The sequence below is a fragment of the Pristiophorus japonicus genome, chromosome 22 (assembly GCF_044704955.1).
Source record: "Pristiophorus japonicus isolate sPriJap1 chromosome 22, sPriJap1.hap1, whole genome shotgun sequence".
NCBI lineage: Eukaryota > Metazoa > Chordata > Chondrichthyes > Pristiophoridae > Pristiophorus > Pristiophorus japonicus.
This window is the reverse complement of record NC_091998.1, coordinates 26940608-27084786: the sequence shown is the minus strand read 5'-3', so window position 1 is coordinate 27084786 and position 144179 is coordinate 26940608. Positions and strand designations below refer to the sequence as shown.

The following is a 144179-nucleotide window of genomic DNA, read 5'->3' as shown; positions in this document are numbered from 1 at the left end:
ACTTCAGTCATTGAAGGTTGGCATGCAGGTACAGCAGACAGTTAAGAAAGCAAATGGCATGTTGGCCTTCATAGCGAGGGGATTTGAGTACAGGGGCAGGGAGCTGTTCCTGCAGTTGTACAGGGCCTTGGTGAGGCCACACCTGGAGTATTTTGTACAGTTTTGGTCTCCTAACCTGAGGAAGGACATTCTTGCTATTGAGGGAGTGCAGCGAAGGTTCACCAGACTGATTCCCGGGATGGCGGGACTGACCTATCAAGAAAGACTGGATCAACTGGGCTTGTATTCACTAGAGTTCAGAAGAATGAGAGGGGACCTCATAGAAACATTTAAAATTCTGATGGGTTTAGACAGGTTAGATGCAGGAAGAATGTTCCCAATGTTGGGGAAGTCCAGAACCAGGGGTCACAGTCTAAGGATAAGGGGTAAGCCATTTAGGACCGAGATGAGGAGAAACTTCTTCACCCAGAGAGTGGTGAACCTGTGGAATTCTCTACCACAGAAAGTTGTTGAGGCCAATTCACTAAATATATTCAAAAAGGAGTTAGCTGAAGTCCTTACTACTAGGGGGATCAAGGGGTATGGCGAGAAAGCAGGAATGGGGTACTGAAGTTGCATGTTCAGCCATGAACTCATTGAATGATGGTGCAGACTAGAAGGGCCGAATGGCCTACTCCTGCACCTATTTTCTATGTTTCTATGTTTTAGGAAAGGTCTTAAAGGAGGAAAGAGGCAGAGGGGACCAGGGAGGGAATTCCAGTTCCTGGGCCAAGATGGCTGAAGGCACTGCTTCCAGTGGTGGACTGAAGGGAGGGGTGCAAAAGAGGGCAGTAGAACAGAGCGAGGTCAGAGGATTTATAGCACAGGAGGAGGTTTACAGAGATGGGGAGAGGGAAAGGCTGTGAAGAAATTAAAACATGAGCATGAGAATTTTAAATTAGTGGTGTTGGGAGGACCAGGAGCCAATGTAGGTCAGTGAGAATAGGGGTGATGGATGAACAGGACTTGATGCGAAATAGGATATTGGCAGCATAGTTTTGGATGAGCTGATGTTTATGAAGGGTGGACGACAAAAGGCGGCCAGGAGAGCGTTGGAAGGGTCTAGTTTTGAGGAGAGAAAGGCATGGATGAAGGTTGGGACTGAAGCAGGGACAATGGTAGGCTATGTTATGTGTTTTTGTGATGCAGAAGATTTGGAGTAGGAAGCTCAGCTCAGAGTCAAATAAGATGCTGAGATTGCGAACAGTCTGGTTCAGCCTGAGACAGAAGCTGTGGAGGGAATAGAATGGTGACAGCCTTGTCCCTTCATCTAGGTTTCTCAACAAAACAAGACAAAACCTACTTTCACAAGGGAAGTATCTGATTTGAACACCGGCAAGAGCGAGGTCATTCCAATTTGGATAAAAAAGGATAACTCAGAATTTTTTAAATGGCTAAAAGCTAGAACAGTGGAGGTCCAAAGAGATTTGCGCACAGCAAGCTAACACAAACAGAAACCTGATAATGGCCAGATAATTTTTTTTTTGTGATGTCGATTGAGGGATAAATATTGGCCAGGACACACAGAAGGCCTCCCCTGCTCTTCTTCGAAATAGTGCCATGGGATTTTTTTTTACTTCTTTGAAATAGTCCCATGGGATCTTTTACGTCCAGAGAGCAGACAGGGTCTCTGTTTAACGTCTCACCCGAAAGATGCCACCTCTGACAATGCAGCGCTCCCTGAGTGCTGCACCGGAGTGCCACCCTAGATTTTAGTGCTCAAGTCTCTGTAGTGGGACTTGAACCCACAACCTTCTGACTTGGAAGCGAGAGTGCTACCTGCTGAGCCACGGCTGCCAGTCTTACCCTACTGTTCCCATTGCTCTTTGTGTTACTGAGTTGTACACACAAAATTGATCCCAGGTTCTAACCCTGGTTTGTGCTGAGTTTGTTGGTATCAGTTGGTGGGGGTACTGTAGGATATAATAGGAAAAATAGCTTAACAATACAGCAGTCTGTATTAATATCTTTTTGTATTTTGAGAATGTATTCTTTGATGAAGACCGACACGGTTTAGATTAGGGCATGAAGATTCCGCAGGGAATACTAAATAAGCAGGAGGTGTCCAGTTAATGCTATTTAAGAAGCATCAAAGGGTTTGTATAAGAATTATAGCTAGTTTGGAGCCAACGTGTCTAGTTTTCAGCTGTTAGTGTTAAGTTGCAATGTTTATAACCATGAATAATTGTTACTTTCTGGATAAATTACATTTGCATTCCAGTGAGGATGGGATGTATGTGATGCGATATTGCCCTCTACTGTTGGAGCCTATGATATTTAAATATCAAATGACAATAATCTCAGAATTGATAGGTTCAGAGTGAGTTGTCTGACATTGTCCATCTAATGGTATAAATAGGCTCATTTCCAGTAATTCTTTGGTATTTTGTGCTGAGAACTCGCCTGGATTGTTTAGTAGTTTGCAGACCCCGATAGATGCAGGAACACAATTAGGCCATTCAGCCCTTCGAGCCTGTTCCGCCATTCAATAAAATCATGGCTGGTTTGTATCCTAACTCCATTTACTCACCTTGGCTCCATATCCGTCAATACCCTTGGCTGGCAAAAATCTAGCGATCTCAAGATTTAAAATTATTAATTGAGCTAGTGTCTGCTTATTGTGGGAGAGAGTTCCACATTTCTACCACCCTTTCAAAAATAAGTCTTTCCTAACTTTGCTCCTGAATGGTCTGGCTCTGATTTTAAGGTTATGTCCCCTTGTCCTGGACTCTCCACTCACTCTATCTATCCTACCAGTTCCTTCCAAAATCCTATAAACCTCAATCAAATCACTGCTTAACCGTCTATATTCCTGGGGACATAGGCCTAGTTTATTTAATTTTTTCTCATAATCTAACCCTTGGAGACCACGTAACATTCTGGTGAATCTGCACTGCACTCCTTCCAAGGCCAAAATATCCTTTCCAAGGTGCGGTGCCCAGAACTGTACAGAGTGCTCCAGATGTGGTCTAACCAGGGCTTTGTACCACTGTAGCAAAAATTCTTCTTCTTGGATTAGCCTTTTTGATTATTTTTTATACCTGACCACTACATTTTAGTGATCTGTGCACATGGACCCCTAAATGTCTTTGGACTTCCACTGTTCCTAGCTTTTCACTGTTTAGAAAATACTCAACTGAATTGTTGACTCAATACTTAAGTGAATTGTTGACCTCACACTTACATGCATTGAAATGCATCTGCCACAGTTTTGTCCACTCCCTTAATCTATCAATGCCTTTGTAATTTTATGCTCCCACCTACACTACTTATTATGCCACCAATCTTTGTGTTATCGATAAACCTGGATATATGGTTCTCTATTGTGTTATCTAAGTCATTAATAAATATAGTGAATAGTTGAGGCCCCAGCACAAATCCTTGTGGGACACCACTAGTTACTTCCTTCCAATGAGTACATACCCATTATCCTTACTTCCTGTCTCCTACTGCCACAATCTCCTAACCAGGTCAATAATTTGCCTTCAATCCCATGAGCCTTAATATTAGACAACAGTCTCTTATGTGCAACCATATTAAATGCCGACTGGAAGTCTATATAAACTACATCAATAGACATTCCCCTGTCTACTACTTTAGTTACTTCCTCAAAAAATTCAATTGGGTTGGTTCGACATGACCCAGCTGTTAGAAATCCATGTTGGCTCCCTCTAATCAGCTCAAATTTCTCAAAGTGCTCAGTCACTCTGTCCTTAATTATAGATTCCTGTAACCTTCCTACAACAGATGTTGGATTAACAGATCGAAAATTTCCTGGTTTCTCTCTCACATTAAATAATGGAGTTACATTTGCAATTTTCCAATCTAAAGGGAAAATTCCTGAATAAAGCGAGCATTGGAAGATTATGGCTAAAGCATCTGCAATTTCCTCACCTACTTCCTTCAAAAGCCTGGGGTGGATACCACCAGGTTCTGGGGATTTCTCAGACTTGACTATTCCAACACACTCTTGGCCGGCCTCCCATGTTCTACCCTCCATAAACTTATGGTCATCCAAAACTCTGCTGCCCATGTCCTGACTCCTCCTGAGTCCCGTTCACCCATAATATGGTAGAATTCTTTATTAAGATGGAGAGTTACAGTGTTAATTCAGAGATTAGGGTCCTGAACTTAAGGAAAGGTAACTTCGATGGTATGAGACATGAATTGGCTAGGATAGACTGGCAAATGATACTTAAAGGGTTGACAGTGGATAGGCAATGGCAGACATTTATAGATTACATGAATGAACTTCAACAATTGTACATCCCTGTCTGGAGTAAAAATAAAACTGGGAAGGTAGCTCAACTGTGGCTAACAAGGGAAATTAGGGATAGTGTTAAATCCAAAGAAGAGGGATATAAATTGGCCAGAAAAAGCAGCAAACCTGAGGACTGGGAGAAATTTAGAATTCAGCAGAGGAGGACAAAGGGTTTAATTAGGAGGGGGAAAATAGAGTATGAGAGGAAGCTTGCAGGGAACATTAAAAACTGAACTGCAAAAGCTTCTATAGATATGTGAAGAGAAAAAGATTAGTGAAGACCAACGTAGGTCCTTTGCAGTCAGAATCAGGTGAATTTATAATGGGGAACAAAGAAATGGCAGACCAATTGAACAAATACTTTGGATCTGACTTCACTAAAGAAGACACAAATAACCTTCTGGAAATACTCGGGGTTCGAGGGTCTAGCGAAAAGGAGGAATTGAAGGAAATCCTTATTAGTCAGGAAATTGTTTTCGGGAAATTGATGGGATTGAAGGCCGATAAATCCCCAGGGCCTGATGGGCTGCATCCCAGATTACTTAAGGGGGGAAGTGGCCCTAGAAATAGTGGATGCATTGGTGATCATTTTCCAACATTCTATTGACTCTGGATTAGTTCCTATGGAGTTGAGGGTAGCTCATAAGAACATAACATAAGAATTAGGAACAGGAGTAGGCCATCTAGCCCCTCGAGCCTGCTCCGCCATTCAATAAGATCATGGCTGATCTGGTCGTGGACTCAGCTCCACTTACCCGCCCTCTCCCCGTAACCCTTAATTTCCTTATTGGTTAAAAATCTATCTATCTTTGACTTGAAAACATTCAATGAGCTAGCCTCAACTGCTTCCTTGGGCAGAGAATTCCACAGATTCACAACCCTCTGGGAGAAGAAATTCTTTCTCAACTCGGTTTTAAATTGGCTCCTCCGTATTTTGAGGCTGTGCCCCCTAGTTCTAGTCTCCCCCACCAATGGAAACAACCTCTCTGCCTCTATCTTGTCTATCCCTTTCATTATTTTAAATGTTTCTATAAGATCACCCCTCATCCTTCTGAACTCCAAGGAGTAAAGACCCAGTCTACTCAATCTATCATCATAAGGTAACCCCCTCATTTCTGGAATCAGCCTAGTGAATCGTCTCTGTACCCCTTCCAAAACTAGTATATCCTTCCTTAAGTAAGGTGACCAAAACTGCACGCAGTACTCCAGGTGCGGCCTCACCAATACCCTGTACAGTTGCAGCAAGACCTCCCTGCTTTTGTACTCCATCCCTTTCGCAATGAAGGCCAACATTCCATTTGCCTTCCTGATTACCTGCTGCACCTGCAAACTATCCTTTTGGGATTCTAAAAGAGCTGCTCCTGAAATTCTGGCTGCACTTCAGTCCCACTCTCCTGACCTGTGCGGAGGGGAGCGGGTAGGTCCGAAGGCCTCCTCGTAGGACTGCTCCTGGGCACGGCCAAGGGTGCCATCAGCCGGTCCAGGCAGCGGGCGGTCGAGGGGGTCGTTCAACCTGACTGCCTGCCTCTCTTCCGCTCTTACATCCGGTCCAGGGTGTCCTTGGAGATGGAGCACGCGGTGTCCACCGGTACGCTCGCGGCCTTCCGCGAGAGGTGGGCACCGGAGGGACTGGAGTGCATCATCACGCCCGGCAACCAAATTTTAATTTGATTTTACGTTTTAAAGTTTAATTTGTTTTAATTGCCGGTGCTTTTAGTGTCCCCCTTCCCTTTTATAGGGGGCACTGGGGAAGAAATTGTGATTTTAGTGCCCAAAAAAAAAGAAAAAGAAAAACACAAAAAAAAACAAAAAAAGGAAAAAAAAAGGGCCTTGTAAATGTCTGGTGTGTCACCCAGGTAGGGTGGCACGGTTTAATGTCTTTTGTTTTTGCAGATAAACTCCAAAAAGAGTTTCTAAAAGAGTTTCATGCACAAGGACCCCCAGGTCCCTCTGCACCACAGCATGTTGTAATTTCTCCCCATTCAAATAATATTCCCTTTTACTGTTTTTTTTTTCCCAAGGTGGATGATCTCACACTTTCCGACATTGTATTCCATCTGCCAAACCTTAGCCCATTCGCTTAACCTATCCAAATCTCCTTGCAGCCTCTCTGAGTCCTCTACACAACCCGCTTTCCCACTAATCTTAGTGTCATCTGCAAATTTTGTTGCACTACACTCTGTTCCCTCTTCTAGGTCATCTATGTATATTGTAAACAGTTGTGGTCCCAACACTGATCCCTGTGGCACACCACTAACCACTGATTTCCAACCGGAAAAGGACCCATTTATCCCGACTCTCTGCTTTCTGTTAGCCAGCCAATTCTCTCTCCATGCTAATACATTTCCTCTGACTCCGCGTACCTTTATCTTCTGCAGTAACCTTTTGTGTGGCACCTTATCGAATGCCTTTTGGAAATCTAAATACACCACATCCATCGGTACACCTCTATCCACCATGCTCGTTATATCCTCAAAGAATTCCAGTAAATTAGTTAAACATGATTTCCCTTTCACGAATCCATGCTGCGTCTGCTTGATTGCACTATTCCTATCCAGATGTCCCGCTATTTCTTCCTTAATGATAGTTTTAAGCATTTTCCCCACTACAGATGTTAAACTAACCGGCCTATAGTTACCTGCCTTTTGCCTGCCCCATTTTTTAAACAGAGGCGTTACATTAGCTGCTCTCCAATCCGCTGGTACCTCCCCAGAGTCCAGAGAATTTTGTAGATTATAACGAATGCATCTGCTATAACTTCCGCCATCTCTTTTAATACCCTGGGATGCATTTCATCAGGACCAGGGGACCTGTCTACCTTCAGTCCCATTAGCCTGTCCAGCACTACCCCTCTAGTGATAGTGATTGTCTCAAGGTCCTCCCTTCCCACATTCCTGTGGCCTGCAAATTTTGGCATGGTTTTTGTGTCTTCCACTGTGAAGACGGAAGCAAAATAATTGTTTAAGGTCTCAGCCATTTCCACATTTCCCATTATTAAATCCCCCTTTTCACCTTCTAAGGGACCAACATTTACTTTAGTCACTCTTTTCCATTTTATATATCTGTAAAAGCTTTTACTGTCTGTTTTTATGTTTTGCGCAAGTTTACCTTCGTAATCTATCTTCCCTTTCTTTATTGCTTTTTTAGTCATTCTTTGCTGTTGCTTAAAATTTTCCCAATCCTCTAGTTCCCCACTAACCTTGGCCACCTTATACGCATTGGTCTTTGATTTGATACTTTCCTTTATTTCCTTGGTTATCCACGGCTGGTTATCCCTTCTCTTGCTGCCCTTTTTCACTGGAATATATTTTTGTTGCGCACTATGAAAGAGCTCCTTAAAAGTCCTCCACTGTTCCTCAATTGTGCCACCGTTTAGTCCTTGTTTCCAGTCTACTTTAGCCAACTCTGCCCTCATCCCACTGTAGTCCCCTTTGTTTAAGCATAGTACGCTCGTTTCTGACACAACTTCCTCATCCTCAATCTGTATTACAAATTCAACCATATTGTGATCACTCATTCCGAGAGAATCTTTTACGAGGAGATCGTTTATTTTTCCTGTCTCGTTACACAGGACCAGATCCAAGATGGCTTGCTCCCTTGTAGGCTCTGTTACATACTGTTCTAAGAAACAATCCCGTATGCATTCTATGAATTCCTCCTCCAGGCTACCCCCTGCGATTTGATTTGACCAATCGATATGTAGGTTAAAATCCCCCATGACTACTGCCGTTCCTTTTTACATGCCTCGATTATTCCCTTGATTATTGCCCGCCCCACCGTGAAGTTATTATTTGGGGGCCTATAAACTACGCCGACCAGTGACTTTTTCCCCTTACTATCTCTAATCTCCACCCACAATGATTCAACATTTGTTCATTGGAGCCAATATCATCCCTCACAACTGCCCTGATATCCTTTATTAACAGAGCTACCCCACCTCCTTTTCCTTCTTGCCTATCTTTCTGAATCGTCAGATACCCCTGTATGTTTAATTCCCAGTCTTGGCCACCTTGCAACCATGTTTCTGTAATGGCCACCAAATCATACCCATTTGTAATGATTTGTGCCGTCAACTCATTTACTTTATTTCGAATGCTGCGTGCATTTAGGTAGAGTGTTTTCATCCTAGTTTTTAAACCATGATTTTTAGTTTTATATTCAGTGGCCCTTTTTGTTTCTTGCCTTTGGTTTCTCTGCCCTCCACTTTTACTCATCTCTTTTCTGTCTTTTGTTTTTGTCTCCTTTTTGTTTCCCTCTGTCTCCCTGTATTGGTTCCCATCCCCCTGCCATATTAGTTTAACTCCTCACCAACAGCACTAGCAAACACTCCCCCTAGGACATTGGTTCCGTTCCTGCCCAAGTGCAGACCGTCCAGTTTGTACTGGTCCCACCTCCCCCAGAACCTGTTCCAATGCCCCACGAATTTGAATCCCTCCCTGTTGCACCACTGCTCAAGCCTGTGCTATCCTGCGATTCCTACTCTGACTAGCACATGGCACTGGTAGCAATCCCGAGATTACTACTTTTGAGGTCCTACTTTTTAATTTAACTCCTAGCTCCTTAAATTCGTCTCGTAGGACCTCATCCCTTTTTTTAAACCTATGTCGTTGGTACCAATGTGCACCACGACAACTGGCTGTTCTCCCTCCCATTTTAGAATGTCCTGCACTCGCTCGGAGACATCCTTGACCCTTGCACCAGGGAGGCAACATACCACCCTGGAATCTCGATTGCGGCCGCAGAAATGCCTATCTATTCCCCTTATGATTGAATCCCCTATCACTATCGCTCTCCCACTCTTTTTTATGCCCTCCTGTACAACAGAGCCAGCCACGGTGCCATGAACTTGGCTGCTGCTGCTCTCCCCTAATGAGTCATCTCCCTCAACAGCACTCAAAGCAGTGTATCTGTTTTGCAGGGGGATGACCAGATGGGACCCTTGCACTACCTTCTTTGTACTACTCTTCCTGCTGGTCTTCCATTCCCTAGCTGGCTGTGGATCCTTCTCATGTGGTAAGACCAACTCACTACACGTGCCACTTATGTCATTCTCAGCATCGTGGATGCTCCAGAGTGAATCCACCCTCAGCTCCAATTCCGCAACGCGGTCCGTCAGGAGATGGAGGCGGATACACTTCTTACACACGTAGTCGTCAGGGACACCGGATGTGTCCCTGAGTTCCCACATGGCACAGGAGGAGCATATCACGTGACCGAGCTCTCCTGTCATGCCTTAACCCTTAGATACACTTAAATTGGTAATAACAATGTTACAGTTTACTTACTGATATAAAAATAAAAATAAACGCTACTCACCAATCACCAGCCGATCACTTACCCCATTGGCTGTGACGTCACCTTTTGATTCCTTTCTACTTCTTTTTTGCTTTCTCTCCCGCTGTAGCTGCACCGGTACGCATTTTATAGGCCGCTCCCGCCTCTCACCAACTGCCGCTGGCTCTCGAGCTCCCGCTGGACCTTTTATAGGCCGCTCCCGCCTCTCCCCAACTGCCGCTTTTTGTAACACCACTTTTTAAAAAAGGAGGGAGAGAGAAAACAGGGAATTATAGACTGATTTGCCTGACATCGGTAGTGGGGAAAAATGTTGGAATCAATTATTAAAGATGTAATAGCAGCACATTTGGAAAGCAGTGACAGGATTGGTCCAAGTCAGCATGGATTTATGAAAGGGAAATCATACTTGACAAATCTAGAATTTTTTGAAGATGTAACTAGCAGAGTGGACAAGGGAAAACCAGTGGATGTGGTGTATTTGGACTTTCAAAAGGCTTTTGACAAGGTCCCACATAAGAGATTAGTGTGCAAAGTTAAAGCACATGGTATTGGGTGTAATGTACTGACGTGGATAGAGAACTGGTTGGCAGACAGGAAGCAGAGAGTCGGAATAAACAGGTCCTTTTCAGAATGGCAGGCAGTGACCAGTGGGATGTCGCAGGGTTCAGTGCTGGGACCCCAGCTATTTACAATATACATTAATGATTTAGATGAAGGAATTGAATGTAATATCTCCAAGTTTGCTGATGACACTAAGCTGGGTGGCGATGTGAGCTGTGAGGAGGATGCTAAGAGGCTGCAGGGTGACTTGGACAGGTTAGGTGAGTGGGCAAATGCATGGCAGATGCAGTATAATGTGGATAAATGTGAGGTTATCCACTTTGGTGGCAAAAACAGGAAGACACAATATTATCTGAATGGTGACAGATTAGGAAAAGGGAAGGTGCAACAAGACCTGGGTGTCATGGTACATCAGTCATTGAAAGTTGGCATGCAGGTACAGCAGGCGGTGAAGAAGACAAATGACATGTTGGCCTTCATAGCTGGAAGATTTGAGTATAGGAGCAGTAAGGTCTTACTGCAGTTGTACAGGGCCTTGGTGAGTCCACACCTGGAATATCGTGTTCAGTTTTGGTCTCCTAATCTGAGGAAGGACGTTCTTGCTGTTGTGGGAGTACAGCGAAGGTTCACCAGATTGATTCCCGGGATGGCAGGACCGACATATGAGGAGAGACTGGATCAACTGGGCTTGTATCCACTGGAGTTTAGAAGAATGAGAGAGGATTTCATAGAAACATATAAAATTCTGACGGGATTGGACAGGTTAGAGGCAGGAAGAATGTTCCCGTTGTTTGGGAGTTCCAGACCAGGGGTCACAGTTTAAGAATAAGGGGTAAGCCATTTAGGACCGAGATGAGGAGAAACTTCTTCACCCAGAGAGTGGTTAGCCTGTGGAATTCTCTTCCGCAGAAAGTTGTTGAGGCCAGTTTGTTAGATAAATTCAAAAGGGTTAGATATGGCCCTTACGGCCAAAGGGATCAAGGGATATGGAGAGAAAGCAGGAAAGGGGTACTGAGGTTGAATGATCAGCTGTGATCTTATTGAATGGCGGTGCAGGCTCGAAGGGCCGAATGGCCTATTCCTGCACCTAATTTCTATGTTTCTATAACGCCTGTGCTCGTTGGCCTACCTTGGCTCCCGTTAAGCAACACCTTGGTTTAAAAATTCTCATCCTTGTTTTCAAATCCTTCCGTGCCTCCCTCTATCTCTGTAACCTCCTCCAGCCCCGCTACCCTCTGAGATGCCTGTGCTTGCCCAATTCTGGCCTCTTGAGCACCCTGATTTTAATTGCTCCGCCATTGGTGTCTGTCCCTTTAGCTGCCAAGGCCCTAAGCTCTGGAATTCTATCCCTAAACCTCTCCGCCTCTGTAGCTCTCTTTACTCCTTTCAGATGCTCCTTAAAACCTACCTCATGATCAAGCATCTGCCCTAATATCGCCTTTTGTGGCTTACTGTCAAATTTTGTTTTATAACGGTCATGTGAAGCATTTTACTACATTAAAGGCGCTATAGAAATACAAGTTGTTGTTGCATAGCCTGGATATAGCTTTTCTCAGACAGGAATGGGGGAGCCGCTTTTTTTTGAAAAAGAGAGGGTGAAAGGTTAACTTCAGGTTGTTCTGTTCATGATTGGGTTTTGCTTCACAGCCTCCGGCCTTTCTAAAGACATGCTGCCGGGTCCGTATCCAAGAACACCAGAAGAAAGAGCAATCGCAGCAAAGAAGTACAATATGAGAGTGGAAGATTATGAGCCATATCCTGATGATGGAATGGGGTGAGTTTATTTCAGCAAAATGGATTATATTATGTCGAACAATGGAAATCAGAGCTGTAATAACATTTCACAATATTTGTAGGAGAAGCGAGTCTAATAGAAATTTACTTCAGCAAAGCTTGGTGACTGGCTTTACTTATATTGGTGAGCAATATGCTGCCTTATTGGTTGTGCTGAAACAATTATATTTTGAGTGTAATGTTTAAATATAATTACATTATTCCAACATAAATAGAACTGATCTCTTTCTGCTTCTGTTTTCTGGTGTCAGCCGTGGCTCAGTGGGTCGCACTCTTGCCTCTGAGTCAGAAAGTTGTGGGTTTAATTCCCACTCCAGAGACTTGAGCACAAAATTCTAGGCTCACACTCCAGATGCCGCCGTTTGAATGAGACGTTAAACTGAGGCCCCATCTGCTCTCTTGGGTGAAGGTAAAAGATCCCATGGCACTATTTCGAAGAAGAACAGGGGAGTTATTCCCGATGTCCTGGCCAATAATTATCCCTCAATCAACAGCACTTTAAAAAAAGACTATCTGGCCATTATCACATTGCTGTTTGTGGGAGCTTGCTAAGTGCAAATTAGCTGCTGCGTTTCTTGCGTTCCAACAGTGACTACACTTCAAAATTGGCTGTAAAGCGCTTTAGGATGTCCAGTGGTCGTGAAAGGCGCTACAGGTTGAACCTCTCTTATCCAGAACTCCCTTATCCGCAACCACCCCTCGTCCGGAACCATTCCCGGTCACCGGGTGGCGCATGCGCAGAACTCCGACATGAACAAATTGAAGTCCTTCCTTGCTGCCGATTCCCGCAATCGCTGGCCTGACCCCGTGATCCATCCCCCCCCCCCCCCCCCCCCCCCCCACCGCCATGATCTCTGTGCCGCACTCTCAGCCCCAAGCCAGCCAGCCCCGATATACTCTTGCTTAGTACCTATACCATCCAATTTAACGTGACCACTCCTCGTGCAGAAAAATCCCTTGTCCAAAACAGGCCAGGTCCCGTGGGTTCCGGATAAGGAAGGTTCAACCCGGTATATAAATGGAAGACTTTTCTTTCGTTTTGAATATAAGACGGTTTCCGTAAGCAGGAGACTCTTTTTTTAAAAGTTGTTTTTAATGTCACTTAGGAGAAAAATATTCTGTATTCCTTCAAACTTCCAATACCTCCCACATAAAAAATGCTTCAGAGATTTTAAGTGACTGGTTCTCATGATGGCTGAGTTGGTAATTCACTGTCTTTTGTGGAACTGAGCCATACTGACCAGGTGGGCCCAGGGTTCACAGTCAAAGAGGACCATAGTAGATGTAGTATATCCTGGGCAAAGGTTCCCATTCCTGATGACGAGCGTAAGTACGTACATTTGGAGGTTTGTGAGGATAGGATTGGGCTGTTCTGTGATGATGTCTGCAGTTGAATAGCCTCTTGATATTCAGCTCACAAATTAAGCATGAACTCACTTTGCTGAGGTACCAGAAGGAGGTTGGCACTTGTACCCCAGCACAAGTTAGCACCTTTTTAATGAGATAAGGGGGAAAAATTGGAATGGAGATTTGATGTGGATGTGTAGTTCAGTGCTACCCATACACAGAGTGCCTGAGTAAATTAAAGATAGGGTTCTGGGTGCTTGGTACTGCAAGGACTATTTACTCATGGTGGCATCATCATCATGTCATAGGCAGTCCCTTGGAATCGAGGAGGACTCGCTTCCACTCCCAAAGTGAGTTCTTTGATGGCTGAATAGTCCAATACGAGAGCCACAGACCCTGTTATAGGTGGGACAGACATTCGTCGGGGGAAGGGGTCGGTAGGGCTGGTTTGCCGCACGCTCCTTCCGCTGCCAGCGCCTGACCTCTTCATGCTCTTTGTGCCAAGCCTCGAGCTCAACGCCCTCCCGGATGGACTTTCTGCACCTCGAGCGGTCTGTGGCCAGGGTTAGTGGTGATGTCGCACTTTACCAGGGCGGCTTTGAGGGTGTTCTTATAACGTTTCCGCAGTCCTCCTTTGGCTCGTTTACCATGAAGGAGCTCCACATAAAGCATTTTCTTAGTGAGTCTCGTATCTGAAATGCGTACTATGTGGCCTGCCCAGCGAAGCGAAGGTGTAGGCGGTATCACACTGAGTAACACAGCTGAGGCCTGCCTTGGGATCACAAATTGAATGTCATGTAAAGAATAACATTTCATTTGGAAAATAGTTTTCTGCAAAACAAAGTGCCTTTTGGTCATTAATCACCAGTGTTGGCTTAAATCTGCCAACTTTCCAGAGAGAGAGGATTTCTCAATATGCTCCTGATAATGTATTTTGTAGCGCAAAGGCACATTGTTGGGAGCAGCGGGAGGTCGAGGATCGAGGTCTATAAAAGGTGAGGAGTTTGGGCAGTCGGGAGCAGCGGGAGGTCAACGATCGAGGCCTATAAAAGGCTAGGAGTTTGGGCAGCCGGAGCAGCAGTCAGGAGCAACAGGAAGTCGAGGATCGAGACCTTTTAAAGGCCAGGAGTTTGGGCAGTCGGGAGCAACAGGAAGTCGAGGATCGATGCCTTTCAAAGGCCAAGAGTTCGGGCAGTCGGGAGCAACAGGAAGTCGAGGATCGAGGCCTATAAAAGGCCAAGAGTTCGGGCAGTCCGAGGAGGCCAGCTGGTGCAGGGACAAGAGTAAACAAAGAAGTAATAAGAAATCGAAGTGTGACGTCACAGCCAAGCGGCTAAGGGATTGGCTGGTGGATTGGTGAGTATTTAATCTTTTTCGTTTTCTTTTCTTATCAGTAGGTAACCTTTGGCATTGTTGCAAATTAAGTTAATTTAAGGGTTAAGTCATGGCAGGAGAACCCAGACTTGTGTCATGCTTCTCCTGTGCTATGTGGGAAGTCAGGGACGCTTCCAGTGTCCCTGACTACCATGTGTGCAGGAAGTGTGTCCAGCTGCAGCTCCTGATGCAGCACTGGAGCTGCGCATGGACTCCCTCTGGAGCATCCGCGATGCTGAGGATGTCGTGAATAGCACGTTTAGTGAGTTGGTCACACCGCAGGTAAAGGTTACACAGGCAGATAGGGAATGGATGACCACCAGGCAGAGCAGTGGAAGGAAGGTAGTGCAGGGGTCCCCTGCGGTCATCTCCCTCCGAAACAGATATACTGTTTTGGGTACTGCTGGAGGAGATGACTCATCAGGGGAAGGCAGCAGCAGCCAAGTTCATGGCACCATGGGTGGCTCTGCTGCATAGGAGGGCAGGAAAGAGTGGGAGAGCTATAGTTGTAAGAAATTCTATTGTAAGGGGAATAAATAGGCTCTTCTGTGGCCGCAATCAAGATTCCAGAATGGTATGTTGCCTCTCTGGTGCAAGGGTCAAGGACGTCTCTGAGCAGCTGCATGGAATTCTGAAGGGGGACAGCAAATTGTCATGGTGCATATAAATACTAATGATTTAGGTAAAAATGGGATGAGGTCATACAAGCTGAATTTAGGGAGCTAGGAGTTAAATTAAAAAGTAGGACCTCAAAGGTAGTAATCTAAGGATTGCTACCAGCGCCACGTGCTAGTCAGAATAGAAATAGCAGGATAGTTAAAATGGATACATAGCTTGAGGAATGGTGCAAGACGAAGGGATTCAAATTCCTGGGACATTGGAATCGGTTCTGGGGGAGGTGGGACCAGTACAAACCGGATGGTCTGCATCTGGGCAGGACTGGAACCAATGACCTAGGGGGAGTGTTTGCTAGTGCTGTTGAGGAGGGTTTAAACTAATATGGCAGGGGGATGGGAATCTCTGCAGGGAGACAGATGGAAGTAAAATTGGGGCAGAAGGAAAAGGTAGAAAGAAGATGAGGAAATGTAGAGGTCAGGGAAATTAAAGGCAAAAATCAAAAAGGGCCACATTACAACATAATTCTAAAAGAATAAAGAGTGTTAAAAAAACAAGCCTGAAGGCTCTGTGTCTCAATGCGAGGAGCATTCGTAATAAGGTGGATGAATTAACTGCGCAGATGGCTGTTAATGGATATGATGTAATTGGGATCACGGAGACATGGCTCCAGGGTGACCAAGGCTGGGAACTCAACATCCAGGGGTATTCAATATTCAGGAAGGATAGACAGAAAGGAAAAGGAGGTGGGGTAGCGTTGCTGGTTACAGAGGTGATTAATGCAATAGTAAGGAAGGACATTAGCTTGGATGATGTGGAATCTGTATGGGTAGAGCTGCGGAACACCAAAGAGCAGAAAACGCTAGTAGGAGTTGTGTACAGACCACCAAACAGTAGTAGTGAGGTTGGGGGTGGCATCAAACAGGAAATTAGGGATGCGTGCAACAAAGGTACAGCAGTTAACATAAGTGACTTTAATCTACATATAGATTGGGCTAACCAAACTGGTAGCAATACGATGGAGGAGGATTTCCTGGAGCGTATAAGGGATGGTTTTCTAGACCAATACGTCGAGGAACCACTAGAGAACTGGCCATCCTAGACTTGTGTAACGAGAGAGGATTAATTAGCAGTCTTGTTGTGCGAGGCCCCTTGGGGAAGAGTGACCATAATATGGTAGAATTCTTCATTAAGATGGAGAGTGACACAGTTAATTCAGAGACTAGGGTCCTGAACTTAAAGAAAGATAACTTCGATGGTATGAGACGTGAATTGGCTAGGATAGACTGGCGAATGATACTTAAAGGGTTGACAGTGGATAGGCAATGGCAGACATTTAAAGATCGCATGGATGAACTTCAACAATTGTACATCCCTGTCTGGCGTAAAAATAAAACTGGGAAGGTGGCTTAACCGTGGCTAACAAGGGAAATTAGGGATAGTGTTAAATCCAAGGAAGAGGCATATAAATTGGCCAGAAAAAGCAGCAAACCTGAGGACTGGGAGAAATTTAGAATTCAGCAGAGGAGGACATAGCCCCCAAATTTTCCCAGCCGCTTAGAGCGGCATATTTCGATGTGGTGCGCCGACTTCCTGGAGGAAAAAAACCCACCAAAAATCTACCTCTGAATTTGATCGCTCCCTCATCGTCCGGATCCATCGGTGTCACGCAGCAGAGCCTGGGTGGGGGGCGGGGCTTGAGCCCAGCGTGTTGTGTAGTGCTGGCAGGGGCACTAGCATGACCGTTTGAGCGCGCACACATGCGCAATTGGCGGTTCCGTTTGCGCGCATGCGCAGTGTAACAGGAAGCTTGGCAATCGGCCAGTTAAAGGGAGAGCTTCCTCAGAATAAGTGGTTATGGAGCATATAATGAAAGTGAGGTCTGAATATTGATTTTTGTGTGGCTGAGCAAGTGGTAAGGAGTGCTGGATAGGTGTAAGAGAGATGTAAGTGTGATCTTTGAACATTACCTGCGTTTGAGTCCAATAGACGAATGGCGCAAGAGCATGCAAGACGAGCCAAGAATTTCCTCCATGAGGAAGTGGAGAAATTAGTGACTGTTATTGAGGAGAAGTGGCTGGAACTGGATATCGGCAAGAGTGGTCCGTCAAAGGTCTCCCCCAAGGAAATGAGAAAAAGATGGAACCTCGTTGCCGAAAAATTCTCCGCTGGGGTCAACACCGCAAGATCTGGAAGCCAGTGCAAGAAGAAATGGCATGACGTTGGTCAAGTAGTGAGTGTAAGTAATATCTTCATCTTGAAATTGAATTGCAGTGGAAAATGTGAGCATGTATGTGTCCCATCCGTCAGAAGCGCACCATGTCTGACAATTAATATTTTCATCTTTGCAGAAGAAATTGGCCCACAACAAGAGGGAGAGAACTAGAACAGGAGGAGGTCCACCAAATCTGCACCAACTGACACCCCTGGAACAGAGGGTTGCTGCCTTGCTGACTCGCACTGGCAGAAAAAGAATGAGCTCTGCACAAGCTGGACCCACACCCGAGGGTGAGGGAGAGTCATTAAAATGCATAGTGGCCCTTCAGATCAACCTGCTGATTGGCCTGCTACACATGAGACTACTCATGCCACTCATCCTGCCCCCTCCTGTGCTGCTAACCATTTGATTGTTGTGTGTTCTTTTGCAGAAGACGACACTCCTCAAGATCCTGAGGATCCAGATGCATGCGCTCCAGATCAAGGCGGGTGGGGGGAGGAGGGGTCCATGGAAATGTGTGCTCAGGAGAATGCTGACCGCGATATCGATCAGGACATCACACTGCCAGAACCCTCCATTAGCTCCTCGGCAACCGTCCATGGGTTCACACCTTCCGAGGTCGCGGGTCCGAGTGATGGTCGGGAAATGCATCTTGGGACACCCAGTCCCCCACCGTCCCAGCCTGTGCCTCACACTGGAGGGGTGCCACTAGACAGACCCACGGCGAGGGGAAGGAGAAGCCAACCAGTCTCTCCTGAGTGGCAACCCTCAGCAGAAGTTAATCAGGTTTTTTCATTGGGTGAGGAGACCAATGCCCTTACAAGATCACTCGTGGTGGCCGCGAGTGGGGTGCGTGATGAGGTCACGACACTGTCGGGTGAAATCTCTGCACTAAGACGGGAAGTCAGGGCAGGCATTTCAGAGGGCGTGCAGACGATGGCAGATGCCATGAGGGAGCTGGTTTCTGCAATAAGGGCACAAAGGCCGGAGACTCAAATGCCACTCCCACTTCATTCCACGCACCAGCCACCGGTCAGACCCAAGCCGGGCCCCTAATCCACCTCACCACCATCACAGACCCTGTAAGGATGTGGGTGAGGGATGGGTGCAGACTTTCTTTCCTGGTGTGGCTGTTGTTGTTGGTATCGTTGAAGTGCACTGTAAAATTTACAATAAAAGATATTTTGCATCAAAACTGAATCATCCTCCATTAGGACCACGCAACATTTAGGGTCACCTGTAAAAAGTAAAAATCCCTCACCCCTACAGTCATGCGTGCCTGCCGCCCCTAGCCCTGGCGGGAGGGCTAGCCAGTGCTTTCTGCAGTCAGCAAGGTAGGACTGCTTTATTTTCTGTAGCTGAATTATCTTTCATTTACTTGTGGTAATGTTGTGCAGCTGTTGTGCTGAAGATGTTGTAATGTTGTGCTAATGTTTAGAGCTTTGGAATCCTCTAACTTACCTTCACCCCCCCCCCCCCCCCCCCCCCCCCCCCACCATCCTTCCATCTCTGGCTACCTGCGCTGATTTCTTAAATGTTGGTAAGGTTTTTCTATGCCTACAAAAGTGGCCACATACACTGGCCAAAGTTAGTTTGGAGTAACTTTCAGCTGGCCAAATTTGCTTCTATGGCCAGAAGAGGTGTAAGTGGCTTGTCACGCCCCCTTTTGGAGAAAACAAACTAAACTTTAAAAAAAACCTAACTAACTTATATTGGAGCAAGTTAAATGGGGACAATTGCGATTTTTAAGTTATTCCAAAAAAAGCTTCTTACTCCAAAAAAATACGGGGCAACTCTTGGGGAAATTTGGGTCCAAAGGGTTTAATTATGAGGGGTAAAATAGAATATGAGAGTAAGCTTGCAGGGAACATAAAAACTGACTGCAAAAGCTTCCAAAGATATGTGAAGAGAAAAAGATTAGTGAAGACAAATGTAGGTCCCGTGAAGTCAGAATCAGGTGAATTTATAATGGGGAACAAAGAAATGGCAGACCAATTGAGCAAATACTTTGGTTCTGTCTTCACTAAGGAAGACACAAATAACCTTCAGGAAATACTAGGGGATCGAGGATCTAGCGAGAAGGAGGAACTGAAGGAAATCCTTATTAGTCAGGAAATTGTGTTAGAGAAATTGATGGGACTGAAGGCCGATAAATCCCCAGGGCCTGATAGTCTGCATCCCAGAGTACTTAAGGAAGTGGCCCTAGAATTAGTGGATGCATTGGTGGTCATTTTCCAACATTCTATAGACTCTGGATCAGTTCCTATGGATTGAAGGGTAGCTAATGTAACCCTATTTTTTAAAAAAGGAGGGAGAGAGAAACCAGGGAATTATAGACCGGTTAGCCTGACATCGGTAGTGGGGAAAATGTTGGAATCAATTATTAAAGATGTAATAGCAGCACATTTGGAAAGCAGTGACAGGATCGGTCCAAGTCAACATGGATTTATGAAAGGGAAATCATGCTTGACAAATCTTCTGGAATTTTTTGAGGATGTAACTAGTAGAGTGGACAAGGGAGAACCAGTGGATGTGTATTTGGACTTTTAAAAGGCTTTTGACAAGGTCCCACACGAGATTAGTGTGCAAAATTAAAGCACATAGTATTGAGGGTAATGTATTGACGTGGATAGAGAACTGGTTGGCAGACAGGAAGCCAAGAGTAAGAATAAACGGGTCCTTTTCAGAATGGCAGGCAGAGACTAGTGGGGTACAGCAAGGTTCAGTGCTGGGACCCCAGCTATTTACAATATACATTGAATTCCTTCATCTAAATCATTAATGTAATATCTCCAAGTTTGCAGATGACACTAAGCTGAGTGGCAGTGTGAGCTGTGAGGAGGATGCCAAGAGACTGCAGGGTGACTTGGACAGGTTAGGTGAGTGGGCAAATGCATGGCAGATGCAGTATAATGTGAGGTTATCCACTTTGGTGGCAAAAACAGGTAGGCAGAATATTATCTGAATGGTAACAGATTAGGAAAAGGGGAGGTGCAATGAGACCTGGGTGTCATGGTACATCAGTCATTGAAAGTTGGCATGTAGGTACAACAGGCAGTGAAGAATGGCATGTTCGCCTACATAGCGAGAGGATTTGAGTATAGGAGCAGGGAGGTCTTACTGCAGTTGTACAGGGCCTTCCTGAGTCCACACCTTGAATATTGTGTGCAGTTTTGGTCTCCTAATCTGAGGAAGGACTTCTTGCTATTGAGGGAGTGCAGCGAAGGATCATCAGACTGATTCCAGGGATGGAAGGACTGACATATGAAGAAAGACTGGATCGACTAGGCTTATAGTCACTGAAATTTAGAAGAATGAGAGGGGATCTCATAGAAACATATAAAATTCTGACGGGATTGGACAGGTTAGATGCAGAAGAATGTTCCCGATGTTGGGGAAGTCCAGAACCAGGGGTCACAGTCTAAGGATAAGGGGTAAGCCATTTAGGACCGAGATGAGGAGAAACTTCTTCACTCAGAGAATTGTGAACCTGTGGAATTCTCTACCACAGAAAGTTGTTGAGGCCAGTTCGTTAGATATATTCAAAAGTGAGTTAGATGTGGCCCTTACAGCTAAAGGGATCAGTGGATATGGAGAGAAAGCAGGAATGGGGTACTAAAGTTGCAAAAATGATCAGCCATGATCATATTGAATGGTGGTGCAGGCTCGAAGGGCTGAATGGCCTATTCCTGCACCTATTTTCTATGTTTCTATGTGTATTATTACTTGGTTTGTAACCTGAAATGCTTTATTCTTAGATTTAGTATAAGAATTGCACCTTTTGTAGCTGTTTATGCCCTTTAAATATAAATATGCAGCAATGTCATCACCATAATAGTGAGCACGATGACATTTTCATGAGCTGTTGGAAAACGGCCAATAATAAAATTAAAGGATAGATTTAATTTTATTTCTAAAACTTGGGTCTTATCTGGAGAGATATTTTGAGAGATATGGCCTGCTCGAGGGGAGTTACGCTCTGCCTGTCATTGGTTGTGACTATTGCACATTTCCATTTAATTCCCATTTAAATGAAGAATTTGAAAAACAGGAAAATAAAAGGACATGGGGCAAAGGCAGAGAAATACAGTTAGTCAACAGCTCCAGGTAAAGATCTGGCACCAACACAAATACGATGTGCTGAATAACCTCCTGCTGTGTGGTAATTTTCTATGATTCTACGAAAAGCATGGTGATATTACAAAAGAGGTGTATCAGCATAACATTAAAGCATTTTGGATTAAGTGCGTTTTTAAAATTAATAATTCCGATGATATGGTACTGATAAATAAAATAAGCCTCCTGGTAACTGGTTGTGTAATTATTGCACACTAGCGTTTATGGGCTCAATTTTCCACTTTGCTGATTTTTGGCGCAGTTGTAGAGTTACGGACGATTTTTTTTTAAGTAGCTGAAAAAGAAAGTTGCAAATTTTGCCGGAATAAACTTTCATTTTGGAGCAGCGCACATAGACCTTAAGCTCTGTGGGTGGAGCTTTAAGGTCTGCGCCAAAAACCTGAGGTTGTCAGGGTAACGAGGGGGACACTGAAGGGCTGAGGCTGGAAAGTGAAACATACAGAAGACATAAGCAATTGTTGAGCCCCGGTGCCGCTCCTATCCCGGGCCAAAAGGCCCCCCCCACCCGGTGCCGGTGCTGTTCCATTATAGCAAGAATAAACACATACAGTTGCTGTTAGTTGTTTCAACTGAGCTTTATGTTTAATTTGAAGGAGCTGCTTTCCATCGTCCTCGACTGCCTCTGGGACGCTCATTGTATAAATAAGAACAGCAACTTGTACAAGCATCTTTCTGTTTTTGCCCCAAGCCTCTTCACTTAGGAGGTGCCGCTCCTATCCCGGGCTGAATGCCGCCCCCTCCCCAGGTGCCGCTCGTATCCCGGGCCGAAAGGTCCCCTCCCCCTGCCGCTGCTATCCCAAGCCGTGGAACTCGATCTTCTGCGGCAATTTTCTTAAGTTAGGTAAGGTTTTTCAGAACGGCGCACTGCGCCGTTTTTGAAAAAATCCTAGTTGGCCAAACTCGCTTAAGTGGCCAAAAATGGCGCAGCCGGCAGGTTCCGCCCCCAGTGGCGTCAAAAAATCAGGAACTAAAAAAATAATCGGCTGTAACTAGTTTATGATGGCGCAGAATGTTTGGCGAAACTTGGAGATTTTAGTTTGCTCAAAAAAAAAACAGCAGATGCCAAAAAAAGGACGCAGAATGGTGGTGAAAATTGAGCCCATTGAATGGCAGTGTTTGTAATTTGCCTACATTTTATGCTACATAAAGGGTGATAGAGAATATCTTCTGGCTGTAAGATGGGGAATTGAACCAGCATTTATTTTTGGCTACAAATTGGACCGGGGAGAAATATTTATTGCAGTCCTATTGTGGGAATACATGGAGTAGCCAATGATGTATTTTACTTAAAACAACAACAATTTTAATGATCCTTGCCCATCCTGAATCATGTTCTGTACTTTAAAAGTTAAACCATACTTACTTAAATGAATTTATGGAGGCATATGTGTGAGATGCATACAGGAAGACTGAGAAAACATCATCATCATAGGCAGTCCCTCGAAACGAGGATGACTTGCTTCCACGCCAAAAAAAAGGATGAGTTCACAGGTGTTTCGAAAGAAGAACCCGAACTACATCCTCAAGGGTGGAAGATGCCTGTGCGTGGATTTTTTTTTAAAACATGTGGTGACTTTTGCACACCAGCCACCACACGGGCTTGACAGAGCTAGGTCTTGGTCCAATGGCAAGGGTTACCCAAGATAACTGGAGACCTGCTGTGCTGCATGGACCCAGTGCGCACACATCACAGTGTGGGCTGGCCTGTGCTGCCCCTGGCCCCGAACTCGCGCCTCCCCTGGGCCCTGATTGAGAGAACATACAGAAGAGAGGGTTGACACAGGGAAGGAGGGATTTTTAGAAAGGGGTTTGGAAATAAACCCAAAGCAATGACAAGAGACGTGTGTGTGTGTGCGTGAGAGAAATGGACAAAGTGGAAAACAAACAGAAAAGCAGCAGAAGATGGTAAAAGTTATTTTCGGTTGAAAGGGTGCAAAAAGATAGTCACTGAAAGAGCGGGATACTTTCTTTAAATAATTTTGTCTGTTAGCAATGCCAGCAGATATCAACCAGTCCTTTTGAAACAAAATGAATTGTGTACCGTATTTGCAGTTCTGCTGACTTGCAGAGTATGGGTGCCCAGTGCCCGTGGAGTAGAATTTATTGGAACTGAACAACACTGGATCTGACCACCAGGTAAAGATCACATTTAATGGGAGCTTGACGTGATTTCCTTTTTGTTTTTACCAGAGGTGCCAGTATTGATGTGAAAAAGTGAATAGAAAATTAGCAGACTTTCCAACTGAATAACTTGTAGAGGTTCAAATGACTGCTGTAGTAATTCCACTGGAAAGTTACATGAGTAGTTACTATATTGTGTCCTGGACAATGCAACCGTACTATGGTGTGTTTTCTTCAACACAGACCAGCACTTATTTCATCCCTTCTGTGTCTTCTGTCTTAAAGTGCGTTCTGGGGAGGGTAAAAACCTGAGTAGCTATTGTAGCTTCAGCCAAGGTCCTCTGAGTAAAGCTGAAAGTTTATTTTCCCCTTAACAGATTTGGTGACTACCCGAAACTGCCGGACCGGTCGCAACAAGAGCGAGATCCGTGGTATACTTGGGACGAGCCTGACCTGCGAAGGAACTGGGGTGAACCGGTGAGCAGCAATGCTGAGTGCCTCTGTAGCAATCCTGTCCATGTGGCTCCAAGTTTATTGTTCTTGGCTAAAGTATTGAAACCGTCTGAAGACCACTTCTCGGGCTTTAGCTCATTTTCCAACAAAAAGTGGTAAAAAGCAAAAGTGTTTCTGTCCAATTTCGTAGGTGCATCATAGTTAAACCTAATCCTAATTCAGTGTGGGCATGTGTGGCTTCAAGTAGAGGTCATTGGACACCCATCAGGAGTGTGGGAACCTGGCTGATATTTTTCTCCCTAACTTGTAGCACGGAGGTAACAGTAATGTTGTGATTGTCCTGATTGGGATCAATTATGAAGGCAAAAACTCGGAATCAAATGTGGGATCTTCCTGGTCACATGGCTCAGGTACCAGACCAGGTGCATTGATCCACTGAGCCATTGGAGGAAGGTGAGGTGGGGGGTGGGGGGCGGGCGGGGGAATGGGAGGAAAGAACTAAAGGGAAGGTCTGTGATAGATTGGAAGGCAGGAGAGATTAAATGACAAAGGATGATGGTGCGAGGTGAAAGGAGACGGCAGTGGGACAAGTCGAGAAACAAAAGATGGATTAGAGGAGATGTAAATGCAAATTGCAAAAACTCCCTATTTCTTCTTAAAAGGTACCATAGGATATTTTCTATCCAACTGAACAAGCAGACAGGATCTCAGTTTAACATCTCAGCCGAAAGACGGCACCACCAACAATGCAGCACACCCTCAGTACTGCACTGGTGTAGTAGACCTAGATTATGGACTCAAGTTCCTGGAGTGGGGCTTGAACCTACAACCTTCTGAGAGTGCGATCACAAGAAAATGGCTGAAAGAACTTTTTTTTTGTGTTGGGCGTTAGCTTGGCTCAGTTGGCAGCATTTTGTCTCTGGTCAGGTGCTTTGAGGTCCCACACCAAACCTTGAGTGTGTGGTCTCTGCCAACAATGCAGTGCAACACTGAGGAAATTCCGCACTGTCTGTTTTGGACATTAAAAATGCTATCAAGTAAGATAAGCTGGAAGTTTATCTTCCAGTGTCCTGGTGAACGTTCTGCCTCCCCCCGCCCCCCGCCACCACCCCCTTGACACATACCATCAGAAAAGCAGATTAGCTGTTCATTCATCTAATTGATGTTAACATAAAATGGTTTCAATGTTTTGCTGTGGCCTCATAATAGTTACTGCATTCTTCAAAGTGATTTGTTTGTGGCGTACTTGGATGATTTGACATGGTGCTGTATAAATGCAAGTTATTTTTTTGCGTTCAGTTTGAAACCTCACTTAACTTTTTACATTGCTTTATCCAGATGCACTGGGATTTCGACATGTTCATTCGGAATCGTGTGGACACCTCTCCAAGTCCCGTGGACTGGAATACTATGGTTAAACACTTGGGTGGCTTTATAGGCTTTATGTTGTTAATGTTCTGCGTTGGGGAGTTATTTCCTTCATATCAGCCTGTGGTAAGTTTTAATTATAAGTTTATGCCTAGTTAATCTCTCACTTATCTTATTGAAATCACTGGTCAGTGCTCCTGTGAGCTTCCTTCTCCTGTTCTTTCAAAAATGAAAATGCACCACCCTAGCTTGTTTTCCTTTTCACTATATCCGTGCTGTGTTGAAATGAACACACCTCATAGTCTCACAGAAGCAAAATACTGTGGATCCTGAAAATCTGAAATAAAAACAGAAAATGCTGGAAGTACTCAGCTGGTCAGGCAGCATCTGTGACGGGGGAAACGAAGTTAATGTTTCAGGTCGATGAGCTTTCATCAGAAGATTAGAGATGTAACAAGTTTTCAGCAAGTACAGAGGCAGGGAAAGCAGGGAGGGGAGAAAAGAACAAGAGGGAAGGTAGGGTGGAAGGCAGGAGAGATTAAATGACAAGGGATAATGGTGCAAGGAAAAAGGGGATGTGTCTAGAGAAGGTGTAAATTACCACAGCAGAATCATTAGCAGTAACTGCTGTCCAAAAAAAATGGGAGGAGTGGTTATGATCTATAATTGTTGAACTTAATGTCGAGTCCAGAAGGCTGTAAAGTGCCTTATCGAAAGATGAGATGATCTTTAAGCTTCCATTGAGCTTCTTTAGAACAGTGTAATATAGTATTATAGGAGGCCAATGACAGAGAGGTCAGAGTGGGAGTGGTATGGAGAATTAAAATGACAAGCGAGCGGAAGCTCAAGATCATGCTTGTGGACTGAACAGAGGTTTTAGAAAGCAATCACCCAATCTGCATTTGATCTCCCCATTGTAGAGGAGACCACATCGTGAGCAGCGAATACAGTATACTAAATTGAAAGAAGTACACTTAAATCGCTGTTTCACCTGGAAGGAGTGTTTTGGTGGCATCATCTGAACAGATGCAACAGAGATGGAGAAAATGGGAGGATGGAATAGTTCTTACAGGAAGCAGGGTGGGAGGAAGAGTAATCAAGGTAGCTGTGGGAGTCGATGGGTTTATAGTAGATATTGGTCAACAGTCTATCCCCAGAAATGGAGCTAGGGAAGAATCAGAGATAGACCGTGTGAAGGCAAGGGAAGGTTGGAAATTGGAAGCAAAGTTGATGAAATGTTCCAGTTTGGGGTGAGAGCAGGAAACTGAAAAAAAGGTGAGGGAGGGGACCTGAGCGGGACCTAGTTGGGCCTCCGTTCAAGGAACAAGTGGAGAGCCCTCGGGCTGTCCTGTTTGGGGGATGGAGGTGTAGAGGGATTGGATGTCCATGGTGAAGAGGAGATGGTTCGAACCTGGAAATGGTTTAAAAGGTTGCGGAGGGTGTCAGAAGAGTCGTGGATCTAGATGGGAAGAGCCTGGACAAGGGGAGGAAAAAAAAGCCAATTGGAAGAAATTCGTTCCGAGAGGCGAGAACAGGCTGAAACAATGGGTCTACTCGGGCAGTCCTGTTTGTGGATCTTGGGAAGGAGGTAAAAGCAGGCTGCACGGGGTTGGGGGGACTGTGAGGTTGGAGACCATGGAGGAAAGATTTTCAGAGGTTAGTGACTGGGAAACGATGGCTTGATGTTCGGTGGTGGGCTCATGGTCCAGGGGGAGGTAGAAGGACGGGTCAGAGAGTTGCCATTCAGCCTCCGCAAGGTAGAGGTCGGTCTGCCAAACAACAGTGCCATCCTTGTCAACAGGTTTAATGACAATGTTAGAGTTTGACCCGGAGAGAACTGAGGAAGTAGGTTAGAGTGAGTGAGCGGAGTAGAATAATTGAGGCAGCCAATGTCGCGTTGGCATTTCCCAATGAAAAGTTCTAAAGAGGGTTAAGAGGCCAGAAGGAGGGGTCTAGGTGGAATGAGAATTCTGAAAACGGTCAAATGGGTCCGCTGTGCGGGGGAAAAGACTCTTGGCCAGAGAGGTGGACGCAGAGATGAAGTTGACGGAAGAAGAGCTCAGTGTCGTGCCGAGCACAAAATTCTTTTGAGGTGGAGCGTCAGGGGATGAAGCTGAGGCCTTTTTTGCTGAGGAATATTCATTCGGGGTCAGGGGGATTGTGAAACCACGGCAAAGGGTAAGATTGGAAGGAGCGATGGGGTCAGAGGAACGTGATGGGGAAGAAGGATCCGGAGGGGTATTGGTATCGAAGAGTTGTTGAAGCTTGTGATCCTTGACACCTGAAAGGAAGAATAAAGTATTTTGTTAAAGCGCCTTGGAGTCTTCTGCTATCACACATTCTTGACATGCCCATTCCTCTCCTGGATGGCCTCCCATTCTCTGCTTCCCATAAATTTCTGCCGTTCCAACATTGCTGCCTATCTCGCAGTCCCAGTCACCAATCAACCCCGTTCTTAGTGACCTACATTGGTCCAGTTCCCTAGTATGTCCAATTTAAAATTCTCATCCTTGTGTTTAAATTGCTTCATGGCCTTGTCTCTGTAACCTCCTCCAGCTCGACAACCCTCCCAGAGCTGTGCATTTCCCACTTCCACCGCTCACCATTGGGGGCCTTGCCATCGGTCATCTAAGCCCTATGCTCTGGAATCCCTTCCCAAAACCTCTCCACCACACACACCGCCTTAAAGATGCTCCATAAACCCAATATCTTTGACTCGCCGCTCCTAATATCTTCTTCTTTGGCTCAGTGCCATTCTTTGTCTTACTACATTCTTATGAAGTGCCTTGGGATACTTTCTACATTCAAGGCGCTATATAAATGCAAGTTGTTATACAGGAGTTGTTATGTCAGCAAGGTCCAGTTCGGTGATTGGAGCATGGGCAGATGCAGCAGGAGTGGCGAGATCGGGCCGAAGGAGCTGTGAGAGACTGTGGAGGAATGTGATCGGGGCCCAGGGGAGGCATGAGTTCGGGGCCAGGGGCCCAGGGGCAGCACGAGCCAGCTCACACTGCAATATGTGTGCACACTAGATCCGTGCAGCAGAGCAGGTCTCCAGTTGTCTTGGGTAATCCTTGCCACTGGACTAAGACCTAGTTCTGTCAAGCCCATGTGGTGGCTGGTGTGTAACGGCCACCAACGTTAAAAAAATCCAGGCATCTTCCACCCTTGAAGATGTAGTTCGAGTTCTTCATTCGAAACACCTGTGAACTCATCCATTTTTGGGCGTGGAAGCAAGTCATCCTCGTTTCGAGGGACTGCCTATGAGGATATACAGGATTATTCCCTTGTTTGTGTTTTTGTGTGTGTGTGTGTGTATATATCGTGCCACAGTTGAAATAATATCTGTGCGTGCATGAAATTCACTGAAGTATTGAAAGCTCTCAGATTAAAAGTGGCATTTGATTTGGCTGGAAATGCAGAACTTGACTCTGTTGTTTGTGTTATGTCTTTAATACTCTTCTGAATGATTCCACGAGGTCTAGTATTGTACTTGAGCTGTTGTGACCTTAGTCCCATTTATTGTAACTCCAGAGTGAGGCACAAGCATGGTGGACAGCCTTTTATACCAGACCCTGCACACCTATGCAGGTGACCCTCAGGTCTCCCACCGCAGTGCCCTCTGGTGGAACACCTTATGTGACTATACAGTTAGTATACATGGTCTACATACATGACAGTTTGGTTGTCACAATCTTGGTGTTAAGATATTAGTCCGGAATTTGCTGAAAAAATAACTCTGAATGACACCTACCATTATTAATGTGCAAATCAGCCAGCGACATGTGGCGAGGAAGAGGTATCCGTGAATTGACACAAATTGCTGGACGATTTGCGCTGCTCTGCCATTAGCTTTGTGAAAACGGCATCTCTCCCTTAACCTCCCCGTGGGTTTTATGAAGTTGCTGCATTTGTATATTAATTGCCTATTAAACTCACCCCAGAGTTTAATTAATATCACAAGTACCCTTTTAATGACGTGATAATTGTTCATTACTGCCAATCAACCTCTGGCTCAGAAAGTGAACAATTAAAAGTGTGGCGTCTCATTCTTTCAGAAAGTGAATTGTTGGAGATTTCAAAAATGTCAAATTAAAATTGTTTTACATTTATTTTTATTTTCCTATTTATCTCTTATCGCTCTTAATTCAATATTTATTTTCCTTTATTTCTCTCCCTGTGCCTGATCTGACATTGAATACTCTCTCTAATTCACACACCTTTACAGTCCTTCCTCTGTTTATTTCTCAATCCTTAAATCGCATTGGTTAACATAGAAACATAGAAAATAGGTGCAGGAGTAGGCCATTTGGCCCTTCGAGCCTGCACCACCATTCAATAAGATCATGGCTGATCATTCACCTCAGTACCCCTTTCCTGCTTTCTCTCCATACCCCTCAATCCCTTTAGCCGTAAGGGCCATATCTAACTCCCTCTTGAATATATCCAATGAACTGGCATCAACAACTCTCTGCGGCAGGGAATTCCACAGGTTAACAACTCTCTGAGTGAAGAAGTTTCTCCTCATCTTAGTCCTAAATGGCCTACCCCTTGTCCTAAGATTGTGTCCCCTGGTTTTGGACTACCCCAACATCAGGAACATTCTTCCTGCATCTAACCTGTCCCGTCCTGTCAGAATGTTATACGTTTCTATGAGATCCCCTCTCATCCTTCTAAACTCCAGTGTATAAAGGCCCAGTTGATCCAGTCTCTCCTCATATGTCAGTCCAGCCATCCCTAGAATCAGTCTGGTGAACCTTCGCTGCACTCCCTCAATAGCAAGAACATCCTTTCTCCGATTAGGAGACCAAAACTGAACACAATATTCCAGGTGAGGCCTCACCAAGGCCCTGTACATTTGCAGTAAGACCTCCCTGCTCCTATATTCAAATCCCCTAGCTATGAAGGCCAACATGCCATTTGCCTTCTTCACCGCCTGCTGTACCTGCATGTCAACTTTCAATGACCAATGAACCATGACACCCAGGTCTCGTTGCACCTCCCGCTTTCCTAATCTGCCGCCATTCAGATAATATTCTGCCTTTGTGTTATTGCCTCCAAAGTAGATACCTCACATTTATCCACATTATACTGCATCTGCCATGCATTTGCCCACTCACCTAACCTGTCCAAATCACCCTGCAGCCTCTGAGCATCCTCCTCACAGCTCACACCGCCACCCAATTTAGTGTCATCTGCAAACTTGGAGACATTACATTCAATACCTTCATCCAAATCATTAATGTATATTGTAAAGAGCTGGGATCCCAGCACTGAACCCTGCGGCACTCCACCAGTCACTGACTCCCATTCCGAAAAGGACATGTTTATCCTGACTCTTTGCTTCCTGTCTGCCAACCAATTCTCTATCCACGCCAGTACATTACCCCCAATACAATGTGCTTTGATTTTGCACACCAATCTCTTGTATGGGACCTTGTCAAAGGCCTTTTTAAAGTCCAAATACACCACATCCACTGGTTCTCCCTTGTCCACTCTACTAGTTACATCCTCAAAGAATTCTAGAAGATTTGTCAAGCATGATTTCCCCTTCATAAATCCATGCTGACTTGGACCAATCCTGTCACTGCTTTCCAAATGCGCTGATATTTCATCCTTAATAATTGATTCCAACACTGATGTCAGACTAACCGGTCTATAATTACCCATTTTCTCTCCCTCCTTTTTTAAAAAAGTGGTGTTACATTAGCTACCCTCCAGTCCATTGGAACTGATCCCGAGTTGATAGACTGTTGGAAAATGATCACCAATGCATCCACTATTTCTAGGGCCACTTCCTTAAGTACTCTGGGATGCAGACAATCGGGCCCCCGGGATTTATCGGCCTTCAATCCCATCAATTTCCCAAACACAATTTCCCGTCTAATAAGGAAATCCTTCAGTTCCTTCTTCTCTCGAGACCCTCGGTCCCCTCGTACATCCGGAAGGTTATTTGTGTCTTCCTTCGTGAAGACAGAACCAAAGTATTTGTTCAATTGGTCTGCCATTTCTTTGTTCTCCATTATAAATTCACCTGAGTCTGACTGTAAGGGACCTACGTTTGTCTTCACTAATCTTTTTCTCTTCACATATCTATAGAAGCTTTTGCAGTCACTTTTTATGTTCCCGGCAAGATTCCTCGCGTACTCTATTTTCCCCCTCCTAATCAAACCCTTTGTCCTCCTCTGCTGAATTCTAAATTTCTCCCAGTCCTCAGGTTTGCTGCTTTTTTTGGCCAATTTATATGCCTCTTCTTTGGATCTAATACTATCCTTAATTTCCCTTGTTAGCCACGGTTGAGCCACCTCTCCTGTTTTATTTTTACTCCAGACAGGGATGTACAACTGTTGAAGTTCATCCATGTGATCTATAAATTTGCCTATCCACCGTCAACCCTTTAAGTATCATTTGCCAGTCTATTCTAGCCAATTCACACCTCATGCTGTAGAAGTTAGCTTTCCTTAAGTTCGGGACCTTAGTTTCTGAATTAACTGTGTCACTCCATCACTCCATCTTTATAAAGAATTCTACCATATTGGTTGCTTTTCCCCAAGGGGCCTCGCACAACAAGATTGCTAATTAGTCCCTTCTCATTACATATCACCCAGTCTAGGATGGCCAGCTCTCTAGTCAAGAAAACCATCCCTAATACACTCCAGGAAATCCTCCTCCACCGCATTGCTACCAGTTTGGTTACCCCAATCTATATGTAAATTAAAGTCGCCCATGATAACTGCTGTACCTTTATTGCACACATCCCTTATTTCTTGTTTGATGCTGTCCCCAACCTCACTACTACTGTTTGGTGGTCTGTACACAACTCCCACCAGCGTTTTCTGCCCTTTGGTATTCCGTAGCTCCACCCATACCGATTCCACATCATCCAAGCCAATGTCCTTCCTTACTATTGCATTAATTTCCTCTTTAACCAGTAACGCCACCCTGCCTCCTTTTCCTTTCTGTCCTTCCTAAATGTTGAATACCCCTGGATGTTGAGTTCTCAACCTTCGTCATCCTGGAGCCATGTCTCTGTGATGCCAATTACATCATTTCCATTAACTGCTATCTGTGCAGTTAATTTGTCCACCTTATTCTGAATACTCCTCGCATTGAGGCACAGAGCCTTCAGGCTTGCCTTTTTAATACACTTTGCCCCTTTAGAATTTTGCTGTAATGTGGCCCTTTTAATTTTTTGCCTTGGTTTCTCTGCCCTCCACTTTTACTATTCTCCTTTCTATCTTTTGCCTCTGTCTCACTTTTATTTCCCTCTGCCTCCCTGCATAGGTTCCTATCCCACTGCCATATTAGTTTAACTCCTCCCCAACAGCACTAGCAAACACTTCCCCATGGACATTGGTTTCGGTCCTGCCCAGGTGCAGACTGTCCGGTTTGTACTGGTCCCACCTCCCCCAGAACCGGTTCCAATGTCCCAGGAATTTGAATCCCTCCCTTCTGCACCACTCCCCAAGCCACGTATTCATCTGAGCTATCCTGCGATTCCTACTCTGACTAGCACATGGCACTGATAGCAATCCTGAGATTACTACTTTTGAGGTCCTACTTTTTAATTTGGCTCCAAGCTCCTAAATTCTTCACGTAGGACCTCATCCCGTTTTTTTTACCTATATCGTTGGTACCTATATGCACCACGGCAACTGGCTGTTCACCCTCCCTTTTCAGAATGTCCTGCATCCGCTCCGAGACATCCTTGACTCTTACACCAGGGAGGCAACATACCATCCTGGAGTCTCGGTTGCGGCCGCAGGAACTCCTATCTCTTCCCCTTACAATTGAATCCCCTATCACTATCGCTCTCCCACTCTTTTTCCTGCCCTCCTGTGCAGCAGCCACCCACGGTGCCATGAACTTGGCTGCTGCTGTCTTCCCCTGAAGAGTCATCCCCCCCCGCCCCCCCCTCCAACAGTACCCAAAGCGGTGTATCTGTTTTACCACAGAGGGGATGACCACAAGGGACCCCTGCACTACCTTCCTTGCAATGCTCTTCCTGTTGGTCACCCATTTACTATCTGGCTGTGTACCATTTACCTGCGGTGAGACCAACTCGCTAAACGTGCTATTCACATCATTCTCAGCATCGTGCATGCTCCAGTGTGAATCCACCTGCAGCTCCAGTGCCGCAATGCGGTCCGTCAGGATCTGCAGGTGGATGCACTTCCCGCACACGTAGTCGTCAGGGACACCGGAAGCGTCCCTGAGTTCCCACATAGTACAGGAAGAGCATAAGGAGCCCTGTTGCCCTCGCTGAGCCATTATCAACTCACACTTCCAGCAACGTACAGGGCAAAAAATAGTTGAGCTTGAAGGGTGCAGGAAAAAGTCTTACTAAGCGATGCCCTGCTCCAGCAAATTTCAGCTCCTCATAATGTAATATTTAACCAATGCCTTTAAGCATTTATCCATGAGGGAAAGGATGGTCAAAGGTTCAATTCCTGATCTATGCTAAGTTAGCTGATCTCGACAGTGCAGGAATAGGGGTGCTATAGTTGACCTTATTGGCCATGGACTAAGGAAGGAGAGCATTGTCCAGGGTCCCTGCTGAAAGTATATGTGTGTGGATGTTGGGTGAGGATGGGATTGGGATGCTTAACACTCCTTCCAATTCAATGGTCTACTGACACTCACTGTCGAGGCTCATACATAAATAATTGAGTTGGGGGAGGTGACGGAGGATAAATAGCTTCAGGAAGAGAGAGGAGAAAGATTCAACGGTAATGGGAGGGAAAGTTGACTTGATTGATATTTTGACTTTAATTCTCTTTGCAGGGTCCGAAACAGTATCCGTACAATAACCTTTACCTGGAGAATGGAGGAGCACCTGAAAACGAGCCACCCGAAGTGAACAATTATGAAATATGACCAGCTTTCCATGGCTGGTTGTAGGTTGCAGATCCTTTTGGAAATGGCCTCTTACTCTGTACAGTGAATAATGTAATAAATAACTAGATAATAAAATGACTGCTGTCATATTTATAAAAAATAAAGTGTACCAATTTTTTGGAGGATTAACCTGATCTAGTGGAATAGAGAGATAGACAAATAAATAATCTAATCTATTGGTGGGTTTTACGTCTATTTCCCTTTGAAGTTTAAGCGATCACAAATTCAGAATTAATCAAAGCTATCAATCAAAATAGATTTTGCAGTAGTAGCAGATGGCTGCATTCAATGTTTGAGTCATAACCTCTATTATCTGCGTTACTCTGGAAATGTTGGTATGGACACAGTGTCACCAAGGTCCCCATATAAAGCACCACCTTATCTGATTTATTGCTAGGTCAAACAGTTGGTCCTGCTTCCTCACAGGCAGTATACTCAGCTGCTGATCGCAAGTGAACCTCAGATAGGTTTTTAGTCAAAATGAAAAGTTTGTGATTTTAAAAATTGGTACATCTCTTCCATAAACTTCACACATATGAAACTACTTCAACTATTGGGAACCAATAATAATATCACAGCAACAACTGGTATTTATCTAGCGCCTTCAGCGTAGTAAAATGTCCCAAGATGCTTCACAGGAGTGTTATCAAACAAAATTTGACCACCACAAAACCAACCAATCAAATTGCTCAAACTGTTTTCTAACGTCTTTGAGTGATCATCGTGGTTCCTCACCTAGTTCACTTAATGCTCTAAATATCGTTTTATAGCACAAATACATTTAATGAAATCTGGGGAAAAAGACTAAATTACTGGTTTGTCATTTGTTTTATTAATGCAATATTTCAGCCCAATAGTTTTTGCACAAAGTGGTATTAACTCTATTTTCACAATTGCTCCATCATTGGTGGCCATGCTTTCAGCTGCCTAGGTCTTAAGCTCTGGAATTCCCTCTCTGCCTCACTACTTCTCTACCCTCCTTTTAAGATGCTCCTTAAAATCTATCTTTTTGACCAAGCCTTTGGTCATCTACCCTAATATCTCCTTGTGTGGGTCGGTGTCACATTTTGTTTGATAACGCTCCTGTGAAGTGTCTTGAGAAGGTTTGCAATTTTAAAGGTGCTATATAAATATAAGTTGTTGCTGTTGTGATGTAAACAGACACAACTTTTCACGACCTGCTCGCATGCTACTAAACTGGGATTATTTTGAGTTGAGCCAATTGAGTCCTACGAGGATAAAATATTACAAGATGACACCACCACTAATGCACATGGCTCAATCAAGCTAAAATGTTTGCAGTTAAATCATAATCTACTTTCCTTCATCAATGATAGTGTTGATGTGCAGTGGTACCTACGAGTTACAGAAGACTTCAAGTGCTTACTAAGCTGGGAAAGGCAGAACTTCGTACATTCAATTTCACGTATGGAGTGCTGCTGACTGGCCTATTGCCAGCATGATTTTTAATGCTTGTAAATAACTGGAAATATAGCATTTTCTAACAATTAGATTGTGAAAGGTGAGCCATCAAGGTTTCAAGTTTAGACACTGCTTTTATATTCCAGCCAGAATTCAAACTTACAATTAGTACAAGGAGTCTTACTGGCTGAAAACTCTTATTCCTGTAGTAGTTAGTGGATACATTCAGCTGCTCTAATGGTGGCATCTGGGACGATTGAGATTTACCCATTGGTGGAGTGGGAAGTTTATTCACCAGTTATGCCTTATGGAATTGTGATGAGTACTTTGGTTAACATGATAGAAACAAATACAGATGCTGGAAAACGTCGGTGAACAGCTGTGGGAAAAAAAAAAATTTTAATTTACGTCTGTTTTTTCAGACAAAGTGGAAGAGAAACTGCCCTCTTTCCAGGATGAAATGAAATGGGAAGGAAGTATTAATTATCCTTTACCAAGATGTCAATGGTGATATTTCACATGGATCTAGCTGCTCCATTATCCTATACAAATATGGCGAATGCACGGGGTCTTGCGGTGGATAGGTCCCCTTCCCCCAACTCACTTTTTTTTGCCAAGATGGCAATGGTGATATTTCACATGGATCTAACTACTCCATGATCCTTTACTAATATGGTAAAGGGGGAAGGTATCTACAAGAAATGAAACCAACCGAAAGATAATCAAAACCGGAAAGGAGAGCATAGGAAAGAGTAAAGTAAGGGAGGACATTGATGGCCAGGGAATAAACAGAGTAATAGAACAGGAGAGTAAAAAAATAAAGTGAAAGGAACTGCTATCAAAAATGAGTTAAACTACAGCAATGCACACTATCCGTAATAAAACAGGGGAGCTGGAGGCAATCATGCGTTGCGAGGAACCAGATAGAGTAGGGATTACCGAGACATGGCTATGGAAAAATCAGGACTGGGAATTAAACATTGCAGGGTAGAACATATTTAGAAAAGATAGAGATGTGAAAAGGGACGGTGGAGTAGCTGTACTTATAGAAAAGAATGACACAATGATCAGTGAGGCAGAAATAGAATCCATATGGATAGAGATAAAAGATTACTAACAGGGGTAGTCTACAGACGACCTAATAGTGGAAGGGAGGAAGCTTGGCTTCTGTGTGCTCCCGGCGAAGAGACTCGAGGTGTTCGACGCCTTCCCAGATGCTTCTTCACTTTCTTGGCAGTCTTGGGCCAGGGTTTTCCAGGTGTCGGTAGGGATGTTGCACTTTTTCAAGGAGGCTTTGAGGGTGTCCTTGAAGCGTTTCCTCTGCCCACCTGGGACTCGCTTGCCATGTCTGAGCTCTTGAGCAGAGCGTTTGTTTTGGGAGTCTAGTATCGGGCCCGTCCATCGGAGCTGATTGAGCATGGCCAATGCTTCGATGCTGGGAATGTTGGCCTGAGCGAGAACACTGACGTTGGTGGGCTTATCCTGCCAATGGATTTGCAAGATCTTGCGGAGGCAGCAGTGGTGGTACTTCTCCAGTGCTTTGAGGTGCCTGCTGTAGTCCGTGTCTCTGAAGCATATATGAGGACGGGTATCACGACTGCTCTGTTGACCATGAACTTGGTGCCAAGTTTGAGATCCTGGTCTTCAAACACTCTCTTCCTCAGGTGACCGAAAGCTGCACTGGCACACTGAAGATGGCATTGGACTTCATCATCGATGTCTGCCCTTGTTGACAGTAGGCTCCCGAGGTATGGAAAGTCGTCCACGTTGTTCAAGGCCTCGTCATGGATCTTGATATTCGGGGGGCAGTACTGTGTGGCTTACATCCTCACATTTTAAAAGAATTGAGGGAGGAGATAGCAGAGGCATTACTACACATCGTTAAAAAAGGTGCCGTGCCAGAGGACTGTTGGATAGCTAACATAATACCTATATTTAAGAAGGAAGATAGAACATCTTCAGGGAACTATATACCAGTCAGCTTAACATCTGTGGTGGGAAAAATAATGGAATCCCTACTAAAGGGGAAAATAAAAGAACATCTAGAAGCCAAAAATATAATAATGAATAGTCAACATGGATTTTGAAAGAGGAAGTCTTGCTCGACCAATCTCATTGAATTTTTTGAAGAGGTAACAGAGAGTAGACAAGTTTAATGCAGTAGATTAATTTATCTAGATTTTCAAAAGGCTTTCGATAAGCTACTACATAATAGACTAATGAATAAGGTCAGAGAATGCGGAGTGAGGGGACAAGCAGCAGAATGGATAGCTGGCTGGCTTCAAGACAGAAAGCAGAGAGTAGGGGTAAAGGGTAGCCATTCAGAGTGGCAGAAGGCGGGAGTGGTGTTCCATAAGGATCGGTGCTGGGACCACACTGTTGCTCACAATTTATATCTACAGTTTAGACTTTGGAATCAAAAACATAATTTCTAAATTTGCAGATGACACCAAATTGGGAGCAGGGGAGTAGTCAACACTAAGGAAGATTGCAACAAATTACAGGAGGACATGAATAAACTTGCAGAAAGGGCATATAATTGGCAAATGAATTTCAACACAGATAAATGTGAGGTATTACAGTTTGTTAGGAAGAATAGGGAGGTCACTTATTACTTGGAAGATAGAGGAGAGAAGGGATCTCGGAGTACAAATACACAAATCACTGAAAGTAGTGACACAGGTTAACAAGGCCATAAAACAAAAACAAGCACTAGGGTTTATTTCTAGAGGGATAGAATTGAAAAGTAGTATAGTTATGCAAAACTTATACAGAACCTTGGTTAGGCCACACTTGGAGTACTGCGTACAATTCTGGTCGCCATATTATAAAAAGGTTAGAAAGGCACTGGAGAGGGTGCAGAGAAGATTTACACGATGATACCGGAAATGCTAGGGTATACCTATCAGGAAAGGATGAACAGGCTGGCTCTCTTCTCTCTTGAAAAGAGAAGGCAGAGGGGTGACCTAATAGAGGTCTTTAAAATTCTGAAAGGTTTTGAGGAAGAACGTTCTTGCTATTGAGGGAGTGCAGCGCAGGTTCACCAGACTGATTCCCGGGATGGCCGGACTGACATATGAGGAGAGACTGGATCAACTGGAGTTTATACATTGGAGTTTAGAAGGATGAGAGGAGATCTCATAGAAACATACAAGATTCTAACGGGATGGGACAGGTTAGAAGCGGGTAGATTGTTCCCGATATTGGGGAAGTTCAGAACCAGGGGACACAGTCTTAGGATAAGGGGTAGGCCATTTAGGACTGAGATGAGAAGAAACTTCTTCACTCAGAGAGTTGTTAACCTGTGGAATTCCCTGCCGCAGAGAGTTGTTGATGCCAGTTCATTGGATATATTCAAGAGGGAGTTGGATATGGCCCTTACAGCTAAAGGGATCAAGGGGTATGGAGAGAAAGCAGGAAAGGGGTACTGAGGGAATGATCAGCCATGATCTTATCAAATGATGGTGCAGGCTCGAAGGGCCGAATGACCTACTCCTGCACCTATTTTCTATGTTTTTAGAGTGAGTGTTTCCACTCACGACTGTCTGTCCCACCTGTGACAAAGACTGTAATTCCCATATTGGACTGTTCAGTCATCTAAGAACTCATTTTTAGAATGGAAGTAAGTCTTCCTCAATTTCAAGGGACTGCCTATGATGATGATGATGTTTCCACTTGTGGGGAAGAGCATAAATAGAGGCCATCAGTATAATATAGTCATTAAGAAATCCAATAGGGAATCCAGAAGAAATGTATTTACTCAGAGGGTGGCGAGAATGTGGAACTCGTTTCTACAGGGAGTGGTTGAAGCGAATAGTATAGCGCATTTAAGGGGAGAATAGATAAGCAAATGAGGAAGAAGGGAATAGAGGGGTCCCTCCTCGTCCTCTTGACTTGTTGTGCAGCCTTTGACACGGTTGACCATTATATTCTTCTCCATGCCTCTCCACCGTCGTCCAGCTGGGTGGGACGACACTTACCTGGTTCCATTCTTATCTATCTAATCGTAGCCAGAGAATCACCTGCAACAGCTTCTCCACCTTAAATATATTCAATGACCCAGTCTCCACCACTCTCTGAGGTAGAGAAGATTCATGACCCTCTGAGAGGAGAAATTCTTGATTGAATTTTTGAGGAGGGTCGATGAGGGTAGTGCGTACGATGTAGTATATATGGACTTTAGCAAGGCTTTTGATAAGGTCCCTCATGGTAGACTGGTCATGAAGGTTAAAGCCCATGGGATACAGGGCAAACTGGCAAGTTGGATCCAAAATTGGTTTGGAGGTAGGAAGCAAAGGGTAATGATTGATAGATGTTTTTGTGACTGGAAGGATGTTTCCAGGGTGGTTCCGCAGGGCTCAGTACTGGGTCCCTTGCTTTTTGTGGTATATATCAACGATTTAGATTTGAATATAGGGAGTATAATTAAGAAGTTTGCAGACAACACTAAAATTGGCTGTGTGGTTGATAATGAAGAGGAAAGTCATGGGCTGCAGGAGGATATCAATCTACTGGTCAGGTGGGCAGAGCAGTGGCAAATGGAATTTAATTCAGAGAAGTGTGAGGTGATGCACTTCGGGAGGGCTAATAAGGAAAGGGCATACACATTAAGCGGTAGGCCACTTAATAGTGTAGATGAACAAAGGGACCTTGGAGTGCTTGTTCACAGATCCCTGAAAGTAGCAGGCCAGATGGATAAGATGGTTAAGAAGGCATACGGAATGCTTGCCTTTATTGGTCGAGGCATAGAATATAAGAGCAGGGAGGTTATGCTTAAATTGTATAATACTTTGGTTAGGCCACAGCTGGAGTACTGCCTCTGGTCGCCGTATTATAGGAAGGGCGTGATTGCACTAGAGAGGATGCAAAGGAGATTTACTAGGATGCTGCCTGGAATGGAGAATCTTAGTTATGAGGACAGATTGGATAAGTTGAGTTTGTTCTCATTGGAACAGAGGAGCTTGAGAGGAGACCTCATTGAGGTGTACAAAATATTGAGGGGCCTGGACATAGTGGATAGTAAGGGTCTATTTCCATTGGTGGAGGGGTCGATTATGAGGGGGCATGGTTTTAAGGTGGTTGGTGGAAAGTTTAGAGGGGATTTGGGGGGGGGCTTTTTTACGCAGAGGGTTGTGGGGACCTGGAACTTGCTGCCTGAAAGAGTGGTGGATGCAGAAACCTCACCACTTTTAAGAGATAGTTGGATGGGCACTTAAAGTGCAGTAACTTGCAGGGTTACGGACCTAGAGCTGGTAATTGGGATTAGACTGGATGACCTTTTGTTGGACGGTGCAGATATAATGGTAAGTACTGCAGGGAATAGGATACAGCCAGGGTGATCTCCTGGACTAGTGACGATCGCCTGGATGGGTCGGAGAGGAATTTTCCCAGATTTTGTCTCCCTAAATTGGCCTGGGTTTTTATCTAGTTTTTGCCTCTCCCAGGAGATCACATGGCTCTGGTTTGGGTGGGTGCTCTTTGCCTTTCCGTCATTGTTCATAGGTTTGTATGTGGCCTTTAAGGCTGCTGACCAGGGGCATGTGGCTCTTTGTCGGCCGGCGCGGACACGATGGGCCCAGGTGGCCTCCTTCTGCGCTGTAAATTTCTATGTTTCTATTTCCGTTTCGACCACATATCTGCAGCATAACTAAGACTGCCTATTTCCACCTCCGTAACATCGCCCGTCTCCACCCTTGCCTCAGCTCATCCGCTGCCGAAGCCCTCATCCATGCCTTTGTTACCTCTAGACTTGACTATTCCATCGCACTCGAGGCTGGCCTCCCACATTCTACCCTATGTGAACTAGAGGTGATCCAAAACTCGGCTGCCTGTGTCCTAACTCGCACCAAGTCCCGCTCACCCATCATCATCATCATCATCATCATAGGCAGTCCCTCAGAATCGAAGAAGACTTACTTCCATTCCTGAAGTGAGGTCTTTAGTGGTTGAACAGTCCAATACGAGAGCCACAGACTCTGTCACAGGTGGGACAGATAGTCGTTGAGGGAAGGGGTGGGTGGAACTGGTTTGCTGCACGCTCTTTCCGCTATCTGCGCTTGATTTCTGCATGCTCTCGGCGTTGAGACTTGAGATGCTCAGCGCCCTCTCGGATGCACTTCCTCCACTTAGGGCGGTCTTGGGCCAGGGACTCCCAGGTGTCAGTGGGGATGTCGCACTTTATTAGGGAGGCTTTGAGGATGTCCTTGTAGCGTTTCCGCTGCCCACCTTTGGCTCGTTTGCCGTGAAGGAGTTCAGAGTAGAGCACTTGCTTTGGGATTCTCGTATCTGGCATGCAGACTATGTGGCCTGCCCAACAGAACTGATCGAGTGTGGTCAGTGCTTCAATGCTGGGGATGTTAGCCTGAATGAGGACGCTGATGTTGGTGCGCCTGTCATCCAAGGGGATTTGTAGGATCTTGTGGAGACATCGTTGGTGATATTACTCCAGCAACTTGAGGTATCTACTGTACATGGTCCATGTCTCTGAGCTATACAGGAGGGCAGGTATTACTACAGCCCTGTAGACCATGAGCTTGGTGGCAGTTTTGAGGGCCTGGTCTTCAAACACTCTTTTCCTCAGGCGGCCGAAGGCTGCACTGGCGCACTGGAGGCGGTGTTGGATCTCGTCGTCAATGCCTGCTCTTTTTGATAGGAGGCTCCCGAGATATGGGAAGTGGTCCATGGGTCCAGGGCTGCGTCGTGGATCTTGATGACTGGGGAGCAGTGCTGTGCGGTGAGGACAGGCTGGTGGAGGACCTTTGTCTTACGGATGTTTAGTGTAAGGCCTATGCTTTCGTATGCCTCAGTAAATACGTCGACTATGTCCTGGTGTGCAGCCTCTGTATGTGCGCAGATGCAGGCGTCGTCCGCGTACTGTAGCTCGACGACAGAGGTTAGGGTGGTCTTGGATCTGGCCTGGAGACGGCGCAGGTTGAACAGGTTCCCACTAGTTCTGTAGTTTAGATCCACTCCAGCGGGGAGCTTGTTGACTGTGAGGTGGAGCATGGTGGTGAGAAAGATTGAGAAGAGTGTTGACGCAGCCCTGTTTGACCCCGGTCCGGACGTGGATTGGGTCTGTGATGGATCCGTTGGTAAGGATCACGGCATGCATCGTGGAGCAGGCGGAGGATAGTGACGAATTTTTGGGGGCATCCGAAACGGAGGAGGACGCTCAATAGACCCTCGCGGTTGACAGTGTCAAAGGCCTTTGTAAGGTCGAAAGCGGCCATGTATAAGGGCTGGCGCTGTTCCCTGCATTTTTCCTGTAGCTGTCGCGCTGTGAAAATCATGTCCGTTGTGCCCTGTAGGGGACGAAATCCGCACTGTGACTCCAGGAGGAGCTCCTTGGCCACGGGAAGAAGACGGTTGAGGAGGACTCTAGCGACGACTTTCCCAGTGGCTGATAGCAGGAAGATTCCTCTGTAGTTGTCCCCTTTTTTAAAGATGGTCACGATTACTGCATTTCTGAGATCCCGCATGCTCTCCTCGCTCCAGATGAGGTCATGGATTCGCGCCAGCAGTGCCCCTCTGCCATACTTCAATGCCTCAGCAGGGATTCCGTCTGCACCCGTAGCCTTGTTGTTTTTCACCCCTGTGCTCACTGACCGACACTGGCTTCCAGTTAAGCAACACCTCGATTTCAAAATTCTCATCCTTATTTTAAAATCCCTCCATGGCCTCGCCCCTCCCTATGTCTGTAATCTCCTCCAGCCTCACAAGCACCCCACCCCCTGCCCGAGATGTCTACGCTCCTCTAAGGCTGCCCTCTTGAGCATCCCTGATTATAATTGTTCAACCTAGGCCCCAAGCTCTGGAACGCCCTGTCTAAACCTTTCCGTCTCTCTACCACTCTTTCCTCCTTCAAGAGCCTCCTTAAAACCTGCCTCTTTGACCAACCTTTTGGTCACCTGCACTAATTTCTACTTATGCAGCTTGGTGTCAATTTTTTAATCTCATAATACTCCTGTGAAGCGCCTTGGGACGTTTCACTACATTAAAACGGTGCTATATAAATACAAGTTGTTGCTATGCCGATAGATTTCGATAAGAAAAGACGGGAGGAGATTCGAATGTGGAGCATAAATGCAGGCATGGACTTTTTTGGCGGCCGAATGGCCTGTTTCTGCGCCCTATATCCTATGTAACATGGCAGGTGGATAAGGCCTCTCCCTCACACGCTCCTCTACCAAGATGGCGGCCGCGCATGCCCGCCCACTGGGTCACGTGCTGGCGCCCGAGCGGCGGGTGCGCGCCGGCGCAGTTGCCACGTCGCGGCGACCGTGCGCGAGGGAGCGAGCCCGGCCGCGGGATTGCAGCCGGTGTCCTCACGGTAAGTCAGCGCTGCTCTGGCTACCCGAGTACCGAGCCTGCGGCCTGGGTGGCGCGGAAGATGGGAGTGCTCCGCTGACGGGAAGGCGGAGGGCCTCGGCCGTGCCCCCCTCCTTACAGGCCTCGAGTTACAGCGAGAGGCGCTGCGGGAGTGCCCGCGGTGTGACAGCCCGGAGAGCGTTACCAAGAGGCCCTGTCCTGCGTCCCCCACCTCTCTGGCAGGGATCAGTTTGCAGCTGCCATTGCCTCAGCAACCAGGGCACCTTCTGCTGCCAAAACCCATACCCGTGACTTTTGCCAGCTTCAGACTCGCTTGTTCCCGTCTCGTTGCATATTCTCCGCCTTTTTAAAAAAAAACTTCAACTCATCCAAATCACTGCTGCCGGCGTCCTATCCCGCTCGCGGAGGGGAGGAGGAGAAGAAGAAGGAGGAGGAGGGAGGGAGGGAGAAGGAGGAGGAGGGAGGGAGGGAGAAGGAGGAGGAGGGAGGGAGGGAGAAGGAGGAGGAGGGAGGCCTCGGCCGTGCCCCCCTCCTTACAGGCCCCCTCCTGCTAACCCTCAAAATTACAAATTTTCATCCTCATGATTAAATCGCCCCACCCAACCTCCCCCAGCACTGCTCCTGCCCCAAACTCTCCGTTCCTCGGACTCTAGCCGATTGTTTATCGTTTGCCCCTCCCCAGCACCCGCCTTGCTTGTTCCTTGCTGCCGTCTACTGTTTGCCCCCCCCACTTGACCATGCCCTGCCCACCCCCCACCCCACTTGACCATGCCCTGCCCCCCGACACTTGACCATGCCCTGCCCCCCTGCCACTTGCCCATGCCCTGCCCCCCCGCCACTTGCCCATGCCCTGCCCCCCCCCCCACTTGACCATGCCCTGCCCCCCCCACTTGACCATGCCCTGCCCCCCCCCCCACTTGACCATGCCCTGCCCCCCCCCTTGACCATGCCCTGTCCCTCTTCCCTTCCCTTTGCCCCCATTATTGTTTCCCCCTGCCCTCCACTGGAGACCGTACCTTCAGCTGCCTCTCTAACCCAGTCCCCTTAAAGGTGTCGGCCTTTAGCTCAGTGGGTTGCACTCTCGCCTCTGAGTCAGAAGGTCGTGGCGTCGAGTCCCAGTCCACAGACTTGAGCACATAATGTAGCATGGCACTGAGGAAGCTGCACTCTTCGAGGTACCATATTTTAGATGAGACATTAAACTGAGGCCCCATATGCCTCCTCGGGTAGATGTAAAACATGCATCACTGTTGGAAGAACAGGGAGTTCTCCTGGTGTCTTGGCCAACACTTATCCTTCAACCAACTCCAAAAACAGATAATCTGGTCATTTGTCATTGCAGTTTGTGGAACTCAACTTTGTGCAAATAGCTACCACATTTCCAATAGCAAAGGTTCTCAACTTTTTTGCTTCTGAGGCCTCCCTCCTGTGTTTATAAAAATTCCACAGACCACCTGTAACACAAGTATTTTTCTGTATAAAAATTAGTTATACAATTAAAAATATTTATTTTTGTTTTACTTAATGTGACGAATTAGAAAGAGGAATTCCAATCATATGTTAACCCTACCTCTTTAATCAATAACTGGAAATTAGATGCAATTTTATGTTCCACTACAGCCCCGTTAGATGTGGCTCTTACGGCTAAAGGGATCAAGGAGTATGGAGAGAAAGGGGCACTGAGGTGAATTATCAGCCATGATCATGTTGAATGGTGGTGCAGGCTAGAAGGGCTGAATGGCCTACTCCTGCACCTATTTTCTATGTACCATTAAGTAAGAGATAAACTAACACAGGATATGACCTGAAGCAGGAGCCTAGCATTACTGGCACCCACTGGCGTGAGTGGGTGTAAAGAGGAAGCTCTCCTTTGGTGACTCTATTGCTGGTTATTTATTAAATTCACTGGTTGCTGCTCCTTACTGAATGAATTGAGGAAATCTGCTAATTTTTTTATGTTACTGGTGATAACCTCAATACATTTCCTGTTGGCCCAGTCCTGGTGTGTATCTCCCTACACTGGTTTGCCCTACCTCGCCATATCTGAAGCACAATGATGTCCCCTGACCCGATCTCACCTGTAATCACTGCGCTGATCGGCTTTGCATCGTTCATCTAAAGCGGCGAATAAACCAGATTGGCCACATCTAACTGCGAGTTAGGCAAAGATTATTGATCAGGAGGGTGGCGGATTGAGATCCCCCCGCCCTCCCCCCGGGATCTATATACACTCTTCCCCCACTGAGATCTGAGATGTCATCTGTGCTCTCAATACCCTGTGGAAATTTGTGCTCTTTTCCCAGGATTTCTGTTCTTTCCCCTCTCCTTGGATACTTGCCTGTATTCCCTGTGCTGACTCTTCCCCTGGAGGCTCCGCCTCCAGTTCCTATGCTCTCTCTCCCCCACCCCATGCCTGTGCCCGTTCTTGCTCCCTGCTTCTCTGTCCAGGTCACAATCGCTCTCCTTCCACAGTGCTGTTTTGTATCTGAAGTGCCACTGCAGTGTTGTGTCCCAGATGTCTTTCAGAGTCCCCTGTTGTGTGAGTCATTGGATCATGGAGATGCTTTGATGGGCTACTGACGTATTGGGGATACTGTCTGAACCATTAGACGTGATGCTTGATATATATGTATTTTGAACTATTGGATTAGGTTGATGGCCTTGGATCACTTTTGGAAGTTGAAATATATAGCATATATTCTACTTTTCATTCAATGTTGCTTAATTTGAGTTATCCGCTAATTTGATGTTTTTTTTAAGCTAACAACAACTTGTGCTTTATATTTAAATTGCTTAATTTGAATTACTGGATAATCTGATTATTTTTTTCAATCTAAAATGATTTCAAATGAATGGAAGTTGACTGTATAATGCATAACAACCATTTCCCTTGATCCTTCCATTATTCCTGCATCTGTTTGGATTCCATGTTTGGTCCCTGTGGCTTCTAACTTTGGTTTAGTGAAATCCTTTTCCACATCACTTGCATAAATATCTCTGGTGGCATCCTTCTGGGTCCTTGTCCTCTGGAGGTGATCTCTCAGATGGTGTTTCCTGATTGGTGTGTGTGTGTTGGTGAGACCAAAGGATTATTCATTTATGCTGTTTTTGTTCTATTTGGTGTAATTCATGCGTCAAAAGATTTTATTGGTGTTGAAAAAGTTCCAGGATAACCTGTTGTTTCCAGGAGTGTTCCACTGTCTCAGCAATGCTGTACACTCATTAGTTTTGTAAAGATGCCATCAGAAAATATCTTTAGCAGTGGATTATTGTGAAATTCCACATATTACTTAATGGGGTTGGCTTCAAGGTGTGTGTGCATTGTTATATTTGGGAGTAGTTTGGGTGTTCTACACTGTTGGCAAGTGGATTTAGGTTTACAATATTACACAATTTTATGTGAAGTAATTTAAAAAGCATGTCGTGGTTGCTCCTATACTCTAGCTTGTAAATGTCCATCTTTGAACCAGCAATTTTCATTGTAGCAAATTTCAAAATTAGCCAAAAGTCTTAAAAACATTAAAAGGAACACTCAACTCAATTTAGAAAATTTGGATTAAGTCACTAAGTGCCAATTGTGCTGGCTGATCTCCTTTGGTGTTGCTCACAAGCAGAGCAAAGTTGTGGTCATCTGAAGGCCAGCTAGAGGCTTACTCTTTCAAATACCGGCAATTGCCAATTATTTCAACTAACAAACCTGTAAATTAAAAATCAAGTTAAAATTCTATTTCCTGTTGTGATGAGGCTCTCCAGTCCCTCTAGTCGCAGAAGGCCTCGAGCTTGCTGGTGGACACCGCGTGCTCCATCTCTAGGGACACCTGGGCGCGAACATAGCCACGGAAGAGAGGCAGGTAGTCGGGCCGAATGACCTCCTCGACCGCCCGCTGCCTGGACCTGTTAATGGCCACCTTGGCCAGGCCCAGAAGCAGTCCTATGAGAAGGCCAGCTGGAGAGTTATTGATTTTGCTGTTGCGCTAGATTGATCGCCACTCTTGGGGAAAGGCAAGATAGCAGGAAATTACTGTTCTTGTACAATTTTTCGCGATTTATTGGAGATTTACGCATTACTCAAATAAAGTGTAACAGATGTGCTAGGTATATGTAATGTCCAGCCAGAAATGCAGAATCTTGGTGTCTTTCTAGCTCCTAAGCTCAACTTCCTCCCCTCCGTAACTAAAACTGGTTTAATTCATCTCTGCAATGTTTCCAGCCTCTGTGATATGTCTTCTGCTGCGGCATCACCTAATGATTGGTTGGCTCCTCCAATGCCCTTCTAGGTGGCCTGCCCGTGTCAACTCTTTACAAGATTCAGCTTGTCCAAAACCACTTCGCCCACACTTCGTCCTGCACTCCCATCACCCACATCCTCTCCCAGCTCTACTTCAGTGCTTCATTGTTTCAGTCTCAAAATTCTCACTTTTTCAAATCTCTCCCTGGCTTTTCCCCATTTTGCATTAGTGACTTCTTTTGCCTTGCTTTTCTGCACATACCTTCTGCACCTCTAACAATGCTGTCCAATAGAAATTGCTGATGAGTCACAAGTGTGACTATGGTGACTCTGTTTAAGCCACATGCATTCATTTTAATAGAAAACAACTTGCACACAATAGAGGTAAATGTGCTTCACATGTACATTTACTGAGCAAACATCCACCACCATTCATAGAATCATAGACGTTTATGGCACAAAAGGAGGCCATTTGGTCCATCGTGTCTGTGCTGAGTATTGAGGTCACATGCCTAACAACGGTGTCTATTACTCATTTTTTAATTTACAAATCAAAAATGCAATTTGCCACATCTTGATTCCGAATTAGCTACATGTGGCGAGGGATTAAAGTATTGGACAACACTGCTCCTTGCCTCGAGCTTCTTTCTCTCCGCCATTGGTGACTCCTTGTTTGGCCGCTGTGCTTCTGACTTCTAAAAGTTGACACTGTTCACCTATGCCATACTCTTCCTTTCTTCTAAAAACCTCCTCAAACCCCTCATCTTTGAACGTGGATTTAGTTTCCCCTCCATCTATCTCCCCATTTGCTATGCTCGGTGCACGCAGTCTCTCTTTGATCGAAGTTTTCAGGCTATTAAGATGAACAGATAGAGTCGATTTGAGAGAAACTATTTCCGCTGGTTGGGGATTCTAGGACTAGAGGGCACAATCTAAAAATTAGAGCCAGACCTTTCTGGCGTGAAATTAAGAGACACATCACGCACAGGATGGTGGAAGTTTGGAACTTTTTTTCGCAGACGGGAATTGATGCTAGATCAATTAATTTTAAATCTGAGATCGATAGATTTTTGTTCACCAAGGAATTAAGGGATATGGGGTAAAGGTGGGTATATGGAATTAGGTCGCAGATCAGCCATGATCTCATTGAATGGCGGAACAGGCTTGAGGGCCTAAATGGCCTACTCCTGGTTCTATGTTCCTTTCCTCATTTAAAAGGGCTCAAAAGATGTTTTGTTGCACGTGAGGAAGATGTTTTGCTGCAAATAAGTACAAGTTGCTGTCGTAATCCTAGTTTTGAACATTACAAATTTTAGTTATTGAGGGGGAAAATGACCAGGGAAGGATTTTAAAGTAATTTGAACAAATTGACTGGTGCAAATTCTTTTCCTTTATGATTCATTGAGGTTGGTTGTATTGATAAATTCTTTGGAGTTTTTCACTGAAAATTTAGCTACCTGCTTTTCTCCCATTCAGTTGGTATGCTGCCTAACTGTAGCTAACTTATAAATTCAAAGTTTGAGCTAATAGTGTGCAAGTGTGACATGGACTGTGCATATTACAAGTGCAGCATCATCGTCATAGGCAGTCTCTCGACATCAAGGAAGACTTGCTTCCACTCAAAGTGAGTTCTCAGGTGACTGTACAGTCCAATACGGGAATTACAGTCTCTGTCACAGGTGGGACAGACAGTCGTTGAAGGAAAGGGAGGGTGGGACAGGTTTGCCGCACTCTCCTTCTGCCTGCACTTGTTTTCTGCACTCTCCTTCTGCCTGCACTTGTTTTCTGCACGGTCTCGGTGATGAGACTCGAGGTGCTCAGCGCCCTCCCGGATGCACTTCCTGCACTTAGGGCGGTCTTTGGCCAGGGATCCCCAGGTGTCGATGAGGATGTTGCACTTTATCAAGGAGGCTTTGAGGGTGTCCTTGAAACATTTCCTCTGCCCACCTGGGGCTCGCTTGCGGTGTAGGAGTTCCGAGTTGAGCCTGCCAAGCGGCAGCAGCCAAGGTGTTGGAGGAATTATGATGGACAGGAACTTCATCATACACAAGGTTTTTATAATGCTACGAAACCTTCTTGTGGTAAATCAGAGGATGCACTGTTTTATACGTACAGGAGCATTCTGCCATTTAATTAAATAATATATTCTGTTGAAAGTGTGCGTGTGTGTTTCTGTAAGGCTACGAAGTTTAATTGGTGAGTAAACACTGGATCAGCTCATTCAAAGGTTGATTGGTAGTCAGGCTAGAGTTCAGAACCTTGCTATTGTAGCCTTCAGATATTGTGGCTCTGGTGTTGTGTGGTCCTGGAAAGATCTTTGTTTCTTCACACTCTTCTTTGGTGTGCAACATAAAAATTTGAGTGTGACATGTAGAAGTAATAGGAGATAGGTTAGAATGTGGAAACATGGAGTAGTTGAAGCGAATGGCATAATTCCATTCAAGGGGAAGCTAGATAAATACATGAGGGAGAAAGGAATAAAGGATATGTTAGCAGAATGAAAGGAGACTTGTGTGGAGCATAAACACTAGCATGGACCAGCTGGGCCTGTTTCTGTGCTGCCAATTCTATGTAATTCCATGAAATGTGTGCTAGATCATCGTGAATCTCCTACTTGTGCTGCTCACTGTGATAGGATGAGAACAAGGTACAATGCCAATAAGAATATCAGTGTGTTGCTTTAAGTAATTCAAGGCTACTTCTCTTAACTTTGCATTATGTTTTGCCGTAATTGATAACGGGGATGTTATTAAAGATGCATTGTTGGAGGTAAAAGGAGAGGGAGCGAGTGAGTTTCAGGAGGTGGCCAATAGTGGAATTAAATGTTTTTGTTTGAATATTGACAATGGGAGGTACACTTATTCTGTTACTGCACAAAATACAATTACCCAAATGTTATTTCATCTTCCCACTGGGGAACTGTTTAGCCTTCATTCAGTGCTTTTCTTTGACAGACTAGCTGTGATCAGCAGCCTGATAATGGAGAGAATTACATGTGTTCACCTACATCTTCCTCCGCTCTGGCAAGGTGACTGAGCACACTGGCTCCCATTTCATCCCTTGTGCCACAGCAAGTGCGAGAATTTGTGTCGGAGTGCGACCAACTTCAGCACTAACTGAGCACTTCAACTTCGAAATCAGTCTGTCATCAGAATTGGACCAGAAATCGTCTGCCTCTCCGTCTCATCAGACCATTGATTCCTTTAAAATGATATACTTGCTGAAAGATACGAGTGTGTCAATCAGCTCCCAGTGATCTAAGGAACTTCAAGCTGCATTCCTTCACTGCTGAATTTGTTAATTCCACCGTCTTTACTTCAACTAGAAAAGGAAGGCTCACTCCAGACGACTTGGACACAAGCTATTCTCATCATCATCATAGGCAGTCCCTCGAAACAAGAGTGACTTGCTTCTACGCTGAAAAGGGATGAGTTCACAGGTGATTCAATGAAGGACCTAATATTCCAGATCCCGAACGACATCTTGAAGGATGGAAGATGTCTATGCGTGGATTTTTTGCACACCAGCCACCACACGGGCTTGACAGAGCTAGGTCCTGATCCAGTGACAAGGATTAACCAAGACGACTGGAGACTAGCTCTGTTGCATGGACCTAGTGCGCACACATATCGCAGTGTGGGCTGGCCCTTGCCTCTTCTGGGCCCCGAACTCTCGCGCCTCCTGGACCCCGATCACATCCCTCTACGAACTCTTGCCGCTCCTTTGCCCCGACCTCGCAGCTCCTGCTGTACCAGCCGCTCCATTCTGATGCTCAGCTGCCGTTCACAAGGCCTCACGCTTCATCCGAACAAGGCCCCTGCCTTGGCCACATGGAGGACTGCAGAGCTAAAGTTAAACTTTGTGTTTGATCGCTAGGAGGAGGAGAGAATGAGTTTTCAAAAGAAACCTTTTCAAAACAGTCAATCAAACTCTTCAAAGCAATAAACTACTACAAGCCAGGAGAGAAAGAGCCCGTGTTAGGATGCAGACAAATAGACTTCGAAACAACGATATTATAACGACAGCAATACTTGCGATTATCTGAGTGTAAAAGCAGAGAGTTCTGTGTTGTAACATATAGTGGGGGAAATTCGTTATCAACCATTTTGAGGCACTAACATCGACTAGTCGGTAAATTTACTGCTTGGCAATTATTAGAGCCGGCGACCACGATATTCAACTTTTATTTATATAGCGTCTTTAACGTAGTAAAATGTTCCAAGGCGCTTCACAGCAGTGTTATAAGACAAAACAAATAAATTCACTTTTAGCACTAAACCAAGCCTTACACACTTCTCTTACGGTGATATGGTCAGTAAGCGGGGCGCGAATGTCACAGTGCTGATGAAGTTCAGGCACGCCATTCAGAGAGTCATCAGACACAATGGCGCCATCCGGTTCTTAAAGGGGAGGTTTGAGGATGCTGCACAGCCTCATTCTCATCATTGCAGCCTGTGCACTGGCCTTGCAACAACCTACCAGGTCAGTGCAGAGGCCTCGCCAGCAAGCCCACCGGTTTTCCGATGCCGCCCTGGAGGTTCCAGTCGAGGCGGTGGAGAGGCGCCGGACCATGATGTTCTCTCGCATTGGCCACTGGGGTATAGAGAGAAAGCAGGAAAGGGGTACTGAGGGAATGATCAGCCATGATCTTATTGAATGGTGGTGCAGGCTCGAAGGGCCGAATGGCCTACTCCTGCACCTATTTTCTATGTTTCTATGTTTCTAAAGCAAAACCTCAAACAGAGATCTGGGCATCCTGGAGAGGCAAAACTCCATACAAAGGGTTATTGCGAGCATTCATGCAAAGGGTTGTTACGAACATCTACACAATGTTCACTTTCAGATTGGCAACAGCAGTCTGAGCTGCTTCGTGTCTTGGATGAACTGGAGGTTCATGAGCCTCAAATCTCATTTGACACCATCAGCTTGCAGTTTATATCAGCTCCCTCTTGATGATCAGGAGAACTACTGGCTCAGAAGTCAGAGCCATCAAGTGCTCCACTCACCACCCCCCCAGATTGGTTTCTGCTGCATGAATTAATGAGCATGAAGACTTACCATTATACACAGTTGTATATAACAGCTGTTCAAATAAGCAGTGACCCATGGGTCTCTACTACTAAAGTGAAAACACAAAAGTTTGAAATGGTACGGTGCCGTTTTGATATTTAAGCATATTAATCATGATCCGATTCCCAATAATGCCAATTGTGATAAGAGGACATAGTGTAAAATGTTCCAAAGCATTTTTCCCTTGATGAAATGTTAAAACATGCTTGTAAAATGAGATTATGGTATTCAAAAGCACCGATATATTGTATTGTGACACAGGTATTCATAATTAACATTTCACAATAAAGGGTCTTGACTATTTTAATACTATATCAAAGCAGATTCTGCGTTGTATTCATGCAGAAGATAAAATAATTGCAGATCTTTTAATGTGAATTTCTTAATTGACTTTAATAAATTCTCCATCATCATCATCATCATCATCATAGTCCCTCGGAATCAAGGAAGATTTTCTTCCACTCCTGAAGTGAGTTCTTTGGTGGCTGAACAGTCCACAGGCTCTGTCACAGGTAGGACAGATAGTCATTGAGGGAAGGGGTGGGTGGGACTGTTTGTCGCACGCTCTTTCCGCTCCCTGCGCTTGATTTTTGCATGCTCTCGGCTTGAGACTCGAGGTGCTCAGCGCCCTCCCGGATGCACTTTCTCCACTTGGGGCGGTCTTTGGCCAGGGACTCCCAGGTGTCGGTGGGGATGTCGCACATTATCAGGGAGGCTTTGAGGGTGCCCTTGTAATGTTTCCGCTGCCCATCTTTGGCTCGTTTGCCGTGAAGGAGCTCTGCGTAGAGTACTTGCTTTGGGAGTGTCGTGTCTGGTATGTGAACTACATGGCCTGCCCAGCGGAGTTGATAGTGTGGTCAGTGCTTCAGTGCTGGGGATGTTAGCCTGGACGAGGACGCTGATGGTGCGCCTGTCCTCCCAGGGGATTTGTAGGATCTTGCGGAGACATCGTTGGTGATACTGCTCCAGTGACTTGAGGTGACTACTGTACATGGTCCATGTCTCTGAGCCATACAGGAGGGCGGGTATTATTACAGCCCTGTTGACCATGAGCTTGGTGGCAGTTTTGAAGGCCTGGTCTTCAAACACACTTCCTCAGGCAGTCCCTCGGTATTGAGGAAGACTTGCTTCCACTCTTAACTTAAGTTCTTTGGTGGCTGTACAGTCCAATACAAGAACCACAGTCTCTATCACGTGAGGCAGATAGTCGTTGAGGGAAGGGGTGGGTGGGACTGGTTTGTCGCGCGCTCTTTCCACTGCCTGTGCTTGATTTCTGCACGCCATCGGCGACGAGATTTAAGGTGCTCAGCGCCTTCCCGGATACGCTTTCTCCACTTAGGGCAGTCTTTGGCCAGGGTCTCCCAGGTGTCAGTGGGGATATTGCACTTTATCAGGGAGGTTTTGAGGGTGTCCTTGTAATGTTCCTGCTGCCCACCTTTCGTTCGTTTGCCGTGAAGGAGTTCCGAGTAGAGCCCTTACTTTGGGAGTCTCGTATCTGGCATGCAAACTATGTGACTTGCCCAGAGGAGCTGATGAAGTAATTCCCTGCAGTCCTCAGACAGGCGCTTAGTCATTTACGCTCTGTTCTTTCCAGCTACCTGATTATACTACAAATAAAACAGTGATCAGTATCAGATTGAGTACACCTATGAAACTCTGTCGCCTATTTATTGACATTTACAATACACTGAATGCACAGTGTTTTGATCGATCAGTATTTTAGTATTCATTTTGTGCTTTGAACATTACGATTCCCTGTCTTAGCTCTTAAATTTAAATGCTGCACAAGCACTGCATAGCTTATGCATTTGTTCAAGGACTGGAACATAACCAGCTAGTATTTAATATTTGTTCATGGGATGTGAGCATCTGGCAAGGCCAGCATTTATTGCTCTTCCCTAATTTGACTGTGAAAGGTGGTGGTGAGCCGCCAGCTTGAACAGCTGCAGTCCATGTGCTGTTAGGGAGGGAGTTCCAGGATGAAGAACGATATATTTCCAAGGTCAGAATGGTGTGTGATGGCGCGATACTTGCAGGTGATGGTGTTCCCTTTTAATTGGTGGAGGTTGCGGGTTTGGGAGGCGCTGTGGAAAAAGCTCCTGGTGTAAAACTTTTGAATATTTATATAGCTTGGAATATGTAGAATGTTCATGAAGTTTCACTTTGGGTTGATTGCTGTGCTTGTTTGGCTGAGAAGGCTCAACACTGCCTTTAATATAAGGACAAAGAGTTTACATGCAGATGCTATCTCATTCGCACCCGTTAATTTGTTATTTAATGGTCACACGACATGACTAGTGGAACCTGTAACTTTCCTCCCAGTACTGTTGTCTACAGGGCTTTAGTGATACCCGCCCTCCTGTATGGCTGAGATGTGGACCATATACAGTAGTCACCTCAAATCGCTGGAGAAATACCACCAATGATCTCTCCGCAAGATCCTGAAAATCTCCTGGGAGGATAGACGCACCAACGTCTGTGTTCTCGACCAGGCCAACATCCCTAGCATCGAAGCACTGACCACACTTGACCAGCTCCGTTGGGCAGGCCACATTATCTGCTTGCCCAACACAAGATTCCCAAAGCAAGCACTCTACTTGGAACTCCTACACGGCAGGCGATCCCCTGGTGGGGCAGGGGAAACGCTTCAAGGACACCCTCAAAGCCTCCTTGATGAAGTGCAATATCCCCACCGGCACCTGGGAATCCCTGGCCAAAGACCGCCCTAAGTGGCGCAAGAGCATCCGGGAAGGCCCTGAGCACCTCGAGTCTCGTCGCTGAGAGCATGCAGAAAACAAGCACAGGCAGCAGAAGGAGCATGTGGCAACCCAGGTTTTCCACCCACCCTTTCCTTCAACGACTGTCTATCCCACCTGTGACAGGGACTGTAATTCCCATATTGAACTGTTCAGCCACCTGAGAACTCACTTTGAGTGGAAGCAAGTCTTCCTCGATTCCGAGGGACTGCCTATGATGATGATATTGCCAAAAACAGCCTGTAACTTTCTTTTATGGAAATGTTATTGATTTTTTGAGGGTGTCTTTCCCCTGATTGTCCTCTCACTTAATTGCCCTCGGTCAAATCTCCAAGGACAAAAAGGCCGATAGCTGAGCTAATCCTGAAATATTGCTGCTCTTGTGCACACTTCAGAAAAATGTAATGGTTGATGTATTATACACCCTTGGTTGATGTATTATACCTCCTCGAGCTGTGGAAAATCATTTATTAATACAATTACAGATTTTGTTCTTCCAAACCTTAATTATAATCTGGAGCGAGCATTTTGAGCCACTTTGCTCTTGTGGTGAAATAGTAATGATTGTTGGTCTGTTACTTGTGATGGGAACAGTTTATGGTAATGAATTAAGAATACCACAGGATGGTATTGGTGCAACATTATTTATTTGGCATAAGTGTGATTTTTTTTTTCCCCATAATGTATTGATAAAAATACATTGTGATCAGACTCTGCTTGTGCAGAAATCCTGTTCCACCAGGACACTGAGATTTAATTTGCAAGTTATTCTTTCGCTAAGAAAGTTGTGGGTGTTTTGCATGAGTGAAATGCAGTAAAGCAAGCTCTGCCGGGGTTGTTCTCTGCTTGCTGTGTCTATGTAGAAGGCTGCCAAATCTGATTACAATAATGCCTGTAAATTAGAGAGACATAGGGGCATTGCATCAGATGTCCTTATTTTCAAAAATGGTCATTGTATGTACTGTTTGAAAATTGTCTCAATGAAGAACAAGCTGAGATTATGATCACCTAATCAGCTGCAACAATACTAAGAACTTCTGTTTGAAAGCAGATATAACAAGAAAATTGATGTTGCAAGTACAGTACTTGACAGTGGAACCTGTTCCTAATGACACTTTCATTAGAAGGACAACCGTACCCCGTGGGATCGGGTGTATCCCATCTCTGGGTTCGCGTGAGGTCAAGTGTGTGTGCATCTTCTGGCTTGTGTTGTCAGCAAGGTTGTCACGGCAAACGAGCCAAAGGTGGGCAGAGGCAACGTTACAAGGACACCCTCAAAGCCTCCCTGATAAAGTGCAACATCTCCACTGACACCTGGCCAAAGACCAGTCCACCCTAAGTAGAGGAAGTGCATCCGGGAGGGCGCCGAGCACCTCGAGTCTCATCGCCGAGAGCATGCAGAAATCAAGCACAGGCAGTGGAAAGAGCGTGCAGCAAACCAGTCTCACCCACCCTTTCCCTCAACGACTATCTGTCCCACTTGTGACAGGGATTGTGGTTCTCGTATTGGACTGTTCAGCCACCTAAGGACTCATTTTTAGAGTGGAAGCAAGTCTTCTTTGATGCCGAGGGACTGCCTGTTATGTCTTTTGATGCTCTGAGGCAAAATATTGCACTTGAACTGTAATGACCTTAGTCCGTTTAATATAACTCCAGAGTGAGGATACCACAAGGTGGACTCCCTTTTATACCTGGCTACCTGTGGTGTACAGGTGACTCCTAGGCTCCACCAGTTGCGCCCTCTGGTGGTGCCAGCATAGTGTATACAGTGTGAACCCTGTTGATCGTACCTCCGGTAAACAAGTCTCCATCTTGTGCAACTATACAGTGACTACACAGAGAGTATATCTATAGTCTGCATATATAACACTGCCTATGATGATGATTTTAGCAGCAGGGTCAGTGGCTGCAGGGCGGGGGGATTCAAACCCTGATATCAGCATGGACAAAAAGAAATCCGTTAATATTCCATTGGTGACCCGATCCTTATGTACTTTGAACATTTTAAAGTGTGACATCAGGCTGTTTTGCCAGTTCTGATCGACCTGAAACATTAACTCTTTCTCTCCACAGATGCTGTCACAGATTTCCAGCATTTTCTGTTCTTATTTCAGATTCCAGCATCCACAGTATTTTGCTTTTGTGTTGTCCCATGTTTTAAGTTGTGGAAAGATTTGGTGCGTCGAAGGCTATCCATAGTTTGTAATTTGTACGTGATTTCAGAAGGCTGCTTATATATTTTACAATGCAAGTTATTTGGGTGTCTCAATAAGTGTCCGGTTTTTTTGAGTGTCTATTTTTACAGGTTTCACTGTGTTTAGAAGGTGTTCCCTACTCACTGTCTCTCTGGAACACAGTGGTCCTGTAACTGCGGAAAGCTGAGGAACATTTCCACCTCCAGGAGCCCATTCTCCTAAATTTAACTTATCTAGACTTCTCATCACATTGATATCAAGGGATGATCCTGACACTCGATAACGGATCTCTCAGCTGCATACATCACATTCTCACCATGGCGGTCCTTAAGAGAAGAACATAGCCTGCTTTCTGATAACGGGCAGTTTTTTATGATCACTGAATTTTGTTTTTCAGGTCAACAAGATAAAATGAAGCTGAAGGAGATTGAGAGGACAGCCATTCAGTCCTGGAGCCCTGCTTCTCACCATCCCCTCTATTTGGTCACAGGTAACTTCAGAAGATCCATCCACAGGAAATGTGTTGTACACTGTGAAGCAACGTTCCCGCTAAGCTGTACAGCCGCATAACAGTCTGAGGTCTCGCAAGGGCGGCTTCTACATGGAAGAAACCATGCATGCGTGAAAATTTGAATGGACCTTGCTGCCAGTTAAAGGGACAGTGCACAAAAAAAAATTAGAGGGAACATTTGGTGTGAAGTTCTAAAACTGTTTCCATTTTAGAATTGGTGTTAATCCTATATATTTTTTGTGATATTGAGGGGAAATATATATTTGATTTCCTTTTATAGTATTTTGTTATAAAATATAATTTATGTACCTTTTCTGATTCCCACTCCTAATTGTGTGCTCCAAAAATTGAGATCAGTTTGTGTTGGAGAATGGATCCGTTTTGATCACTGTTAGATAATATCAACAGTTTCCAGATACAGCGTGGAGTTCTTTCTATTTTCGCCAACAATGTGCTTCAGCCCCAATGTCAGATGCTGCACTAGTGACATTTCCAATTCCCTATATAGCTTTTTACTCTCTTCAGGTCAAAATGACAAGTTGTGGATAGTCTTGTGCAATCCATGGTCATTGGAAATTTAAATCAGGACAGTCCTAAACTCATTTTGTGCTGGATTCTAATAACCGGAAGAGATTTTTATTCCTATAGCTTGAGCTGAATTGAACTCGGCTTTTAGGCGTGAAAGGAGCTTGTGCATTGTACAATCCCAGATGACTTGGTTTTAGATGGTTTCCAGCATTAATGTTGAAAGTCTTCTGGTGGCATAAGTGAACCGTGCCATTCATTGAACTACGCAGCATCTTTAGTGCAATGGAGTACTTGACCACGTAATGTTTTCATGAGGTCTTGACATTCAAATACACAATCTAGTGACTTTCTGACATGCAACAGTACTTCACCCTATTGAAGTAAGTGAGACCAGGACATATTTGGTGGACTGCAATTTCAGTAGTGTCAGAGTTTTATTAAAAGGAGGATAGAAAGAATTTAAATAGCATCTTTAACGATCTCAGAACGTCCCAAAGGGCTTTACAGAAGTTTTATTTGAAGTGTAGTCACTGATGTAATGTAGGTAAATGCAGCAGCCAATTTGTGCACAGCAAAGTCTCGCCAACAGTAATGAAATAAATGATCAGATAATCTGTTTTACGGATGTTAATTGAGGGTTAGACATTGGCCAAGACACAGAGAAATCCCCTGCTCTTCTTCAAATAGTGCCATGGAATCATTTGTATTCATCTGAGGGGGCAGACAGGGCCTTGGTTTAACAACTCAACAACAACTTGCATTTGCATAGCATCTTTAACATAGTAAAACGTTCCAAGGCGCTTCACAGGAGTGTTATCAAACACAATTTGACATAATCTCATCTGAAAGACAGCACCTCTGACAGTGCCACACTCTCTCAATACCGCACTAAACTGTCAGCCTCGATTATGTGCTCAAGACTTGGACCCAACATTACTCATCCTGGCACAACATTCAGTGAAAGTATTACATAGACAGCCCACCATCCAGTAACACCGTGTTACGCCCCCAGTCCAGCATCAAGTGATGCAATGTTATGTACTCGGCCCAACTTTCCGTGATCCAGTATTCCAGGGCGTCCAGCTTGCGATCCAGCGGCACAGCATCATGCACTCAGCCCAACATAATGGCACAACTTTGCGCACCCAATGCAACATCCAGCGACATAGTACTGAGGGCCTTCAGTAAAGCTGCAGTTGGTTGGATCTTGGTTCTTCCCTACATTACAGCGGTGACTGCACTTCAGTAGGTACTTCATTGGCTGTAAAGTGCTCTGGGACGTCCTGAGCAATGTTCCTGTTTAGCTGAGCGGCTGCGCAGCTGTCTGAAGCTCCTGCACAGGCCGCTTGCCAATTCCTCAATGGAAAAACCGCACATGCGCGGAAGTTTGAATGGGCCACTCATTCAAAAGAAATTAGAGAGAACATTGGGCCTGAGGTTGTGAAAAGTGCTATATAAATGTAAGTTCGTTCTTCTGTATTGACTGCTTGTCTGTATGCACTATATTTCCAAATCCTTGGTTGCTGTCTTCGATTGTTTGAAAGGTATGTGAATGTTGCAGTCATGAACCAATGGCCACCCTTTGAAGTTTACTTTCAATAACAAAATAACTCAGCTAGAAAATATGACAAATTTCAATCGGAGTTTTTAAAAAGTAATTTCAGTGGATGATTCGCAGAAGCCTATCTATTATTGTTGAGGTGTAGGTCACACCTTTCCTTTGCACTGTAGGTACCTCAGCGCAACAGTTGGATGCTACCTTTAGCACAAATGCGGCACTGGAGATCTATGAGCTGGACTTTTCAGACCCCTCATTGGATGCAAAATTGCGAGGCTGCCTACCTGCTACCAGCAGGTGAGTGCTTGGTGTATACACCTAAACACATGGCAATAAAAAAAGACTGACAACTCCTTTTTATAATAGTGTACAATTTAAAAAATAAAAATCCTGAGCAACGGGGACTAGTATTCACAGCATTTGTTTAGTTGTTGCTGTTAGAATGTGTTTGTGGGTATTCCTGTTGTACAGTACTATGTTGTTGCATTCTTTCCCATGCAGGTCCACACTCAAATCTAGTGAGCTAATGATGTCTTGTCCAGAAGAGGCCAGTTACTTCCCCTTTCCAGAAAAGGAAGGGGTGGGGGAGAAGACAAATTGGCAGAACTGTAAACTAATTGGGCACAAAGCACTTCTGACAACGTAACAAAACAGTACCGGCAGGGTCCTCTTCTGTGTACCCGTCAGCTTGGAAATGGTGTATAGAAACATAGAAAATTAGGTGCAGGAGTAGGCCATTCAGCCCTTCGAGCCTGCACCACCATTCAATATGATCATGGCTGATCATGCAACTTCAGTACCCCATTCCTGCTTTCCCTCCATACCCCTTGATCCCTTTAGCCGTAAGGGCCACATCTATGGCCAGGGTGGGTGACTTCGATGCAGATGAAAGTTGTTTAAAAACAGAATTGTTATTTCTTGAGGAGGAAAAATAAATCACGTGTGGTAATTGTTACAGATTTCACAAACTGATCTGGAGCAGCCATGGCACAGGCTCTGATGGGGTCATAGCAACTGGAGGGGATACCGGAACCATCACCCTTTACAGCGCAGAACAGATCCTTGCAGCAGGAAATGATCCCATCATTGGACAAAGTGAGAAGCATGCGGGCCCTGTCCGAGGACTGGATTTTAACCCCTTCCAGGTAATAAGTCTTGCTTTCTATTACAAGCAGTTTCACTTCAGTGAATCCCAAAATGTCTTCCATCTGCCTTTGTGTTTCTATAAGCTGAAAAATATTAACTCCCATTGTGTAATTTGAGGGGAAAATAATTAACATCTTCTATTGGTGTGGTCTCTTGTATTAAAGTGGGAATGGGAACTTAAAAAAAAAATATACCAAATACAACTACAGGTTGAACCTCTCTTATCCGGGAGTCCCTTGTCCGGCACCATTCCCGGGTGGCGCATGCGCAGAACGCCACCGTCAAAATATTACTCACCAATATAATCTTTCTCCTCAATTGGCTGCATCCTCCTCATTGCCCTGCTGGAATTCCTGCAGCCACAGTCGTCGGGCTGGCCACTCCTCCCCACAGCACTCCCTCCGGCGGGGTTGGGCCGACTCGCCGGGGCCCGCCAGCTCTTCGAGGTCCCCTGCACACTGATTGTCTGGCTGGCTGGCTGACTGACAGTCGGTGCAGCCAATCAGCGCGCACACATACTTACTCCAGCAACAACACTTAAAGATGCAGTCCACCCAAATACATGACTGCCCCTCATCCGACAAAATCTCTTGTTTGGGACAGGCCAGGTCGTGAGGGTGCCGAATAAGTGAGGTTCAACCGGTATCAGGAACTGAGTTAGATTCCCCACTCCTCCTTCCCCCTACATTGACTACAAATGAATGGATAAGTGATTCTAAGAACACGCTGACAGGAACGGTAGTATAGTGGTTATGCTACTGGACTAGTAATCCAGAGGCTTGCACTAATAATCTGGTGACGTGAGTTCCAATCGCACCATGGCAGCAGGGGCAATAAAATTCAGTTAATTAAATAAATCTGGAATTTAAAAAAAAAAATAGTATCCGTAATGGTGACCATGAAATTACTGGATTATTGTAAAAATCCAACTGGTTCACGAATGCCCTTTAGGGTAGGAAATCTGCCACCCTTATGGATCTGCCATTCTCTGGCCTATATATGACTCTTAACTGCCCTCTGAAATGACCTAGCAAGCCACTCTTGTACCAAACCGCTACGACAGAGTCAGCACTGTGGAAGTACCTTCACCACGAGGACTGCAGCAGTTCAATAAGATGGGTCACCACCACCTTCTCAAGGGCAATTAGGGATGGGAAATAAATGCTATCCTTGCCAGCGACGCCCACATCTCTTGAACAATTAAAAAAAAAACCCATCAAGAACTGTTGAAGCGTTTTTAAATGCTCAACCCGGTTTGTGGAAAATGGGAAGTCACTTTAATTGCACTGATGGTATCTTATTTTATCAGTAGAGAAATCTGGACAAATAGTTTTAACCTGTACAGAGTGCTCTTGCAGTGTAGTTCTGCCTTTGAGGTGATCTCATGTTTCCTCCAGTGAACAATTTACTGGGATTTGGCATTAATTGTACAATCTGGGCTATACTACAATGGCAGAGTGTTAAGATGTGGCTTTCATAAGAGCTGTGGTCTGTTTAATCTCGCAATAAATACCAGCAAGGTGTTGAGAGGCAGGGAAAATCTGCACTGTAATTACCCGTGCCAAATGTGGGACAGTCAGATTGGTCAAGTGATTAGCTATAACCAATGAGATTGCTGCAAAGTGACATGAATTAAGCACTGACATGGAAACGATGGTCACATGACTTTAGCAAATGCTTAAAAGCATCACAAAGATTTGGCCATTGAGGTTGTTCAAGAGAGACTTTTTTTTGTATTAGGGTTTGAAGTTTCTGCCCACTTCTCTCCTTGGTTAGATCACTTTGGTCAGACTCCATCTGGAGTATGAGTTCAGTTCTGGGCACAGTATTTCAGGAAGGATATATTGGCCTTGGAGGGAGTGCAGTGCAGATTCACCAGAATGATACCGGGGCTCAAGGGTTAAATTGTGAGAACGGGTACAATTCTAAAGGGGGTGCATGAACAGAGACCTGGGAGTATATGTGCATAAATCATTGAAGGTGGCAGGAGAGTTTGAGAAAGTGGTTAAAAAATGCATACAGGATCCTGGGCTTCATAAATAGAGACGTAGAGTTAAAAAAAGCAAGGACGTTATGATGAACCTTTATAAAACACTGGTTTGGCCTCAACTGCAGTGTCCAATTCTGGGCACTGCACTTTAGGAAGGATGTGAAGGTCTTGGAGAGGGTGCAGAAAAGATTTACAGGAATAGTTCCAAGTATAAGGAACTTCAGTTACGTGGATAGACTGGAGAAGCTGGGGTTGTTCTCCTCAGAACAGAGAAGGTTGAGAGGAGATTTGATAGAGGTGTTCAAAATCGTGACTGGTCTAGACAGAGTAGAGAGAACCTATTCCCATTGGCAGAAGAGTTGAGAACCAGAGGACACAGATTTAAGGTGATTGACGAACCAAAGACGACACGAAGAAAAAATTTTTTACGCAGGGAGTGGTTAGGATCTGGAATGCAATGCCTGAGAGGGTGGTGGAGGCAGATTCAATCCTGGCTTTCAAAAGGGAGTTGGATAAATACCTGAAGGGACAAAATTTGCAGGGATACGGGGAAAGGTCAGGGCAGTGGGACTAGCTGAAGTGCTTTCGCAGAGAGCCAGCACAGACTCGATGGGATGAATGGCCTCCTGTGCTGTACATCGCCTGTCTCTGCCCTTGTCTCAGCACATCCGCTGCTGAAGCCCTCATCCATGCCTTTGTTATCTCTAGACTTGACTATTCCAATGCACTCCTGGCTGGCCTCCCATATTCTACCCTAAGTAAACTAGAAGTGATCCAATTAAAAATGTTAAAACTGAGATTGATAGATTTTGGTAAAGTAAGGCTATTTTGCGATACGGAGCCAAGATGGGCAAATGAAGTTATGATACAGATCAGCAATGATATAATTGAATGGTGGAACAGGCTTGAGGTGCTGAATGGCCTACTCCTGTTCCTATGTTCCTGAAATGTTCAGTTTAATTATGACATTTTATCTGTTCTGTTTTGTTTTCATATTTTCTGTCTTTAGAACAACCTTATGGCTTCTGGAGCTAATGATTCTGAGATATATATTTGGGATTTAAATAACTTCAGTACACCAATGACAGCAGGATCAAAATCCCAGGTATGTTGCAGCCATTACTAAATGTTAGCAATGTTGTACCTGTGTCTTTGATAATTGCCAGGATAACACTGGTGGTTAGAAGCACCCTGGCTCGGCTCGGGGGGTGTTTTAGGCTCCTACAAACAGAATGGCAGTCTTGATACTGCCCTGTTTGAGTATTGCAGTGTATAGATTTTATTGAAATATTTGCCTAAATTATCCTCAATATCAGCACTTGTGCATCGGTAACTGGAATTTTCTGTATTTTTCCAAACTCTGCACAATTGCACCTTGTATAAAATGTTTGATTTATCTTTTAATGCAATGCAAGTAACATCACTATTTTGCTCTCTTCTTTTTCCTGTCTGTCTATCCACAGCAAAGAGAGGTAAGGTTCGCAGTGCACATTCTGCAAGTATAGCCTGTTAATGTAGAGATCTGCAGATTTAACATAGTTGGTTATATTTCTCCACTCTAGCTGAAGACTTCCATCTTTGTGTGTATTTCTTTGTCTCTCTTTTCCTTCTGTATCCCTCCCTCCATTCTGTGTCTCACTTCACATTGCAAAGTATCCATTGTGTATATGTGTCTCTCTATCTACATCATCGTCTGTGGTGTTTCCATAATGGGTGCGTGTCTTTCCTTACTTTGTCCTCATTATCCATAGTGGAGCGAGCCTTTGGCTTACTGGTAGTCAGAAGGTGCAGAGTTTGAATCCTGCTCCAGACAGTCCTGGTGAGTGGCGATGGGAGCTCCAGCCCTGAATTCTGGGTTGCTATCTAATGGGGGTACTCTTGTCCTGTGGGTATGGATCATTCCCCACTTCCTCCCCCATAAAACCTTTCTGCCGTTTTTGGGCTTACCACCCACTTGTCTGGTATAATGATGGTTATGGCCATGGTAGGATTGTTAATCAGCCTGTAAATCCTTCCACTACTTCGCAGTACTCTTAACAGAAGAGTGTGAAGATATGAAAATAATATCTGCAATGTGTGTGTCTATCCTCATTGTCTACAATGTTTGTCTCCCTCGCTACTCTGTCTGAAGTATTCACAGTATGTGTGTTTGTCCTTTTCTAACCCCACTCTGTCCATCCACAAAGTATGTCTCCACTATGTCCTGATTATCAAGTGTCTCTCCTCCCCATCATGTGTGTGCCTGTCCATCTCTCCACTCTGCTCACATTTTTGTTCCCGCCTCTCCTTCCGTCCACACTGGTGTCCACACGTTCTCTGATCCATGAGTGGTATTTCCAGTTACATGTGTTCGCTATGCTGTCTCTTTTCTAACTTCCTCTTGCTTTCTCTTTTTCCATCCCCTTTCTATCTGTCTTGGGCTCTGTACAATTAGAAATAAGTGTTACAGAACTATTATTATTTGAAGTCTAACTAATAGGAAGAGTGTTTGTGCTATCACATATATATCTTGTATATAATGGAAGCAATATTGCACCTTGTACGTAACAGAAACTATAATTTAAATCACGGTTGTTACTATTGTAAATATTGGCTATATTGGACACAATGTAAATGCTCATGGTAGTGGTAGAAATTTATAACACAAGACTGAAAATCAGTGTTAACAAATGATCAAGTGAGCAGTGGAGAGTGACATAAAGATGAACAGAGCTATAGACAGTGATGTCTCAATGTTCGCCTAATTTTAAATTTGGATGTTCAGTCCCTTTAATGGGCTGTGCGGTCCATTGAAAGTTTCACACATGCGCAAAATTTCATGTTGGAAAAACCAGTCCCGCCCGGGCTGCGCAGGACCGGCTGTGCGGGAACATTGGTGTCAATATAGAAATGCGCAGAATGGTGTTAACATGGGCAAGGCCTAAGTGGGGGAGTTGATGGAAGTGGCAGATGCAGGAGTATAGTTTGAAGAGCGACACTGCCATGAACAGGATGGCAGGTGGGGAATGAGGTCCACAGTTGTGGTGCTCACTAACAGAATACAGGCAGGCCGACAAATTAACAATTAAAGAAAATAGAAACAGGTCCAGAAAAACAATGAACAAAACCTGAACAATAGAATAAACTTCACAGAAAGCAATCACTGTCCGAGATCAGGGAAGCTAAAATGTAAGATGAGCCGTCCATGGTAAAGTATGTTCAAAAACAGATCAACTTCACTTGGGTGATCCATATGTGCTCCTTCCCTGGCAGGAACTGGGTTTCCGTCCATTCAGATGGATGGGATAAAGATTTGTCTCTGTTGGCTCAAAATCCTTTGTGCCACAGCATTCCCAATGGTTAAATGCTGTGGTATGAAGCCTACAGGCCAGAAAGTCCCAAATTGTGATTTTAGTCTGTTTTGAGCTCGACGATCTAGGTTGAGGTGCTAAAATTGGCCTCTGCTCCAGGCTAGGAATTCTGTTCCTGATTGCTATCCGATGATCCGCGCTAGAAGTAGTGGATGACAGCTGAGTACAGGACAGAATAGGTTCTACTGTGATGTCTCCATAGTCAAATAGCTCGTTGACACTCGTCTTGACTTACACTTGAACAGTGCATTGGAGGGCTGTCCATGCCTTTGGAAGCCCCGCCACAAGAGAAGGAGCTTTCACGAGAAGCTGGGGAAAATTGTCTTTTTAAAAACAAATCCAGATTAATTAAGGCAGAAAATTGACCATACTTTTGCAGTGGTTTGGAGCCTCCCAATGATCACTGTTATGGGAGTGGACATGTCATATTGGTGCATTGTCAGAGCTCTTCTGAGTTTAGAGTTAAGGCACATTTTTGAGGTAGAACAGAGTGTCTTGTTTTGCCTTTGGCCATTCTGTACTTGACTCGCAATGTCTTATCTCTGATGACACCAAGGGCAGAAAGTGGGAAAGCATTCCGATTCTCAGCATTGACTGGCCACATCTTGAAGTCATTGCATTTCCAGTGAATTATAGAATGATACAGGAGAAGGGGGCCATTCGGCCCATCGTGCCTGTGCTGGCTCTGTGACAGAGCTATCCAATTAGTCCCATTCCCCATCTCTGTTCCCAATGCCCTGTAATTTATTTCCCTTCCTGTATTTATCCAATTCCCTTTTGAAAGTTACCATTGAATCTGCTTGCGCCACCATTTCAGTCAATGCATTCCAAATCACAAATGCAGTTGTTAGATTGAATCACTGCAAATTTTACAGTGTTCTTGATGTGAATGAACAAAATGTCAGCCTCTGAGTTGTACAACATGAGGGGAAACAACATCGCCATCGAACCGTAATGTTTCCTTTGAAAACTCTGATTTATAGATGGGTGTTTCCCAGTGAACTGGGATGTCTCCAGTTTAAGCTGTGCATAGCTAATAGTGCAGGGCAAAAATAGTTTCATCAAACTAACTACACAACTATCAGTCATTCCTGTGTATGTTATAATGGGGCAATGTAGTGTGTACAGCGTCAATGACAAATGGTTTATATTTGAGGTACTTGCCAGACTGAGTTACTGACTGTAGTGATTACTGAATAGCTGGATATGAGCAGCAACACTTTGTGCAAGGAGCTAAATAAATCCTTTACAGAATCAGGACAGTCAAATCTGAGAATAAGCCCACAAATTCTGTCAATGGCACTCTTTATTGGACCTCAAAGTAATGTGTTGAAGAGGTGTGCAAAGGTAGATCTTTCTTCCCTTTTTCAACTTCATTCCACCCCCAACTCGTTCCTTCTAGCCCAACCGTTTGCCTTTGGTCTCTCTCTTGCCTTTCCTATCCAGCTGAGACTGATAAACTTGCTCTCTCAATGATTTCTATTGTGAAAGGGGCCAAAATTAGAAGTCAACCTTGAATCCTCTAGTTGAAAGTCTGTGCCACATTTGTGATCCGTTCCTTCATTTTCCCCCTGGTTTTCAGCCTGTTACTGCACTTTGTCTTCTCTTTCTACCCCCACCCCCCGGGCTAACAAAAGAACTCCAGCTGGAAGGATGAGGGTCTTTGGGGTCTGGTTGGTGTTTGAAATCTCTGTCTTGACCAGAGTACAACTGCCCATTTCTTGTACTGCTCTAAATTTCTCTTGCTCATGAGCTCTGCCATCACTGACCAGGTTTGGCTCTCTGTCCCCCAATGTATTAAATGTAAACTCTGTGTCTTTGTCCAAATGCCTTCACAGCATTACGCACCTCCTCCAGCCTTGTAATCTCTCCCAATTCTCGTCTTCTGACTGACTTTTTGCGCATTGCTCCACCCCACCATTTGTAGCACAGCCTTCTACTAACTTGCCTTCACTCTCTGGAAGTTCCCCTTCATACCCTTCCATTTCTCCACTTATCTAAAAACTCTTTTTTGCCCAGGCTTTTGGTCACCGCTCTAATCTTTCCCTCCAAGGCTCAGTGTCCATCTTCCATCTGTGAAACGCCATGGGACGTTTTCAATGTTGAACGTGATCTATAAATACAAGTCGTTTCTTTTGTAACTTCTCGCACCAATGCTACTTCATGGGCCCCTGGCTGTATGCTGCATATAATGGCTCTTGCTGAGTTTTCCTTCAAAGCTGTCTCAGCAGCTTAGGGTACAAGTTCATTATGTGTGTGACACTTGATCACACCATCGGCATCTGATCAGTTGATGTTATTTCCACCACGGGAGCGCAAATTCAATTGCATGGGTTGTGAGGTGGACTGAAAATACCTATGAATGGCTAGTTGTGTGCTGCAGTTATGAACCATTCTCACTAAATCCTTCATAAGATGTTTTTTAATGGGACCTTTTGAATTCACGCAGCCTTCTGAAGATATCAGCTGTGTGGCCTGGAATCGGCAGGTGCAGCATATCCTGGCCTCTGCCCACCCAAGCGGCAGAGCTGTGGTGTGGGACCTGAGAAAGAATGAACCCATTATCAAAGTCAGTGATCACAACAACAGGGTGAGTGCACACTTGCTGTCCTTAATGTACCTTCCACCGCTTTGTGCCTTCGATTCCAGTGGGTGAAAATAAGACTTTGTTGTTCCAAATGTTTAATATAACTTATTTTACCACTTGCCTTTCTTTCATTTCTGTGTGGTTAATATTTAAGAGAAACAAATGAATTGCTTGCTGAAAAATACATGTGTTTTAAAAACAAAAAGCACATGTCTCGCACAGTGGATCTGGATGAGGCCCATACTAAGAAAATTCAAGTAATTCACCTGGGCAATCCCAATCCAGTTCCGAGTGGGTTCCTAATAGCACAAAATGGACCTTAGTTTGATACTAATCTTGCACATCGACACCAGGAAGGTGGCTATTATGGGCAATGGAGCTATCCTACTGTGGGGTGCTCCTGTGAGCTGGGTTAAGGCACACTATTGAGGCAGAGAAGTGCTTTATTAGCTTATAATCTGTGCTATACCTGACCTAGTAGTGTCTAATGCTAACATTTAATCCCCGAAATGAAAGAAAGAAATACTTGCAATTATATAACGCCTTTCTCAACCACTGGATGCCCCCAAAGTGCTTTACAGCCAATGAAGTACTTTTGAAGTATAACTATTGTAATGTAGGAAACGCGGCATCCAATTTGCGCACCATAAGCTCCCACAAACAGCAATATGATAATGACCAGAGAATCGTTTTAGTAATGTTGGTTGAGGGATAAATATTGGCCTGGATATGAGGGGCCAATTCCCTAGCTCTTCTGCAAATTAGTGCCATGGGGTCTTCTACATCCACCTGAGTGCAGATGAGGCCTTGGTTTAACGTCTCACCCGAAAGATGGCACCTCTGACAGTGCAGCACTTCCTCAGCACTGCACTTGGAGTGTCAGCCTAGATTTTTGCGTTGAAGTCTCGAGTGGGACTTGAATCCACAATCTTCTGACTCAGGCGAGGGTGTTTCACCTAAAGAGCAGAAAGATTTGCTCAAGTGAAAAATCTAGAGCTGTGGATTAGTTCCATATAAAATAACTAGTGTGGTTTCACTTGACTTTTGTAGATGCGTTGTTCTGGAATGGCCTGGAACCCTGAAGTTGCAACTCAACTTGTTCTTGCATCTGAAGATGATCGAATGCCCATACTGCAGATATGGGACTTGCGGTTTGCTACTTCGCCTCTCAAAGTGTTAGAGAATCACACCAGGTAATTAAACATTGTTGAGGGACAATAAGGCACAACTCCAAGCTTTGCTTTCTGGAGCAACAAAAGGAGGAGATGGGACATGTGGTGTCAAGGAATGTGCGGTACGCTATTGAGAGATGTGATAGCGACAGATTGTCAGCATGATTGCAAAGAAACGGAAGAATAGAAGCGGAAGTTGGGCATCTTTTTCTGCACCTCCTGTGTTTTCACTGGTGTATACAGTGGCTTCTTACAGTCTACGGTTTTGATATTTGTAATACATTGTTACCTTTCTGGACACCTCTATTCCCAGTCCTTTGCTTCTTGCTGTTTGATTTTCTGATCTCTTGTGTTTTTTTAGCTGTTCTGCTTTTTAATTTCTCTTGCTATTTGTTCCTCTTTTTGTTTCCTCGTTTTGCTTGCTTCTGCCTCTATTTTTAACTTCACTTTTTCTCAATTTCTGAGTTCCACTCCCTCAGTCACTGGCCTTATTTATTGGCCTCATTGTTCTAATGCTCAATGAGCCATCCCCCATTCACCTCCGGTTTACATCATTATCTCTTCGTTCCCTCCCTCATTGTCACGATGAGCGTGGAGAACACTGCTGGGAGGTGAGTGTATCCGATTCTCCCATAAACTCGGCAAGGATTGGTGCTGTTCCCTGTATTTTTCTTGCAGCTGTCGTGCTATAAAAATCATGTCCGTTGTACCCCGAAGAAGACGAAATTCGCACACTGACTCCGGGAGGATATCGCAGCCACAGGGAGAAGATGGTTGAAGAGGATTCTAGCGATGACTTTCCCAGTGGCTGATAACAGGGGATCCCTCTACTTTCCACAGTCGAACTTTTCCCCTTTTTTAAAGATGGTCACGACTACAGCCTCTCTGAGATCTCCCGGCATGATCTCCTCCTTCCAGATGAGAGAGATGAAGTCATGTATTTGTCCCAATAGTGCCTCTCCATTATACATTAGTGTCTCAGCCTTGTACATGGCCTTCTTTGACCTTGCAAAGGCCTTTCGACACTCCATGAGGGGCTATGGAGCATCCTCCTCCGTCACCATCTCCACCTGCTCCACGACAACATGCGTGATCTTGACCAACGGATCCATTACAGACCCAATCCAAGTCCGGACAGGGGTCAAGCAGAGCTGCGTCATCACACCAACCCTCTTCAATCTTCCTCGCTGCCTTGCTCCACCTCACACTCAACAAGCTCCCTGTGGGAGTGGAACTTAAACTACAGAACCCGTGGGAACCTGTTCAACCTTCGTCGTCTCAAGGCCAGATCCAAGACCATCCCAACCTCTGTCGTCGAGCTACAGTACGTGGATGACGCATGCGTCTGCGCACATTGAGACTGAACTCCAGGACATAGTCAACATCTTCACTGAGGCGTACGAAAACATGGGCCTTACACTAAACATCCATAAGACAAAAGTCCTCCACCAGCCTGTCCCCGCCACACAACACTACCCCTCAGTCATCAAGATCCACGGCGCGGCCTTGGACAACGTGGACCACTTTCAATACCTCAGGAGTCTATTATCAACAAGGGCAGACATCGACGACGAGGTTCAACACCGCCTCCAGTGCACCAGCGCAGCCTTCAGCCACCTGAGGAAAAGAGTTTTCGAAGATCAGGACCTCAAATCTGCCACCAAGCTCATGCCTGTAGTGATACCCACCCTCCTGTATGGCTCAGAGACGTGGACCATATACAACAGACACTTCAAATCGCTGGAGAAATACCACCAACGATGTCTCCGCAAGATCCTGCAAATTCCCCTGGGAGGACAGACGTACCAACGTTAGTGTCCTTGACCAGGCCAACATCCCCAGCATCGAAGCACTGACCACATTCGACCAGCTCTGCTGGGTGGGCCACATTGTTCGCATGCCTGACACACGACTCCCAAAGCAAGCGCTCTACTCGGAACTCCTACACGGCAAGCGAGCCCATGTTGGGCAGAGGAAACGTTTCAAGGACATCCTCAAAGCCTCCTTGATAAAATGCAACATACCCACCGACACCTGGAAGTCCATGGCCAAAGACCGCCCTAAGTGGAGGAAGTGTATCCGGGAGGGCGCTGAGCACTTCGAGTCTCATCGCCGAGAGCATACAGAGATCAAGAGCAGGCAGCGGAAGGAGCGTGTGGCAAACCAGTCCCAACCACCCTTTCCTTCAATGACTGTCTGTCCCACCTGTGACAGAGACTGTAATTCACATATTGGACTGTGCAGTCACCTAAGAACTCATTTTTAGAGTGGAAGCAAGTCTTCCTCGATTTCGAGGGACTGCCTATGATGAAACTCTGAAATTAGCTTGTACTTGCTATTACCAAGAGAGTGGTTTCAGAGAGAGGCCGAGGTAGACCTCTTCCGTGCTAGACGGCTGAGAGAGCAGGACCAGGCCCACCTGGTAGGAAATGGAATCGAGCTGGAAATCGCACAGAAACAAAAGTTTTCAAAGCTAAAATGTTCCCTCAGCAGTTAAATCATGTGAATTGCAAGAAATCCTGCCTGCCTGGGGTGTGAGGACAGGTGTATCATAGGAGACAGCGAAAGGTTTCCTGACATTTGTTACTGTCAGGGTACTGAGTTAATAGAAAGACAGACAGACTTGTATTTATATAGCGCCTTTCACAACCACTGGATGTCTCAAAGCTCTTTTCATCCAATGAAGTACTTTTTTTTGGAGTGTCGTCACTGTTGTAATGTGGGAAACGTGGCAGCCAGCTTGCACACAGCAAGTTCCCACAAACAGCAATGTGATGATGACCAGATAATCTGTTTTTATGTTGATTAAGGGATAAATATAGGGGAGTGTTGAAAAAATTCAGTACAGGGTAGTTTTAATCTGGATTAGTTGCTCAAGTCTCTTGTCTTTTGATCTGTAAGGTGGTACAGATATGTGTACTGTAAGCAAAAGATATCTGCATTGTCAGATAAAAGATATCCGTGCAGTAAGCATCAACAAGAACGTAACCTTTTACACACCTAAAATTGAATGAAAGTAGTAAAGCTTTGGTGCTGTTTATTGGGTCTGAAAGATTTGTATTGCATCAGTTTGACCTGAAAGAGAAAATACAAGGATTTGGAATTAATTTACTGAATGGGTTCCCCAAGAAGCATAACCTGGATCGAGCTGATCCGAAAACAGCTGCTGCAAGTTATTTGAAACAACTCGCTGTGAATGCTTCAGGGAGACAAGAAGAGGGAAAGGATAAAGGAAAAACGAAAGTCAAGCCGGGAAGGAGTGGGAAAAGTCCTTTGCTAAGGCCAGACATAGAAACCGGCAGTGAGAGGAGCACTGACGGTTCATGCAAGTAAAGAGGCCCCAGAAGAGACTGAATGACACTTGTGCCCTGGAGCCCGAGAAATAGCAACAAGGCTGACTGAGGTGAAGAATACTTGCTGCAGGAATGGAGCAGAATTCAATCCCTGGGATCGAGAGAAGGCTAGGACTTTGCAAGGGGAAAGTTCCAACATGGAGCAAATAAATTCTTTTTTTTTAAAGTGATATTTTTAAAAGTAATTTTTGTTCTGAATATCATTATTGGAGATAAATGGTGCAGTGGCTGGGAAGTAGCATGGCTATTGAAATAGCAATAACACTTTCTTGACTGATTTGATTAGGATGTGTGCGAGGTGCAAGACTTCAACTTTCTAGGTAGATAGTGTATTGTTACAATACGAGTTGATACTGATGCAAGTTGTTAATGTGTGTCTAAAACCTCAAAAAATTGTTTAATAGGAACTTAGGAAAGTGCAGGACTGGAAAACCTTCTACACTCATTCTGTCCATTTTCAAACTCTGTCAGAGGGGCATTGTTTGTCTGTAAATTATCCACATGCTCTATTTGATGTATGCTTTAAATTTTCTTTCTCGTGTGCATACACTATTTTAACTAGGAGAGTGGATTGCTCTTGGCCTTTGCCTGTGAAGCATGCAGGCTAGCTATAAGGTGTGCAAGAGCGAGCAGCAGTAGCTTTTCCTTCTCCCCTCTCCTGTAAAACAGTACCTCGATTTTGCTTAGTGCCTCCGCCATTGCTTAAAAATTGGAAACTTGCGCTGCAGGAAGTGTCTGGCTTTTATTCAAGCTGTCTGTCTCCTCCTATAACCTCTTTCTCCCCCCCCTCTCTCCCCCCCCTCTCTCCCCCCCCTCTCTCCCCCCCCCTCTCCCCCCCCCCCCCAGCGATTATTCAATTTTATTTCTGATATTTACCATTTTACCATCCAGAGGCATACTGTCCATATCGTGGTGTCAAGCTGATGCAGAGTTGCTCCTTAGCAGTGCAAAAGATAATAGGATCCTGTGCTGGAATCCCAACACTGGAGAGGTGAGTGACTGTCACTTATAATAATAATGAATTCAGTTGAGTGGTGAGCCGTATGCAGTCAAGCTGAATTTGTATGACTCCAATTGACGTAAAGGACTACTAACTTCTGTATCAACCATGGTAGCTGTTCTGTTAATGATAATGAACTGTTCTTTCTGGTTCAAGTAACCACAACCGAATGGATGGTTTTGCTAACTCTTGCAATCTGAAGTGCAAGGGCGATGTTTTGATCAGGCACTAAGTGTTGCTGTTAATTGATTTCAGGTGGTCTACGAGTTGCCAACAAGCAGTCAGTGGTGCTTTGACGTCCAGTGGTGTCCTCGGAATCCAGCAGTCCTCTCGGCTGCTTCCTTTGATGGGCAGATCAGCGTTTATTCTGTAATGGGAGGGAGCCTGGAAGCACAGAAACAAAACCACGTTGATAAAGTACGTGAATCTATCAGGAGTCAGGTTACATTAAAGTAGTGAAAAAATGTACATCATTAAGGTGAGAGGTGTTTTTAAAAAAAACTCAAGACACTACAAGTGTTGGATGCTGAATGATTAGGAAGTACATGTGGCATTAATTTTCACCAAATAACTAAAACTTCAATTTTGAAAGATCTTAATTTTCCTTTTTAAATAAAATAGTGGGCTGTGCGTGACATTTTAGGGGAATGGAAAGATATCTACAATTTCTTTTTTCTGCATTGCTGTTTGCTGCTGCATTCCCTGTAATTTTCATTGAATTGTTAAGTTGTATTCTATCCTGCGCCCCCCTCCCCCCACGCCCATTCCCCATTATCAGTTCCTTGCATGCCTCTTGCTAAAGTGCAGCCGCCTTCAGCTGTGAAGCAGGCAATTGCTCTCGGTGGGCACTATCTTGGATGCTGCCCCAGTGATCTGCCGATAAGCAATATGGCCTATGACATTTATTACCCTTCTCTGCAAAACTGTGAATGTCCCTCATTAATCTCCTTGCTCGTGCACACTTTTCCCTGATAACATATATTTTAAGTATGATATTGAATGTCACAAGGATTCATGACATAATTGGAAAAAAACAGCCTTGAGAGTTTGACCTGTAATTCACTCATTCCGGTGCTCCTGAGTCACTGGCTCTCTGTCGAGTTCCCTACACCCTCTGTCGAGTTCCCTGCGCTCTCTGTCCCTCTCCCCATCCCCCCCCCCCCTCCCGCGCCCTCTGTCCCCCCCCCCGCGCCCTCTGTCTCCCCCCCCCCCCCTGCGCCCTCTGGTCCCCCCCGTTCCCCCCCCCCCCCCCGCGCGCGGCCTCTGTTCCTCCTCCTCCCCCCCCCCCCCCCCCCCCTCCCTGCGGCCTCTGTACCCCCCCCTCTCCCCACGGCCTCTGTCCCTCTCCCCCCCCGGCCCCCAAGTGTAATTTTTGCCAATTGATCAGATTCAGATTGAACCAGAGGTCTCGAATTCACCCTTCTATCCCAATGCAAAATGACTAATGTAAATGTTCTGAAAATTAGAGAGCCATTTAAAGTGTTTGGTGTTCACTATTGCATTCAAAGCTAAGTGTTGTCGGTTTTAATCCACTTGTGTACTTTAAAATGCATTTTCTTTTTGAATTTAGATTTCTTCCTCATTCAACAACCTCGACCCATTTGGCACTGGACAGTCTCTCCCTCCTCTCGATATCCCACAGAAGGCAGTTAGGCCCACCATGGTGCTTCCTTTGAAAAAGCCTCCCAAATGGATCCGGAGACCTGTGGGAGCATCATTCGCTGTGAGTTATGTTGTACATTTGATCGATGAAGCGTAATGCCTTGCTAGTCTGACCAGCCCCTAATCTCTCTTTGCCGTGAAACCATTCCTGCACTTTAATATAATCAGTGGTCTAAATATGGAATTGTCACATATTCTACCTGAAACAGGAATATCATAATTACAACATCAGTAGTCTATAATTTAAACTTAATGTCCAGACTCTGTGTGAACAGTGTATTTCATAAAAATACATTTCATTGACTTGCTTCCAACGTTCCTGCTAAGCTGTGTGGCCATGCAACGGTCTGGATGTCCCGCGCAGGACGCTCACCAGCTTTTCAATAATTGCACATGCACGAAAAATTGAATGGGCTGCGCAGCCAGTTAAAGGGCCTGAGCACCAAACAATACTTTTGCAGGAAACACCCCCTCCCCACCCCCTCCCCCCCCCACCCCCAAACAAAGTTGGCAAGATTGGCATTTTGGAATCAGAGCTCCAAGTAGTTAGTTATCTCATGTGTTTGGTAAAGCACCACCATAGAATATACTTACATTTTAATAATCCTTGGTTGTAAAGTTACAAACAGTAAACTTTTCAGGTCTATCTTTGGCTAAAAGACAGCTGGTAAAGAAATAAATGAAATCATCCCCTTGCACATTTTTTGTTTTGTTTTCCTCAGTAGCTGGTTCTGTTTTCCTGTCGTTACATGGCCTTTCAGGGTCTATATGGTTAGCCAGGTCCAAGGAAATAAGCCACAAAGTTATTGACAATAAAATGTCATATTATGCAGGCTTCTTCCAGTTGTCTTACCATTTGAACTGTGCCTGAAGCTAATCCATAAGATGGAGAAATCAACTATAGTCTTAGCTTGTTGATGGATCAGGTCACAAAATCAGAGAAATATACGGCACAGAAGGAGGCCATTTGGCCCATTGTGTCTGTGCCGGTCGATAAAGAGCTCTCCAGTTGAATCCCACTTTCCAGCTCTTGGTTTGTAGCCTTTCAGGTTGTGGCACTTCAAGTGCATATCCAGGTATTTTTTAAATGCAATGACGGTTTCTGCCTCTACCACCCTTTCAGGCAGTGAGTTCTCCTAACTCCCCTCTAAACCTTCTACCAATTACTTTAAATCTATGTCCCCTGGTTATTGACCTCTCTGCCAAAGTTATCCGCTTTATCTAGGCCCCTCATAATTTTATACACCTCAATTAAGTCTCTCCTCAGCCTCTTTGTTCCAAAGAAAACAACCCAGCCTATCCAACCTTTCCTCACAGCTAAAATTTTCCAGCCCTAGCAACATCTCCGTAAATCTCCTCTAGTATCCTCTCTCGTGCAATCACATCTTTCCTGTAATGTCGTGACCAGAACTGTACGCAGTATAGTTGGTTTTACCTCTAATAATTTTCTGCTTTGGAATTCAGTTTTCAGCAGTTTTATGTTTTGCTAGTTTACTCTGAAATCTTTTTATTCCAAATTTGAAAATGCTTCAGGGACACGGGGCAGGAAGCCCACACCAGGGGCCTCAGCTACTGCCACAGTAAGCATGTAATCTGGTTATGTTGGCAGTGCATGAGTGACTGCCATTGTGGTAGGCTTCAGTCTGGGACAAAAGTGGATCTTTTCAGGAAATTCAGACATTTACATCATTGTAAACACCTTTCCCTGTTGAGGGTAATTTTGTGTTTTTGAAAAATGCAGCCCAGAACAGTGCATTTATTTACTTCTCAAAATCCGGGAATGGCTCTGGGTGAGATTGTCACTGTGCATAAGTTCAAGTAACGTGTCACTGAATTTTATTCACTAATTTGAACGCTTATTTAAGACTTCTACAGAGTACAAGATTGCACAAGCGAAGCTCCGTCACCTGTAAAGGTGAGAAGGGGTGTTATCATTGACACTGAAAATATTAAACAGCAAAAGTTGGATTTCACAGTGCTTGCCAAGATTCTCGGAAGTGCCTGTTTTTCTAAGTTTTCAGATTTTCCTTCGGACATTTTACACCCAACAAGAAGTTGTTGTCTAGAAAATGATAACCCATGAGAACAAACTATTTCCGCAGTGTGGAGATGACTTGATAAGTTATAAAGAGAATATAGTTTCTGTGTATTGGTCCTATTAGGAAATCGTTAATATCAGTGAAGTGAAAATGCTCCATGTATCTGCACCAGATAATTTTCTAACTTAAAGTCAAAATCTGTTACATTTGCTTTTACCCCTGCACCTTCACTGTTGCAGTTCGGAGGGAAGCTGATCACTTTTGCCAATTCAAAAGCTACTCCACCACAAATACAGCAGCCTGTTTCATGTCAAGTCTTTGTCAGTGTGGTTACTACGGAAACAGAATTTTTGTGCCGTTCCAGCGAGCTTCAGACTGCACTCCGGTCAGAGGCATTGGTCCATTACTGTCAGTCCAAGATCAACATCGCACCCACAGAATTTGAAAAGAACATCTGGAACTTCTTGAAGGTACATACCGCTTCGACAGCTTTCTAAATGTTCGAGTTTGCTGAATGTGCCTGTTAAAATTCACATTATCAACATTTGAAGTCCTTTTCAGAATACTTTAACTTAAGTTTTCGATGGAATTATTTGTGTACTTGAGCCCTTTCCGCTGCTGTAGCGTGGAAACCAACAGTCGAAACAGGCTGCTGAACATCCTACCTTATTGGGTTTCTTTAAATGGGAGGCATGTTTCTATGAGAAACAATCAGAATATTAATTATTTCATCATTTGAGTGGACAAGGTGTGAGCGGAAACCTATTTGGCGTCTGTTGAGTTGTTTGATTGGCCAAGCTTACTGGGATTTTGTCTAACACTCCTTGTATGGTTCAAGCAATCACCAATTACTAGCCCCGTCTTCGCTCCGTTACAAACTCGTATAAACTGTAATTTCGAACAACGAAGGTGAGCGCCAAATAAACGATCTGATTATAACAGCAAAGACTTGGGTTTGTACAGCACCTTTAATGTAGAAAAATGCCCCAAAGCACTTTACAGAGATATAACAAATATAGATGCTGAGCCTAAGAAGGGGTTATTCGGATAGGTGACCAAAAGCTTTGTCAGAGGTGCGTTTTAAGGATCATCCTAAAAGAGGAGAGGAGGAATTTCAGGAGGGAAGGCACGACCACTAATGGTGGGGCAAAGCTGGAGAGGGATGTCAAAGGGCACAAATGCAGTGTGTTCAGAGGGTGGGATTTTAAGGCTGGAGGAGATTAGAAAACGGGTGCAGCAAGGCAATGGAGGAACTTAGACAAGGATGCAAATTTTAGCTTTAGTTTCTGATCCGCTCATTCCCATCAATACAGGAAAGCTGACGTCTCTTGAAAGTGACAACTATTTCCAAACTGTGTTTGCATATAGTATTCCTTCTGCCACATAAACAACTGAAGTCTTTAGGAATGTAGTCTGAAGTTATCTTTAAAAAAAATCACAAGAATTCTGTCCATCAAAAATGTTACTTGATAAAGATATAATGCAGAAATTTTACATGATAGCACTGCAACTGAATCAGAATCCTATCAGCCTTCAGAGCTTTGTGGGTGAATTATACTTTAATAGATTTTATCACAGTCTATAGTTTTACATATTATGTAAACTTCTTAACAGAGTGCCTATAGTCTGCTAAAGTTAGATAAAATATGGTGTCTTTTTGACATCCCTTCTGGATTCCCCTCGCTCCAAAAAATTGGTTTACCAGCAATGCTTACAATTATTTTAAATAAATGGGTGTCCCTCGTACTGGAAGCTCCTGTATGCCCTTCTCGGGTAATTCTAGTTGACGTTTATTTTATTCACCCTTCCTCCAATTTTTGTGTCTCCCTCTCCTCTAGACACTTGTTAGTGTGCTGTTTCATACCTTGCCCCTGTGGCTGTTCTACATATATGAGCAGAGATGGAGGTTGTCATAGAATCATAAACATTAGAAATTTACAGCATAGAAGGAGGCCATTTGGCCCATCGTGCTAGCCGAGAAAGAGCAATCCAGCCTAATCCCACTTTCCAGCTCTCGGTCGGTAGCCCTGTAGGTTCAGCACTTCAAGTGCACATCCAAGTACTTTTTAAATGCAATGACGGTTTCTGCCTCTACCACCATTTCAGGCAGTGAGTTCCAGATCCCTCCCTCCCCCATTCTCTGGGTGAAAAAAGTTCTTCTCAACTCCCCTCTAATCGTTCTACCAATTAATTTATATCTATTCGCCCTGGTTATAGACCTCTCTGTTAAAGGACATAGGGCCTTCCTATCCACTCTATATAGGCTCCTCATAATTTTATACACCTCAATCAAGTTTCCCTTCAGACTCCTCTGTTCCAAAGAAAACAAACCCAGCCTACCTAATCTTTCCTCATAGCTAAAATTCTCCAGTTTTGGCAGCATCCTCGTGAATCTCCTCTGTGTACCCTCTTAGGCCACAGCTCTGGTCACCACATTGCACTAACTAGTGTTTTATACAGTTAAAGCATAACTTCTATGCTCTTATATTCTATGCCTCGGTTAATAAAGGAAAGGACAAACAGGCCATTTGACTGTGAATCTGAGCCGAGCACATTCCTGCCCTCACACACAAACAGTTTCCAGATGGATAATAATCCAGGCTGGGAATCCTCCTGCCCACCCCAGGAGCATCAAGCCATTTCCATCAGGTCTCCAGATATTCGCTATCTTGGCATAGACCAGGGATCTCCTTAATCTGTGTGGTGCAGTACCATTCTGGGCAGTAATTTTACTCCTCAGGATAGCTCTCTGATTAAATGTCAAACATGTTACTATGGATTAAACAGTTTCATGCTAATACAGATTAATAATTGCTTTCCACTAGGTAAACTTTGAACAAGATCCTCGAACAAAGTACTTGAATCTGCTTGGCTACAGTAAGGAAGGATTGGATAAAAAGGTAAAAATCTAAATGTAAATTATCTTTGTGGTGAGGTTTGACTCTGTAGGTTTGATGAGTATACTGCTTGTGAGGATAGATGCAAAGGAGCTGAGGCCTCTTGCTAAAATTCCATGTTTCTGCACCTGTCCTTGGAAAGCTGGTGAAGATGGTGACTAATTAGGGAAGGCCAGTTTTTCTTTATTTAAAAAAAAAACTAGACGATTTTTTAAAAAATTAGCTGGTTGACCTGTAATGTTGCTAACTGAGTTTCCTTCAAACTGTGTTTCCTTCGTCCTATAAATACTTTCAACTCCCGAATTCTTTCTGTCTCGGTTACTCCGCTTTCTACTCAGTCTCTTCCAGTCGGGTCTGTCTCCTGCGTTTGTTCACTCCCTTGCTTGCTCTTTCGCTCTCTATCGCTGTCACTTCTCTCTCTCTCTCTCTCTCTCTCTCTCTCTCTCTCTCTCTCTCGCGCATTGTCATGTGCTCACTTGCTCTCTGTCGCACACTCCCTTTGCTCCCTATTTGAATAGTCCATAACTCTCTCTTATGCTTTATTTGAATGTTTCCTTTTTGAATGTTGCCAATTGATCCACATTGAATTGTCATTTTCAGATTGCCTCATCTCTAGGTAACAGCACGCGACTGAAAAGTCTAGAAATAGAGGTGAATGAGCGTATACAGAAGATGCCAGGTGTCTCCAGTCAGGTACTTGCTGGTTCAGTTGCAATTGTCCCCAAACCCCACTGACCTTAACGGCCATTACTTGCATGGTCATCTGTTTTGCGAGATACATCATGTCTGTGAACAGAGAACAGCATTAGTAATCCTTCAGTGCCAGAACTTCACTGGCGTCAATGTAGTGGTGCATGAGCTGCTCTTTAAACTGGTTATTCCAATTACTGATGCTTCATAGGAACACGAATAGTCCATTCATCTCTTTGAGCCTGCTTCACTATTGAATTTGATCGCAGCAGACCTATACCTCAACTCCATTTATTCACCATTGATCCATGTCTCTTGATAGCCTTACGTAACACAAAATCTATCGACCTCTGTCTTGGAACTTTCAATTGACCCAGCATCTACAGCCTTTTGGGGCAGAGTATTCCAGATTTGCACTGCCGATTATGTGGGGAAAAAAGTACTTCCTGAATTCACTTAATAGGCCTAGTTGTAAACTATGATTTAAGTTTATGGCAACTTGTTCTGGATAATTTCTCTATATCTATCTATTGAATCCCTTAATCATTTTAAATATCTCGATTAGATCACCCCTCAACCTTCTGAATTTAAGGGAATGCACGCCAGATTTATGCAACTTATCCTTGTAATTTGATCCCTTAAGCCCTGATAGCAAGCTGGCGAATCTGCGCTCTACCCCTTCATAAGAACATAAGAAATAGGAGCAGGAGTAGGCCATACGGCACCTCGAGCCTACTCCGCCATTTAATAAGATCATGGCTGATCATCGACCTCAACTCCACTTTTCCGCCCGATCTCCATATCCCTTGATTCCCTTAGACCCCAAAAATGTATATCTCAGCCGTGAATATATTCAGAGACTCAGCATCTACATCCCTCTGGACAGAGAATTCCAAAGATTCACAACCCTCTGAATGAATAAATTCCTCCTCATCGCTGTCTTAAACAGTTTACCCCTCATCCTGAGACTGTGCCCCCTATTTCTAGACACTCCAGCCTAGGGGAAACAACTTCTCAGCATCTACCCTGTCAATCCCCTTTAGAATCTTGTATGTTTCAATGAGACCACCTCTCATTCTTCTAAACTCCAAAGAGTATAAGCCCATTCTACACAATACAGACAGCCCTCTCATCCTAGGATCCAATCTAATGAACCTCATCCCCTTTCACAGCCAATATCTGTTCCCTGAGATTCGGTGCTCAAAACTGAACAGAATACTCCAGATGGGGTCTGACCAAGGCTTTGTACAACTGAGGCATCACTTCCTCACTTGAATTCCAACCCCTTGAGATAAAGGCCAACATTATCGTTTGTGCACTAGCTTTTAGTGATTTATATACATGGCTGGATGACATACTCCTGTCCCCATGTTTCTACCTGCCTTACCTTTTATCTGGGATCGCTTTCATTAGAATAGGACAGATTTTGAAAAGATGAGGAATGAGCTAGGTGAGGTGGAAATAGAAATTGACATTCAGGACTGTACATAAAAGATGTTTAAAAAGGAAAGATTACAAAGTTACAGAATAACTGTACACCCTTTTTTTAAAAAAAAGTTTTGAAATGCTGTGGATAAATAGAAGCTATAAACAAACTAAAACTGCAGAATGAGAAAAGAAGAAGTTTGGAAAAGGATTAGAAAGGAGGGAGTATGAGGAAACAATCTTAAAAAAAAAGTAATTGTCAAAACCAGCACTGTATTTGGATCGTCATGTAGTGCCTGATTGCTGCCAGCAGGTGGGGCAACAGGGGTACTCCAGCATCTCTGCATCAGATGAAAATGTGCAATAGCCTCCATTCTAAAATGCCTAAAGTGATCTCTCAGGATTGACAGTAGGTATTCATAATGTCAGAAAGGCAGAATTCATAAAGGTATAGAAGTGTAAACTGTCTGAGATTGCTGTTATTGTGTGTAGATCTTCAGTATTATTAGTGATGCCGAAATTCTAATTATAAGCAACAAAGATAGATTAACAAAAAGACTAAACTGGTTACGTGTGGTTTGATGTCTCACTGAATGAAGACGTGAATACAGTCCACTTATCAGCACAAATCTTATGATGAAAATACCTCGAGTCAATGGACACTACATCTGATCCAGTTTCTGTGCACTTTAAATGCTATTGATGCATAAATTGAAATTACAACACCTTTCAAAAAGAGAACACGGTCCTTTGTGAACTAGTCATATGTGCTTGAGGATTTTTGCACTGTAGTGCAATGAACAAATGAGTACATTTTGTAACTTTGTTCAGGCGCCAACACATCTTGTATCCATCAAAGCAGTGACCTCTGTATTTTTGTTCGCTCGCTGTTCCAGAGTTCCAGCTCCGAGGAGTCCATAGCAGCGGGAGATGCCTCGACAACTTCTGACTTCTTCGACAATATTCCGGGAGAAAGGCCCATCTTCGAAATCCCTGTGACGGGAGGTAAATACTGGATGATTCTCAAACTGCACAAACTACAAACCCATCTGATTTTGGAATTGGGAGCGAGCGGCTTTATTTTCCTTTTCCAACCCTACCCCTTTCTCTGCTGAAGGCTCAGATCTGGGCTGGAGGCCCAGTTCTACAGGAGCTGGCCATCTTCCAGCGCTGTGCTTCAAGCGCTTATTTTTCATGTTTAACCCTCAGCAATGAGTAACGCCAGGCTGTTTGGGCCTGATCCTATCCTTGCTTGATGCCAACGCTAGTGTATTTTCCAGAAAAATAAGGAAAAAGAACGACCTACATTTATTTCGCGCCTTTCACGACCTCAGGCCGTCCTAAAGCACTTTACAGCCAATGAAGTACTTTTGGAGTGTAGTCACTGTTGTAATGTAGGAAATGTGGCAACCAATTTGTGCACAGCAAGCTCCCACAAACAGCAATGTGATAATGACCAGATAATATGTTTGTGGTATTGATTGAGGGATAAATATTGGCTGGGACAACGAGGATAACTCCCCTGCTCTTCTTCGAAATAGTGCCAATGCATGTTTTATGTCCACCTGAGAGGGCAGATGGGGCCTCGGTTTAACATCTCATCCGAAAGACAGCATCTCCAACAGTGCAGCACTCCCTCAGCGCTGCACTGGAGTGTCAGCCTAGCTTATGGGCTCACGTCCCTGGAGTGGGACTTGAACCCACAACCTTCTGACTCCGAGGCGAGAGTGCTACCCACTGAGCCACGGCTGACACCAGTTTTTCTGATTGGTAATCAGATGTGGCTGATGTTTTTTCTGCCTTCCATCCCCCACCCCCTTCTAATCCAGGGATGCTGAGGCTAATTGTAACATCCCATCTACTGCACTGCCTGGGGTTAGCTAACTCGCCACAGAGGAACTTGATCTTGGGATATTCCACGTGGGGAGAGCAGACATTATTTTTGGTCCTTTTTTTTGTTTGAGAGATAGTGAATCCCGCTCATCGCCCTGATTTAGACTTGGCTCTATCTGCGCCTGAGAAGACACTTGCATTGGTTGCATAAAACTAACCTGCTGTAACTGTTTTTGGGTCACTAATAATTTGTTGCAATCAGACTCAAAACATTCTGTACTAATTTGTGACAATCTACAATGCTGCTGTCAAATTCATGGAGGAAGGAACAAGATGAGATTTAGCCATTGTGTGGTTTAATTTTTAATTAGCTTTCAATCACCCTCATGTCCAAACCTCCCAAGACTGTTTGATACCTTGGCGTCTTGTTTGCCCTTGAGCTGAGTTTCCAGCCCTGTTTCCCCTCCGTCACAAAGATGGCGTACTTTTGCCACCATAACGTTCTCCTCCACCACCACCCCGGTTCTGGCCTGGCCACACTGCATCCACCATTGAAAACCACATCCGAATCTTTGTCACTTCTACTCCAATGCTCTCCTGGTTGGCATCTCATCCTCCATAAACTTCAGCGCATCCAAAACTCTGCAGCCTGCATCGTATCTCGCACCAAGTCCTCTCAGCCGTCATGCCTGTCCTCACTGGCTTACATTTGCCCCTGATCTGGTAATGCCTCATGTTTAAAATTCTCATCCTTGTGTTTAAATCCCTCCATGACCTCACCCCTATCGCTGTAACCTCCGCCACAGCTACAGCCTCCTCGGGACTCTGCCCTATTGTGGATCCTTGCCCCACCATTGGCAGCCGCCTAGACCCATGTTCTATAATTCCTTCCCTAAACCCCTTTGTCCCGCTATCTCCTTCTCTTCATCCAAACTTTTGATCACCTCTCTTAATACTCCATCTTTTGGCTCCTTTTCTGTTTTCTCATATCTGTGAAGTGCCCTGAGATGGTACTCTACGTTAAAGATGCTTATAAATGCAATAAAAACAGAAAATGCTGGAAATACTCCGGTCACACAGCATGGAGTTAACTTTTCAAGTCGATGACCTTTCATCAGTAAGAGTTCTGGTGCGAGACCATTGACCTGAAACGTTAATTCTGTTTCTCGCTCCACAGATGCTGTGTGACCTGCTGAGTACTTCCATTATTTTCCATTCTTATTTCGGATTTCCAGCAACCACAGTATTTTGCTGCTATATAAATGCAAGTTGTTTCTTCCTGGGAATTATGAGTGAAGAGGTCCATGGAGCCTTGGTTATGTTCTGTGTACATTGCAGAGACAGTGAGGTCAGAAAAGTTGTGTGTTATTCTTGCTGTAGAGCACTGATGGACCTACTTGTTGAAGGATTAATGTATGTATTTTTCAGATACTGATGGGTTGATCAGCCAAGCCTTGCTAATAGGTAACTTTGAAGGTGCTGTTGAGCTGTGTCTAAAAGATGACCATTTCGCTGATGCCATCATTCTCGCTATAGCTGGGGGAGAAGAGCTTCTTGCACAAACGCAGAACAGATACTTCGCCAAGAGGAAGACAAAAATTTCACGGGTAAATGTCACTTCATTCTGCAGAGTACTTGTATCCTTGTTCGTTCTAAAATCTACGGGTATTAGCATATTCAAAACTCTGTTCAGGAAGAAACTATCTGTGGGACCCCTTGTAAGTGTCAGTCGTGGCTCAGTTGGTAGCACCCTTGCTTCTGAGTCAGAAGGTTGTGGGTTCAAGTGCCCTCCCGAGACTTGAGCACAAAAATCTTGGCTGACACTTCAGTGCAATACTGAGGGAGTGGCACTGTCGGAGGTGCCACCTTTTGGATTAAGCGTTAACAGACAAAGCCTCGGTTTCTCTCGGGTGGATGTAAAAGATCCTATGGCACTATTTTGAAGAAGATCACTGGAGTTATGCCCACTGTCATAGCTAATATTTATCCCTCAATCAACATCACTAAAAACAGATTATCTGGTCATTATCACATTGCTGCTCGTGGGAGCTTGCTGTGTGCAAATTAGCTGCCGTGTTTCCTACATTATAACAGTGACTACACTTCAAAGAAACATAGAAAATAGGTGCAGGAGTAGGCCATTCGAGCCTGCACCGCCATTCAATAAGATCATGGTTGATCATTCCCTCAGTACCCCTTTCCTGCTTTCTCTCCATACCCCTTGATCCCCTTAGCCGTAAGGGTCATATCTAGCTCCCTCTTGAATATATCCAATGAACTGGCATCAACAACTCTCTGCGGCAGGGAATTCCATAAGTTAACAACTCTTGAGTGAAGAAGTTTCTCCTCATCTCAGTCCTAAATGGCCTACCCCTTATCCTAAGACTAAATCCCCTGGCTCTGGACTTCCCCAACATCAGGAACATTCTTCCCGCAACTAACCTGTCCAGTCCTGACAGAATCTTATACGTTTCTATGAGATCCCCTCTCATTCTTCTCAACTCCAATGAATAAAGGTCCAGTTGATCCAGTCTCTCCTCATATGACAGTCCAGCCATCCCTGGAATCAGTCTGGTGAACCTTCGCTGCACTCCCTCAATAGCAAGAACATTCTTCCTCAGATTAGGAGACCAAAATTGAACACAATATTCCAGGTGAGGCCTCACTAAGGCCCTGTACAACTGCAGTAAGACCTCCCTGCTCCTGTATTCAAATCCCGTAACTATGAAGGCCAACATACCATTTGCCTTCTTCACCGCCTGCTGTACCTGCATGCCCACTTTCAGTGACTGATGAACCATGATACCCAGGTCTCGTTGCACCTCCCCTTTTCCTAATCTGCCGCCATTCATATAATATTCTGCCTCCTTGTTTTTGCCACCAAAGTGGATAACCTCACATTTATCCACATTATACTGTATTTGCCCACTCGCCTAACCTGTCCAAGTCACCCTGCAGCCTCTTAACATCCTCCTCACAGCTCACACTGCCACCCAGTACTAAATTGGCTAAAAAGCGCTTTGGAACGGTGGCCGTGAAAGACGCTATATAAATACAAGTCGTTCTTTCCAAGTGACATGTTTTAACCCTTTCACTTCTGGATGCTGAGTTTGAACCCATCTCAATCTGAACACACGGCTACTTGCATCAGCTGGCCATCTCACCGAGGCTACAAAGCGGGCTGGTTCAGCTAACGGAAAATGTCAAACTAGGGGTGGGGGGTGGGATTGTATGTTGGGGGTGAAGCACTTTGTTGGGGCAGGGTACAAGTAGATTCACTGTGTATCAGATCTGTGTTGTACCTGACCTCGGAGTACTCTTCAACTGACCTGTGTAGTGCCTGAATTGGAAGTGTCTGATGCTAGCAGTGCATAATAGGGAAAGAAGGCTATTTCCGCGCACTCCTGTATCACCCAGTGCGGGAACATTTTAATGGTTGTGAAAGAGTTGTAAATAAGCAATCAATAATATTACTAACCTTGTATCCTCTATTGTATCCTCTTAGAATAAGGGGCCACCCATTTAAAACAGATGAGAAATTTCTTCTCTCTGAGGGTTGTTAATCTGTGGAATTCGCTGCCTCAGAGAGCTGTGGAAGCCAGGACATTGAATAAATTTAAGACAGAAATAGACAGTACAACGATCAGGGAATAAGGGGTTATGGGGAGCAGGCAGGGAAGTGGAGCTGAGTCCATGATCAGATCAGCCATGATCTTATTAAATGGCGGAGCAGGCTCGAGGGGCCATATAGCCTACTCCTGCTCCTATTTCTTATGTAACCGATTGATATAAAATGCTTTCACCTCATTGATGAGGCACAAAATACAGTGATTGGAATAACATGCAAGTGTAGAGGTATATGTGTCATGGAAATACATCCAGAGCACAGAACAAGGAGGATACAGGATAGTATAGTATATTCAACTTTACCCTAAAACGTTTGACGTTTAGTTTAAATGAAGGCAAAGAGCGCATAGTACTGTAAATTGATAATGATGCAGAAAGTGATCTTTGATTCATTGCGCCTTTATGAAACATTATTTCTTTAGCATTTAAATCAGAATTTTCAAAAGCTGGTAAGAGCAATAGAATCCATTTAACTGCAGGCTTTGCAACCTAAGCAGGCCAACAAGGAATATAATTTTAAGCAACTCTTGAGTACAATTCCAGATGTTACCATGCTTGAATCTCTTGCACAGTTAGAGGAAGACTGAATGTAGTAAATGTCCTGTTGCAGCTCGTGTCATCTGTAGTCACCCACAATTGGAGGGATATTGTAGAATCGTGTGACTTGGACAATTGGAAAGAAGCTTTGGCTGCTCTTTTGACTTACGCCAAACCAGAGGTGTTCCCCTTGCTATGTGGTAGGTTTGCTACTTCATCTCTTTTATGTCATTTATTTTTCTTGCCAGTTTTTTCCAATCCCTACTCTTTACGGGATTGCTCCCTTATTTGCAAATGGTTCTACAGATTCAGGCACCCCATCACCGAAGTGGTCAGTATTTAAGTGTGAGTGAGCGTGTACAGGTAATTTGCCCACAGTCATGGTTGGGACCAGTCCTCATCTGATGTACCTAAAACTGGCACTAAAGGCAGCGATCACTGGATAGCATTTAGGTGCAGAGACGATTAATTTTCTCTTTCCTGCACAGGGTGCAAAGGGCAATTGTATGGTCCCTCTTATTGCTTTGGCTGAGGTCAACTATCAATGCAGACCCAGGGATTGAATCTGGGATCTTCCTGGCTTTGTATGGCTCAGTTACTCCCGAGATAAATATAGAAGCCCCACTGTACCACTGTTATTTTGTGATCTGAATGGACTGGGCTTCTATTAGTTTGATGCTGGTTGCAGTAGAATATGTTCCGTGTGGTCAGTCGGCATATTTTATGTATTGATACTTTTAGCAGTCAGCCTCCTCCTTCTCTGGTTCACAACAACACATTTCGAGTAAGCGCCAGACACTTTGTACTGTACTATACCGAACAGTACAACAGTTCTTTTAAAGTACAAAGTTAAAATGCCTTTGTATTTTCTTAAAAGAGTAAAATAATAGTGCTTGAATATGGGGAAGCCAAATGTCAAACATAACAACACAGCTTAACTAGCTGTTGTAAAGCTTTCGATCAGCCGAACTGTGTAGAGAGTGGCTTTTCAGTTTCTATATTATTCAAGCCCTCCAAAGAAATGCTAAAAACCATGCTCTTTTTATACACCATATTTTGACTACATCAAAAATGCAAGTCGTAGATAAGACTGCATGACTTATCTATTTCCAAATACTTTGGAAACAGACTAATCATGTAAACATTTGTTGATGATTATCCCAAAACTACTTCCCTTAGACAAGACTTCTTGATCTAACAGTTACTAACATCTTTGAAAAAAATGCTTTACCAACTGTTATCTTTCCATACTATAGCTAATGTATCCTCTACCTATGTTTTATTACCCTAGCTATGTTTATTACTAACACTTATTTCTTTGCACAAGCATTTTACATATCCCAAAACAAGGCCATGCATTCCTGTCATGACACTTCAAGTTTATATTGGAAAGCCTGTTGCTCCAAGATGCAAAGAAGTTCGACTGTTGAACTTTTAACTCTCCAGGATGTCCAATAGATAATCAGTACACCATAGGAGAAAATGCATTTGAGCTAATAATGCTTTAATGTGCAATACATTTCTCATCTCATTACCTGAATTACTTTCACTATGACACTCTTGTAACGTACACTACTTTAGATATTTCCTGGTGCAGTCTATGTTTGGAAGGACAAAATTCATAACTGTACTGCTTGGTTATTTTTAGAATTCGTAGTACAAAAACTTCATACATCCACTTTATTGAAATCTTAGTGACAGCACCCAATATCGTCCTGTGTGTTTTGTTCCAGGTTAAAAGTGGAAGAGCTAGTTCCTAATCTGTGAATAGCCTCTTTCCTAAGTCATTTTATTCACTCCTCAGTAATAGCAGCCTACTGAGAATTTGCAGTGAAATATTCAAGAGAACTTGGCCGTGGAATTTCTTAAGTGTTCAATCGTAATGCAAGCTTTTCAGAATTGTAAAATGGTATGCTTCCTTACATTTAATGGGGTGGAATTTAATTTGGGCTCAAATGAGTTTAGTGTAACATGGGCTAAAAAAAACCTTAACAAATAATTTCAAGAGAAAAATGATCGCCTGCCAATAGAAATATTAACAAATGCAGTTTTAGTTTCAGGAGCAGTGTCAGTCCCGGAAAGCTGTTCAAATCACACACCGATCTTCATGTTAAAATATTAGTGTTGCACACAGATATTTATTACAGATTATTAGTACCAGGTGCTGCTTGGTCACTGCTTGCACACTGTAGAGGTGCAAATATCAAAGATTATGAATAAAAACTCATCATCATCAAAGGCAGTCCCTCGACCGAAGATGACTTGTTTCCACGCTGAAAAGGGATGAGTTCACAGGTGTTTCAATGAAGGACCTAATATTCCGGATCCAGAACTACATCTTGAAGGATGGAAGATGCCTGTGCATGGATTTGTTTAACCTGTGGTGGCTGGTGCACACCAGCCACCACATGGGCTTGACAGAGCTAGGTCCTGGTCCAGTGGCAAGAATTAACCAAGATGACTGGAGACCAGCATTGCTCATAAAATTATAGCTAATCTGAATGACATCTAGAAAGTAACAGGCAACCAAAAAATCGTTTTAAAATGGAAGTTTACGGGTAAGGTCTGTGGACTGAACTGTTTTCAGCAAACATTTTGCACTTCAATAACCAGTGTTGAATCCATTGGGGGTCCTTCCTTTCCTCAGATACCTTGGGATCCCGCCTAGAGATGGAGAATGAGGAGAAGCTGTGCATACAGGCGTGTCTTTGCTACATCTGTTCCGGAAATGTTGAGAAACTGGTCGAATGTTGGGTGAAGACTCATGAAAGCTCAACTCCACTTGCACTGGAGGTAGGAGACTGCTGTTCAGATCGCTCTATGTTGCTGTGTTTATGTACGATATATGTTAACAGCATGTTCCAGAATTAAATCCAAGGTGGACTATGCAGGGTTGGATTTAACCGCAGTGAATTAAGAGCACATCTGTGTTTCAAAGCAGATAAACTTTGCACATTGTAGTTACTATCATATTTTAGGGACTGCATGGTGAAGTGGATGAATATAATGTTCTTTCTTTTCTTTTTTCACTGGAGTCACCCTGCCTGCCATTTTCTGTCACCGACCCCCCACTGTCCTCCCAGGCACTCTGCCTCCCCCATTACTCCCAACACATTAACTTCCTCCCTCACTCTGTTGCTTCTCCCTCTATTGACACCTCCCATTGCTCTCCCCGCTCCTGCTCCGTCACTCTTTCTCACCCTCTCACTCACTTGCGCTCTCGCTCCCTTTCTCTCTTGTATATGTGCGCACTCTCTCTACCACCTGTAAGGCTGCTCCCTGAAATTAGTTTAAGCAGTCACATAGGATGGAAATCTGCCTGCAGATTGGCGCTAAATTATTTGGCTCTCATCGATGGGTCTTGAGGCTAGCTGGGTTAGGAAATGGAACTGTTACATTTGATTATGGCACACAGTTGAAGCTGAACATTGATGTATTTTCTCTATTGAATTTGCGCTATACCTGTATTGAGAATGCTGACACTGGGTGTAAAAGGATTCAATTTCCCAAAACTGATATCTTCCCTCACTTGGAGCGCAAAACTCGAAGTAAATGCAGTGAGCTCTTGTGACGTCGTGTTTTGCTAGTGAATAGTAGAGGGCCCTGCTGACAATCCATTTGAATACTTATCTAAAGTCCTCGTATAACAGGATAAAGACTAAGAATCTTGCAGTATTAATGGTGAACCCAATGATCAACACTTTATAGCTTCAGTCACGTTTTTCTGTCCTTCTCATCAGGACCTTGTGGAAAAGATTATGATCTTGCAGAAGGCGATTGAGTTACTCCAGGGCACAGACATGGCTGCAGAGGGCCCAGTCTTTGCGAAGAAGCTCACACAGTATGCCAGCTTGCTGGCCGCACAAGGAAGTTTGGAAGCAGCCATGAGCTACCTCCCTACTACTTCAGATCAGGTTTGTTTTTGCATTGTTTTTCTGTTTGCAATTACCCATTAAAAAGATAGCGTAGCTATTTATACAAGAATCTAATCCTTTATAACATCCAGGTTTAATAGAGAAGCAAAGCTTAGCAAAGTACTTGCAGTGTTAAGTAGCTCATAGCATTACTATTTAAGAGAATGTTGGGAAACTGTTGGATATGAATTTGAATTCATAAATAATATCATGTCTCCTCTCGGCTTGTATTGCCTTGAGTATCGAAGATTAACGGGTAATCTAATTGAGGTGTTTAACATGATCTCATTGAAGTGTTTAAGATGATTAAAAGATTTCATAGGGTAGATAGAGAGAAACTATTTCCTCTGGTGGCGGAGTCTAGAACATAACCTTTAAAATTAGAGCTAGGCAGTTCATGGGTGATGTCGAAAGCACTTCTTCACACCAAGTGTAGTGGAAATCTAGCACATTCCCCTCCCAATAAGCTGTTGAGGTTGGGGGTCAACGGAATATTTCAACACTGAGATTGCAAAATTTTTGTTAGGTAACAGTAAGGGTTACAGAACCAAGGTGGATAAATGGAGTTAAGATACTGATCAGCCATGATCTCATTGAATGGGGAGCAGGCTTGAGGGGCTGATTGTCCTACTCCTGTTCCTATGTTTCCCGCTGGAGCTGCTTTAAGGACATGTTTTACAGGAGAGACTTGGGTATGGCTCTTTTCATTTCTCTGGGTCCCAAAGCTTCAGACTGGCTCTGAAATACCTAAACTAGGATTGTTCCCCCTTGCAGATTTTTCTTTCTGTGCTCCACCCAAGTAATGCTTAATGCCCAGGGAGTTAAGACAACATTGTATTCCCAATTGCAACTTCAGGTCAACCAGAACTTAACTACTGTTTGACTGTAAGTGATGTCAATCTGATGTCAGATCGGAAACACCCACCCATAAATTATTGCACTTATAAAAAGATCATTTTGCTTCTGTGACACTGTGCAATATGTGAAGTGTGGCAGACTGTGTGTGTATTCATTGTTTCTCTGTATATTTTTAAAAAGTAAAAGTATATGATAAATAACTTGGGACTGCTGTGTGCTGGAAATAATACACCTAATTTTTGTCGTCCTTTAAATAAGAGGGGAAAAGAATTGCGATGATGAACCACCTTGATTTTTTTGTTTCATGATTGTGTGTCAAACACATGAGAAATGACAATAGTTCTAAAACAAAGATTCCAGCCTATTTAAATTATTTTACCTGTGGTTATGAGACCAGAAGAAATGTCACCATCATTAACCCCTCCACATTTTTAAGAAGAAACTTAGAAACTATCTTTACAAAATATGGAGGGTATGACAATAGGCTTATATTAAATTATACTGATTGGACCTGATTTGCATTTGAATATTTGATGATTGCACAATAGACATTTGTGTATTGATCAACAAAAAAAAAACACATTCTTGTCTCACATTATATATCTTATCAAGTGGATCTCCTGTGACTTTATATACGTTGTCAGAAGATGTACTGCTTCTCAAGCACAGGAGCATTGTATAAGGCACAATGTATTCTGTTAAGGTGAAGCTTGGCAGCAGAATAATGCATAGTGAAGCTTAGCAGCAGAATAATACATTGTGAAGCATTTACCTGAACGGGAACATTACCTCTTTCAGTTTACAATACTCCAGCTCCGAGACAGGCTGTTCCACGCTCAGGGAGAAGCTATGGTGGATCAACAGCCTCCCTCTTTCCCATTTAACCGGGTTGTAACAAGTAGTACACGTCCGGCTTCCACTCCTGCTCCCACTCCAGCCCGACAAACACCACCTCAGAGACCAATCCAGCAACCCACCCAGCAGGTATGTGGCACTAGAGCATCTCTTCCCTACTAAATCTCTTTTTTGTAATTTATTTTCCATTATGTGTACATATTGTTGTGGATTTGCTCTGTGACTGCACCATTGTTCTACTTTGCATGCACTTTCTTGTATTGTGCACGTTTCACTGCTTCGTCATGCACTTTTTTCGTCGTGTCATGCACATTTTTGTGTTTTTTCCTTTTGCAATCTGCGTGCTTTTGCTGCGCGCACGTTTCACTGTGAGCGAGCCCAGTATCACTGTGCATGCTTCCTTTGACTCATTGGAGGAACAAACAGAAGAGTCTGAATGGACAAGAGCAACATCTGATCTATTTTGTCTATTTTTGTCAAATGTGCAACTTATTCCACACTGTTTCTTATTCCCAGGACTCCTTCAATATTTGTGTAACTTAATCTTGGCTATCTAGTGCCTGCCATGTATCTTGTCTGCATTTATTCTCAACTGTATGGTGCACTCTGTGTAACTCATTCCTTAGTACCAGTCAGTGTTTGCGTAATTTATTCTCTGGTGCCCGATACATTCTGTGGGAGATGAATTTCATTATTTGTGTAACTTTTTATCTTCGCTCTTCTGAATGTCTTGCGTTTTAAAATTATATTGTTGAAAAGTCATTAAATTTGAGCTGTAGCATTATGGCTATTTTGCTTATAATAATTAAAATTAGTTTCGAAACTTGCTTCAGTTAACTACCAAACATTTTTTTTTCCCCCTCATAATAGCAATTTTTGTCTTCACAAACTCCATACCAGACTGCCTTCTGTCCCCAGGCCCAAGTCAGTCGTTCAGCTCCAGCAGTATTCACTCCCCAACCTGCCCCAGCAGCACCACCTCCATATGCTGTCCCTGCTCAGGGCATTGCTGACAACACCACCAACATCTACTCCAAACCGGGAGCACCTCGCCCTACCTACCCACAACATCCTACCACAGTCTCTGCACCAGGTAATCTGTTTAACACCTTCAAAGCAGATCAGTCATTTCCCTGTTAAAATGAACAGAAATCGAGTTTATTCATGTGTTTTTTGGCTAAGGAGGTGGGAAGGGGGAAATCTAGGGGTGTGGAGCAATTTTCCCCCTATTTTTTTATGGAGGCTATGAGGCCCATTCACAGGTTTCGCATATGCGCGAAATTTAACATTGGAAAAGCTGGTTCCGGATGCGTGGGACTGGCAGAGAACCACATGGCCGTTCAGCTTACAAGGAACGTTAGTGTGGAGAGAGAAGTACATGTATGCTCTAATAAATAATTAACTTTTATGTAAAGTATCAAGTGTGCAGATTTTTTTTTTTAATATCTCACAATATATATATTTTAGAGTTGTGCTAATCAAGATTTTACACCGGGGAATTTGCCATTTGGGTTTTGGTTGCCAACATCGGTAATGAATAAAATATATATAGACGCAGAGCAAAGCTCCCTTTACTCAGCCCCAACAATAGATAACAGCCCCAACCTCAGCAAAGCATGCATGTTTTCTGTTTTCCACAAGTCATCCTCAGTATAATCACCAGTGGGGACTAGCTTTAGGCCCTGTTCACTAGGAGACGGGTTGAGATTGTACAAACCTATTTCATATTGGTTCAATCTATCCCACCGATAAACTAAGCTTTCATCCCAAGAGTGTGAGCTAGACTTGAACCCAGAAATGGAAGCCCGATGTCTAACCTGCTCCTACATCCAGGCCTACTTTTGTGTTCTAGTGATATTTTAATGATGTTGACCCATTTTAAGCATATTTTCCCCACAATGCAACTGCCACATTCGAGTTGGTGGCTGCCGAGTTAGGTTGAACCTTGTGCTGTGTGCCATTGCCTGGAGAGTCACATGGCACATGACCTGCAGGTAAGTAGAGGATTATGAGGAACTTAAGTCCTTCATACTGTAGGAAACATGTAGGTAGCATTCTGTAATTTGTTTTCCAGTATTACTACGTCCAGAAGATATCTCTGTAACCTCCTACCATCCTCCCAGATCTCTGCACTCCTCCAATGCTAGACTCTTGAACATCCCCAATTTGAATCACTCCATCTTTGGTGGCTGTGCATTCAGCTGCTTAGGCCCCAAGCTCTGGAATTCCCTCCCTAAACCCCTCTGCCTCACTACCCCTCTCCCCTCCTTTAAGATGCTCCTTAAAGCCTAACGCTTTGACCAAGCTTTTGGTCACCTGACCTAATCTCCCTATGTGGCTCGGTGTAAAATTACAGTCTCTGGTCGTTTTGCTACGTTAAAGGCGCTATATAAATGCAAGTTGTTGGTTTTAAACACGGCTCAGAGCGAGGTTTATGTCATTTTAGTTGCCAGAATCCTTTTCCGAGTTCACAGTTTATTGGTCTGTCTGGACAAGCAGCCTTCGAGTGGTCCAGAAACATTTGGTGTGTCGCTCCCAATTCGCCTGGAGTTTGAGGCAGAGATAAGAATGAGAAATGCTCTGCTGTTGTTTGAGATTTGAATGCAGCATGAACCTTAGTTAGGCTGTGCATTTGGTGAAACTTTATATGAAAGATATTATTGCCAAGGAGTGGGTAGCAAGAAAGAGGACAAGATAGATTCAAATTAAACATTGCTGTATTGTCATATAACTTGGATTTATTTTTGTTTTTTCCCCTAGCCTTTTCACAATTCCAGAATTTCGGACAGCCGAAGGTTCCTCCATGTGGACTACCAGCCTATCCTCTTCAGAATGCTATGCCAGGCTCGGGATTAACTGGCCCGTCCCTACCTACAGCCTCTCTGAGCGGTCCAACCATGCCTGGTGTGTCCATGTCAGGACCATCGTTAATGACCCCCGCTTCAATGCCATCCTATCAACCCTCCAACACTCTGCCACCCTCTGCCCAGCCTGGGCCCCTGCCAACTTATCCAGGTCACCACCAGCATCCGCCCCACCCGCCCACGTCTCTACCAGGCATTCACCCGACTTTTCCCCACCCCTCTGGAACAGGAGGGCCCGGAGCTCCTTCCTCCAAACCGTTCATGTCTGCAGCTGTGCCTCCTCCTCCTCCAACAGGTATTCAGTCTCTAGCTGCTCCGAGCTGTCTGCCTCAATTGGTGTATGCATTTATTGGACACGTTACTATTTGCATGAAGTTTTTTTTTAAAGTTACGAGATGGCGTGCTCACACTGACTACATTGCTTACCAGCAGGTTGCTTTCACCCATCAGTGAGTGGAATCCGACAAGAAAACACACACAGATTTGGACTAGTTTTCAAAGAACAATTGACGATCCAATCTTTGATGCAACAAAGCTAAGAGTACGGCAAATAATTCAGCACCTTGCCTTTTGCATCTGGTTTATTTGAAGCAGGGAAATCCCCTCGATGAAAATCCAAACGAGCAATGTGAAAATGCGCCTTTATACGGTGTTTTAATAGTTTTGTTGCGTTAACCTTGTTTTGGAATTTTCAGGCTTGTCATTTAAGTATCATTGCACCCCCTACAGATGCATTATAAGGTTAACATTTCCAAAAATTCTGGTGCCCTACCCTACCCTCCTCCATTTTCTTCTCTACAGCCTGGCTCCTAGTGTCTGGCTGAAGAGCAAAGCGTGACCCTCACAGGAAGCTTCCTGACCAGTCTCTGCTATTATTCAGAGAAATGCTGCCTGGAAGATTGAAGGCAAACTACGAAAAATGGTGTCAAAAATAAATCTGATTAATTGTTCCTTCTGAAAACTAGTTCCTGAGCCATCAAACCTTTGCAAATAAGATGCAGTTGCGTTCAAAGAGTAGCGGCCTTGCTGTTTTTTTAGCTCTGCATGGATCTTTTTGGATTTTCTTTTTTAAAAATAAGGTATGGACCTGATATACAGGCGGCAGTTCTTCATGCCACTTGGGCATGGCAAGGCTTGTGAAGCCTAGAGAGGAGCCTTTTGAATGGTTTTTGCAAATAAAATGCGATTAATCCCTGGATGAATGCATAAATTAATTAGCTGGAGCTGAGAATGCTGTGGGGTGGGGGGATGGGAGGGGAGGTGGAGAGTGGTGGTGACGTTTATTGCCAGTTGATGTTCTTGTGAACAGTTTGGCATCAGTTGACTCTGGCACTTTTTAAGGCTTGGTTTCAGTGTGCAAGACCGCAGTTGAGTTTATGGACCAGTTATCTGAATCAAGACACTCCCCTGGGTTTTAAAATAACTTACTTCCTCAAAGGTTGGATCTGAGCTACAGGAATGTCTGTTGTTGCTTGGCTGTGAAGGGAGATGGAGGCTGGAGAAAATTAATGCTATCTGGCTGATATTAGGGAAGTTGGCTGTGGATTGAGGGTGACTTCCTGCAGCCTTGACGCAAACAAAATACACATTATATGGTTGTGACTTGCCCTGTCTATCAAAACTGTTTTAAATCAGTACAAGTGCCCTTCGTTGGTCATTTCATCAAAACTTGGAATTGTACCTAAGCGGGTGCGTAACCAAGATGTTGGCTAGAATTCTTTGTGCTAGTCAGAACTGGCTTTCAAAGAAGTTGTAGAAATAAAGATAATGGATAATAATTGATGTGAAGCTAATTTTCAAGATCATGGAGGCACCTGGAATGTAATTTTTTTTTCCTTTTCCCCCACTCCACTGAGTTTCAGATCGAAGTTCTAGCACGTTGGGAGGTGCTAATTCGAGATGACCAGCTCCACTGGGGGGTGGGGGGAAGAGGAGGAGAATTATTCTTGTGCATCTCCTGGTAGTTGATTGGGAATGGTACTGCCCATCCCTGGGAACAGGTTACCCTCCTAACCATGTTCACTGTTGGCTTAAGTACTCAAAAGGAAGAATGGAAAGCTTCATAATGAGTCTGGATAAATTGCTATCAATTTTCTCTATATGTCAAGAACTTTCTTTTTAATTTGATCTCTTATTCTGTCATTTTTTTCAGGGTACTTAATAAAATTGTGAGTGTTCTTTTGAGATATTCAATCTAATCTCTTGGCTGAGAACATGTGCAGGTAACTTGATCCCAGGCTTCTTGGACCTATGCTCTCTGGGGTTTAGAAGAATGAGAGGTGATCTCATTGAAACATACAAGATTCTGAGGGGGATTGACCGGGTAGATGCTGAGAGGTTATTTCTAGAGCCTAGAATGAGGGGCCATAGTCTCAGGATAAGGGGTTGGCCATTTAAGACTGAGATGAGGCGGAATTTCTTCACTCGAGGGTGGTGAATCTTTGGAATTTTCTACCCCAGAGGGCTGTGGATGCTGAGTCGTTGAGTATATTCAAGGCTGAGATAAATAGATTTGTGGACTTGAGGGGAATTAGGGGATATGGAGATCGGGCGGGAAAGTGGAGTTGAGATTGAAGATCAGCCATGGTTTTATTGAATGGCGGAGCAGGCTCGAGGAGCCGTATGGCCTACTCCTGCTCCTAATTTTTATGTTCTACCACCACTGCTTCCAGAACTTATGCCAGGAGATGTGTCTCCCTACTTTTCTCTCCCTCCTTGTAGGGAAAGACCTTTGGTAACTTTGGGCCAGATTGGGAACTTGCCATTTGGAGAATTAAGGCTGCAATCATGCTTTCAACTACGCTGTGGCATATTGATGCACGAACTTATAGTATCACCAGTTCGTAGTCTTCCTTTGTCACACCCGAGCAGATTTAATTTTGATTGAAGTGAATTATTGTGATGGCAAGTCATATTTGAATTACTACTGATTTGCTACAACTCGGTCAGTGTGGTAATTGCTACTATTGGTTACAGATCAGTTCATTGAAATTCAATTGATTATGGACTGCGCTTGATTAAAGCCAAGTATGTTGATAAATTTAGTTTCATGTTTCTTCACGGTTGAGAATTTGGTTTCGATGCTGGCACTGTTGCCTGTCTTGTAAGAGCGAGACCTGCAAGGGCTGATTTTGCTGGTCCTTGCGCCCAGCCACTGAGTGTTCTGCGGGGGCAGAGGCCAATAAAAAGAAGCAGATACCTGGATTCTTGGGACTACTCCCCCTTAACGCTACGCTGGGGTTCCTGAGGCTTTGCAGTTAGTGTGCAGAAGATGCCGGTCAGGCGGCAGCCTCTATTTCTGTTTGGAACGCTTGCTGGCTACCCACAAAAACCTTATGTGCTCTGTCTCTGAATCCCCCCTAAACAGAGCCCCCTCGGGGGTTGGGGCAGGCCTCAATTATTATTTCTCGTCCTCCCGAAAATGCTCACTTCAATCAGGACCTCCTGATCTTTGTTGGCCGCCAGAATTTTCCCAATCACAGTGGCTTGAGTGGCCCACAGCTGCCTCAAGTTCCAGGCCATACCACTGGCACTAGGCCCATGGGGCAGGTCTGTGCCGGGATTGCCTTCAGGTCACTAAAATGGCCCCAGAAGTGATCTACCTCGCGTGCTCTCCATCTGTTTAGTGCCTGAGCAGAGGGCACCCAGGAAAATTGGCACCGTAAAATATTATGTGTACAAGAGATGCAATGGAATGTATTATATACTGTACCTCACTCTTGGAGTTCTAATGAAATTGTGCACCGAGAGCAAAGCTCAAGTCTTTGACGAAGATTAAAATCTATGGGTTGTATTACAGATTGTTATATGCTCCTGCTCACACTCTTGCATAGCGTATACCTCACTGGGCTATCTATCCAGCTCGCCACGTTCTATTAAGTCCACGATTGCTTGTGATTATTTCATTAGTTTAGAGTCTCCATATGTTGAAGGGGTAGAATGTATAGAAGCTACACCTTGAGTATTCTATATATCAGACTATATTTATGCATCGTTTTATGGGGAATATTGGAGCACGGAAGTTTTGATAGATTGCATCAAATGGTAAACTGATGTCTGGTGAGTGTTGTAAATAAACCTGGTCACTACTGTTGGTAGCCTAACACTGCTGTTTGTCGTTTCGTCTCCAAAGGGGAGATATGGTCACTGATGACATGAACAAATTATAGGTAGGTGTGATCTCAGTGGGCAGGAGTCACTTAACTACTCATCAGCTAATGCTTGTATCAGATGTTCTCTATTTAGTCATTGATTCAGATGCTAGCCCAGCTGTATATGGATATTATGAAAGCTCAGTTTTAGTGCAAGACACTCAACACCCCTAAGATGCTAAATATGAGTGCCTTATGATGACTATCTAATTAAAACCATCTATTACTAAGGCAAGTACACAGGCTAGGGCCTTAATTGAAGAAACTGAAAGACATGTTCAATAGTTGTCTAATGGAGCCTGTGGTTTGATAAACCTTTGGTTATTAGATGGGCCTAGGTGACCTAATCTAATCACAAAGATATCTAGTGCACAGGACAGGATCTACTTTCCACCTCTACAATAATAGCCTCTTCATATCACAGACAGGTTGGATGAATAGATATCCCTGGGCTAAGTCTGCTGAGATCCTAAGGATGAACTAATATCGACAATATTTATTCTCTTCTAAGGTCTGATGCAGATCACATTCACTATATTTGTAAAGGCTAGTGGGGTCTTGGAAGTGAGATGTTGCACTCTTCAAATTGTCTCCAAAAATGGCAGTGAGGCTAAAATTTTGTTGAGAAATCCCCCCAATTTTGCTGAACGATCAACCGAGTGGTTTTTCTAAAAGATCATCTCCCGTTTTAACCAAGCTGCCTCAGCACCTCTCGTCAGCCACTAATCCGATTTACATTTTTAACACAAACATTTAGGATTAGTATACACAAATTTAAACTACACAGAGCTCACTTTGTGCTAGTTTGCAAAATTATTTGTGATTGCAGATAATTTCCTACTCAAGTTCCTTTTTATCTAAGAAGGAGTTTGCTAGTGCTGCCATTCTGGTTAAACATGGAAGGTGCACAATGGATTTAACCATTTCAAGAGAATTTAGTACATGGAGTTGGGTGGAAATATGTTAACAAGGCTGCAAACTAACTGAACACATTCAGTTTTGATTGTCTGAAGAGTGAAGTTCAAAGGTTTTGATGTCTGATTCCAAGGCCACAGATCACTTTCCATAGTTGCTCACAGTTCCTGTCAGCTGCCACCAAAGTTGGTCTGTTGGGTTCCCTTTTTATTTGTGCCCAAGTTTTGGCTGTTTGGTCCCCACCACTGGCTTGTGCTGGTTTGATGTGCATCTTCTGCCCAATTTTGCTATTAGGTTAAAGTGTCAATGCTACAAGAGGTGGCAGTGCTGCATGCTTTTTGACAAAGGTACTCCCCTGTATTGCATGATGGTAAGGGATGACCACTTGTGGAGTGCTTTTGGCGATATGCTGCTAGGATTGATGTTCACTGCTCTGTGTATCTTAGAGCAAACTATCACATTGCTGGGCTATTTAATAAACACCAGTAGAATAGTCATCTTGTTCTAATGTATATATTTGGCTGAATTATTATTTGTCTAGTAGTGTGTAGTATGCTGAGTGATGTCTAGATTGTCCATAGAACCTCCCTGTATTCTTTGATTTTTCAGGATTCCTTCCATGGCTACAAAACCGCCCTTGTGCATCAGGTGAAAGGATAATAACAAGTGTCCTGGCTGGGTCAGCTAGCCTTGTATAATGGCTTTTCTGTTGAAACGCTAGTGTTCTTCATGGCTTGTATCCCTTGTTTACATCTAAGGTCTTCAGATTTTTCCATCTGTTTTTAGTCCTATACTTACAGAAAGGGTTCTTCTAAATGATTGATTTAAAGATTAATTTATAAACTGATATTATATCTCTTACACAGAGTATGAAGAACACTGATGTTCCTTTTTTCAGTTTGCATGCTTATTTTTTTTTAAATTGTAATACTTGATTGAATTGTTTTTAGAGACTTATTTGAAAGTTGCTCTTGTAGTTATCAAGACTTGAGCAGGGATTCATGCATTATGTTGCACCAATCCACTTAATGTGATGCTTTCATTAAGTGATATTAATTAAAGCTTTTTTCAGGGGGGAGGGGGGGTGGTCTTTGTTTTTGTTTTTTTTCCTCCATTTTGACTTCTCTCATTGGGTCCTTTCATTTAATGATTTCTAAAATAGGCAGATAACCTGCTTGCATGCTCTGTGTATTCTACTCTTGAGTAATGGTAGGAGAGGTAAAAGAGCTGCTTGTGTTGAATCTTCCCGCTTCTCTCTATCTTCCCGCCCCGCTGTCCACTTTTTCTTTTTCCATGTGGGGAAACACTTCTGCTTCCATTCAGTGCCTTTCCCTGGCTGACTGTTGTAAGCTCCCATTTCACATTCTGTGAAACAAGGTATCAGAACACCAAGGTGTTCCTGGCTGATGCCATGAGGTGGTCATGTTAATAAATGCGAATAAGTGGTTTAATCCAGGCAACAGAGTTCTTAAAAAGGAATGGTCATCCCAGCTCTTTATTCTGTGTTAATCCCTGCTAAAATAAGCAAATGAATTGTTGCTTTTTATTCAGCGGTTTCAGTAAGTTGCCACTAGATTCCACGTGAAACAGTTGTACGTTTTCAGCACATAGAAGCAAACTGATGAGGAAAACTGACTAATGGGGTTATTGATGATGAAAATGCCTAACAATGCACTTTTGAAGCCTTGCACTGCTAACTTAGTAATTAATGGGTGGTCCAGCGCAGACTTTAGTGACCTCTGTGGTAAGGTCACAGTCTCAGTGATGAACATTGCCGAGATTCATCTTGAGGCTTGACTGTACATCAAACAATGCATTGGAGGTATGGGGCAGCAGTGGAAAGCCTTAAATAAATCGTTATGCCCAACCGAGTTCATTTCAAAGATTCATTCAGGGAACCTAGGGGTTGATTACATTAAAGTGTTCTCTGCCAATAAAGAGGAGACTGTGACTGAGAGCATTAAAATATTGAAGCTTTGCTATGTTGACCTTATCATGCAAAAAACAATAATGCTGTTACTGAGTTTGATGTAACACCATTGAAGTGATTGCAAACTTGCAATAAAAAAGCATCTTTGTCAGCAGTGTGACAAGCGAGACCTCTTTGAATATACACAGTCTCACGTTATTTACTTTTAATAGGGTTCCAGGATGGATGGAATGATCCTCCAGCAGTGCGGGCAGGACAAAGAAAGAAAATAGTAAGTTGTGCATACTTGCTAATCGTACAGCCTGGGTTTTATTGCAGTTGTGATGATTTTGCATTATGTACCATGATATCTCAAATGGAACTGCTCCATTTGTTGGTAGTGGGGAGGAAGGAGGCAAAGGCATCTGGGAAAGAAGCAGTTTTAGTAACCAAGATAACTGGGACAGTTTCTCATTTTGATCCCTTCACTTTTCGATTTGCTGCACTACATTGATACCCAGGCATTATTCACTGCCTGAACAGAGAGGCAGATTGACCTGCTCCTCTTCCCTGCCTAGGACATTCTTGAGGTGTGCACAAGAGCGCCACCTTCTGTTTTGTCACCTCAATGCTTTGTTGTCAAAAATGTGATGCTTCCCATCTGATTGATGTATATTATTCAAATTTGAATTGTTAATTTTTGTTACATATGATGAATTTACTTTTCCTAATTTGATGAGTTTTTCCTAATTTGCAAATCTGCCAGCATCAGCAGTGTTATATGAAGCACAAAGTTTAAAGCAACTATGGGGGATGGGGGAGGAGTTGATTTGATGATATCATTTTAAGCCTCAAAATAATATCCTATTTCCACAAATATTTATTTCCACAAATAAGTGGGAATGGGAGCAGGATTTTTGTTGTCCTGGTCCTATTGTTTTCGTTTTAAACGTGTGTTAACTAAAGTTAGGGATTTTTGCAGCTAGTTATTCATGAAAATTTCATGACAAAATGTGGACATGTAGCTATTAAAAGAAAACTAGTTGATCAAACTATTTTACAAGATTGCATGCAAATTGTCGCAATCACGTAAATGGTGCTTCCCTTTGCATCCCCATCATATTGCTGAATCTCTAATATAATTGCTTCGATCTATCTTTTTTTTTAAATCTAGGCGTTTACATATTTATCCTTTTATGTGGGTCTTTGAAGTTACATGAAAAGTCGTCCTTCGCTCTTGGCAAGTTGGCATGCCTTCATTTAATGTCTTCCAGGTCTCCCAATGTATCTGGGAGAGCCGTAGATTATCTGTGTCAACTACTCACTGGACTGTACATTGCCCTGTGTGAGCATAGTAATTTTATATTTCCCACCACTATACTGCCCAACGATGGGATATCATATTCACTGCACGAGTATGGGGACTAAATCTCATGTTATGAATGTTTTCTTGAAAAGCCAAGTAAGAGTCTAATGTGCACCGTGCATGCATCCCCAAGGCTGAAAAAGCAAGAGAAACTTATTCAGGATGCATTAGTAAATAATTAAATAACTTGAATTTATTTTAATGTCCTCAAGATGTCCCAAAGTGTTTGGCATCCAATGGAATGCTTTTGAAGTGTTTGTAATGCAACACCAGGAGAACGCCCCTGCTCTTTGAATAGTGCCATAGCATCTTTTATGTCAACCTGAGGGGCAAGTAGAACCTGAAGTGTAATGCTTCATCTCAAAAGTCGCACTTCTAACAGTGCAGCACTGCCTCAGTATTGCTCTGATGTGTCAACCAGATTATGTGTCAAGTCTCAAGTGGGTCTTGTCCTGTGACCACCTCACTCCGAGCCAAGAGTGTCACCACTGAACCAAGGCTGTCACAGCAATCCCAGCATTCATGGTCAAGGCCACTGATTTACAGTTGTCGTGAAATACATTCCCCAGAACGCTGAAGTTCTAAAACCCCATGTAATAAGCACAGTATTTCACTAAAATAATGTACCAAATTCTAAATGGATGGAATGGATGCAGAACATGATTCCCAAAACCTGAGTAAAAATTCCCAGAATCTCTTTGTTTAAAAACAGAACTAAATTTATTCAGTCACTAAAACAGTGGCCCTGCGCGTGATTTACCTAAACATCCTGTAATTTGTCGTTTTTAAATTCTGGCTCGTCACATGGGAAATTTAAACATGTAAAAAACTATGTATGAGGTAGTGTGAACATTTACAGAGCCCTCCAGAAAATATACAAGCTGTGAATATTAGCAATGCTGCAGTAGTGATGATGTGATGCTGTGCTTGGATTTTAAAAGCCAAAGAATTCCAGGAGGAAGGATTGATTTAGCGTAATAAGGAGTTCCAAAATTTTGAGGTATTGAGAAAGGATGAGTTTACGTAGAAGACTCTGTGCGTTTTAAAATTAATTCTTAAGATGTGGGCAGTGCTGGCAAGGCCAGCATTTATTGCCCATCCCTAGTTGCCCTATGTGATCTGTAGGAATTTGAGAAATGAGTGGAATTATCAGCAAAAAGAACGAATATGTTTGGATGATGAGTGAAGGAGGTTACTTAAAGATGGGGGCAAAAGAACAAAGCATTGGGGATTGCTCAAATTAATGGGGCAGTGGGGGGGAAAAGAGCTAGAGAATGTGTCACCCAGTGCAGAATAGAGTTGTTTTGAGAGGAAACTAGATGAATTTGAGCTTTGAAGGAAAGGCATAAGATGATACCTTGTTTGGAATTACACAGTGCCATGTTTAAAGCTATACATATGAGCTAACCTCAACAAATTGGGTGCAAATAACACACTTCTGTTTGAATTTCTAACGCCTTCTAATGCATTCTCTGGATGTCAACATCGCTGGTAGGGCTGGCATTTATTGCCCATCCCTGGTTGCCCTGAGAATGTGGTGATGCAACAGTGTAGCCATTTCAGAGGGCAGTTAAGAGTTGTCCGTATTGATGTGGGACTGGAGTCACGGCAAGAACAGTAGATTTCCTTCCCTAAAGGACATTAGTGACCCAGCTGGACTTTTACAATCTAACAACTTCGTGATCACTTTTTACCGATACCAGCTTTTTATTTCCAGATTCTTTTTTAAGTGAATTTAACTTAACAAACTGCCATTGAGAGATTTGAACTCGTATTCTCTGGATTACTATTCTGTGCCTCTGGATTGCTGGTTTGGTCACATCACCACTACGCTACCGTACCCGAGAACCTGCGTTAGCCATTGAAGTCTAAAGCCATAATCTGGGCTATGAAGTTTAAATCCACATTCCCATTAATTTGTACACATCTCAAACTGTGGATGCTGATGGATGTGGAATTTTGAGCAACTGTGATTGGGGTTGTGGGGCGAGATCAGAACACCAAATGCTTTTGTGGGTGAGAGGATTTGAGAAACTGATGCTTCCTTGGGGATCTGAGTAAACTACAAATGTTATTTGAAAGTCTTTGAAGCTTCCAGTTTGTTTTGATTGGATTTTATTGTCAAGTATATCTACTTCATTGGGTGAAAGAATCAAGGGAATGATCCCAGGAAGGGATTATAGGTGGTGCAGGAAAAGGGCTGGTCATGTGAAACTTGGGCTGTTCGTTTGTACTGCACTATAATGCCAGTCAAAGTAGGAGGTATCTTGTTTTTAATGTCAGCACTAATCTCCTACCCTAATCCCTCCTCCTCCTTTTCTCCCAGCGCCATATATAGTACAAGAGCAAAATGAAGCCATTTTACACAAATAAAACAAACTTGCAAACCTGAATTGCTCAGGATCACTTAAGTGCTGGTTGAATTCGTACACAGTAAAACTTTATTTGGAGAGGCACTGGTGAAGCACCCAGTGTTTGTTAGCCCTGCTTGAAATTATTTGGCTGTTTTCAAGGAGAAAGATGTCATCCGTTTTACTGTGACTGTAATTGCTTTCCTTCAGTGGATTTTACAGTTCAGCTGAGTGACCTCTTGTGGACATGATGAGCTTAGAGGGTTAATCTGAAAATCCTTTTAGCTGTGGATTCATGGAACCATTAACTGCAATTTCAGTTTGTGGTGATGTGTCTCCACAATGCCTGTAGTTCAGTCAGCCTGTGTCACTTATAGTTACTATCAGTTGTGCTAACGTTGTGCCTGTGATGTTAACCCTTCAAATAGCACATTTTGCATTGGTAGGGAATAGTCGAGGAGCAGACTAACTCAAATGTGTCCATGGAAAGTGACGATCTCATTCACTCTTGACGATGTTATTCTGATAAATATAATATATAAACAAGGGCTCAAATAAGGTACAGGGTCAAGAGCAGAGGAAAGTACAGGAAAAGACTCCACAGCCCATCCCACCAATCTTGAAAATGCGTGCCCTCATTTGCCCATTCCCTCACAGCTGTCCAATTTTCCATTAGGTTTATCCACATTACCTGCCTTCCAAGGCAAGAAGAAATCTTTGGAACCTTTTTCAGGTTGTTTTCTGTCACCCATTGATCTGCAACATCAATGTAATGGAGCTGAAAAGTAGCAGTAGTATTCTTTCTGTTACAGGCACAACTGCCATTTCATTGACTTAGTGTACAGTTCTTTACAGAAGAATTTATTTTGAAAACAACAACTTGTATTTATATAGCTCCTTTAACGTAGTAAAACGACCCAAGGCGCTTCACAGGAACTTCACGCTTCACATCAGACAAAATTTAACACCGAGCCACATAGAGCTATTGGGACAGGTGACCAAAAGCTTGGTCAAAGAGGTAGGTTTTAAGGAGGACGGAGAGGAGGAGGAGAGACTGAGATGTTTAGGGAGAGAATTCCAGAGCTTTGTGTCTGGACGGCTGAAGACACAGCCACCAATGGTGGAACAAATGAAATTTGGGGTGCGCAAGAAGCCAAAATTGGAGGAATGCAGAGTTCTCGGGGACTCGTTGCACAGTCCTGTTAACCGATGTTTGGCTGCTGAGTACCTTTCTGTGCTGTTAACTTGTGGTAGTTGTTATTCTTCTGCCAATGATATAACTTTTTCAAATCAATTACTTTTTTTCCCCCTTTTTGGGTGAACTTTGGCCTTAATGAAGTGAAGGATGCCAATACAAAAGCAAAATACTGCGGATGCTGGAATCTGGAATAAAAACAGAAAATGCTGGGAATCTCAGCGGGTCAGCCAGCATCTCTGGAGAGAAAACAGAGTCAATGTTTCGGGTCGATGACCCTTCGTCAGAACTGGAGTATGTTTGGAAAGAACGGATTCTTAACGAGCACTGAAAGGGGGAGGGGAAGAAAGAACAAAAGGTTGGAAGACAGGAGAGATTAGAAATATAAAAGGGACGATGGCTCAAATTAAAATGTAATGCCAGGAGTTAGAAAAACATTAGTCAAGATAGGGCGTGAATGGCGGGATAATGACCAGTTGCCATTAGAGATGAGAAGAAAAAAAGAAAGAATCAGGCTTGGGGGGGGGGGGGGGAAAGAAAGGGAGGTAAAGATTGGCAGTGGCTACACTCTAAAATTGTTGAACTCAATGTTGAGTCCAGAAGGCTGTAAAGTGCCTAAACTAAAGATGAGGTGCTGTTCCTCGAGTTTGCGTTGAGCTTCATTAGAATAGTGTAGGAGGATGGAGAGGTCAGAGTGGGAGTGGAGTGGAGACAGGCGACCAGAAGCTCAGGGTCACACTTGCGGACTGAACGGAGGTGCTCCGCAAAGCAGTCACCCAATCTACGCTTGGTCTCCCCAATGTAGAGGAGACCACATTGTGAGCAGCGAGTACAGTATACTAAATTGAAAGAAGTACAAGTAAATCGCTGTTTCACCTGGAAGGAGTATTTGGGGCCCTGGATAGTAGGAAGGGAGGAGGTAAAAGTGCAGGTGTTGCATCTCCTGCACTTGCACGGAAAGGTGCCGTGGGAAGGGAAGGGGGTAACTGCGGAATGGACCAGGGTGTCGCAGAGGGAGCTGTCCCTTCGGAATGCTGGGAGGGAAGGGGACGCTGGAGGTGGCAGAAATAGCGGAGGCTGGTGGAGTGAAAGGTGAGGACAAGGGGAAGGATATCAATGCTGGAAATTGAATACTTCTCATTTTTGCCACCTAGTGTCATATTTCAGGCCGGCTAAAGCTGCCTTTACTCTGCCCTACCAGCATATCTTAACTCCCACTTCAGAAACTCTCACTTGTGGCGTGAATGATGCCACTTTTATTATTTTTATTCTGGTTTCACGGTACTTGTGTCAGATTTTAAGGTATATTCTCCTTCTCCGAATGCCAGGATGTAATGTCTGAGATTGTAAGTAGTAATCTTTGCTTACATCAAGTCTTTCCTAATTGTTATTGTAGGATCACAAAGAAAGTCACTAGTCTCTTGTTGCACTGCTCCGAGGCACTGATAGAATTTTAAAATCCAGACGGAAAGACTCATGCAATGTCTTGGCAACAGGCTGAGGCTGACACTCTTTGTTGAAGATGCTGAGGTATATCCTGACTTTTTTTTCCCCCTCAGCATCTTCACTTATCTCACCAAGAAGGTTTGAACACCATCTGGTGCCACATTCCCTTCTCTGGAGCTTACTTTGAGAGATTAATCTCTTGCTCCTTTGCAGGACTGACATATGAAGAAAGACTGGATCGACTAGGCTTATATTCACTGGAATTTAGAAGAATGAGAGGGGATCTCATAGAAACATATAAAATTCTGACGGGATTGGACAGGTTAGATGCAGGAAGAATGTTCCCGATGTTGGGGAAGTCCAGAACCAGAGGTCACAGTCTAAGGATAAGGGGTAAGCCATTTAGGACCGAAATGAGGAGAAACTTCTTCATTCAGAATTGTGAACCTGTGGAATTCTCTACCACAGAAAGTTGTTGAGGCCAGTTTGTTAGATATATTCAAAAGGGAGTTAGATGTGGCCCTTACTGCTAAAGAGATTAAGGGGTATGAAGAGAAAGCAGGAATGGGGTACTGAAGTTGTATGATCAGCCATGATCATATTGAATGGTGGTGTAGGCTCGAAGAGCTGAATGGCCTACTCCTGCACTTATTTTCTATGTTTCTATGTTCTCCAGGGTGTTCCTTCTGATTTGTAGACTTTCCTTGGCCAGTAATTCTATTTTCATCAAGGACTTCATTCCCGCAGCGACAGGGCTTTCTGTTCCTTATGAGATCCCTGAAGAATTTTCAGACGTAGAAAATAGAGGCCTTTTCCCATGCTTGACTTGCTCACCAAGACTTTGGCGTTCGTAGATGAAATATTAATGATTTCCAGGAAACTGGCTAGCAATGAACCCCATGGTACGAAGTAGAAGAAATCGGTTCTCTGGATTTTGTCGAGGTACCTTGATTCTTTAACATGAGATACCAGATATTCTGGAATGCTTTGCAAGTAAGCTCCATTAGAGTGCATATTGCAGCTACTGTAATTTTATTTCTAAGGCTCTTGGATCACTCATACATTTCCTGCTTTGTGAAGGTGATAGGGTATCTAATCCGAAAGCGTTTTATACCTATCCTTCCTTGGGATGTGAATCCAGTTTTCTATAGCTTATGGATTCTCGATTCTAATTTTTGCATTCTTATGGCTTGAAATTCCTAAACGGAGCAATATTCTTCAAGCTTACTTTAGGCTTTTGAAGAGAATTGAATCGGTATGTTTTTCACTTGTCACATTTATAACCAATACCATTTTTCCAAACATTGCAAGAATATTTGGGAACAGACAAATCATTTGTAAATTGGTCTGTTCCTTTTAGGTAGATTTATCATGCTTACCTGTCTCTCACCATGTGCCTCAATCATTTCTCACTCCAGAAACTCACCTTATTGTCTTGAATCTATTTATAGTATCTGCTTCTGTGGCCTTTCCTGGTAATTTATTCCACAAGCCTCCTGTCCTTTGGGTGTCCCCTTCCTTTTCCTTACTCCTCACTTCTAAATTTTGAACTTTTCCTATATGAAAATGAAGGTTGCATTTGAATAACAGCAGCTGCCTTCTGGGGGTGAGGTGTGGAGCTGAACGAGAAATTGCTCTTTCCTTCCTTTGTGAAGTGCAAGTGATGATGCCATGTGGACAACTTCAAAAAGGACATTTTGCTTTTTGTGGGCTTGGAGAAGGATTTTATATAGTAATACTGGCAACATATTTAGTGCACTTACATAGATTACTACAATATAGTTCAAAGAGCAAGAGATTTCTTTCAATGAAATCATCTGAGTTGTAGAGGGATTATAGGATTTATGGAAAGAGCAAAAACTTTGCCGCTGTCACATATGATTAATTAATCCCAGTTGCACAGTAGTGTAATATTCTGCTTTTGTAAGAGAAGAATTTGCTACTTCTGGACTCGACTATTACAGTGCTCTCCTGGCCGGCCTCCCACTTTGCACCCTCTAAACTTGAGCTCATCCAAAATTCTGCTGCCTGTATCCTAACTCGCAACAAAAGCCCCATTCACCCATCACCCCTCTACTCACTGACCTACATTGGCTCCCAGTCCAGTAACGCCTCGATTTCAAAATTCTCAACCTTATTTTTAAATACATCCATGCTCCCTATCTCTGTAACCTCCTCCAGCCCGACAACCCTCTCAGATATCTGCACTCCTCCAATTCTGGCCTTTTGTGCAACACCCATTTTAATCGCCCCGCCGTTGATGGCTGCGCCTTCAGCTGCCGAGGGCCTAAGCTCTGGAATTACCTCTCTAAATCCCTCCACCTCTCTTTCTCCTTTTAAGATGCACCTTAAAACCTACCTCTTTGACCAAGCTTTTCGTCACCTGTCCTAATATCTCCTACCTGGCTCGGTGTTGAATTTTGTTTGATTGCACTCTTGTGCAGCACCTTGGGACGTTTTACTGCATTATAGGCGTTATATAAATGCAAGTTGTTGAAATTGGTCAAACAATTGAACATATAATTTCCCTTTTCTGCTGCTTATTGTATAAATGCAATTCCAGGCGTTGTTTCTGTACTACATCTCTCTGATGACACTAAACTGGGTGGCGTTGTGAGCTGTGAGGAGGACGCTAAGAGGCTGCAGGGTGATTTGGACAGGTTAGGCAAGTGGGCAAATACATGGCAGATGCAGTATAATGTGGATAAATGTGAGGTTATCCACTTTGGGGGCAAAAACACAAAGGCAGAATATTATCTGAATAGCGGTAGATTAGGAAAAGGGGAGGTGCAGCGAGACCTGGGTGTCATAATTCATCAGTCATTGAAGGTTGGCATGCAGGTACAGCAGGCGGTGAAGAAGGTAACTGGTATGTTGGCCTTCATAGATAGGGAATTTGAGTATAGGAGCATGGAGGTCTTACTGCAGTTGTGCAGGGCCTTGGTGAGGCCCCACCTGGAATATTGTGTTCAGTTTTGGTCTCTTAATCTGAGGAAGGGCGTTCTTGCTATTGAGGGAGTGCAGCGAAGGTTCACCAGACTGATTCCCGGGATGGCAGAACTGACATATGAAAAGAGACTGGATCGACTGGGCCTGTATTCACTGGCGTTTAGAAGGATGAGAGTGGATCTCATAGAAACATATAAAATTCTGATGGGACAGGACAGGTTAGATGCAGGAAGAATGTTCCCGATGTTAGGGAAGTCCAGAACCAGGGGACATAGTCGAAGGATAAGGGGTAAGCCATTTAGGACTGAGATGAGGAGGAACTTCTTCACTCAGAGTTGTTGACCTCTGGAATTCCCTACCGCAGAGAGTTGTTGATGCCAGTTCATTGGATATATTCAAGAGGGAGTTAGATATGGCCCTTGCGGCTAAAGGGATCAAGGGGTGTGGAGAGAAAGCAGGAACTGGGTACTGAAGGAATGATCAGCCATGATATTGAATGGTGGTGCAGGCTCGAAGGACCGGATGGCCTACTCCTGCACCTATTTTCTATGTTTCTATGGTGGCAGTGGGGTTAACAGTTATACAGTTGACAATCTGAACTTTTGTTTTGAGTAAACTGTCAGTAATTTTGCAGTATCCAACCCACATACCAAAAGTAAAATAAGACTACTTGTCCATTTATTTCTCCACATATCATGATGTGGAGGCATAAATTATTTCGGTATTAACAGTTTTCGATTCATTTTTTCGTCATCAACACAAACCTCAGAATTGGCGCCATGATCCCATTCCTGCTTTAACCAGACTCCTGTCCCCTTTGGTCTTGCAGAAGATGCCAACCCTAGCTGGTGCTGCTGCCTCTGTTGGAACTGAGACCCACCTAAAGAGCTAGTAGTTCACTGGCCCTCCAGAGGCTCAGGGGCCATATGTCCTGGCCATGATGGGCTGAGTCCTTCAGCCTGTCCATACAACCTAGCAAATGTGGTTCTCCAATTGCTGGCCTGTATGAACTGTTTCCAGGTGTCTTTAAGAAGCCTCTAATATAAACACAGTGTAACATCATGCTGAGGTGAAGGCACAGTATGCCGATGTGCTTTCTACATCTTTCATATGTATCATTATGCTTGTAACAATATATTTCACAGCTGTTTTGTCAGCTGTGACTCAGTGGGTAGCACTCTTGTCTTTTGAGTCAGAAGGTTGTGGGTTCCAAGTACCACTCCAGAGATAAATCTAGGCTGACACTCCAGTGCAGTACTGAGGGAGTGTTGCACTGTCGGAGGTGCTGTCTTTTGGATGAGACATGCCCCCTCAGGTGGACATAAAAGATCCTCTGACACTGTTTCGCAGGGGAGTTATCCCCAATGTCCTTGCCAATATTTATCCCGCAATCAACATCACTCAAAACAGATTATGTGGTTATTATTACATTGCTGTATGTGGGGCCCCAACCTGCGTGAGAACACCAGCGGTAGGTCGAGCGGCGAGTGGCCTCGGGTGCAGCGTGAAAGCATACCACTTCAGGGAGCAGCACGAGCTGGTGCAGGAGGGCGACAGCAGCGAAGAGTGACGTCATCAAGGTCCAGGTCGGTGATTGGAGCGTGGGCAGGTACAGCAGGAGAGGCGAGGTCGGGGTCAAGGAGCAGCGAGAGAATGTAGAGCGATGTCATCGGGACCCGGGAGAGGCATGAGTTCGGGGCCCAGAAGAGACGAGGGCCCAGGGGCAGCACGGGCCAGCCCACACTGCGATATGTGTGCGCACTAGGTCCGTGCAGCAGAGCTGGTCTCCAGTTGCCCTGGTTAATCCTTGCTACTGGACCAAGACCAAGCTCTGTCAAGCCCGTGTGGTGGCTGATGTGCAACGGCCACCATACGTTTTTTTTTAAAAATCCACGCACAGGCATCTTCCACCCTTCGTTCGAGATCTGGAATATTGGGTCCTTCATTGAAACACCTGTGAACTCATCCCTTTTTGGCGTGGAAGTAAGTTATCCTCGTTTCGAGGGACCGCCTATGATGATGATGACCTTGCTGTGTGCAAATTGGCTGCCACATTTCCTACATTACAACAGTAACTACACTTCAAAATTAACTTAATTGGCTGTAAAAATGCTTTGGGATGTTCGATGGTTGTGAAAGACGCCATAGAAATGGAAGTCGTTTTCTTTTTGATTGTTTTGATAAGAAAATAGTGATTGCTGCAGATCAATGGAAGAGTGGGTATTCCTTTGAAATGATTATTACTGTATAGACTTTATCTGAATCTCAACATTTTTTTAATCACTTTCCTTTGATAAATGATCTGTCATGTCTCTGTGAAGGTTCCTTACTTTGCTACGTATTTGGTATAAAATACAATTTTTTTTCTTTAAACCTGCAATGTACAAAAAAGGAAAATTCCCATTCAGTCTCTGCATTAATTATGTGCATTAATGATGCATGTGCTGATATCCCAAACCATTACAAAAAAATTACTGTGGTTAAGATGTATAAATAGTATTCTTCAATTATAAAGCAGAAAAAACACATTTTTCCCAATCAGTTCTAAGCTCAAAATCAAATGTACTTTAGTCAACAATCCATATTGCCAGTTTTTGCAGTCACTGTTCTAAAGAAGGTTTAGAAATTATTTGATTCTGACTTCTGAGCACCAACTATCCTGGCAGCTCTGTTTTTCATTGGATGTAATCTTTTACGTGACTGCCATGTGATTCAGTAAGTACATGTATAAACCAATATACAAAGGTGATGTATATATCACAGGAAATTGAGCTACTGTTCACACAAACCACTAGATGGGGTCTGTGCTCACTTTTGAATAAAGGGATTTAGTATGTACTGTATAGCCTAGGACAATGGAATGTTAGATAACCCAGTTAGCGTGCTATTATTCTAGAACTAAGGAGAGAATTGCCCATACATTGGATGAGTTGTGGTCTGTTTTAACTGGGAATATCCCTCTGTCAGGCTATCCACAGAAATTGTATTGATTTTATATCGTTAGTTAGTCAGTATGTTTGTGTAGAAATGATCGGTATCTTGATCTTTGTCCAATCCTTTCTGATCTATTCTCTTGATACAGTTGCCGGCCTTTTATGTCGCTGGCTATTTTATAACGTGCTCTTTATAATCTTACAGCTACCTGACAACTACACTCCTCCGGCTCCCATTACTGCTCCTGTTGTGAATTTCTCTGCAGATACCCAACAGTTCCGGCCCCAGGGCTTTACTTCTCAGGAAACCAGTCAAGGACCTCCCGGTGCACCAAAAGAGGCCAATTTTCAGGTGTGTTCTTCTTTGCCAATGAAAACTTGGGGTCTTTGTCACTCGTTCCTGCATCGTGCCAAGATTGTGCTTGTGATATAATTTAATGTAATCGGTAACACTGGAGGAGAGAGTGCAACGTTATGCCCTGTCATAGTCTCGCACTGTTAAGTTATACTGGCAAAGACTATATTGCCACATTTGCAGAGGTTGGAAAAGAAATCTAGAGGTGGAATGTCATCGCTATGTTTTTTTCCCCTTAGGATTCTATAATACAAAAGGGGGAAAAAATGAACAATTAACCGTATGCAGCAAAAAATGAAATTGTTGCTTCAATATATAATGTACAGGTGCAGCGTCGAAAATCCAGAGTTCCGGAATCCGGGATGATCGGTGGTAGGGTTGGCCGGAATCTGTAAAATGTTCCAGAATCCGGACCCGACGACCCTGCCAACCTTGGGCCTCGCCTCACCGCCTCTCGCTTCACCGCCGCTGCTCTTACCGCGGGACCTCCTCGCCGGCCCGCCCGAACACCACCTCGGCGGGGCCAGATGGCCCAAACAGCTCCTCGGCGGGAATCCCTCCCTATCCTTTCTGACGTTCCAAAATCCGGAAATACCCGAACCTGGGCTCGGATGTTTCTGGATTCGTGGCGTCAGAAAGCAAATCGAAAATCCGGAAAAGCTTGGAATCCGGAATGGCCTCGGTCCCGAAGGTTCCGGATTTTAGGCACTGCACCTGTACTAGCAGATCTCCCCGAGCGTTGCTTACAGTAACTTGGAGCACATGCTGCTTTATAACGACAGCAGCCATATACTGTGCAATAAAAAAACATTATATAATGTCGATCAGAAGTTCCCAAACTGAGGGTCATGACGAGGTTATCGTGGGGGAGCACAAGGACACACAGGTTTTCTCCTTAAATTTCTGAGTTTACCAGGAAGACCAAAGCTGTCACCTTTGGCCCTCGCCACCTTTCCATCCCCCTCCTCATCCATTGTCTCCGGTTGAACCAGACAGATTGCAATCTCGGTGCCCTATTAGATGCTGAGCTTGTGACCGCACATCCTCTCCAACTCAAAGAACACTTATTTGCACCTCCATAATATCACCCGTCTCCGCTTCAGCCTCAGTCTATCTACTGCTGAAACCCTCATCTATGCCTTTGTCACCTCCAGACTCGACACTTCCGATGCTCTCCTGGACGGCCTCCAGTCCTCCAATCCTCCAATTTCCATAAACTTCAGCTCATCTAAAGTTCTGCTGCCCGTATCCTATCCAACTCCATCCTCCCTCGTCTATCACTCCTCTGCTACATTGGCTTCCAGTCTCCCAATGCCTCAAATTTAAAATTCTCGTGTTTAAATCCCTTCTCATGGCTTCGCCTCCCTCTATTTCTGTCATCTCCTCCAGTCCTACAGCCTTCCGATATCTCTGCGTTCCTGCAACTTTGGCCTCTTCTGCATACACCACACCCTTCGCCCCACCGTTTGTGGCTGTGACTTGTGCCGTCAGGGCCTTGCACTCTTGAATTTCCTCCCTAAACCCCTATGCCTCTTCGTGTCCCTCTGCTTTGATCTTCCTTAAAACCCACCTCTTTGGCCAAGCTTTTAGTCACCCCATCTAATATCTCCTCCTTTGCCTAGGTTATGGACATGGTGGATGAAAAACAATTTTAGATACTGAGGAGGCGAGACACATTTGCAGATGCAATAGCATCATACAGTGTCTCGTAGACAGCTTAAAAAGATAGCACATGGTAGCATGAACTACTTGGATGTTAATTCTGTAAAGTGGATACTGATCGGATATGCTGTAGATCCAGCGACAGCCCTGGTAAACCGGCAAGAGATTGTGGCAGGCAGTCTGTTATCTGTGGCTCATCTCCCAGGTAGAGTTGACATCCTTGGAAAAGAGGAATAAAATGGGAGTGGGGAGGCAGAGAGAATTGAATAGGTTGTCCAGATTTAGTCACTGACCTAGGGAGGTAGAGGGACCACCAGACTTGGGGAGGGGAGGGGTAAAGGAAAGGATCCTCTTATTCTCCGTGACATTTTTGTCTCTTTATAGCTTGGTTCTTGGCTCCTTTCATTCAGTTAGGAGAATAGTGGGATCAGAGCATGCAGATTTAATTCAGTCCCCATTTTAAAACGGATAAATTAAGAGTGGCAAGCTCCCTTCCCTGACAGTGAATCAGTTTTCTAGTGCCAGCCGGCAAATGACCAAATGTAGTGAATTTGCGATGGTGGGATTTGAACTCTCAACCCACCGAAGTGCTGGTCAAGCACCATAACCACTAGGCTCCCACACTCATAGGTGTAGGAATTAAAAATGGGACAAAGTTGACACAAGCAAGACAAGATTTTGCCCTTAGTGTGTATTGATGTAAGAATTTTTTATATACTGCACTTCCATGAGTGCCATCTTTTATCTAATTTTGATAATGTGTGTAAAAAAAACTTCTGTACTGACTCCAGACTGAATAGCAAGTTTATGTACTTTTCCAGCAATGTGAATTTCACACTGGGGTGTGCATTGGCCCATGTGATTTTCTGCTGAGCTGAGTACTGATGTATGTGGCTTTGCACTGGGCTGTAGTTTGGTGTAGGACACGTGTTGCTGCATATAAGAACGTAAGAAATAGGAGCAGGTGTAGGCCATTTGGCCCCTCGAGCCTGCTCCGCCATTCAATAAGATCATGGCTGATCTGATCATGGACTCGGCTCCACTTCCCTGCCCGCTCCCCATAACCCTTTACTCAGTTATCGTTGAAAAATCTGTCTACGTTTTAAATATATTCAATGACCCAGCCTCCACGGCTCTCTGGGGCAGAGAATTCCATAGATTTACAACCCTCGGAGAAGAAAATCCTCCTCATCTCAGTTTTAAATGGGCGGCCTAATTCTGAGACTATGTCCCCGAGTTTTAGTTTCCCCTATGAGTGGAAATATCCTCTCTGCATCCACCCTGTCGAGCCCCCTCATTATCCTATATGTTTCAATAAGATCACACCTCATTCTTCTGAACTCTAATGTGTATAGGCCCAACCTACTCAACATATCTTCATATGTCAGCTCCAGAATCAACCTAGTGAACCTTCTCTGAACAGCCTCCAATGCAACTATATCCATCCTTAAATATGGAGACCAAAACTGTACGCAGTACTCTAGGTGTGGCTTTACCAATACCCTGTACAGTTGTAACAGGACTTCTCTGCTTTTATACTCTATCCCCCTTGCAATAAAGGCCAACATTCCATTTGCCTTCCTGATCACTTGCTGTACCTGCATACTAACTGTTTGTGTTTCATGCACAAGGATCCCCAAGTCCTCTGTACTGCAGCACTTTGCAATTTTTCTCCATTTAAATTATAATTTGCTTCTCTATTATTTCTGCCAAAGTGAATAACCTCACATTTTCCCACATTATACTCCATCTGCTATTTTTTTTCCGACTCACTCAGCCTGTCAATATCCCTTTGCAGACTTTTTGTGTCCTCACAATTTGCTCTCCCACCCATCTTTGTATCATCAACAAACTTGGCTACATTACACTCAGTCCCTTCATCCAAGTCATTAATATAGATTATAAATAGCTGAGGTCCCAGCACCGATCCCTGCGGCACTCCACTAGTCACTGTTTTCCATATGCTATATTGCTCCTTCGCTTTGGGTCTGTCTGTTCAGATATGAGTAACCTACACTGTAATTCACTTTTTAAAATCATTGTCATTTCCAGCCAGTGCAGCAGCTGCCCACTGAGAAGATTGTGAGAAAGCAAATTCCAGAAGAGCACATGGTGTTGAAGACGACCTTTGATGGGCTGGTACAACGATGCCTTTTAGCTGCTGGTGACCCTGTATGTCACTGTTTAACAATAATCCTGTCATTTGAAATAAGTAGATTACCTATACATGTGATTGTTTTATATGTATCTGTGAATGTGTTCTACATAATGGTTGGTGTGTGTATTGTACAATGATGGTATGTGTGGTATATAATAGTATACAAGTGCGTGTGTTATAATTGTGTGTGTGCACGCGCTATATAATTGTGTGTGTGTATGATGGGGGTAGTGCTAACTGCAGAACCCCTGAAGTTGGAGTGAAATTACTGTGGCACAGTGGGTATTTAAGATGGTGAAACTTTACTTCCGTTATCCGTTTTACTTCCAGTTAAGATGCTCAAAATTTGTCAGGCTACGTTGGCCCTTGTGGATGTCCAGAGTTGAAAGCCATTGCAGGGTTCGTCAGTGTACCGTAGAAAACAAATCTCAGGATTAAGAACACAAAGGCTTGTGTTCTCTTTACATTTCTCCCCCCCCCCCCCCAAAAAAAAAACCAGGAAATCTTTTTCCACCCTAGACTTCTGTCTATTTAATCACCAAAGAAAAAAAGACCTGATACTTCCATGTCTCCTTGTCTTTTTAAAAAAATGTGGGTTACTGTCTCCTGAGAAGACCTACCCTAATGCAAGTACCTGCCCTGCAGCACTTGGGGGTAAGCAGAAGAAAATTGCAACTAGAACTCACGTGCCAAGGGACCAGGTTCCAGAGCAGTAAGAGTTCCGTGTCTCTACTATTGGATTCATTCCGAGTGTCGAAGGGAAACGAAGAAATCACAACTGTGAGTTCATGGCCAAATAAGAACAGACAAGGACAAGAGCAGATCATTTATCTCATTGAAACATGCCCGTCTTGCACCCGAATGCTCACTGCAAATTACTGCAAGCATAATTGTTTTGCACGCAAGGCTTTTTTTGAGCTCTCAGGAGCTCATATACAGTTTCAGAAGTACGAATTTTCTACAAATTGTTAATTTCAAATGCTGAAATAAAATAAACACATTGCACAAAAGAACATTTTTATATGATGATGAATGAATAAAGAAATATTTGTTCCAGGTTTTGGGTTTTGATGTGCAGGTCTTGCTGCAGCCCTCAAATGCTCAGTGTGTACTGAAGCTTCCCCTTCCTGGGTGGTAAGGTGCCCCACTGCTCAAATTGGATTTAGTGCTGAACAATCTGACTCAAGATTGGAGCCTTGTACTTTATCCGGATTATTTCCAGAAACCACACTCGACGTTAGTGTTTCACTGGGGATTTTCTACATCTGGATGATAATTTTATCGGACGCAAATTCCGATTAGGGTTTAGTGTGTTCAGATGAAGTAGATGAACTGTTTTTGCCATCACGTTCCTTTTAAAGGTGGGGCAGGGAGGATTGTGTCGAATGGCTAGGCTATTTGTGCACACCTCGCATTTATATCTTGGTAGCTGGAAAAATAGTCAGTAGAATTGAAGCCAGCTGTGGAGGCTGAGTGCTCTGTGTTCATATTGAAGCATTATCTCCTTGCATTGTGGTCGAGACATTTTATTAAATTTTTGATGGGGTGACTAAGTCATTGCTATAATTGCAGTATTAACATGGAGGAACTTATTGCTGGCTGTAACACTGATACCACACATGCTCTTAAAGCTGCACCTTTTTTCAGCACTCAATTCTCTTGTGCTTGACCACAGGATTTACGACTCTGGCTCAATGCGCTGCTAATTCACTATTTATTTCTGTACCAAAATATAGGTCTTGGGATAACTTGCGAGTCAAAACAGCATAATTGAACCAATCAAACTCAAGACCCACCAGAAACGTTGTACCTAAATAGGTGATCCAACCCCCCTGTTCTGACTGCCTGTTCACGTTGAACCCTGAAGGTCTGCAGGTTTTGTGCCTTATTTGACCCTCTGGTCCATTGCCAAGACCACCTTTGTAACATCACCCACCAAAGTTCCCACCTCACAAACTGTTGTCTGAAATCGTTGTACTAATGTTTGACATTGATGGTTAGTCCATCCAGCCTGTCCCACAAAGCTGCAATGCCTTGTGCATCACAATATATACACGCCATAATCTCCTGGGAGCGGGTAAAAAAAAAACAGGTTAATTTGTGGGGGAAAAATCTGGAAAATTCCCATTCAACCTCTTGAGGTGATCAAAACTAGTCCAGGAAACCACTCTGGCCTGATTAATGTCATATCTTTTATACAAGGTAATCACCACCCCAGCCTGAAACAGGTCCAGCTCTTATCCATGCCTTCATACTCAGCTCATCAGTCTCCTGAGCTACATAATTTATGCAGAGCTCTGCAATTCATATTGTAACCTTTAAACCTGTAGCCCATGTCTTCAGTGACTTCGTCCCCCAGTATGTCAACTTCCAAATCCTTCATTTTATTTCCACATCCCTCCATAGCTTTGCTAAAATTACCTTTACAGTCTCCAGCCTCTCATCCTGGCACCAACCCTTTGCTCTTCCGACTCTGCTTTCTTGTGTGTCCCTCAACTCTGATCCATCAGTAGTATTGGAGCCTCAATGCCTCTGCACTCTGGCATTATTTTCTTAAACCCCTGTGCTTTTCTACCTCTCACCTTAAAAAGAAACCACTTTCATTGCACTTTGGACATCTCTCTAATTTTACTCCCATTTCCTGTCCTCCGATCTTTACTAAAGTCCCTTGAGATATTTTGTTACATGAAAAGTGTAAGTTCATTTCCATTTGCTGTGCAACTTGATCGAATCATCAGCTAAGCACAGTACTGTGCAGAAACATGACTGACTATAGTTTCATCAGCGCTCTATGATGTGCAGTATCGTTTTCAGTATACTATTCAACTGGTGATCTTGATGGCTATGTTGGTTACTTTTTGGAATCCTGCTTTTGAAATGCATTGATGAAGCACTTGTTGCAGTGGACATTTCCAAATCCTTCCACATGTCCTTTTACCATGCACTTCTAAACAAGTTACCGTCATCTGGCTTTGCTGTGTTAATGGCTGTCCAGTTTTCTCAAATTGCACCATCTTTGCTGTAGGTGGTTCATTGTCTGACTCTCTTTCCATTAACTTGGGTAGCCCAGGGCAGTTCCATTTTCCCACTTGCTCCACTCACTGTCCATCCTTATTCACACCCTTGTTGATGCCTCTTCACATTCATGAACTTCCTTTAGATTGCAAACACATAATATTCAACTCCTTTCCTCTTGCAGTGTAGTGGTTGAATCACAGTGACTTGATCTCCTTCGTGCCTTTCATAAGAACATAAGAAATAGGAACAGGAGTAGGCCACACGGCCCCTCGAGCCTGCTCCGCCATTCAATAAGATCATGGCTGATCTGATCATGGACTCAGCTCCACTTCCCTGCCCGCTCTCCATAACTCCTTATCCCCTTATTGTTTAAGAAACTGTCTATTTCTGTCTTAAATTTATTTAATGTCCCAGTTTCCACAACTTTCTGAGGCAGCGAATTCCATAGATTCACAACCCTCAGAAGAAATTTCTTCTCATCTCAGTTCTAAATAGGCGGCCCCTTATTCTAAGATCATGCCCTCCTCTAGTTCTAGCCTCCCCAACCAGTGGAAACATCCTCTCTGCATCTACCTTGTCAAGCCTCCTCATAATCTTATACATTTCAATAAGATCACCTCTCATTCTTCTGAATTCCAATGAGTAGAGACCCAACCTACTCAACCTTTTCTCATAAGTCAACCCTCATCCCCGGAATCAACCTAGTGAACGTTCTCTGAACTGGTTCCAAAGCAAGCATATTCTTTTGTAAATATGGAAACCAAAACTGCACGCAGTATTCCAGATGTGGCCTCACCAATACCCTGTACAGCTGTAACAAGACTTCCCTGCTTTTATACTCCATCCCCTTTGCAATAAAGGCCAAGATTCCATTGGCCTTCCTGATCACTTACTGTACCTGCATACTATCTTTCTATGTTTCATGCACAAGTACCCCCAGGTCCTGCTGTACTGCAGCACTTTGCGATCTTTCTCCATTTAAATAATAACTTGTTCTTTGATTTTTTTTCTGCCAAAGTGCATGACCTCACACTTTCCAACATTATACTCCATCTGCTAATTTTTTTTCCCACTCACTCAGCCTGTCTGTCCTTTTGCAGCTTTTTTATGTCCTCCTCACACATTGCTTTTCCCCTCATCTTTGTATCGTCTGCAAACTTAGCTATGTTACACTCAATCCCTTCTTCCAAGTCGTTAATATAAGATTGTAAATAGTTGGGGTCCCTGCAGCATCTCACTCGTTACTGATGGCCAACCAGAGAATGAACCATTTATCCCGACTTTTCTGTTTGTTAGCCAATCTTTTATCCATGCTAATATATTACTCCCAACCCTGTGAACTTTTATCTTATGCAGTAACCTTTTGTGTGGCACCTTGTCAAATGCTTCTGGAAGTCCAAATACACCACATCCACTGGTTCCCCTTTATCCACTCTGTTTGTTACATCCTCAAAGAATTCCAGAAAATTTGTCAAACATGATTTCCCTATCATAAATCCATGCTGACTCTGCCTGACCAAATTTTGCTTTTCCAAATGTCCTGTTACTGCTTCTTTAATAATGGACTCCCAACATTTTCCCAACCACAGATGTTAGGCAATGAAAATTTTCTTTGAATTGGTCAAAGGTAATTTCTTTATATTGAAAATCTAACCAGCAGATGCCACGTCTTACCTTTGGCAACCACCCTCAGCATTCTTCATCCGATGACATTGTTGGCCTTGCTATCTCCACCTCAAGTGGAAGTCTCACATCTCCTCCATTGCAAAAGCTGTCTTCAGAAGCTCAGTTTAATCTTTTGCGCCAAATATTGCTTCTTTCCTGTACAACTCTAAACAATCTTTAAAACCCAAGATGTTTTTCACTTGCATTTCTGGACAGGATATAAAAATAACTTTTTTGATAGATAATTCCTCTCCCTTTTATCCATCAGTCTCGATCTCGTCTCAGTTTTTCACACACTGGCCCCCTCTCCCTCGCTCTCTCTCTCTTGCCTCTTCTACCTCTCTCCTCTCCCTCCAATTGAATACTACTATGCTCAGTAATTTTTTGAATGTTCTCTTCCTTCCAAGTATATTGTCATTAAAGACTGTTCATGATCCCTACATTCTAACTATTTTTAAGTTAAGACCAATTTCCCAGTCTCTTACTCAGTAATTCTTTCGCAGGACTTCAAAAATGTGGCGCTCCTTATATCACTCGGTTTCCTTCCTCCCACAATCTTCGAGCTTTTAAACCCCAAGCCTGTGATCACCTAAATTAAATCTTCATTTGCCTCATCTTCTCTCCTGTTCTTTTCAGCCATGGTGGTGTCCTTCCCTCTGCACCTTGGTCTGCCCTCTTTGTTTTGTGAAGAGAAAAGCTGAATCCATGTGATGTGTAACAAGGCTGTATAAATCACAACACACAGCCAGCATTGACTGCCAGAGTATTCACCTGTATCTAAAAGCATTATTTTCTTAAAAACCTGCCTAGAAACCATCATCATCATAGACAGTCCCTTGAAATCGAGGAAGACTTGCTTCCACTTTTCCAACCCAATGGACAATAACCTCTTCAAGCTTTTTATTTTAGCCATGCTGTATTATATAGCCTCTAATTACTCAGAGGGGAACATTACACTCCAGTATATTGCCTTTCCAAGTAATTGAAACCTGAGGACAAAAATTAATTAATTAAATTTATAAATAAATCTAACAAATATTTGGACAAGTTTTCCCCATATGTGTCCGTGAATGGTGTGATTGCATCAGTGAACAAATTTCATAGCAATCTGCGGTAAATCATATTGGAGCACTAGTTTAATGCATCACTGTGATTAACTATTTTGCAAATGACCTATGGAAAGTATTGTGTGTGTGTGTATATACATTTGAGTGCCAGAAGTAAAAGGCATGTATTGTGCACAATCTTAAGAATGATCTCGGCCAAGATTTGAATAGTTTCATTCTCTATGAAGGCAGAACTCTAATGCTGCCCCAGTCTCCATCCTGCACCACATTCATTTGATGAATTATGATTATTTCACAGCAAACAAAGCGGAAGTTGGATGATGCTGCAAAGCGACTGGATTACTTATATGATAAACTGCGAGATCAGACGGTAAGTGAGAACGGTTTAAGCGAAGGTAACAGTAAAAGTGTGACATGTTTCTGCACAAGTTCCAGGATATGATCTGACGGATGGTGTCATGGGGGGGGGGGGTTATATTTTTTTAAAGCAAATAAGCTGTGAAAGTAGGATTTCCCTCAAATATTATCAGACTTTGCCTTTAAGTTGGTTACCTGTCTGTACAAGGTAGATTGAAATGAAAGGAGCTTAAGACAAATGTTTACCTTATTTTATAGAAAATGCTGGAAATCTCAGTGCATCAGGCAGCATCTGTGGAGAGAAACAGAGTTAACGTTTTGGGTTTGTGACCCTTTGTCAGAACTGTTCTTAAGAAGGGTCATTGACCTGAAACATTAACCCTGTTTTTCTCCACAGATGCTGTCTGACCCGCTGAGATTTTTGTTTTTATTTCAAATTGCAGCATCCGCAGTATTTTGCTTTTGTTTTGTTTACCTTATTTTAGTTTGTCCTGGACCAGAGATTTAAAAAAAAAATAGTTATTCTGGAATAATTTTGAGATTAATTCTTGTAGTCATGGGTAGGTTCATAGCTGGAGAACAGTGGGATGTTTGAAAGATTGTTAGGAAGTTGTAACCCAAGAAGTCAATTTGAATTGTTTTCTAACATCCTATCATTCCCCCTTTCATCGTACTGTTCATAGCATGCTCTTATGTGGTACATGTGACTTGTAATTTTGAAGTGAGGTTCGCTGGATGTGGGTGATTGAGGAGGACTAAGGGCTGCAATGAGACAGGTGGAAACACTCATCAGGTCAGGTACCATCTATGGAGAAAGAAAAAAGGTTAATGCTACAGGTGTTGCGACCCTTCAGTTCTGAAAAAGTCACGAGACCTGAATCTTTAAACTCCTCTCTCCACAGTTGCTGCCTGACCTGTTGAATGTTTCCAACCGTTTCTATTCCAGATTGCTGTTATCTGCAGTATTTTGCTTTTTGCAATAAGCTTAGGTTACTGTCTTTTCACATTGGGAGTTTAGGCAGTCTTATCATAGTTCATAGTGATTCTCAGTCCACAGCATACAACTGCCTAGAATTCAACACTAAATGGCCAATGGGACATTGAATGTTAAACTGGCTCAGTTAGGGCTAAGGAATATTGCTGCAGTGTAGCAAGCCTTACTTGAATCTGCCTAATCTATTTACTTCTTACTGAGCGTGCAAAGACTGAAAAGTGTTCTATTCCCAAGTACTAATATCCTTCCCCTTGATGAGCCTAGCATTTACCCTCTCCTTGGGGGGGAAAAAAAGGCTGGCCGTCATGGCCAATGTTCCCTGTAAACCTGCGCTTTGTTCTGCACGGCCTGTTCCTTTTAACGCGTGGTCCCTTTAAATTTCTGCGCATGCGCAGTATTTACCATGGAAAAGTCGGTAAACGGCCTATGCGGGGTCTTTCAGATTACTGCGCGGCTGCGTGCGCATGCACAACTTAGCAGGAACATTGATCGTGACCACGTGATGCAAAGTCATGCACGTGAAATGTAGACTAGAAAATAATCAAAAGCAAATAACTCAACCCATCTCGTATCATACGTGGTATCAACTTAATTTTGTATGGTGATTTTTCTTTTGCCATTTTCCTCCCGTTCTCTCTTCTTTCCGAAAGCTGTAGTTTTGGCTCCATTGGCATCATCTGGTGCATCACCCCAGCCACTGTTCACGTGTGAGCCTGTACAATGAGTGTCAGCAGACTATTCAACCATTGGACATCTCGGCCAAGCCCAGTCCTGTCCTCACCCAACCCAACATGCATTTTCATTGGAAGGGTCACTGGATAGCAACTCTGGGCAGGAACCCTGTCTAGATTCCAACCTCCAACCCAAGGGCAGTTGTAGTACACCCACCATCACCCCTTGTTGAGTTTGGCTAACCTAGGACAGACCAGGGACTGAACTCACTGGATAAACTCATTGTGCCATCAAGAGCTGGAATGATTTTTTACATTTTTGCACTATTTTACATTCATTCTTTGCATTGTGTGTGTGTGTGTGTGTGTGTGTGTGTGTGTGTCGCCCTTAAACATAGCAGGACTGAGCTGATGGTGATAAAGTTATCTGAGCTTGAATAATTGAGGTTGAAATTAAGTTTAGTGACAAGTTCAGTGCACTTTAATAGAGAAATTAGTGTAAAGAAACTGAGCGGGCAGAAGTACCAGGCATTAATGCAGAATGAAAGCCCACATTGTTAGAGGATTAAAAGCAGCCACCATGTGAGATTACCCCTAGATCATACCTGACATTTCAGATAAAACTAATAGTTGTTTATATAGTTATGGTTCCAACAAAAGTTCCATAATGGAATTGGGATGGGAGCCTCGAGCTAATGTGATGCTTTACTTTAGTCCAGTTATGGTTGGGGGCTGTATATGCTGCAGTGTGGGTAGCAGGTGTTCATCGGTATATATCTGTTCATGTGGGTGGGTGGGTGAAAACCTGCAAATGCTGTAATGCTGTTTAGAAGCATTGATAACCTTTCTATTTTCTGGTGCCCAGCTCTCCCCTCACATTCTGAGTGGACTCCATGAAATTGTGCGGAACATTGAGGGATGCAACTACCAGCAAGCGCTGGCTGTTCACACACACGTCGTGAGCAGCAGCAATTTCAGTGAGATCTCTGCCTTCATGCCAGTTCTGAAAGTGGTGGTGACAATCGCCAACAAGCTCCACATCTGAAGCAGCTGCTGTGGCCGGGTTTCACGTCGATTTGAGGACAAGGATACTTGGGATTTTTGAGTTGTTTGCTTTTCCTTTTCTTCAGTGTTTTGATTCATTGAATATGAAGAAAGTGTTAACATTTGCGATATTTAGTGAAGCCTATCTTTGAAAGTTCAGCTTTTGTTTCTGTGAAATGCACCATATGGGGTTCTTCGCTTTTAAGTGAGCTGAACTGGGTTGAATCTGGTTCATTTCTAACGTTACAGTTCTCTTCAGAGAGTTCTTTAATAAGCACCCATTGGCAGGGTCCAGGCTAAGAGCTTCTGGTTTGTAGTCGCCTTGTGATGGGCGTAAGCTACTTGTTTACTAAAGGTCATTTGGGCAGTCACAAGACATCTGTACACCTCTGTGTGTTAAGGGACGCCATTTTTTGCCCCCTGCAGCCACTGATGTCCCACAAATAGCTAGAGTATGGCCAGTAGCTACTCAGTGCCAATTAAATGTTGCTGTTATAAACCGTCGATAGCTGAGACTGACACGGAAGTAATTCAGTCAAATAAATTGGCTCCATCTGAAATCTACCGCTATGATTTACGAATTGGCCAGATGGGAGGTGCGCGGAAATGGGATGAACCGCCTCCGATTCCGTGCTTCACAGTCATGGAGGGCACAACCCACGGACCTCCAAGGCTACAACAACACATTTCAGCTAGGAGTTACTACGTTGTGGGAGACTAATTTATTCTCTTTTTACGTAGTCTGGAAAAGCTTGAGTGAATTACTATGAAACATTTTTATTTTAAAAGAAAAGCATTACTTTTTTGTATTCTCAGTAAAGTTTATATTAAATTGTGGGTTTGTGACAGCTGAGAGGTTGAAACTTATCAAATGCCACACCGTACTCATTTACAGAATTCAGCCTCACCATCATCATGGCGATTTCGGTATGTCTGATTACAGAGATGACCGTGGTACTGGCATTGCAGATATTTGGCTGCCAGCTTCAATTATGGAACCCTAAAAATGGCACTAAAATGGTGAGCAGAGTTTTTTTTTTAAAACGCGTACTGCGTAGAACCCTTTGCCAATGCCAGGACACTTTGTCAAGGTCTAATTCTTTGCACTTCTGATTCGCAACATACCATCGAGAGATTTGGTCTGTCTGTTGCCCATTGTTATCCCACTAGACCTCAAAGGATTCTACTATAGACAAAATAGCCATCAATTGGACATTGTTTGTCCTGTGGAAATGTTCTAGTTATTTGTGTGATATCAGTCTAAGCAGCTTTTTTAGATTGCACAAAGAACCCAGTTATTGTGTCTCAAAGGCACTCAAATGCGTAATGCTGCCTTGTCTACACAGATATTTATGAACTTATTGCCACAATAGCGTATTTTTTCATTCAATATTGTGTATATGAAAAAACGTCCATAATAAAGTTTTTCAATTGAAACCTTGTCTTAATTTTTAGAAATGTGGAAGGATTTTGAAATAGAATTAAAATTCTCTGCAATATTTTATTTTTATGGCTATGCCCTACTCTTCATTGAGCTATGTCATTAGATAAGATAAACGGTGCAATTTGGAGGATTGAATGGGTCCCGTCTGAGGTTTTGAGATGGGACAGGTCAGGAATCGTGTGTTTGTACCAGCATTCGTTGATGTGATGCAAAACAATCTCCCGACTCTCCTGTTTCAGTTTGACATAATCTAATATATGGAGATTGAACAAGTGAGGAAGAACAACTTGCATTTATATAGCGCCTTTAACATAGTAAAATGTTTGGCAGGAGTGTTATCAAACAAAATTTGACACCGAGCCACCTAAGGAGATATTAGGACAGGTGGGGTCAATGAGAACTAGGAGCAGGAGTGGGCCATACGGCCCCTTGAGCCTGCTCTGCCATTCAATAAGATCATGGCAGATCTTCAACCTTAACTCTACTTTATATTCCCATATCCCTTGATTCACCTAGAGTCCAAAAATCTATCTATCTCAGCCTTGAATATACTTAACGATTCAGCAACCACAACCCTTTAGGGTAGAGAATTCCAAAGATTCCCAACCCTCTGAGTGAAGAAATTCCTCCTCATCGCAGTCTTAAATGGACCACCCCTTATCCTGAGACTGTACCCCCTAGTTCTAGACTCTCCAGCCAGGGGAAACAACCTCTCAGCAACTCTCTTCAGAATCTTTTATATTTCAACGAGATCACCTCTCATTCTTCTAAACTCCAGAGAATGTAGACCCACTACTCAATCTCTCCTCATAGGACAACCTTCTCATCCCAGGAATCAATGTAGTGAACATTTGTTGCACAGCCTCTACAGCAAGTATATCCTTCCTAAGACAAGGAGACCAAAACTGTGCACAGTGCTCTAGGTGTGGTCTCCCCAAGGCCCGGTAGCAATTGTAGCAAGACTTCCTTACTCTTGTACTACAACCCCCTTGCAATAAAGGCCAACATGCCATTCGCCTTTCTAATTGCTTGCTGTACCTGCATGTTAACTTTCCTGTATGAGGACATTTAAATTCCTCTGAACAACAACATTTAATAGTTTCTCACCATTTTAAAAAATACTCTGTTTTTCTATTCTTCCTACCAAAATGAATAACCTCACATTTCCCCACATACTCCATCTGCCACCTTACTGCCCACTCACTTAACCTGACTAATCACTTTGCAGACTCTTTGTGTCCTCCTCACAGCTTACTTTCCCACCCAGCTATGTAGCATCAGCAAACTTGAATACATTACACTCAACTTGGCGTTTTATGGAGCGACTTAGAGGAGGAGAGAGAGAGAGAACGGTACAGAGGTTTAGTTCGAGAAGTCCAGAGCTTAGGGCCTAGGCAGCTGAAGGCATGACTGCCAATGGAAGAACAAAGAAAATCTGGAATGTACAAGAGGCCAAATATAGAGGAGCACAGCGATCTCCGAGGGTTGTCGGGCTGAAGGGGGTTACAGAGTTAAGGAAGGGCAAGGCCATGGAAAGACTTGAAAACAAGGATGATAATTTTTTAATTGAGGCGTTGCTGGACCGGGATCCAATGTGGATCAGCAAGCATGAGGTGATGGGTGAACAGGATTTGGTGCGAGTTAGGATATGGGCAGCAGAGTTTTGGATGTGCTCAAGTTTATGGAGGGTGCAAGGTGGAGGGCTGGCCGGGAGAGTATTGGAATAGTTGAGGCTGTAGGTATCAAAGGTATGAGGGTTTCAGCAGTAGATGAGCTGAGTCAGGGCAAAAGCTGGTGATGCTATGGAGGTGGAAGTAGCCGGTCTTGGTGATTGAGAAGATATGTGGTTGGATGCTCAGCTTGGTCAAATAGGACACCAAGGTAGTGAACGGTCTGGTTCAGCCTAAGACAGTGGCCATGAAAGGGATGGAGTCGGTGGCTAGGGAATGGAATTTGTGGTGGCGACCAAAAACAATGGCTTCGGTCTTCCCAATGTAAGAACTTTGGATTGCATACTTTATATATGGTTTAATTCATTCTTTGAAAATTCCTCAATCTTGGCTACCTTTTAGGTCTTGACTTTGAATGATACTCTCTCTCTGCACCAAGCTCCCTGTGGCCATCCAGCCTTTACTGGTTATGGGAATCACTATTTGGATCAAAGTGGCTTACACTTCCCTCAATGCTGCCTCAAAGGAAAATAACTACTGCACACCATCCAAAGCTAGCCTGAATACTTTGGGATGGTCACACTAGATGCAAAACTTAGATAATCCCTTTGGCTACTGCTCCAGAAACAACCTGAGGCTTGAGCCTAAGTATCCTTGTGACATATTTCATCAAAGAATCGGGAACATCCTATTAAAGGTAAGTTACCCATTATTTAAGTTTATAGGGTAGAAATTCCGAAGTCCCAGGCCCGTATGAAGTTTCTACGGACCCGGGAAGGCATCGGAAAAGCCGGTTTTCAGCACGCAATGCACATGCGCTGGAAACCGGCTTTTCCGATCTGTCAAGCTGGAACTGGACAGATCATCCGCAGATCGGGAGCGAGGACATTTGTACGTGGAAGTTTGGGCTATTTACCCATATCGTGCACGGCAAATGTCCTCAAAACTCTTGCACCTGAAAAAGCAGGCGCATAGCCTACTTTTACAGGCATAAGAGTTTATAAACATAAAAAACATGATTAAAAATGAAAAAAAACACATTTATGTTAAAACCCTGCCCATTCAGATAATGTTATTTTCAACCATAACCCTAACTTTTTTTTAAAATCGGCAATTTTTTTTCTTTAAAAAAACATGTATAACATTTTTAATTTCTATTAGTTTATTGTGTGAAATGTTTTTTTAAAATGTTTTATGTATTTTTGGTGAGTTTGGGGTTTTTCTCATTCATTGTAATAGGAGGTTTGTAACTTACGAAACTCCTATTGCAATGAATGAGAAAATACTTACCTGTGATTGGGTGTCCAGGCACACGTGCCTCCTGCGGACGACCCGACTTGCAGGGAGCGGAGGCCTGTGGATCGGGAGTTCCAGCGGAAGCAGCAGCTTCAGGTTAGTGCGCATTTTATTTCTATTCTTTATTGATTTGCCCGTGGGAAGTCCTCCTTGGAATTTCTGCCCCAATTTTATATTCCACCCACCCAGTAATGCATATGCCATTCCCTGCTCTTTATTGTGTTTCTGAGCAAAGAACCATTATATGGCACTTTTATGTAAGCAGATAATTTGCACACAGCGACGGCCCACACACAGCAAATGAATGACAAGTTTATTTGTTTTGGTGGCCGTTAAGTGATGAATGTTGGCCAAGACACCTCACTGCTCTTGAATAGTGCCATGTAATCTTTTTCGTCCACCTCAAAAAGGCAGATGTGGCCTTGGTTTAACATCTCATGCTCTGACATTTCAGTACTTAAGTACAGCACTGAACCATCAGCCTAGATTACGTGCTCGGGTCCTGAAGAGTAGATGGAGCCCACAGCCTTCTGACTGAGAAGCAAGTGTGCTGTCAACAGAACCAGACTGAGCAGTTACATTTACTCTATAATTTTTAGAAACTTTGTATGCTCCCTCGTGGTAGAGCTAGTTGAAACAATGACTAGCTAAGCCACATATATCGAGGTTTGTTTAATGGTCTGTGTCATGCTACCTGATCTAAGCTGGGACAGCAATAAAGGCCCTACAATGGGGCTCAAAGCGCCTGAATCAGCCAGAGTTCCTGCTCCCGATCAATATCCTGCAACTTTTGCTGGAAATGGATATTGGGGGATGTTAGAAGAGGATCTGGATATGCAATGATAATCTCCAGTGTCAAATAGCCTGCTGACATTTGCTTTCTGATACATGAAGACTGGCCACGTGGGTGCCAGTAGAACTAACGGAGGGGAGAAATATTTATTTCAAGTATTCATAAATGGGCCTACTTCACTGCATCGATAAATTCTGCCATGTCACTCTTCATTTAGGACTTGCTATCTGTATTCATAATTAGTGCCTTCTATACACTCACTGCAGCTTTACTACTTTCAGACAGAATTATCTCATTGGCATGCTTCAAACCGCCTCGTCTTGGTTCTTCCACCATGCTTTTGGAGGTTGGATGTGTACACCCAGCAAACCCTGGGTACGCACATGCTCATAGCAAGGGCTGGTGCCTAGCTCCAATTTTTGTATGTTCTGTGGTTACAAGGATGATGACAATGCACTTGCATAATTTATGACTGCTGCTCGCATGCTGCTCAGGAAGATTTCCACGTATCTGCTGTCTGTCCAGCAAGGACTTTACACCCATGCTTGTCTGTTTGATGCCTGACCAGTTTCTACCCTCCTTTGGGGTGGGTGGTGTTGGGGAGAGGAGATAAATAGGGTCACTTTATGTTGGCTTCAAGATGACACACCTGGGCATGGGGAGATTTGAATGGAGTCAATGTTCTGTACCACACTTGGTATTCTGATACCTAAACCAAGTGAGGTCTGCCAAAGTACTGTGATAATAGGAGCAAGAGTAGGCCATAAGATCCCTCGAGCCTGCTCCGCCATTCAATAATGGCTAATCTGATCTTGGCCTCAATTCTCCTTCCCTGATGATTAACAGTCAGTCCAAGCCCTGGTTGGAACCTGGAAAGGTAGAGCTGTCACTGGGGTTTGGGATTTGGTTACAGATGACCAGCACATCAAACGCTTGACTGAACAAAAATGTATTGCTATAGGACGATTTGACTGATCTTAAGAGCTTCCCGACCGTATCATCAAAGGATTGGCTCAGTGGATTTTCAGTGTAATTATAAATGAAAGCGCATGTGCTATAGTTTGTGCTTTTAAGATGCCATTTTCTTAATATAACCTGACAACAGTTTCTTTAAGTGGACCACATCACTTTACACGCTGCACCTCTCACTTGGTGAGATTGCTTGGGGACGAAATTTCCCTTTCCCTTGAGGCCTATTACCGCTGGTAATTGGCGGCCACGCTGCAGAGTGTAATGGCTGCTGATTTTTCGTGTAATGGCCGCCATTTTAAAAATGCCGCTCCTACGGTATCCCGGCGGTGACTCGCCCCCCTCCTGCTGCTCTGCTGCTGCCGATCCATCCTAAGTGCGTCATCAGAAAAAATCTTGCCCCTGCTGAGCGGTGCCAAAAGCGGCTTTTTCTGACGATGCACTGAGCTTGGAGTCCTTCTAAAATGGCGGTGTGACTCCCCGTAAAGGGGACGACCAACTGCAGCTGCCGCCATGTTTTTTTTGTCGGCCAACTGCCATGTCAGGCTGGCAATTATGCCTGCAGGTTTTGCCGGGCTGCCATCAGGCAGCTTGGCGCCCCCTCTTGGGTGCCAGACTGCTGGCTCGGATAAAACCCTCCCTGGTGGCCCAGTGGTCCAAACTTAAAAGAATCGTGCAGGTGATGCGGCACCACGATGACGTCAACTGAATGCGGTGGCCGCTACATACGCCCCTCTAGACTGCAAACTTCCGCCCCCATTATGACCATTTCCAGTCTGCTGGAAAAAGAGAGAGGAATTTTGCATTCACTGTGCCTGTAAAAAAACCGGGTAGGTGCACCCCGTTTCCAGTGGTGGGCAATTTCGGCCCTCTTGTGTCTAACAATTGTGGTAACTTAACAGACTGCAAACTGGATAAGAATAGAAAATAAACATATCGAGATATAATATGTTTAGGAGGGGTAGAAACAGAAAGAAAAGAGTTAGAGTGGCAACACTGGTGATGGAGGGAATACATGGTTGATGTAAATGAGGGGTACAGATGGAGTGAATATGGTTGGAGCTCAAAGATAAAAAGGGCTTGTTCCATTAGTAGGGGTGTATAACAGGATTTTAAATTATGGGAGGGAAATGGAAGAAGAAATTTGCTATTAGATTGGGGAAATTAGATGAGTAGGAATAACAAGATTATTGTTCTGGGAAATTTAAATCATCTGAATAATTGGGATAGGGAGGGAGTAAACGCAGAAAAGAGAATGGAATTCCTAAATTGTGTACAGGACTTCTTCCTCGAACAGTATGTTAATGGACCGACAAGGGCATTGCTTGATCTAATTTGAGTAATGAAATAGATCAGATAGATGAGCTAAATGTGGATGAGCACCTTGGGGAGTAGTGACTGTAAAATGATGAGGTTTAAGGTCCAACTAAAAAAGAAAAATATCAGTTCAAAATCTCGGATTGAACTGGGCAGTTTTTGGAAAGATGGGGAGTTGAGCTAACTCAAATAAGTTGGGGGCAGAAATTGACCCACTGAACTGCAGAGAGACAGAGATTTAAAAATGAGATGTCAAATGTACAGAATAAGTGAATTCCATTTTTTTTTAAAAAGGAAGGAAACTATTTGTAGTTTCAGGATGCCATGGATAGATGGAGGTTAAAAACCAATTAAAATGGGAGAACATCAGAAATAGGAGCAGGAGTAGGCCATTCGGCCCCTCGAGCCTGCTCCATCATTCAATAAGATCGTGGCTGCTCATCTACCTCAACTCCACTTTCCTGCACTATCTCCATATCCCTTGATTCCCTTAATATCCAAAAATCTAGCGATCTGTCTTGAATATACTTAACGACTGAGCCTCCACAGCTCTCTGTGGTAAAGAATTTTTTAAAAGGGAGATGACTAACCTGGGTAATTGCATGCCAGTTAGCTTAACATCTGAGGTATGGAAAATTATGGTAATTTCATCCTTAATTAAATACACTATGTAAAGAGAAAAGTATTAGAGAAATATATTTCAAAAGGGGCAATCAAGCTTGACAACAACAACTTGCATTTATAAAGCACCTTTTAATATAGTAAAACTGCAAGCCTCTTTAAGGAGGCAATAAATGGTAGATGTGGATATACAGTGGATGTAGTGTACATGGACTTTAGGGAAATTTTTGATAAGGTACCACATGGGAGATTCATCTAGAAGATTAAAGGGTAGATTAGAGGGAGGGTACCAACCCGAAAGAAAAATGCAGATCAAGGAAAAGGGGTTGAAGGGATATGGGAACAGGGTGGGTAAATGTGATTAGAGCTATTTGTTCATATGGAGTGTAAATGCCGACACAGACTGGTTGGGCTGAATGGCCTGTTTCTGTATTGTAAATTCTGTATTTCTAGTAAATTGTGTACTGGACTCAATGTATGATCCCATTATAGCTCCAATCAATCAGAGGATGAGAAATACCATGCACTAAAACAGATTGGTACAGGTTAAAACAACTAATTAAATTTATTTACAGTTAAATAATATACAGAAGCAAAAATACTAGGCACCTACTGTACAGTACAACTTGTAATTTACAATACGTACATCTATAGTATCCACTCTATCTATCTCTGAGTACCTTGGAATGGAACAGGAACTTGTGTTGGCTGCAGACTACCACTTAAAGATATATGATCCAACCATTGATAGAATTTGTTAATCGGACCACTGTTCAGAAAGTCAAGAAGGAATAAAGAACACACCGTTCTACTGCTTTATTCCCTCAATTTGTTTGAAGATGGGAGTGCCAATCAATCGTGATCAAAGCAACAATACTATTTTAACACGTGACAATAGTGCACCATCTCTTAATCTTCCTCTAAGATTAGACTACATTATTTTAAAACCGCATAGAATGCTAATGAGAAATTATAAATTATAAGAATCTTAGCTGGCTCCATGAGATAATATCTGTAGCCACTCACTGGCAACACACTTCTCACAACATACTCGAATGCATGATCCAATTCACACCTAAATAAAAGTTTTCAGTGGTTGTTGTGCAGACAATGCATCCCTCGCCAGTTGTTTCAGACTTAAGAAAATGAGTGGAATCCATTCGATAAGGTTTACTATAGTTTTTAAGCATATATGCAAACCTAATGGGTCAAAGATATTTGTCACAAAACTGTTCGAAAGGTTGCCTCACATTATTCTTGAAGAGACAGCAAGGGGTTAGTTTGCATTGTGTAACTACTGGAAAATATTCTTGTGCTTGCTAATTTTACTGAAAAAGTAGACACATACAGAATATATGAAATGCTGTTTCCAATTTATACATCTGTCTACCTTTTCCACTGAAATTAGTGAGCGGGGAAATATCTGGCTGATCCATATTTACTCTATTTAGTGATAACCACTGTCTTACATATGCAAATCATTGCCAAACCTTGAGTTTGTTCCTCAGTCATTTTATTGTTTCTTTTGTGTATTCAAAAGGTGGGGCAATCAGACAGGTACAACATGCATTAGATTCAGTATTTCCTCCACTATGTTTTATCAAACACTCCCAGGACCGCTTTGGTAGGTTAAACACAGGGTAAAACTTAACACTGACCTAACAACGTCCTCTCTGTGAAGGGAAGCTCCTACTGTTATAGCCCCATATTTCCATTTCTCAATTAGTGTAGCTTCTTGGAATGAAATTGCACCTTAGAGCTAAATTCTGGGCTGGTTTGGTGCTACACCTGTGGTTACAATAGCTGGGTTGAAATGGTTAGATAATTCATTTTCCTTGTGTTATCCGTGGCTCAGTGGGTAGCACCCACCCTTCTGAGTCTCGAAGGTTGTGGGTTCAAGTCACATTTCAGAGACTTAAGCACAAAAATCTAGGTTGACACTCCAGTGCTGAAGGAGTGCTGCATTGTCAGAGGTGCAGTCTTTCGGATGAGATGTTAAACTGAGGCCTCTCTGTTCTCTCAGGTGAACGTAAAAGATCCCATGGCCCTATTTCAAAGACGAGCAAGGAAGTTCTCCCTAGGGTCCTGACCAATATTTATCCCTCAATCAACATTGCTAAAAACAGGTTATCTAGTCATTATCACATTGCTGCTTATGGGAGCTTGCTGTGCCAAATTGACTGCGTTTCCTACATTACAACAGTGACTATACTTCAGAAACATACTTCAGACATCCGGTGGTCATGAAAGGTGCTGTATAAATGCAAGTCCATCTTTTACATTTACAGTCAACAGCGAAAGGAGAAATAGCTCTGGGCTGATGGGCCCAGAGATGAAAGGTGATGTTAAAGGAGTGGAAAGTGCCTGGGCATGAGATCTTTTAACGTGGGGTGGTCGTTGCACACCGGCTACCACATGGGCTTAGCTGAGCAAGGTCTTGATCCAGTGGCAAGTGGGTCCAAGACAACAGGAGATCAGGCACTGCTGTATGGGCCTAGTTGCCTACGGCGAGATGTTGGCCGCAAGCTCGGCGCTGAGTGGCGCCCTTGATGGTAAGTGGTCCGAGGCTTGGTTGGGGGCTGGCTTTGGGAGGGTCAGTGGCCCACTGAGAGGTTGTAGCCAATCCAACCCAGAATATTTCTGAAACTATTGATAAATGTGATGCTAACTTTCCCCCCTCCCCCCAGGGCAGATCTCTGGATCATTGTTTGCCACTTATTAGAAATATTTGTCCCAGGCTGACGATTATAGAAATATATTCTTAATATCACACAGGTTCCAGCTGGGAGAAGGTAGTATGGTTGGTGGGTGGGTTAGGAGTTAAACGGTATCTTTTCACATAGAGCTACCAGAAAATGAAGTGCTTTACTGCAGGTGCGTAATGAGGCTGGGACATTAACATAATTTAAAGGGAATTGGATGAAGAGGAACAGACAATGATGCGAGAAGGGGTGGGGGAACTAGGATTGAAGTGCACATCTCCAGTCGGAAGAGTTAGCACCGGCTCTGGTACCGAGAATCCAAAGGGCTCCTGTGCTGTAATATTTATGATTCTCTGACTAAGTCCAGCCTCTCTGATTCTACAAAACGTCCATTCGGATAAAGTTTACCACATTTTCTTTTTCTTTCACTATTCACGTTAAAGATTGTCACGAAACAGACCAAGAAGATAAAAAATACACCCCACCTCTCCCAAAAAAAAAATCGCCTCAGCTTTTGGAACTGTGGGCAAAAAAGTATCCTGAGAGAGGTGAATGGAACTTTAATCCTTGATGGAGATAACATCACGTCCCCTCGGTTGGGTTTAGTGATCGTGTGTGTTTTTAGGTTGTTTGCAAGCACTTGTTGATAAAGCCACTTGTTCTGGTATAATACTTGCACTAACTTCTATTCAGCGAACAGTGTGAGACTATGCAAATACTTTCCCAAGTCCTTTCAAGCAACCAGCTCATTGAAAGAAAGGGGAGATTACATTGTTCAGCAGCTGCGGATTTGGAGGCCGATTTAATTCGTGAGTCATTGTCACGTCAATAAAGGGAGCCTTGATGAGTGAAAGAGCAATGTGCAGGGCAAGAAATGTGCACGGAACTCCTCAGGAGACACGCACATTTTCCCAAACTTTAAGGGGGAGATCTAAGGTAGCGTGAAAAAGGGATTTGCATGTAAAATGAAGCAACGCAGGGATACGTCTTGCCTGCTTGTTTAATGTTTAAATCCTCCCAAAAGTTAATTAAACTTGCATTATACAGTAAAGCAACTGAAATCGCACTAATGTTGAGGTATTCCATGGAGATTAAGGGTCATACAATGGGAATAGAATTTGCATGGTAAATGCTAATATGATCAATTAGATTGGGAGCTTGTAGCGTGGATGGAGTCTGAGGGAGAGGCTCCAGTTAACTTGTCTAAAATCTTTAAACTTTTATTGCGTTTGTTTATATTACTTTGTTTTACATGAGTTTTGCAAATCTTGGTATTTCTCCCATTTCCAACCCGTTGGGCGCATTCCATCCCATAGAATTCCAAAAAAGCAAGGAGGGGGAAACAGGAGTATGGCCCACTTGAGGACATCTTACACCAAAGTGAATATTATCCTTGTCACCTGCAGAATATTGCAATGTCAGAAAGCCAAGTGTATCATTAAACGCGGGGTGCCCACGGGACAAATGGAGGGATTTTCGGCATCACCTGAGCTGGCGCGGAGATGGTTGAGTAAGAGGCTCCAATGGGTAAAGGGTGGCCATTGGAACAGCAAATCACAACGTCTCCTGGCTTTCAATGGATTGTGCGCCCTACACAGGCTTCTTGAAGCTTGGCCTCTATCTACACGAGAAGGTGCGCTATAGGTTTCACCCACCTGTCTACTGCCTACACCAGTGGGTGTCTCTACACTGTCCTGTTCAAACAGTTGTACCCCTCCAAAGCTTATCTTAAAACCTACCTGTTTGACCAAGCTTTTGGTCATCTGCCCTAATTTCTCCTTATGTGGCTCGGTGTTAATTTTTTTTCTCATAATATTCCTGTGAAGCGCCTTGGCATGTTTTACTACGTTAAAGTTAAAGGCGCTATATAACTACACGTTGTTGTTGTACAGTCTATTATTGCAGGTAGACAGTATCTGGGGCCGAGCACTACCCCAACTGGCTGAGAATCTCTCGCTGCTCAGCTAAACGGGTGCAGCACCAATGCACAGAACCGCACCTGAACTGTCCGCACAGACCCGCACCCGCACTGTCCGCACAGATCCGCACACCCTCTTTGGGTCCCGGGGAGCGGCTGCCTCACTGGATATGGCTCCAGCCCGGGGCCAGTCTCTGCGAACGAACGAATAGGGTGCAGGCAATAAACTTGAGCGGCTCTGTGAAAATTCTATCAAATATCCACTTCTCTCTGAAAACTCTTTACTATTTTAAAGAAGGCTTCACTTTAACGCCGAGCCGTTTGCTTTTAACGATTTAACACCTTCCTGAAAACAGCGGACAATGGA

At 43.8% G+C, this 144179-nt stretch overlaps 2 protein-coding genes across 6 annotated transcripts in view; both read left to right on the top strand.

The window, feature by feature from the left end:
- Window positions 1-34556, top strand: part of ndufb8 (NADH:ubiquinone oxidoreductase subunit B8) — a 38949-nt gene extending 4393 nt beyond the window's left edge. The window contains exons 2-7 of one of the 4 annotated variants that reach the window (XR_011588365.1): window positions 11804-11930; window positions 17276-17525; window positions 17638-17794; window positions 17935-18838; window positions 23694-23777; window positions 24140-24225. Coding sequence is in view for 2 of the 4 variants with exons in the window: in XM_070865809.1 (XP_070721910.1) it covers window positions 11804-11930; window positions 17276-17525; window positions 17638-17794; window positions 17935-18560 (1160 nt within the window). In the remaining 2 variants the exon portion in view is untranslated. Of the gene's footprint in view, window positions 1-11803; window positions 11931-13927; window positions 14654-17275; window positions 17526-17637; window positions 17795-17934; window positions 18954-23693; window positions 23778-24139; window positions 24240-25553; window positions 25710-34367 lie in introns of those variants that run through there. The other 3 variants (XR_011588366.1, XM_070865810.1, XM_070865809.1) reach the window with 3 other exon arrangements.
- A 9592-nt stretch (window positions 34557-44148) lies between these two features.
- Window positions 44149-132519, top strand: sec31b (SEC31 homolog B, COPII coat complex component). 2 transcript variants are annotated; one of them, XM_070865795.1, is made up of 27 exons: window positions 44149-44232; window positions 58878-58970; window positions 61251-61374; window positions 62036-62222; window positions 65223-65318; window positions 70013-70153; window positions 71201-71343; window positions 75567-75666; window positions 75931-76092; window positions 77246-77398; window positions 79616-79846; window positions 82202-82276; window positions 82874-82966; window positions 85285-85393; window positions 87650-87828; window positions 90459-90585; window positions 93033-93178; window positions 94126-94299; window positions 95956-96141; window positions 96883-97105; window positions 98773-99171; window positions 104552-104590; window positions 106085-106143; window positions 118297-118443; window positions 122161-122280; window positions 128315-128386; window positions 130904-132519. In XM_070865795.1, the coding sequence occupies exons 2-27, from the start codon at window positions 58892-58894 to the stop codon at window positions 131081-131083; spliced, it is 3744 nt and encodes a 1247-aa protein (XP_070721896.1). In that variant the 5' UTR covers window positions 44149-44232; window positions 58878-58891; the 3' UTR covers window positions 131084-132519. The 2 variants fall into 2 exon arrangements, with proteins under 2 accessions (XP_070721896.1, XP_070721897.1); XM_070865796.1 differs by lacking the exon at window positions 104552-104590.
- The last annotated feature ends 11660 nt before the right edge of the window (window positions 132520-144179 follow it).

Bases quoted from the DNA above. Each gene is read 5' to 3' on its own strand.
- sec31b (XM_070865795.1), top strand. From the start codon at position 58,892: ATGAAGCTGAAGGAGATTGAGAGGACAGCCATTCAGTCCTGGAGCCCT. The intron at 70,154-71,200 runs GTGAGTGCACAC...TGACTTTTGTAG, and splicing joins TCAGTGATCACAACAACAGG to ATGCGTTGTTCTGGAATGGC. The intron at 75,667-75,930 runs GTGAGTGACTGT...AATTGATTTCAG, and splicing joins GGAATCCCAACACTGGAGAG to GTGGTCTACGAGTTGCCAAC.